This window comes from Eublepharis macularius, chromosome 2 (genome assembly GCF_028583425.1).
Source record: "Eublepharis macularius isolate TG4126 chromosome 2, MPM_Emac_v1.0, whole genome shotgun sequence".
Lineage (NCBI taxonomy): Eukaryota > Metazoa > Chordata > Lepidosauria > Squamata > Eublepharidae > Eublepharis > Eublepharis macularius.
Window position 1 is genome coordinate 30,381,792 of NC_072791.1, and position 144,179 is coordinate 30,525,970.

General features: G+C 45.1%; 4 protein-coding genes across 9 annotated transcripts in view; all 4 read left to right on the forward strand.

Moving 5' to 3' along the window:
* Positions 1-1,011: 1,011 nt before the first annotated feature.
* LOC129324129 (alpha-1-antiproteinase-like) lies at positions 1,012-29,167 on the forward strand. 3 transcript variants are annotated; one of them, XM_054971144.1, is made up of 5 exons: positions 1,012-1,133; positions 1,960-2,651; positions 5,243-5,513; positions 8,968-9,115; positions 28,723-29,167. In XM_054971144.1, the coding sequence occupies exons 1-5, from the start codon at positions 1,117-1,119 to the stop codon at positions 28,732-28,734; spliced, it is 1,140 nt and encodes a 379-aa protein (XP_054827119.1). In that variant the 5' UTR covers positions 1,012-1,116; the 3' UTR covers positions 28,735-29,167. The 3 variants fall into 3 exon arrangements, with proteins under 3 accessions (XP_054827119.1, XP_054827117.1, XP_054827118.1); XM_054971142.1 differs by lacking the exon at positions 28,723-29,167 and adding an exon at positions 22,613-23,754; XM_054971143.1 differs by lacking the exon at positions 28,723-29,167 and adding an exon at positions 9,805-9,951.
* A 14,537-nt stretch (positions 29,168-43,704) lies between these two features.
* On the forward strand, positions 43,705-64,032 carry LOC129323985 (alpha-1-antitrypsin-like). Of its 2 annotated transcripts, none has more exons than XM_054970879.1 (5): positions 43,705-43,825; positions 44,625-45,315; positions 46,431-46,701; positions 49,215-49,362; positions 62,895-64,032. In XM_054970879.1, the coding sequence occupies exons 2-5, from the start codon at positions 44,643-44,645 to the stop codon at positions 63,099-63,101; spliced, it is 1,299 nt and encodes a 432-aa protein (XP_054826854.1). In that variant the 5' UTR covers positions 43,705-43,825; positions 44,625-44,642; the 3' UTR covers positions 63,102-64,032. The 2 variants fall into 2 exon arrangements, with proteins under 2 accessions (XP_054826854.1, XP_054826855.1); XM_054970880.1 differs by lacking the exon at positions 62,895-64,032 and adding an exon at positions 50,052-50,198.
* A 37,754-nt stretch (positions 64,033-101,786) lies between these two features.
* Positions 101,787-119,965, forward strand: LOC129324659 (serpin A3-3-like). Of its 3 annotated transcripts, none has more exons than XM_054972013.1 (5): positions 101,787-101,889; positions 102,690-103,380; positions 104,497-104,767; positions 107,279-107,426; positions 118,818-119,965. In XM_054972013.1, exons 2-5 carry the CDS (start codon positions 102,708-102,710, stop codon positions 119,022-119,024), a joined length of 1,299 nt encoding a protein of 432 aa, XP_054827988.1. In that variant the 5' UTR covers positions 101,787-101,889; positions 102,690-102,707; the 3' UTR covers positions 119,025-119,965. The 3 variants fall into 3 exon arrangements, with proteins under 3 accessions (XP_054827988.1, XP_054827990.1, XP_054827989.1); XM_054972015.1 differs by having other exon boundaries at positions 114,447-118,908; XM_054972014.1 differs by lacking the exon at positions 118,818-119,965 and adding an exon at positions 108,116-108,796.
* Positions 119,764-144,179, forward strand: part of LOC129325025 (thyroxine-binding globulin-like) — a 25,581-nt gene continuing 1,165 nt past the window's right edge. The window contains exons 1-3 of the mRNA XM_054972521.1: positions 119,764-119,790; positions 135,660-136,329; positions 142,282-142,556. Of these exons, the coding sequence (XP_054828496.1) occupies positions 119,764-119,790; positions 135,660-136,329; positions 142,282-142,556 (972 nt within the window). The remainder of the gene's footprint in view (positions 119,791-135,659; positions 136,330-142,281; positions 142,557-144,179) is intronic.

Sequence of the window (144,179 nt, forward strand, 5' to 3'; positions counted from 1 at the left end):
TGGAAGGACTTTGAGGAAGGGTATCGGGAGTGGGTGGAGTCTGTCCATGTAAAAGCCCCTAGGCTCCTTAAGCAGTTCCATCAAACATACCCTAACAACCCGGGGGGAGAGAGATCTTAAGGGTGGCAGAATGTCAGAGCCTGTTTAACCTGGGTAACGCCATGTTTAACTCTGTGGTGTTTAGTCTTTCTTTTCCTCCAGGCCCCAACACCTGCATGGAGCCGAGTCCATGGGAAAGGAAACTCTCTTATCTGTCTGCTCGGCCTTGGCCAGCTCAACATGCCTCTGAGAAGCTTTGCTGTGCGAATTCGGGGGGGAGGCTGGGCTTAGGAGTGTGAAATGTAACAACTTTCTCTTCATGAGTCATTCTTGTCAATACTTTGGTTGGCCAGGATCTCTATCCTGGAATATGTATACTTGGAGATGAATACTGTCTTTCACAATAAACCTTTTGAAATAAAAAAGACCTTGTCTTCTTGCAGAGGGGAGTGAAACAGACTATCAACTCTGGAGTAGCATAGTCTGACACCGACCTCCACCCCTGCAGCCCCATCTCAGGTTACCGCCAGTTGCAGCCACTTTGTCCTTGTGCCTCAGTCTCTTTCCTTCTTCCCATCCCTACCTCTCTCTCTCCACATCTACCACTCTGCTCTCCAATGCCCACCCTGCCCTGGGCTGCATGTCCTCCTTTTGAACCCCTGCCTTGATGCCTCCACCCCACCAGTCCAGTGGGGCGTCCCGCGCCAGTAAGTCACAGATAGATACATGAAAATCTAATATAGAAATCTTTTTTGACATGGTATACGTGGTTTTGTTTCTATCATGGACAACATTTCAGTTCAGAGTACAGAGACTTCATCTTGTCGGGAACTCTGAACAAAGACACATGTCTCACCCATGCGAAGAAAGTCCAGTAATATTTATCTTGGCAGCTTAAACCAAAGCCAAAAAGTGCAAAGCACAGCTCCATATCCATTGCATCATATTTTGCTCTCCTCCCTTCCCCAGATAATCTGTATTTGCTCTGCTTAGTGGTTTATTAATCCTGGATATTATACATGCCTGGTTTATAAACAACAAAACAAGGACCCATCCACTTTGGTTGAAAGCCACTAGATGCTTCTGGGGATTTTGTGAGTATGAAATGCATTTTTCTCTACCGTTGTTCTGACACTCTGCAGTTTGTTCAGTGTTTCCCTGTAATGTAGTGGCTTAGGACTAAATCAAACTAAATTTTATGTTTGGGTTAAGTTGGGTATATCAGTCTGGTTGGAGCTGCTGTTTTATTCCGTATAGTGGAAAATCTAAGAAACAGAATCTGAGAGAGCATGTTTGCATGGGGATTCATCCTCCTCCCAGTTTAGCACCAAACTGGAGGCTTCGATGTTTCTCCGAAGATGGAGGTAGGCAGCACAAGAAGTCCTGATACCAACACTGAACCATAAGTCATGTGGACAGGGCAGATGTTGTGTTTCTCTTCTGCTGTGTGAAAAGAAAAATGAGGACTAGTTCCACTCACCAGAAGTAGAGCCATTGAACTTCAGCAGAAGTCAGTGGCATAACTATCTCCATTGATTCTAATGGCAGCGTGAGGCAGTCTCACTTGGAAAGATTTTCTGCTTCTGCATGGAAGCATTTGAGGAGGGAAGCATGGAAGCATTTGAGGAGGGACCACTATGGCTGCCTAGGTATGGAATACCTTCATAGCATGGAAGACAATTTAAGAATGACTATTCTTTTTTAAAAACAAGAAAACGAATGTGAATCAACTTAATAAAAAGGTACAAATGTTGCAACTAAAAGAATCACAAAACTCAGATATTATATTTATCTAATTTCAATATTTTTCAGATCCTGATAAACAGTTTTGGAAACACTTTAATGTAAATTCTCAGTGCAGTAGATAATTTTCCAAACTTATTTCTAACCATATTTCCTGTGTCCCCCCCCCCCCCTTAGAATGATTACCAAATCCCAAATGAAGGCCATGCTCTATCTTTTCTTGTTACTGTTCGGTCTGCTGTTCCGCTGTTATCACCTCTCGGAACCTGATGATGTCCATGGTAATGATCGAAATACAAATTCCACTAACCAACAGCAACATTCCACTTTGGAACGAGAATGTAACACTGAAGTCAGTGCTCTGCACAAGATAGTCCCTTATAATGCTGACTTTGCATTCCGATTGTACAAACAAATGTCTTCTGATTCAGATGACAAAAATATTTTCTTCTCTCCTGTGAGCATCTCCACAGCCTTTGCCATGCTGGCCCTCGGAGCTAAGTCTCAAACCCAGACTCAGATTTACAATGCCCTTGCTTTCAACCTGTCAGAGATTGAAGAAAATGAGATACATAAAGGGTTTTGCCAACTTATCCACAAGCTTAACCTTCCAAGAGAGGAAATACTTACAAAAATTGGGAATGCTTTGTTCTTAGATGAGTCATTGAAAGTTCTCCCTACATTTCTGGAAGACGTCAAAACCTTGTATCAGGCTGAAACCTTTTCTACGAATTTCTTGAAACCTATAGAAGCAAAACAGCAGGTCAATGATTACTTAAAGAACAGAACTTATGGAGAAATGATCAACAAACCCCGTGACTTCAGTATACACACGGTCATGGTCCTCGTGAATTATGTCTTCTTCAAAGGTAAGTTGGAGAGTTAGATTTTTTAAAAAAAATAGAAGGCAGGGCATGTTGTTTTAGGTTAGGTTATTCTGTAGTCTGTAGAAGAATAAAATTAGTAGCTGTCTGTCAGACTATGGAATCCCAGTTATCTCGAGTGCGTCTCCCACCCCTTCTGCAAGAAGCACAGGGTCTATGGTTGTTGGGGGTTTTCTGGGCTGTATTGCCGTGGTCTTGGCATTGTAGTTCCTGACGTTTCGCCAGCAGCTGTGGCTGGCATCTTCAGAGGTGTAGCACCAAAAGACAGAGATCTCTCAGTGTCACAGTGTGGAAAAGATGTAGGTCATTTGTATCTACTCAGGAGGGGTGGGGTTGAGCTGAGTCATTCTGTAAGAGTTTCCCAGGGTGTGGAATGCTAATGGCGGGAGGCTTCACTGTATCCTGAGGAGGTTCTTTTGCATATGGATTGGTGCTTGATGTGCTAATCTTCTCTGCAGGGCTATTGTCAGGTGTGGAGTGTTTTGTTGGCCTGGTGTTTTTCAGAACTGGAGCCCATGCTCTGTTCATTCTTAAGGTTTCTTCTTTCCTGTTGAAGTTTTGCTTATGCTTGTGAATTTCAATGGCTTCCCTGTGCAGTCTGACAAAGTAGTTGGAAGTGTTGTCCAGTATTTTGGTGTCCTTAAGAATGAACAGAGCATGGGCTCCAGTTCTGAAAAACACCAGGCCAACAAAACACTCCACACCCGACAATAGCCCTGCAGAGAAGATTAGCACATCAAGCACCAATCCATATGCAAAAGAACCTCCTCAGGATACAGTGAAGCCTCCCGCCATTAGCATTCCACACCCTGGGAAACTCTTACAGAATGACTCAGCTCAACCCCACCCCTCCTGAGTAGATACAAATGACCTACATCTTTTCCACACTGTGACACTGAGAGATCTCTGTCTTTTGGTGCTACACCTCTGAAGATGCCAGCCACAGCTGCTGGCGAAACGTCAGGAACTACAATGCCAAGACCACGGCAATACAGCCCGGAAAACCCCCAACAACCATCGTTCTCCGGCCGTGAAAGCCTTCGACAATAGCACAGGGTCTCTTGGTTCACAAGGTTTATTGAAAGATTATGCTTAGGATACAGGTGTCTATAATCCAAGGGCTGGAGAGACCCCTGGCTGAACGAAAGCTTTGTTGAGAATGGCATGTAAAATGAAAGTTACAATATTTCAAACACCCGTTCCCAGCCTCCCCCCATGTCCTGTCTGCAAAGGCCTGAAAAGACAAGGACATCAAGGTCGTTGGCTGGGCTGGATAGAAAAGCCTCTTTGCTCCCATGAGTATGAACGGCCTGGACAACATCTGGGCCTAGAGGGAGGAAAACTGGAAAACTACTGATTATAACAAAAGTTAACATGGCGTTACTCTGGCTAGAGAACTGACATCCTGACACTGTCTCTAAATTTCATCTTCATTCACAGCTTCTCTTCATGGGCTCTCCAAGTTGGAGAGTTAGATTTTTTTTAAAAAAAATGGAAGGCAGGGCAAGTTGTTTAGTTAACTAAAAAGAAGCCACTGTAGCAATGAAGGGGAGGGGAATTTCTGGTCTGAAATAAGTATGCTTAAGGTTAGGTTATTCTGTAGTCCGTAGAAGAATGAAACTAGTAGCTGTCTCTAAATTTCATCTCCATTCACAGCTTCTCTTCATGGGCTCTCTTGAATTGTGATTTTATCAACCCCCAAAGCAGAAAGGCTCCATGATTGTATTCTCTTCCAGTCCTCTTGTTCTAAACACTTGGCCGCAATAAAGACCAGCTCTTTTCTTGTGGCACAAGCTCCCTCTCTTAAGTTCTCACTTACTCTCACATTTTTCACCCGGAACGCCATATTACTGGCCCTTTTCTGTCCAAATTTTGCCATTTACAGCTCCTGACCACACCTCCTCTATCTTTTATAACCCTTCATAGCATTCTCTGTAGAGTGATCCTAGAGACTGGGAAAGTCCTAGAATGTGCCTGGCACTATAATATCACTTCCACCTGCTCAAGTGGAAGTGATATCATGAATGATGTTCATGTTGCTCCCCCTCCCCAGGCTCCACCCCTGAAATGCTTCAAAGAGATTGTGAGTGGGATGCTGGCAACCTTATGGGGAACTGAATCCAAATGATGAAGCTCCAGAACAGAGGATCCACCTATACCCATAAACCAGGATCAGAGTCAATTTGTGTCTGGGATTGTGAGTAGGACCTGCCAAGTGAGACAGCTTAGGTTGAATGTAGTTTGTAGGATACATTTTAACAGCTGGCCATGTGTTTACAGAGAAGGCTGCACAATATCCCATGGAGCACATGCCTCCAGATTCTCCAGCTGGTCTTTGAAGCATACATTGACGATGGTACTAATGGTGGTAGTGGTGAGGATAACAATAATTCTTGTAGCTGGGAAGTTGGGAAACTCTGTTCAATGCACAGGCCACCTCTTGATACCCATCTCATTTCCATTTGCAATGGACTGAACTGAGGATTTCTTTACATTTACTCACATGATTATGCATGTAGCTACTGTACAGAATTTGTGTTTTGTTGAATGGTATTGCCTCTTATTTTTCTCTTAAGATTTCTGGAGAGTACAGTTTCATCCTATATTAACCACTGAAAAACCTTTTATTGCCTATGGAAACACAACCATTAAAAAAAACTTTATGTGCCAACGCACCAGGATAAAATTTCTGCACGATGAAGATCTTTCTTGCTCGGTAGTGGAAATACCCTTTTCAAGAAATGCTGTAGCATGGTTCATCCTGCCAGACGAAGGGAAACTAAAAGATGTAGAAAGGTCTTTGGTAAAAGAAGACATCAATAAATGGAGAGCTTCTTTTCAGTACAGGTAAGCAATATCTCTTGAGTTACTTTCCAACTCTCTCCTGGTACAATTCAGGATTTTTAATTGGATGATGGGATCTGGTTTAAATCAGTAATTCATACTAATTACACTTTAAAAGCTATTGTTTGGATTGTATTTTTATCTCAGTTGCTATTTAGATTAATAAGAAATAGATTCCACTGGGTTTTGTATCATCTTCATACATACCCTACATAGTGAGTGTATGGAATTCTCTGAAATGTCTTCTAAATATTAATCAAATGTTCTTTTAATATTTCATTTCAATATTGCATGTATACTACAGTGGATATTTAAATGCTTTCAATATGGATAAAGTTCAAAACATAAATTGGCCAACAATGCAGTCTGAAACAGGAAGGACTGAAACCCTTCCAACACGACAAGCTGCCAGGCAGTCCAAAAGAATACCATGTTAATGGTACCGAAAGCAAATGAAAAGTACAGGAGAACCAACAGAGGTTCACGCCCTTTTCAATGGCCCAGTATAGATCATTCAGCAAAGTGACAAAGGGATTTTCTGCCAGACAAGCATAATAATTTTCTTTTTTTTCCATTTCATTATATTTTATTAATTTTTCAAAAAAGTTAAAAAAGACGGGAAGGGTAAAGATAGGGGATTGGGTAGAAAGAGAAATTAAAAAAGAGGGAAAAAACCAAATTCTACTATATAGTCCGCTCTCAACAGTACTCTACATATTATTTAGTACTCCACATCAGTAAACTGTGATAATTGAAACAGATTACATTACAGCCTTTATATCCTTAACACACTCAAGTCTTTATGCTTACTTTTAATCCAATTGTAAAATAAAGTCCAAGGCCTGGCAAAGTCTTCTTCTGTTTGTCCTTTCAATATTGAGGTCAGTTTGTCCATTTCCGTGCACTCCATTATCTTCGCTACTAGTTCTTCTTGCATAGGTATAACTTGACATTTCCAATAATATGCTAGTAAAATTCTGGCTGCCGTTACTGCATGTATTATAAAGTGTTTATGCTCCTTACTTAATTCATCTGGAATACAGTTCAGCAAAAACTCCGATTTAAAAGGTATTGACACCTGTAAAATTGCTTGCAGTAGTGTATGTACCATCATCCAAAATTTATGTATGTCCTTACATGTCCACCACATGTGGTAACATGTGCCTGTCTGTTTCTCACATTTCCAGCAACTATTTGACATATTTTTATACATTTTAGCCAATTTATTCGGTGTTAAATACCATCTATAATTTTCTTTGAACATAATTGACTTAGTCATTTTAATATTCACTTTCCACAATTTACTCCATTGTATTACATCCATGTTATATCCTAAATTTTGTGCCCATTTAATCATACATTCTTTTGTTCGTTCCTTTTTCATTTTCATTTTCATTAAAAATACATACGTTTTTAAAATCAGCTTTTCATCAGAGATACATAATAATTTTTCAAAATTAGTTTGTTCTAAATAGAAACCACTTGCTTTTTATCTTTAAGATACCTAGATTCAATTTGGGCTCTTGACCACCAATCTAAATTGATGCCTTGTCTCAACAATTCCTCCTTTGTTTTTAGAGCTCCATTATCATCTAAAAGGTCTTTATATCTAAGAAGTCTATCAGCTGAAAATAAGTTCGGCTGTGAAAAGGCTTCAAGAGGCGAGAACTGTTGTGGTGTTTTAGAGTATATTGAAGAAGCAATTCTTTCCCACACTGTTATGAGAGACTTTCTTATCATTTGATTTTTTAAATATTTATGTCCAGTTACTTTTCCATACTATATAAAGGCATGCCAGCCTAACTTCATGCCCTTCAAGAACCAAAAGTGCTATCTATAGATATGCAATGGTATAAAATATATTACTATGGCCCATTCTTAGAATGTAGTATATAGCTATTAATATAGGGGGCATATTATATTGTAGGTTATTGGATACTATTGATAGATAGTACTAAAAGATATGGAATGTTAGATAATGGTATTTATCATTAGATAGGTATTATTATTTTATATAGAGTTTAATTTGGTTAAGATTTTATCTAAGAGGTAATAAAGGGAATGGAAAACTGTCGGAAGTCAATGGAAAAGGGGGGAAAGGGTGGGGGTATTATAATATGGATGGAAAGTTAACTGTGTATGTTTTTTATATTTGTATAATGACCCATCCAATAAAAACAATTTTTTTTTAAAAAAAGAACCAAAAGTCTTTGATTTTCCAATAACATCCAAACAGCATACTTTATAATATATTTTCCAAACCCACCATTTTCCTTCAGGTCTTGTAGTGCCTTCAACTTAATTCTTGGCTTTTCCCCTTGCCAAATAAATTTTGAAACGACTTTGTTTAATTCTTCAAAGAAGGTTTTATTGATACAGATAGGAATAGTCTGATATAAGAAACCGGGGCTTCCAACGACCACTGGTTCGTTGGCCATGGACCCTCATGAACTGCTGGATTGCGATCAGATGATCATGCAGTTCGTGAGTTTTTTGCATTTGTAATGTGGTTTATGCCCATGTCTATTCTGTGCACATTCTCAGATAGCACTGACGGAAAGATATCCATAGAAATCTGAACAACAGAGAACATTTAAGACCTGTTTTGTTAAAGTGGAGTTCAGGTAAGACTGGGGATGTGAACAGCTCTGTCTAAGCAAATTGGTCACAGCATACTTCTCAGACATCCAAGATTTGCTCCTGGAAGCCTAGCTATAGTAAACCTCTTACAACTTGGAATAACATTATTGGACAATACTTCGGGAATGGTGAACTGATAAGTCATTTTCACCACCATCATCACGACAGAACAGACCTAAAGCAGAACTTTCACTACTGTGTGGTCAGATTCTACTGGAAGTTTTTGGGCCACTGTCAGTCCAGCTGTCATCCCAGCTTCTCCATAACCCCTAGTTCTTCAGGAAACCAAAGGCCTTTATGTGCATGAACATGCAGAAGGCAGGATGCTCAAAGTGTTTTCCACAGTGGGAAGACCTTGTGCCATTTCCCTGTTGCTACTCTGGCTACTAATATAGTGCAATGGCAACAGGGCTTCCACACAGCAATTTTCCCCCCAATTTTTTTAAAGATTAAATAGCATTATATTGCTGTACTGTTATATCAGTATATCTATCAGTTTTTCTAAATCACCAGCCTCAGTTTTTTTAAGTAAGTCTCCACAGCCTTTCCTCCTACAGAGATGCCTTTTTCCTTATGCCTTTGCAATGAAATGGTCTAGAGCCTTTTTTTTAAAAATGAAAGCTGAGAATTCAGGCAACTTGATAGTGGTATTAAAGTTTATCAATATAATGCTATCCATTTGTAAATTTTAAAAAATAAAGAATTTGTATGTACTTGATACACTATAATTTAGTTTAGAATTTGTATGTTGTTGAAATAAAATTGTCATTTCATGTTCATTTTGTTTATTTCTTTGTTTTGTACTTTTTGTTAACAGAGAAATAGAAGTATGGATTCCAAAATTTTCCCTTTCTGCATCCTACGACTTCAAAAGCTCCTTGCAGAGACTAGGCATGGCAGATGTCTTTAATCATCGCGCTGATCTATCCGGGATTACAGGAAAACGTAATCTGAGGGTTTCTCAGGTAAGTATGTGGGTAGGATTGGTGCTAGATTCAGAATAACAATTACATTTCATCCAGCACCTTTTAAACATTTCCTGAGGTACTGGCATTTGATGACGCGATCTAGTCTTGGTGCAGCATAAACTGAAAGCCTTGACTGGAACTGTCTGATTAAACACAGATTGATAAGGAGATGGGATGTAAGTGTGATACTTAGTTTCAAGTTAAAATGTTCAGTTCTGTCCGCATAGTTTAACCTACTCCACAGCATTGTTGTGAGGGTAAAATAGACCCTGTCCTGAATACTTCTAGGACGGATGGGAGAAATATCTACTAAATAAATAAATGCTCTCTTCCTGGGTATATATATTCAGAGCTAAAGAAGTTCATGCTAATGATTGGACAGTGCAAAAAACTACCCCAACATTTGGCTTATTTAATGCTAGTATTAAAGCATATATATAGATGTCAATTTCAGTCATTCTCATTGCTTTCAATGAGAACACATTTCTTGGTAACATTCCCCCCCGTCCCACCGGTATGAAGCTGTCAGAGACTGTATCCCTCACCAAGAGATCCTTCCTCAAAAATTTCAGGCAGATCAGGAAAAGTTATTCATCTCCAGGGATTCAAAACATCTCACCTGCACAATCGACTCAGGAAGGCAGCAAGGCCTTCTTGTGTTACTGAACTTTTTCTTCCTTTCATAGGATTCCTCAGCAAAAAATGAGGGTCTTCCCACCCACCCCCAAACATGGAACTATTATAAGAGCAAGATGCTGTCCTCTCCCATCCTCTCCCTCATTGAGGAATGTGGATTATAAATAATACAAATAAAGAATGCACAAATTGCATTATTCTGCCGGCGTTTTTCTGCCAGCCCAGCAGACTGCCTGTTCTGGAGCCTGGCTGAGAGCGAATACTGTTCAAAGGCTGGAGTGCAGTTGGGTAAGGTGTGGAGGAGGAGGTTTGGATTCCCTTACCCAGGTTTCTGGTTTTCTTTGAAAAATAAACCACCCAACTGACCATAGACCTTCCCAAATAAGCCACCCAACTGACCACAGACCTTCCCATAGTTGCACTGATTTTAAATATAAACATGACACTTCAGAGATCTCAGATTCGGAATTAATAGTTCTCTCCAGGCCCTGATGTTTAGTTATCACTCATTTCTCTAACTTTTCCTAAGTATGTGTGTGTGTTTGTCTTTTAAATGATGGAGGAAGCCTTATGATTCTACATCTATCCTTCCTTCTAGCTTGCCCGCTGGATGGCTGCCTATTGCTAGAAGTCAAAGCTAGGCCTCCTCCTGCCCTTGCAGTGCTATGTGCTTTAGTGTGTGGGATAAGACGAATGGTGAGGCAGAAATGTTTTAATAAATAAATAAAATGCTGCGGGCATTTGGGCCAGCTGCAGAGAGATGAGAAAACCATGCTCTGTGAGCAGAAGTCCTTGTGCCCACAGAAATGCTAGTCTGCATTCAAGCCTGTATCCTGTGTAGCGGTGGGCAACGCCCCCCCCCCCCCCGCAAATATCCAGGAAATCTGTATATGGGTTTCAGGGATCCCCAAAACATCCAAGATTCCTCAAATCCAGGAAAGATTCCCTGATCCAGTTAAGACAGATCAGAGAATCCCAGATATATTCAGCCATTATGGGCAAATCTCTCCTTATAGGCAAAACTCTTTCTGAATAAGAATACATGAAATCTCCAATTTACAGAGCTTGGATGTAAGTCAAGTGTTTAATAACAACAACAACATTCTATTTATATACCACCCTTCAGGACAACTTAATGCCCAATCAGAGCAGTTTACAAAGTATGTTGTTATCCCCACAACAATAATCACCCTGTGAGGTGCGTGGGGCTGAGAGAGCTCCAGAGAGCTGTGACTAGCACAATGTCACCCAGCTGGCTTCAAGTGAAAGAGTAGGGAATCAAACCCAGCTCTCCAGAGTGCTGCGCTCTTAACCACTACACCAAACTGGCATTTCCCCATAGAGATACATGCAATAGATTGTGGATAGGTTCCCAGGCTGGCTCAAAGAAGCCTGTTTAACCCAGAATGTAGCTGAAATACTAAAGGCCAGGCTGAAAGGAGAAGGAAGCAAAGAGGAGGATAGGGTAGGAAGGGAGAGGAACAGGTCAACATTGTCTACTTAAACTCAGACTGGCAGCGGCTCTCTAAGGTCTCAGGCAGAGGTCATTCACTTGACTTATGACCAGATCCTTAACTGGAGATGCTGGGGATTGAACCCGGGACTTCTGCTTGCAAAGCATGTGCACTACCACAGAGCCACAGCCCCTCCCTCTTAGGCTGAGGGTGTGGGACTGACCAAAGGTCACCCAGCCAGCTTCCATGACAGAGTGAGAATTCAAACCTGGATTTTCCCCATCTTAGTCTGGCATTCTAACTACTACATAACACTGGCTCTATGTAAATAAGTGCAAGAGACCCAAATTCTTATATCACAAAGGCATTGAGGGAGGTCTAAAAATTGTCTGCAACTGCCAAGGAAAGAGATCTTTGAGTCATACTGGGAAACTTGGATTAGATCTCCAAAGAAAAAAGGTGAAAGAAATGTTAGGAGATATTAGTAAAGAGATTGTAAACAAAAGAGAATAATGCCATTACAGAAAGTGAAGCAGTGACCTGGATAGCCCAGAGAAGCCTGATCTTGTCATATCTCGGAAGCTAAGCAGTGTCTTCCTTAACAACAACAACAACTGTCAGACTATGGAATCTCAGTTATCTTGAGTGCATTTCCCACCCCTTCTGCAAAAAGCACAGGGTCTCTTGGTTCAAAAGGTTTATTGAAAGACTATGCTCAGGATACAGGTGTCCATAATACAAGGGCTGGAGAGGCCCCTGGCTGAACGAAAGCTTTGTTGAGAATGGCATGTAAAACGAAAGTGGTAACACATCCAACACCCATTCCCAGCCTCCCCCTTTAGTCCTGTCTGTGAAGGCCTGAGAAGACGAGGACATCAAGGTCGTTGGCTGGACTGGATAGATAAGACTCTTCGCTCCCATGAGTATGAACGGCCTTGACAACATCTGGGCCTAGAGGGAGGAAAACTGGAAAACTACTGATTATAACAAAAGTTAACATGGCGTTACTCGGGCTAGAGAACTGACATCCTGACATTCTGCCCCCCTTAAGACATCCCTTCACCTTGCAGGTCCCACTTTCTCAGGGTATTTCTTGTGAAACTTAGCAATCAATTTTGGGGTGTTTACATTGGAGGCTTCCACCCACTCTCTGAACCCCTCCTGAAAGTCTTTCCACCTGACCAGGTAAAAGATCTTGTTGCACCTCCGTTTAGAGTCCAAAATCTCTTCTATTTCATAGTGTACTTGGCCATCTATGAGGGTAGGGTGAGGTACCGCCTTCTCAGGATGCCATTCTTCTGGGGGGGGGCTGTCTTGAGGAGACGGAAATGAAAGGTGGAGTGGACCTGCCGAAGATTTTTTGGCAACTCTAATTCCACAGTCATATCACTGATTACTCTTTTTACTGGGAAGGGTCCCAGATACTTCAGCCCTAACTTTTTACTGTGTTGTTCTGTTTTGAAGTTCTTGGTGGAAACATACACTTTGTCTCCGGGGTGTAATTTTCATTGCTCCACATGATGGTGATCTGCACATTTTTTGTAGTCCACTTTGGCTTTGTGTAAAGTTTTTTGGATTACAGTCCATTGCTCAGCGAGAGAGGTCCACCATTCCCCCAGATCTCTGGATTTTTGGAATTCTGGGCTAGTTTCAAAGGGAAAGGCTAAACCCCCAAAGCCATGCACAATTTTGAAGGGAGACTCTCCTGTCGAGCTGTGAATCGCGCTGTTATAAGCGTATTCAGCAAAATGGAGAAAATGGGTCCAATTGTCCTGTTGGAAATTAATATAACATCTGAGAAATTGCTCTAATATCTGATTAGTTCTTTCCGTTTGTCCGTCGCTCTCGGGATGATGAGCGGAGCTTATTCCCTGTTCAATTCCTGCTACTTGTAGAAGCTCCCGCCAGAAGTTGGCAACGAATTGTACTTCTCGGTCTGATATTACCTTGTAAGGAAAAGAATGCAGTCTTACAATGTGCTTCATAAATATACTGGTGAGTTTCTTTGCAGTAGGCACTGTTGCGCAGGGGATGAAATGGGCTTGTTTGGAGAACAGGTCTACTACCACTAGTATACACGTGCAACCTTTAGAGGGAGGCAGATCCATGATGAAGTCCATCGAGATGACTTCCCATGGCCAGGAGGGGGTTTCCAGTGGCTGCAGTAGTCCCGGGGGTTTCCCCCTTCTTGGTTTTGCCATTATGCAGGTGGGGCAAGAAGCTACATATTGGGAGACATCTTTTCTTATACTGGGCCACCAAAATTGCCTTTGTACTAAATGTAGGGTCTTTAAATACCCGAAATGGCCGGCAGTCTTGGCATCATGGCATTGTTGTAGCGCTACTTTTCTCAGGCTGGCCGGGATGTAGAGTTTGTCACCTTTAAACCATTCCCCGGCTGCCGTTTGTGTAAGTTTTTCTGTGGGCACTTCCTCCACCTCCTTTTCCACCTCACTTTTCACTTTCCCTCTCCACCCCTCGAGATTTTCCTGCTTTTCCATTTGCTGTTTGGTTGCCTGGCTGTGAGTAGTTACTACCCCTCCTAATTGGCTGGGAGAAAAGACAGTGTCAATAGTCTCCTCCCTTCTGCTATGGTGTTGAGGCATGCGCAAAAGAGCGTCTGCAAGGAAGTTAGATTTACCAGGCAAGAAATTCAAGGTGAAATCAAATTTTGAAAAGAATTCAGCCCAATGAAGCTGTTTCACGTTAAGACGCCGGGGGGTGCAAAGCACTTCTAGGTTCTTATGATCCATCCACACCTGGAAGGGGTGACGAGCTCCCTCTAACCAATGGCGCCAGGTAGTGAGAGCTACTTTAACCGCAAACGCTTTTTTTCCCCACACGCTTCAATTCCTCTCCGCCTCCGTGAATTTCCTGGACAAATAGGCACACGGGCATATTTTGTTGTCTTCCCCCTTTTGCAAAAGGACCCCCCCCCCAATGGCTGAATCACTGGCATCTACTTGCACTATGAAGGTGCAGCTCTCATTGGGGTGTTGCAAAACTGGTTCTGAAGTACATTGGGATTTCAGTTTTTCAAACGCTAGTTGGCAATCTGGTCCCCAATTCAATCTTGCCATTGGTTTGGTGGCTTGGTCTCCCTTCCCTTTTGTTTTTAGCAGGTTCGTTAAAGGGAGAGTGATTTGGGCAAACCCTTCTATGAACGGTCTGTAGAAATTAGCAAAGCCCAAGAAGGATTGTAATTGCTTCCGAGTTGAGGGCGCTTGCCATTCCTGTACTGCTTTGACTTCAGCAGGATCCATTCTTAGCCCCTGCCCAGAGATACGATAACCTAAGTAATCCAATTCTTCCTTATGGAATTCACATTTGGACAATTTGATTGGCAGTTTATGGTGCATGAGGGCTGCTAGCACTTTTCAAACCAATTTTACATGAGATTTTTTATCTTCTGAATAAATCAAAATGTCATCAAGATAAACAACTACCCCTTTATAGAGAAATTCGTGCAAAACCTCATTGATGACCGTCATGTAAACCAAAGGTGCGCCTTTCAAGCCGAAAGGCATTACAAGGTATTCATATTGGCCTAAGGGGGTGTTGAACGCGGTTTTCCATTCATCCCCTTCCCTTATTCTTACATGAAAGTATGCATCTTTGAGATCTAATTTCGAAAAGATCTTACCCTGCGCCACCACACTGAGGAGGTCTTGAATCAACTGGATGGGGTAGGTGTTGGACATGGAAATAGCATTAATACCCCAGAAGTTTGTTCAGAGTCTGAGTCCCCCATCCTTTTTCTTTACAAATAACACTGGGGCGGCATGCTGAGAGCTGGCGGGGCGAATGAAGCCTCTTTCCAAATTTTTATCTATGAACTTCCTGAGCTCCTGTCGTTCTGCTGGGCTCATAGAATATAATTTCCCCTTTGGGAGTTTTTCACCTGGGATTAGTTCAATGCCACAGTCAGTGTTGCGGTGGGGAGGTAACTCATCCACCTCCTCCTCACTAAATGCCTGGGCCATATCTTGGTACTCCGGTGGAATTACATTTAATTCTTCTGTAGTGAGAAGGGCAACTTCCAGGTTAGCTGGGGCTCCCTCGCCCCATTGTTGGCAGTATTCCCGGTCAAATATTATCATTCCATCTGCCCAGTTAATATAGGGATTGTGATCCCAAAGCTATCTACTGCCCAATATAAGCTGGTATTTGGCCACCTGGCTGACAACATAGGGGCGGCTTTCCCAGTGGTTGCTCATGCCGGTAGGCACTAATTCTGTTTTGAGTATAGCTGGGTTCATGTTGGAGCCGTCCATTTGCTCGAATATTGTAGGAGGCTCCAGGGTGTGGGTTTCCAACCCTAATCCATTCACTAATGCCGGAGCGATAATATCCCATGAGCACCCAGAGTCTATTAGAGCTTGCACCCGCAAATGAGTCCCCTTTTTCGGATTGACTAAATTAACGGGGATGAATAATATGGCCCCTCTTTCTCTCACCTCTTTCGGGGTGGACTCCTCTTTGATCTGCCACGGGGGCCTCCTCGTTTCCCGGCTGCATGATGGAGGCTTCGGTTTCTTGGATCTGGACCTCATATCCTGCTAGTATCTCCTCGACCTCTAATCCAGTTTCAGGACGCCCTCTCTTGGCTTGCCCTTACCCCTTCCAGCCCGGGGAGCTGGAATTGGCCTGGCCGCTGGAACCGGGGGGTTCTGCGCTCGCAGAAGGCATTGTGAGGCAAAATATCCTCCACTACCACATTGCAAACACAGTCTTTGTCTCCACTGTGTCTCCCTTGCCCCTCTCATTGCAGCTGCGCCCCGGCCTCTTCCTTGGGGTTGGGGAGGACGGCAAGAACTTGTGGCCTGTTGTTGCTCAACTAAGCGGACTACCTGAGTGCGGTTTTCCACTTCGCACGCCAATTGAATCCAACCTAGGAGCGTTGGGGGATCATCTTGCATCAGCGCCCAATCTAAAAGTCTGGGGTTCATTCCATTATGGAACAGTTCAATTTTGACTCCCTCCTCATACTGCGGGCACTTAGCGGCTAGTTGTCGAAATTTGGCTGCATACTCTCACACTGATTGCGTCCCTTGCCGGATGGTTCGGAGTTCGGTACGGGCCTGCTCGCTTTCCAGCGGGTCTTCATACTGGGCTCTCAACGCCGCAATGAAGGCTTGGAAATTTCTCAGTTCCGGGGCCCCCATATCATAGAGAGTTACATACCACTTCCAGGCGGGCCGGAAAATGAATTACTCAGCTTTCCTCCGTAGGGAACAGGTGTCCCCACTGATTGAAGAACTGCAAGGCCTGCACGACAAAAAATCCCAACTTACACGGCTCCCCGTCGAACGTAGCTTCCAGCTTTATTCATCCCAGGGATAGTTCCGTCTTCATCGTTGCTAACGCTTCGGGGGGCTGGGCCGGTTGTCATGGTAGTATCTGTGGCACCGGGACCCACACCCGTGGTGGAGCAGGCAGGTACAGTTGGGCGGGCACTTCCGCTCTCTGTGCAGGTCTTTGCGGCACTCCCTGGGGCCCAGGTTGTGGTTGAGGCTGGGGCAGAGGTTGAGGTCTGAGCGGGGACTGAGGCCAAGGACCCGGCCACCCTTGGAAGGCTGGGATCAGCTGCCCCAATCCTCCTTGTGGGAACTGGTGCCTAGGTGGCTGCCGGCGAAACACAGGGAACTGAGGGGCTGGTTGCACTGGAGCAGCCGGCGCAGCAGGGGCAGGTCCTGCTGATGCAGCTGGTGCTATGGCTCCCGCTGGGACTATTGGCATGCCAGGCGCTGCAACTACCAGGCCTACAGGCAGAACCACGGGGCCTGCCGGTCTGGTGGGAATTGCTGGCCCGGGACCTCCAGGTGCTACAGGAGCAGTAAGGCTAGGAGGAGGTGGCAGCAGAATGGGCGCCCTCGGGGCAGGCAGCGGGACGGGTGCTGGTGGGACCGGCAGGGCGAGGAGTGGGCGGGGGGGCGCTGGTGCCTGTCCTACAGGCTGCATCGCTGCCCCGATGGTTGCCGGACTGGCCGCATTGACAGGGCCTTGAGGGCCCATCATCCCGGTGGCATCTGCCTGTGCAGCGCTCGCATCTCCCGTGGGCCCTTGGACCATCAGCCCCATGAGATAGGTGGCTTGTGCCAGGTCTTCATGCATTGCTTCCATCTGTGCCTCCAGTGCCTGGTAGCGGGCTTCCTCCTGCCCTCTCGGTTCTTCTTCGACATCCCATCCTGTTTGCTGGAGCAAACTTTTCTCCCAAACTCGTTGTCTATATTTGGCCTGCTCCACCTCTTCTTGCAGCCCCATTGTAGCAAAAGTCCCAGAAGCAGCGGGCGGGCCACACACCTCTGAAGCACTGGCGACCCAACCCTTGACGAATCCTGTCACCGTGAGCATCTCATATTGCAGCACTTGGGCCTGATCTTGGAGGGCACTCCACTGCTCCTCACCCAAGTCACTGTCCCAGGTTCCCATTGAACCTACATTGGTATAGTCCCAGCTCATTAGCTCTGTCCGGAGAGCAGTCCAATCCTGGAAACTACCCCCCTCTCCAGGAGGGGAACACTCCACCAAACAACCCACAGCCTCATCCCAGCGATACTGGGGAAGGGTGCTGATTCTTGCAGCTCCCATGGAGAAAGTGGAAGTGGATGCCTGTCCAGTTTCCCAAACCGGACCTTCGGTTGTCCCCAGATTTTCCGACACTGGGGCTAAATTTGAGTCAATCATGGAGCAGGAAAACATGGTTCCGCGACGTCTTTCCCTGCTGTCCCGGGGTCATGGACCCCACTGCCCAGGCATCGGCACAGATGTCAAAGAGGTGAAGCCTCGTCCTGCGCTGACTCTAGGCCGTGCCCCTTCCCAACTCGCTCTCGCCTGTGCGGTCCCACCGTCAGGCAGCGTTGGGGCCCCGCACCCTCCGTTCCAGGATCAGACGGGTCTGTCGGAGTAAATCCGTTATCCATCCTCCCTAGGTGAGGGGTCGGGGAAGTAGTAGTGGGATTCTCAACAAAATGTCAGACTATGGAATCCCAGTTATCTTGAGTGCGTCTCCCACCCCTTCTGCAAGAAGCACAGGGTCTCTTGGTTCAAAAGGTTTATTGAAAGACTATGCTCAGGATACAGGTGTCCATAATCCAAGGGCTGGAGAGGCCCCTGGCTGAATGAAAGCTTTGTTGAGAATGGCATGTAAAATGAAAGTGGTAACACATCAAACACCCATTCCCAGCTTCCCCCCTTAGTCCTGTCTGCGAAGGCCTGAGAAGACGAGGACATCAAGGTCGTTGGCTGGACTGGATAGATAAGAGTCTTTGCTCCCATGAGTATGAGCGGCCTGGACAACATCTGGGCCTAGAGGGAGGAAAACTGGAAAGCTACTGATTATAACAAAAGTTATAATCAGTAGCTTTCCAGACAACAACACTCTATTTATATACTGCCCTTCAGGGCAACTTAACACCCACTCAGAGCGGTTTACAAAGTATGTTATTATTATCACCCCAAAAAACACCCTGTGAGGTGGGTGGGGCTGAGAGAGCTCCTAGAAGCTGTGACTGATCCAAGGTCACCCAGCTGGCTTCAAGTGGAGGAGTGGGGAATCAATCCCGGATCTCCAGATTAGAGTACCGGCACTCTTAACCATTACACCAAACTGGCAAAGTCATTATATTGTCGAAGGCTTTCATGACCGGAGAACAATGGTAGTAGCGGATTTTCCTGGCTGTATAGCTGTGATCTTGGCATTGTAGTTCCTGACGTTTCGCCAGCAGCTGTGGCTGGCATCTTCAGAGGTGTAGCACCTCTGGCTATACAGCCCGGAAAATCCACTACAACCATGGCACAGTCATTAATCATTAGATCGGAGACCTCTAGAGAAGATCATGGTTGCAAAGGCAGGCGATGGCAAACCGCCTCTGTTACTCTCTTGCCTTGAAAACTTTACTAGGGATTGCCATAAGTCAGCTAGGACTTGATGACACTCTCCACCACCACATATAGTGAAAGATGGGGAGAGTTATGGCTGCCCCTTCAAGTGAAGATGGTGGGGGGACAGAAATCATGCATGAACATGATCATCTACAGGACCGTCTCTCCCTATATGTTCCCTGGAGAACACTCCAATCAGGGGACAAACAGCTGTTGGTGGTCCCTGGCCCCAAGGAGACCCACCTAGCCTCAACTAGATCCAGGGCCTTTTTGGTCTTGGCTCCCACCTGGTGGAATGCTCTGTCTGCTGAAATCAGGGCCCGGAAGGACCTACTATCTTTTTGCCGGGCCTTCAAGACAGAGTTGTTCTGCCAGGCATATGGCTGAGGCTGGGCCTCCGCCAGCCTGTATAAATCTTAACCCTTCCTGTGAAGACTGTCCACCATCCAGTTTTAAATGTGTTGTTTTTAATGTACATGAATTTTTTAATTGTGTTTTTAATATGTTGTTATCTGCCCTGAGCCCTCTCGCGGGGAGGGCGGAATAGAAATGTGAAATAAATAAAGTAAATAAATTAAAATAATTATTTGGGTGGAACATCTTCACTGTGAGGACAAGCTTCAAAACTTCTGTTCAGGGAGGGGGGCTAAGATGTGACATGATAGCATCTAATAAAATCATAGAAAGGGTGAGTAGAGAATTTTTTTAAAAAAAACCTCTAAAGTCAGTGGCAAAGTTCATTGGTGAGGTGTGCTTTGGTTTTGTCCGGGATAATATTCCTGATGGCTTGCAGTTCATCTGCATGTGGGATATTGGTGTACAGAGCCTCAACATCCATGGTTGCTAGGATGGTGTCATCTGGTAGGTTGTCAATGGACTGTATTTTCCTGAGAAAGTCAGTGGTGTCCCGTAAATAGCTGGGTGTGCTGGTGGCATAGGGCCTGAGGATAGAGTCCGTATATCCTGAGGCTCCTACTGTGACAGTGCCAATTCCTGAAACAATGGGGCATCCTGGGTTATCTGGTTTGTGGATTTGGGGTAATAGGTAGAATGTTCCTGGTCGTGGTTCATGGGGTGTGTCCATATAGATACATTCTTATATGTCCATGGGGAGTGTCTTTAATATTTTATTGAGTTCTCTTTTATATTGCTCCATAGAGTCAGAAGGTAGTGTTTTATAGAATGTTGTGTTGGAGAGTTGTATGTAGTTATGTTTGTCCATGATGACGACTGTGCCACCTTTGTCAGCTTCCTTGATTACGATGCCAGAATTATTTTGGAGGCTGTTTATGGCATCTCTTTCTGCACAACTGAGATTCTGGTGTTGTTTATCAATTATCTCAGCCTGGGTACGTTGACGGAAGCATTCAATGTAAAAGTCCAATGAGGAGTTGCGGCCCTCAGGGGGTGTCCATGTGGAATTCTTGTTTCTGGAACTTTGCAACGATGATTGTGCATTGCTTGGTTGGGAGGGTGATTGCTGCTGTGATGGTGTCTGTTCAGTGCTTTGTTCAGCATTTTGTTCAACCGAGTGGTTGAAGAATTCCTTTAGTCTTAGGCACCTAAAATAGGCCTCCAGGTCTCCACAGAGTTGTATGGTTTGTGTGGGTCTGGCTGGGCAAAAGATAGTCCACGTGAGAGGACAGATTCCTCTGCTTGGCTCAATTTGTGGCTGAAGAGGTTGATAATGTTGCTAGGTGGAAGTGGTCTTGTTCCCTGTTATATGCAGGAGCAGCGGTTTTTTTCTGGGAAAAAAGGTGGTGGAACTCTCAAGAGGGAAATGAGGAAGAAACACACAGGATTCTTTGAAATAATATTATTTTCAAGCACTATTGCCGAGTATTTTCAAGAGGTTCCGGAACCCCCTTCCACCTCATTCCCTCTGAAAATAAGCCCTCTGCAGGAGTTTTGAGAGTTTCTTCTTTTTCTTCTTCTGTAATTCAATATGTAGTGTGCAATAGATGGTTTCTCTGGTTTGGGTAAAAATCTGCCAGCTCCTGGTTTGTGTAGAGGGACTGTTTTTTATGGAAGAGTCCAGTTTGGAGATCTCTTGCTTGATCCTTTGTTGTTTGCTGTACAACAGTCCAATGAAGTGATTTAAGAGCTTCCTGGATAAGGTGTTGCATAGTTTCTCACTTTAGTCTGTATAGTAGATAGATTTAAGTGGGTTCTTCACGCACAGTCCCTTGGGTAGAATGTCCAGGTTTTTTGCATTTAGAAAGGAAGATGATGTATTGTCGAAGGCTTTCACGGCCGGAGAATGATGGTTGTTGTGGGTTTTCCGGGCTGTATTGCCGTGGTCTTGGCATTGTAGTTCCTGACTTTCGCCAGCAGCTGTGGCTGGCATCTTCAGAGGTGTAGCACCAAAAGACAGAGATCTCTCAGTGTCACAATGTGGAAAAGATGTTGGCAGGTCATTTATATCTACTCAGGAGGGGTGGGGTTGAGCTGAGTCATCCTGTAAGAGTTTCCCAGGGTGTGGAATGCTAATGGTGGGAGGCTTCACTGTATCCTGAGGAGGTTCCTTTGCATATGGATTGGTGCTTGATGTGCTAATCTTCTCTGCAGGGCTATTGTCGGGTGTAGAGTGTTTTGTTAGCCTGGTGTTTTTCAGAACTGGAAACCATGCTCTGTTCATTCTTAAGATTTCTTCTTTCCTGTTGAAGTTTTGCTGATGCTTGTGAATTTCAATGGCTTCCCTGTGCAGTCTGACAAAGTAGTTGGAAGTGTTGTCCAGTATTTTGGTGTCCTAGAATAAGATACTGTGCCCTGTTTGAGTTAGGCTATGTTCAGCCACTGCTGATTTTTTCAGGTTGTCCAAGTCTGCAGTGTCTTTCATGTTCTTTTATTCTTGTCTGGATGCTACGCTTTGTGGTCCCGATGTAAACTTGTCCACAGCTACAGGGTATACGGTATACTCCTGCAGAGGTGAGGGGGTCTCTACTGTCTTTTGCTGATCGTAGCATCTGCTGTAGCATCTGTTGTACAAACAGATGATGTCTGTTTGTATCTGTGCCAGTTTCTTCATAAGGTTGATGGATTTCCTCTCCATATGGCTGAAATCCATCATTGACGGATCCATCATTGCATAGAAAACACCTTTTCTCTCTAGAGGAAAAACGAACCTGTTCCGCAATCATCAGTTTCCAGCTTCACTACATCTAACCATTCTGAGTTCACAGCCTTCCCCAGATAGAAGAGCACCTGATCTGCAATACCTTACTATAACAGACCAGAGAGAACTCTTGGGAGATATTTTTGCTTTTTTTTTTTTGTTCTTCTAACTAAAACCCCAGTAATACCATCCACATTGCAAATCAAATTGAATGACGTTTACCCAGCGCTAGACTTTTCCCTGGAAAACATTGGTAGCTCCGGTGCTATCACTGCTGTGAGACCTAATGTGTCATTTACTGTCAGTTGCCAGAATCCTGACTATTTTATATTTCATCAGAAAATGTACAGATAGACTCATCGCTAGTGTACACACTCGATATAAATGTATGTGCTTTCTCTACAGATTATTCATGAAGCTGTGCTAGTTGTTCATGAGGATGACACTATGATGGGTCATGGTTCCCCTGGAGACCCGTTGTTTCGTTCTCTCCCTCCCCTTCCACCACCTCATTGCATCATCTTCAGCAGACCCTTTCTGATGTTTATCATTGATATGTCAACAGGAACAATTTTCTTAATGGCAAAAATTGTGAACCCAACCCATGAATAAGAATAAGTTAAAGAATGTTTAGGCTCCATTTTATGAAATCTTGTTCTGAGCATACATTCAAAGCTAATGAGCACATGTAAACAAGTAGAAAGCCTTGCTCCAAGTGTCAAAATTCTTTCCCTGAGATATCTTGCAGGTCACATCATTCTCTAGTAGTATGAGACAGGTCACTGAGCAAAGTATAAATATTTTTTCTATTTTGTTTATTCTAATTAAATAAGATTTCAACCTTGAATGAATCCCTCCTTTCCAAGGAATAGATCAGATACATGGGTCCAGCTTCTCAAATGTTTGTATAATTCATTTGTCACTCAAGCTTGTCAGATGTCATGTTCTCTGGGGCTGATTCCGCACATGTTGGATAATGCACTTTCAATGTACTTTAGCTATCGTTTCGAAGTGGATTTTTTGTTTCACACTCGAAAAATTCAGTTCCAAATGATGTCTAAAGAGGATTGGAAGTGCAGTATCCAATGTGTGCGGAATCAGCCTGGGAAAATGCATCATTCTGCATCATTCTGACAAGGTGTAGGCATCATTTGTACAGGGTTTCATCCTAACTTCTGATCTTGTATTCGGTAAACAAATAGCAATTATTCTGTAAACAATCAGGAGTGACGGGTATATAAAGCCCTCCAATGCTACTGGCCTTTACAAATGTCTCCCCAAAATGGAGAGTGGGTCATGGGATTATTAAATAAATAATAAAAACATTTTTTCTTCTATAATCACCATGTTTGGTGTCTTGAAATATATGTGGGTAAGTGGAAGTAGGGGATTTATCAATTGGCAAAAATTCCCCTATCGCATCACCAGTCAGAGGATGGCATTTACAGCCATTAAGGGCTATTGAAAAACTGATGATGATATTTGCATACTCTTGTATGGGCATCAATGGAACCCAAGTGTTTGTGTAATAAAATTATTTTAAAGCATTGTCGTCTTGGAGGCTGATTTCCTGAGTATCATGTTAAACATGCCACATGTTTCTGTCCATAGCAGGAGTTGATTGACTCATTGGCAAAATCTCAAAAAGTTTTACAAATCCTAGTTTCTAAGAAATGAAAGCCTCATGGGCACAGGAAACAGTAGCTCGGTTCCAGTTTCCAATAGTGGGGAGGCGAGCGCAGCGGAGCCAGAAATTTTCTCCCAGCCAAAACCGTAGATTAATCCTGTCCTATTTCCTGTGCTCCACTGAATCTCACACCCCGAAAGGGAAATACCAGTGGAAAACCCCACCTTCCAGCTCACAAAAGAAAGCTCCCCTTCTCCCTATTTAGGTCACTTCGAGTCAAATGAAATGCAACCTGTGCACTTAAAATCCTCAAAATGAACCAAATGTACCAGATTGCAAGCTTTCACCCAACCTTTACAAGATAAATACTGCCTAAGAATGTTTCCAGACCTCAATGAGGCCAATCAGCTTTCAATCATTAAAAAAGCCAAATCGTTCGCAGTACCTGTCTAATTAGCAATTAGCACTTCACATACAGCCAATTCTCCAAACAATATTCCCTTCCCTACGAAAGGAGCCCTCAAGTGTCCTCACTGGGGGGGGGGGCGGTTCTTCCAACTCTATGAGTCTGTGAGTCTATGACTCTGGTTTCCCAGGAAAAGTAGTAAAATCTCAGACTAAAAACTGGCTATTGCCCGGCAACCTACAAGACTTCAGAAGTCTTCAAATACTGTGCCTACCACTTTCCCAAGGGAGCCCCCTTTTCGCAAAAAAAAAGTTAATTTCAAGCCACAGTTCAAAACCTCCGCGCTTCCTCCAGGCTGCGCATTGCCCTTCCCTCCCCTAGTTTTAATACAATTGATATCTGGAGAGAGAAAAGGTGATTTAACCCTTCGGTTCCCTTATTCCAAATCACAAGGCAAGTCTCCCATCTCTTGAAGACAGAAGTACAAAAACACCCTCTGTTACTCCTCAGACCTGGTCTCTCCCTCCAGACCGTTGCTTATTTCCACACCTACACCAATAGGAGCAAATGGGAAGGATGGGTGTGTGTGTAAAACACAAAGGAAAATTTCTTCACACGCACAATCAGTGCAGGCTGAGGGGGAAAACGGCCTACGTCGTATGTGTGACTTCCCCTTCCCTTTTCTGCACAATCGCACAAAAGCAAAAAAAAAATTATTTTAACAAACACACACCAGATAAAGACAACTCCAACAATAAAAAGGAAAGGAAAGACACCTGTGGAAACAGAGTTGACATTTATCCAAACGTTAGGCAGCGCTGATTTATTCTGGCTGGCCCGCCTGACTTGGGCAGCAGGTGAGTCCTTTTGCCACTGTGAGACTCACTTCTGCGACCACAATGACGGAGATTCCACCCTTGGTCACAGTCAGCAAGATCTCCAGAAGCCTGGCGCTCTCGAGCTGCCCAGCACGCGTCACAGCTTTCTGGAATATGCTTCCCTTTACACACAGGTATATCTGCTCGTTACACATTCAAAATAGACAGAATAGACTGACAGACATACAGAGTTACGACAAAACACAAGCACCGTTTTCCATGCAAAAGAAAGAAGAACGCACGCACACGGAGTCAGCCGCGTTCACACAACACCACACATCACCACACTGCTGAATCCTTCAGGCAGTTGGTGTGTTGAAGTTCAATATCCTTTTACACCAGTGAGGCGCTCCCTCTTCCTCGCTCCTGTAAAGTCAAGCCTACGTTTCAGGCTCCTCCCCATACAGAAGTGGCGGCTCTTTCCCCGTGGTTTACACAAACATTTCCCCAGCTAACTTGCTCTCGCGAGCCTACTTGCCTCCGCCTAGTCGGAAGCACAGTTAAACTTTCGACCCGTTCCCGTGAGTCTCTCTTCCTTGCAGTCTCTGAGCACTGCAACCACCCCTCCAGCTTCCTCTTCCCAGCCACCAATTGCGCTCCTATGGAGCTACTCGCAAGCTACCTCCACGCAGCTGAGCCCTGCTCAGCTCAGTCCAGCTACCCTGAGCACCTGGCCATGCTCTCCTTGGCAATACTCGCCCACTAGACGCACCCCCTCATTTGCGCCACTTCTCCACACACACACACACTTCTAGGCTTTACAGTGTTCTTCCTTTAACCATTTATGTGGGATCCCACCTCCCTCTCCTCGCATCAAATAATGCCAAAGCCCACCTATTGGGACTTCCCAAGGGCTTATATATTGCTGCCCGAGGAGGGGGCGCTTTTTACCTTAGTTCTTATGCGCGCTCACACTTTTCTCCTTTGCTTCCTTTCCCGAGGACCCCGGCGGGTTCGTGCTGTGTTTCCCTCGTTCTTCTCCTCAAGATGCCGTCCCTCTGCCAGGCCAAACTTCTGCCAGTTTTAGCCAAAATATGGGCTATGTGCACATTCCTGGGAGCTGTTGACGTCCTCGCGAGGGACAGGTCTCTGGAGTAGAGAGGGGAGCAGCTAATGGACGAGCCCCCAAAACTGTTATGTGCAAAAGTTTGCGCCTCTGTGGTTTGTTCTCCCTTTTCTGACCAACCACAATAAAAAAAATTAAAATAAAGATCCTGGAGTCCTCTTTTGGAATTGAAGCAAAACAGATGGTTTAATTAATTAAGCTGGTGGATAAGCCTTTTTCTTACACAAAAGTAGACGGTCTCCTTGTGTGCAAAAGCTCATCAAAATTACAATAGAAGCACAGAGCAATTAATACTTTCAGATAATCATAACAATATTACAATATTTTAATATTTGTTATCTTATTGGCTCATAAGGTATCTAGGGTCAGTTCTGATTTGAAGATGCAATTCTGGGTTGGCCCCTCTACTTGGGGGAATTTCAAATCTTGCAACCCCCTTAACTTGTCCTCAATTTGGAAGGACACCTGCTAACCTCTCACCTACTTTCTTCTGGGCATAATACTTTCAATGGCTCCAATGAGTCTCAATCTGGCAGCCTTGGTACCCTCTGATAACTGAAGTCTGTGGGTACGAAAGGATGTTTTTCCCATCTGTGCCCTTTCCCCCAGTTTCTTCTCAGCCTTAAGGAAATAAGGCCACAGGTGGCCAAAACCAGCTTGCTGCATCAAATCAGTTTTCTACAAAAGGCTCTCTGGCACTGATTCCTATTGGAATCTTATAGAATAATATAACATATGCGTAATATTTTATAAGTGCAGCTCTACAAACAGTATATTATTAGTCCTCAGTTCTTGCAGAGTTTCAGCATACTTCTCTTGATCTTCTTGTTTCAATATTCTTGTGTCATACTCTTACAGGTTGCATTACAAATACTACATTGGCTCCTGAGCGTAGAAAAAAGTGCAAGGCATATAAGTGATATATAAAAGTAGTATATAAAATCCCTTTCTCCAAACCTATATCCATCAGTATGATCTTCTATAGATTAGAAGAACCATCTACTATCACTAGATACAATGTGTTGAGGTCCAGGTGTAGAGAGTGTCTAAGAACAACAGGAATGTCTAATTTCACAAAAGTTGGAGATATAGGGATGGGTGTATTGGTTGATGGTCAAAAGATATTCATATGTATGAGAAACTTGAAGTCACAAACTTTCCATAGACTTTGTTAAGATAAAATGTAGCAAGAATGGAAGGAGAGATCCTGTAATGGCGTTGCTTGTGTAACAAAGTAACAAATCTAAAATGTTATTTCATAGAATCATAAGGTTGGAATGGACCTACAGGGTCATCTAGTCCAACCTGCTGCACAATGCAGATTTTGCGTTGTACCTCTTGTCAGTCTAGAATGTAGCGGCACTCATACTTACCAGAACGTCATGTGCTGTGCCAGCTGCACTGGCTCCCAGTGGAGTTCTGGATCTGGTTCAAGGTGTTAACCTTGGTGCTTAAAGCCCTTCACAGACTGGGTCCTGCATACCTGCGGGACCACCTCTTCCATTATGTCCCCTGCAAGGCGTTGCACTCTGCAGAAAAGCAATTCCTGGTGGTCCCCGGCCCAAAGGACATCTGTCTGACCTCAACCAGGGCCAGGGCTTTTTCTGCCCTGGCCCTGGTCTGGTGGAATGCTCTCCCACTGGACATACAGGCCTGTGAGACCTGTTACAGCTCCGCAGGGCCTGTAAAAACGAGATGTTCCACCGGGCCTTTGGCTGAGTGCCAGCAGGTGTCCTCCTTCTTGCATCTAAGACTGCCACTTTTTCCGGGGCTGCCCTCCGCCATCTGCTATGACCTCATAAAAACTCCCAAATATTTATTTAAATAGCCTGTGCCTGGACTATTTTAATGACTTTTAAAAGATTATTATTGATTTTATGGTTTTATGATTGATTCACTGTGTTTTATGAATGTTGTTAGCCACCCGGAGCCCATTTGTGGGGAAGGTGGGGTATAAATCAAATAAATAAATAAATAAATAATTGTTATATGGTTATGCACAAACTCCAGGGTGTGGGGCTAAGTTACCCTTACTTCACTTCTCACATTCCAGTACTTTTCCATCTCCTGCCTAGCCAGGCAGCTTGTCTGTGTTTTAAACACATGAGCAGAGGGGCTTATGATATTGCCATATTCATAAGCCTTAATATTGTGAGGGCAATTATGACCACTTACACCACTTCGAAGCCTCAGATCAGTTTCAGGCTTTCAAAAAAAAAAAGCGTGACGTGAATTGTGAAGAAAGGGAATGATGCCAAAAAAATTATGCCCAAATATTGGCTGGGTCCCCAGGTATGTTTGGGATAGTTCCTTTAATTGCCTATTAAAATGCCAAAGTGAAACTATAACCAAAAAGACCAAGAAAGACTGTAAACAATTCTTGCGTGAAGAATCTTCCCGGTAGTATTTGTTCTGTTACGTTCTTTTATCTTTCCCCAAAATTAAACATAATACTTTTAAGGTCAGAGTTCCAGTTACTTTTAGAAGCCCAAAGTCTATACGCAGAGAAGTACAGCTTTTACAATCTCCTTCTTCCAGACAGCAACATAAAGCACAGCTTGTAGCTTCCCTCTTGGAATCTTATGGGAGTTCTTAGAAGAGAAGAGAAGAGAAGAGAAGAGAAGAGAAGAGAAGAGAAGAGAAGAGAAGAGAAGAGAAGAGAAGAGAAGAGAAGAGAAGAGAAGAGAAGAGGTCCTAGCACAGCCAAAAGGATATCTATTAGTATATATATATATAAATGACCACGACATACTTATCTGGCTTTCGCCGCCTCAGTTCTGCTTCTGCTGATGCTTTTGCATCCTCGGAACACCGGGGAGTTTTTCAGCTCTCTAATTAAAAAGAGCCAAATAAATTTCCAGATCTATCCAGCATCGCACACTGGGGTATCTCCTAATGATAAGGAGACAGGCTCAGGTTGTATTTCCTGTTGGAATAAATCACTGTAGCTTAATTTGAATAGAAAGAGTGAAGAGTACTTGCAGAGGGAAAGGGGGCTTGATACTTTGTATAGTGTCAGGTTTTTTTATCTGTTGCTATTGAACTGTCCCTTCCCTGCTGTGAATGATGTAAATAAATAAATAAATGACGTAAATAAATAAATAAAATGAACATTTCTTTTGTGTCAGTAAAAAAAGGTCCGTTACTGTAACGGTCTCTCTCTTATGTACAAGTCATGAGGTTTTCTCTCATAGTTTGCTGTTTGCTTTACTGTATATAATTATTAAATGAAGTTCAATAATATCTGAACAAACAAGTCTGCACAATGGAATATCCTGCACCTAGTGAGTGAAGAGATATTACCCTATAATAAGGATTGACTGGGATATTTATATATATATATATCTCCCTCACATTTCCCAATCCTGCCTGGCTATAAAGTCCAGAAAACAGAATCAGCAGGAGAGAGCACAGTGATGACTCTTTCAATCAGCCGCCATGTTGAATCCTCTCCTGTTTATTCCTTCTCTCGATTTCCTGCCATTTAATCCATGGTGAGGCAGGGCTTCTGTTTGCAGAAACCATTTTCATTTTTCTTCAGCAGACTTTGTTCCTTGAAGTGCTTAATAATTCTTTCTTTAATAGTAGGTTCTACAAGTTTACTGGAACATATGTTAGCCTAACTGCCCTGTAGTTTCACAGAATCACAGAGTTGGAAGGGGCCATACAGACCTTCTATTCAATCCCCTGCCCAATGCAGGATGAGCCTAAAGCATCCCTGTCAAATATTTATCCAGTCTCTTCTTGAAAACTGCCAGTGAAGGGGAGCTCCCTAGGCAGCTGATTCCACCTTTGAACTACTCTGACTGTGAAATAGTTTTTCCTAATATCCAGCTGGTACCTTTCTGCATGTAATTTAAACCCGTTGCTTCGAGTCCTATCCTCTGCTGCCAACTGGAACACCTCCTTGCCCTCCTCCAAATGACAGCCTTTCAAATATTTAAAGAAAGCAATCATATCCCCCCTCAATCTCCTCTTCTCTAAACTAAACATTCCCAAGGCCCTCAGCCTTTCCTCGTAGGGCTAAGTCTCCAGACCTCTGATCATCCTCGTCGCTCTCTTCTGCACCCTCTCCATTTTGTACACATCCTTTTTGAAGTGAGGCCTCCAGAACTGCACCCAGTACTCCAGGTTTGGCCTGACCAAGGCAGTATACAGAGGGACTATGACCTCTTGCGATTTTGATGCAATGGCCCTTTAGATACAACCCAAGACTGAGTTTGCCTTTTTGCCACCACATCATACTGACTGCTCATATTTAGTTTACAGTCCACTCTTACCCCAAGATCTCTTTCACTACTGGGGGATATACTACTGCCCAGAAGTGTATCCCCCATCTTGTATTTGTGCTTCACGTTTTTGTGGCCCAGATGTAATACTATGCACTTATCTATGTTGAATGGCATCCTGTTCACAACCACCCACTTCTCCAGAGTATTCCGGTCTTGTTGAATTTTAACTCTATCTTCTTGAGTGTTTGCCACTTCTCCCAATTTGGTATCATCAGCAAATTTAATGAGTAGCCCGTTTACCCCTTCATCCAGATCATTGATAAAAATATTGAAAAGTACCGGGCCCAAAACTGGCACCCCACTGGACACCTCCCTCCAATCTGATGAAATGCTGTTGACCACCATTCTTTGGGTGTGGTCCTCTAACCAGTTCCCTATCCACCAAACTGTCCTATATTCCAGTCCACAGTCTTCCAGTTTACCCATTAGAATGTCATGGGGAGCCTTATTAAAAACTTTATTGAAATCCAGGTAAATCACATCCACAGAGTTCCCACAATCCAGTAAGCTCTTTGGAGCACTTTGTAAAAACTGGAGTTACATTTGTTATTTTCCCGTTGTCCACTACAAAGACAAATTTTAATAATTTTTTTACACAAAAACAGGGCTATCACATCAGTATCCGCCCCCCTCCAAGAATATTCCCTAAATGACTTTTACACTTGTTTCAGGCTTGTTTATCTGCTGTTCACTGTTCCTCTCAGCAGAGACTTGGGTGTCTTTTTTGTCTTTTCCTTCTTCCTAAATATGTGGTCATATACATCAGACTGAGAACATGTTGATGTCAACTATCACTTTGTCTATACTTAACATAAAAGTAATATATGTTGGGAAGGAAAAAATGGGGTATCCAGTGATATTGCACCTTTCTTTGCTTATTTAGACTGTTTAAATGCGGCTGCTTTCCAAGTCCATCTGCATTCTCTTTTTTAAATAGAAACCAAACCCCAAACTGATGTGTGTCTACACAGAGTACAGGTTGGTTCTGTGGAGAATTCATAAAAGAAATAACATGTAACATTACCATAAGCAAATTGGTCACAGCTAGAGATGGGCACGAACAGAAAAAATCCCGAACATGATGTTCGTTGTTCATTGCCATCCATGAACAGGGACTCATGAACAACCACGAACATGGCCCTGTTCACAAACATGTTCATGGTTGGCTGTTCGTGGGGGCCAGCAGGCTCTCCTCCAGCCATCATCCAAGTGGAGATCCCTACTGCACCAGGCCCAGAAACCTGACCTGAGCAGGCAGCAGGAAAGGTACCAATAATAAATAATAGCTTGGCCCCAGAGCCTGGCAGCAGCCCTGGAACTTAAAGGGGTAGATCCCTATCCCACTACAGACAAAGAAAATTCAAGCTCCAGTGCACTCTCTCTATCAAAATGCTAACAGCAACTCTCTCCCTCTCCACTGTCTGCAAACTAAGCCAGAGCTGGGAGCCCCCCTCCCCCCTGGTCTTTGCTCCCTTGCAACAAATTTGGAGCTCCACTCTTGAAAGGAAGACCTGTCTATCAAGCTAAATTAGGCTTAGATTGGGGTTTCCAGGGCAACAGCAGGAGTTCAGACAGAGTTCAGACCAGAGCTTTTTTTCAGCGGGAACGCGGTGGAACGGAGTTCCGAAACCTCTTGAAAATGGTCACATGGCTGGTGGCCCCTGAGCAGCGTGGAGGGCAATCTAAACTCCCCTCTGTCTGGAGATCAGGGGGCGGGGCCACCAGCCATGTGACCATTTTCTCTGAGGGCAACCCACTGAGTTCCACCACCTCTTTCCCCAGAAAAAAAGCCCTGGTTCAGACAATCCCTACCTAAGTTGCCAAGGGAATTGATTGCAGGTGCCAGACTGTCTGGCTTCATGAACAGCAACAAACAGCAATGAATGAGGCTTGCAATGACCACCTGTTCATTTAGAATGGGGCCTCACAAACAGCTTGTTTGTGAACAGCAGATTGGGCTGTTCGTGGCTTTTTTTTGTTCATATTGCTGTTCGTGCCCATCTCCAGTCACAGCATACTTCTCAGACATCCAAGATTTGCTCCTGGGGTTGTTTATTTAATCATTTAAGTTGTAAGAGGTATTAGACCTCTTTCAGCTTGGAAACACATTACTGTCCAATACTTCAGGAATGGTGGAATTATAAGTTATTTTCATACCATCATCACCACAGAGTAAACCTAAAGTAGAGCTCTCACTACTGTATGCTCAGATTCTACTGGAAGTTTTGGCCACTGTCACTCCAGCTGTCATCCCAGCTTCTTCATAACCCCCAGGTCTTCAGGAAACCAAAGGCCTTTATGCACATGAGCATGCAGACGGGAGAGTGTTCAAGGTGCCTTCCACAGTGGCACAGGCTTGTACCATTTCCCTGTTGCTGCTCTGGCTACTAATATAGTGCAATGGCAACAGGGCTTCCACACAGCAAGTTTCCCCCAAGGTTTTTTTTTTAAAAAAAATACTATGACACAGCATCGTATTGGTGTACATCCTATTTTTGCTTGGTGGTTTTGATCCAGTTATTGCAGTCCCATTAGTGAAATTTATTTTGGGTCTGTTTGCATATAACAGACAAAAGGAGGAGCTAAAGAATGATTAAATAAATATAGAAAATAAATATATAGAAAATAAAGTATTCAATTGGGGGGGAGAATTCTGCTTTTCAGTTCAGTGTGGTTAGCTCAGTGTGTGGTTAGCTCTCAGCTTATAGGCAGTTTTTCTAAATCACCAGCCTCAGGGTTTTTTAAGGTAAGTCTCTAACCCTTTTCCTTGTGCAGATATGCCTTTTTCCTTATGTTGTTGCAATGAAATGAGTAACAGCCTTTTTTAAAACTGAAAGCTGAAAATTCAGGTAACCTACTACATGTAATAGTATTAAAGTTTAGCAACGTATTTATTTATGCTATCCATTTATTTATTCATTTATTTATTTATGTCATTTATAGTCCACCTTTCTCACTGAGACTCAAGTCGGATTACATAGTATGAGATTAGTAAAATCAGTATCAAGTAATAATATTATTATTATAATAACATTTGATTTATATACCACCCTTCAGGATGACTTAACACCCACTCAGAGCAGTTTACAAAGTATGCCATTATTATCCCCACAACAAAACACCCTGTGAGGTGGGTGGGACTGAGAGAGCTCCAGAGAGCTGTGACTAGCCCAAAGTCACCCAGCTGGCTTCAAGTGGAGGAGTGGGGAATCAAACCCAGCTCTCCAGATTAGAGTCCCACGCTCTTAACCACTACACCAAACTGGCTCGTTTCAATATAGTATCAATTTCCATAAACAATGCCATAGGGTAAATAGATACAAGTTTAAAAGACATAGTATTAGCAAGAATCCAATAAAGAGCAGAAAAAATATTGAAGTGGAACATAATCAATTCTAGGACTAACGTTAGACAACACAGAGCACAGGTGGTACATAGGAGTACATATTTAAAGCAACAGATAATATGTAAGGCAATATAGTGATGAAGTCTATGGTCCCTAACTCATTTGTGAAGCATCTGAGACCCCATCCCTACAATACAATCCTCCCATTTGAGTAAAAAGCCTTCTTTGAATATTTCGGTTTTGCATCATTTACAAAAAGCCAGTAGAGTGTGGGCACTTCTGACTTCTTCAGGCATGTCATTCCAAAGGATAGGGGCCACCACAGAGAAAGCCTGTGTATGGGCTGCTGCTGACTTCACCCATACGCAGCCTGGCACCTGCAGGAGATCCTGCTCAGATGAGCAAAGCTGCCGTGGAGGAACATAGGGAGGGAGGCAGTCCCGTATGTGTGCTGGACGAAAGCCGAGAAGAACTTTGTATGTAATAACTAATACCTTAAACTTGAAATGCTATCCATTTGCCAATTTAAAAAAGAAAGATCTTGTATGTACTTGAGATACTATAATTCAGTTTAGAATTTGTATGTTGTCTAAATAAAATTGTCATTTCATGGTTATTTCTTTGTTTTGTACATTTTTTAAACAGAGAAATAGAATTATGGATTCCAAAATTTTCCCTTTCTGCATCCTATGATGTCAAAACCTTCTTGCAGAGACTAGGCATGGCAGATGTCTTTAATCATCGCGCTGATCTATCTGGGATTACAGGGAAACACAAGCTGAGGGTTTCTCAGGTAAGTAAGTGGGTGAGGTTTGTACTAGACTCTGAATAACAATGACATTTCATCCAGTGCCTCTTAAACATTTCATGAGTTACTGGCATTTGATGAAGTGATCTAGTCTTAGTGCAATTTAACCTGTAAGCCTTGACTGGAATCAATGGATTAAACATGGATTGATCAGGAGGTGGGATCTAAATATCTTACTTTGTTTCAATTTAAAATGTTTAATCCTGTCCTTCTCATTGTTCAGGGCATGGAGCTCACTAGGTGACCATCATCCAAGTCATACTCTCAGCCTAGCCTACTCCACAGCATTATTGTGAGGATAAAATAAACCCTGTCTTTCTGCTCCTCATTATGTGCCCTGATCTCTCTTTTAGGTTCTGTAAGATTCTGCAATGATCATAAAGTGAAAATATGATTCCTATCATGGCCCCTCTTAAAGGACTTCTTTGAAGTCATCTTCTAACTGTTGAGCATGGGCAGGGAGGGCCCAGCTTCCCACACTCTGCCAGACACCCTATCAGGGGCTCAGTCGCAGGAAGGAGGTGGAGGGGCATAGCTGCTTGGCTGGGCAGCTTACTGGGCCTCACGGCCATTCAGCACATGGTGCGTCTGTGAGACGGTTTTCCTCCCTTACTGTGTACAAACTTGGCTGGGATTTCTGGTCAGAACTTGGCAGTTTGGGGCACTGGGCCAGATCCACTGCAGTGAGTTTGCACAAGTTTGGCAGCTAACCCCCCTTTTGGGGTCTCCTTAAGGGACCCAGAGGATGTGCCCAGCTTGGGGGCCATTCGCAGGTTTCACCCTGGGTGGTAGAGACTTGGGATCCACCAGGGCCATGTCCTGTGCAAGATGCCACACCTCTTGCCATCTCATATTTGGTGCCCAGCAGGTGGGTCCTTGATGCCATGGATCCATGCTCTATGTGGCACCACTGCTACAATGGCTGTAATCAATAAAGTTATGGCCAATTTTCTCCCAAAAGTGATTGTGTATGTGTCTTATTTGCCCATAGCACCAGCCTCATGCATAGCCAATACAGCTGCAAAAGGAGACACAGGCATCTTTCCAAGGTACTCTACTCATCCAGACAAGCTTCTTTAAGCTTCTATTATATACTGGGTGTTTTGCACCAAAATGACCATAGCTTGCATTTGCTCAAGTGCAACAGTTACCTCTTAAAGGAACACCCTTCTTTAATAGAGAACAATGGAGGACTCAAGCAGCAAGGACAACATTGTATACCAACACAAGGAGACTTGGAGGAATTGTCGAAGGCTTTCACAGCCGGAGAACGATGGTTGTTGTGGGTTTTCCAGGCTGTATTGCCATGGTCTTGGCATTGTAGTTCCTGACGTTTCGCCAGCAGCTGTGGCCGGCATCTTCAGAGGTGTAGCACCAAAAGACAGAGATCTCTCAGTGTCACAGTGTGGAAAAGATGTTGGCAGGTCATTTATATCTACTCAGGAGGGGTGGGGTTGAGCTGAGTATCCTGTAAGAGTTTCCCAGGGTGTGGAATGCTAATGGCGGGAGGCTTCACTGTATCCTGAGGAGGTTCTTTTGCATATGGATTGGTGCTTGATGTGCTAATCTTCTCTGCAGGGCTATTGTCGGGTGTAGAGTGTTTTGTTAGCCTGGTGTTTTTCAGAACTGGAAACCATGCTCTGTTCATTCTTAAGGTTTCTTCTTTCCTGTTGAAGTTTTGCTGATGCTTGTGAATTTCAATGGCTTCCCTGTGCAGTCTGACAAAGTAGTTGGAAGTGTTGTCCAGTATTTTGGTGTCCTGGAATAAGATACTGTGCCCTGTTTGAGTTAGGCTATGTTCAGCCACTGCTGATTTTTTCAGGTTGTCCAAGTCTGCAGTGTCTTTCATGTTCTTTTATTCTTGTCTGGATGCTACGCTTTGTGGTCCCGATGTAAACTTGTCCACAGCTGCAGGGTATACGGTATACTCCTGCAGAGGTGAGGGGGTCTCTGCTGTCTTTTGCTGATCGTAGCATCTGTTGTATTTTTCGGGTGGGTCTGAATACTTCTTGAAGGTTATGCTTTTCCATAAGCTTTCCCATCTGATCAGTAATTCCTTTGATATATGGCAAAAACACTTTTCCTGTAGGAGACTGTTTTTCCTTGGTTGTTTGATTCATCCTGGGTTTGATTGCTCTTCGGATTTCATTTCTGGAGTAGCCATCTGAAGATGCCAGCCACAGCTGCTGGCGAAACGTCAGGAACTACAATGCCAAGACCACGGCAATACAGCCCGGAAAACCCACAACAACCATCGTTCTCCGGCCGTGAAAGCCTTCGACAATACATCAGTCTTCAAAAGCCTCACAGCTTATTACCGAATTTACATTTTTATTTGTCCCATGTGTGAGGGATGTTAAAGACCAAATCACTCTGGAAAGTTGTGCTGAGCAAGAACTAGCAGACTCAATGCAGGCTGCATAGTAATCTCTCTTTGCAGCTTTCACTGCCATCTCATAGGCCTTCATAAATGTCCTATAAGTTGTTCTTGTCACTTCGCCACAGAGTTCTAGCCATCTCAGGTCCCATTTCATCTGTCACAGCTCCTCAGTATACCAAGGAGCTACTCTAGTTTGGGGGCAGAGAGGGCGATGGGGAGCGATCTCGTCGATAGCTTCAGAGCGACAGGCATTCCTATAAAACCTATAAAACGAGGGCCTTCCTCAATGGTCAGTAATAAGCAAGCAAACCCACACACCCAGAAATCATTATGTAAAAAATGTTTCTTTTTTATATATATATATAAATTTTTTATTTTTCAAACTACAAAACACTACACAGCACTACACAAGACTATCACAAGGAAAGGGGAAAGGGAAGGGACAAAGGGGGATGGAAAAAGAAGAGGGGGAGGGATGACCTACAAACACTAAACACTACACTTCAATGTTTTCCCTTCATACTGTCATAATACAAAAATAGCTCCATAGGATAATGATGGAGTGGTTAATCATACAGAGAATAGGCATTTCAAATTCTGATTAAACTTTCCTCCCCCTTCTAGGTCCCGGACGCAATTCTCTCTGTGCAACCGCTGTTGCGGTGCTCTCCTCCTCCCCCCCCCCTCCGGCTTCTCCTTTTCTTCGTTCTCGGTGCAGCAGAATTCCGGGTTTTTCTCCTCAAAATCCTTTAGTTGATCTTCTGATAATATCTTATAGGCCTGATCTTTATATCTAAACCATATTCCTTCCGGGAATAACCATTTATACTTTATTCCATGGTCCCTCAGAAGAGCTGCAAACTTTTTATACTTAAAACGCCTTTTCCGGACTAGAAATGGAACGTCCTTCAAAATCTTGACTTTCAAACCCATAAAGTCCAAATCCGCATTGTATGAGTTATATAGGATGGTGTCCCGAATCTTTTTAAATGAAAAGTCAATAATGATCTCACGAGGCAACTGTCGCTTTGTTGCATATTTTGAAGAAGCCCGACGGACCTCCCAAATGGCGCTTTTAACCTCTTCTTTAGTCGTCCTCGCGGGTATCGCCAATAGTTCCGAGACCACCTCCCACAGCTCCTCATTTTCCTCCTCTTTCATGTTTTGGAGACGCAAAATTGTCTGCGTTCGTTCCATCTGTAGCCCGATCAGCTGGTTCTCAACCAACTTCAGCTCCTTTTTTGTAGCCTTCACAAGTGACGCACTTTCCAGAGCAGACTTCTCTGCCCCCCCCCGCTACTTCCTTAATGGTTTTCACTTCGCTTTCAATTAAGCCCACCCTTTGATCAGTTTCGTTCAGCTTGTCAACAAAGGGTTTTATGGCTTCCACCACCGCCCTGCGCACCAACTCTTCGAGCGACTCTCCCTTCAAGGTAGCCGAGATTGACTTACCGAGAGCGGGACTTTGCTTCTTTGCTGCCATTTGGGGGGGGGAGCCAACAAAATTCTGGAACTCACCGAAGGGGAAGAACGAGTCTTCTTCAGATCAACCTCTCCTTCATGAACGCTTGTAGAACAGAAGGGATTCGCTTGTTTACGGGCTTCCGCCTGTTTCTTTTATTTGCCGTTTCTCGTTGCCCGGCGGCACTTGAGGCGCCGCGCACGTCTGCCGGCCTCCATAGGGACAAACGGGTAATTCCCCCCCCGCATTGATTTCGGGGAGTTCTTCCCGCAGCGTCCCGGACCCTGGCTCCCTCCCTGGGAGTCCTGGGGGCTAATCCTTGCGGATCAGCCGCCCGGTCAGGGTGCCCTGTCGTTTCCTCCCGGACCAGCCGAGAGGAGCGTCCGGCATGGCTGAGAAAACGAAACCAAATCCATGTAAAAAATGTTTCTGATGTTCTTATTTGAAAATGCAAAGGGAGAAAGAAGGAAGAATTTTTTAAAAAAAGTTATAATGATGGCAACAACTACACTGTAAAAAAAAAACCTGAAAAAAAAACCAGAACCAATTTTACCTTTTATAATGTGTGGTATGATACAGATTATTGCAGCAGGCCATGGATAACTTCACGTGGGGACTACACTCACACAGAGCTCTTCACTTGGTGCTATAATCTATAGAACAAAAATTACAGATGAGCTTAATATTGCATAATGAAACCTTTAAACTCACACTGTGTTTTTCAGATTGTATGACTGACCATTGAGGAAGGCCCTGGGGCCGGAATGCGTATGGTCTGGTTTAGTGTTGGTCATTTGACAGTATCATCAACTCTATTTGGAGAACGTTATGCCTATTTTAAGCATATCTATGCAGCCTGCAATTCAGGCCCTATGTTTTTGAGTACTGCATACACTGTATAATAAACACTCATTTTGAATATATTTTACAGGTTTTTAACTTGACCATTGTAGCATCTACTATTTTTAAAAAATACATCAGAGGTGTAGGGAAGGACTAGCCACTGACGGGATCTAGGGCAAGGAAAATGTATGGGAACCTGTCATATGAAAGCCCTATTGCCGCAGTGCTATATTGGCGATTTCAGCAGTCATCACCCAGATCCATCATTGCTTAGAAAAACTAATCTGTTTCCCAATCATCAGTTTCTAGCTTCACTACATCGAACCATTCTGAGTTCACAGCCTTCTCCAGATAAAAGAGCACTAAATCTGCAATACCTTACTATAACAAACCAGAGAGAACTCTTCATTCAAACTGAATTAAGTTTACCCAATACTAAATATTTCCATGGAAAACACTGGTAGTTCCTCCACTATCACTGCTGTAAGACCAAATGGGTCATTTACTGACAGTTTCCAGAATCTTGATATTTTGCATTTCATCAGAAAATGTACAGGCAGGCTCATCTCTAGTGTACACATCCAATAAAAATGTATGTGCTTTCTCTACAGGCTCTTCATGAAGCGGTGCTAGTTATTCATGAGGACAGCACTATAGTGGGTCAACGTGGTGAATCTGGAATCCGGTCATTTCCCCCTCCCCCTCCCCCTCCTTGCATCAAATTCAACAGACCCTTCCTGATATTCATCATTGATATGTCAACAGCAACCATTTTCTTAATGGGGAAAATTGTGAGCCCAACCAACTAATATTACATCACCAATCAGAGGATGGCATTTACAGCCATTAAGGGCAAATGAAAAATGGATTTTGATCTTTGCTTTACTTTTTTACGTGCATCAACTGAACCCAGGTGTTTGCATAATAAATTTATTTTAAAGCATTGTAATCTTGGAGACTGTTGTGTATTGGCCCTAGCTTCAATAAAAGTTAGGCTCCTCTGGCTTCGATTCTCATTGGTTGTTACAGTTGGCAGCAGCCAATTGCTCCTCTCTTAATAAAGACCAATCACTGTCATGTAAATATGTTATATTGTATATAGTTTATGCAAATGATGGTATTCTAGGGTGCATGTTCCTATTGGTTGATGGTTAATACAGGGGCGGGGTTTATGTGCTTTCGTTGAACTGGAGTTGTCTGTCTGTTCTGGCTTGTAATAAAGCATGTTGGGTTGAGCTGAAATCACTCTGGGTTGAAATCATTATGAGCACCAAGATCAATATTTAATATGCCAAATGTTTCTTCTTCAACTCCATATTAGATCCTTGCTAATGCTATGTCTTTGTAAACTTGCATTTATTTACCCTGTGACATTGTTTATGGAAATGTCCTTGACGCTGTATGGAAATGTCCTTGCTACTAATTGAACTAATCTCACACTATATAATCTGCCTTGAGTCTCAGTGAGAAAGGCAGACTATAAATGACATAAATAAATAATGTTTCTGCTCATGGCAGGAGTAGACTGACTCATTGGCAACAATTAGAAAATTTTAAAACCTTAGTTTCTAAGAAATGAAAGCCCGATGGGCAGAGGAAGTAGTAGATCATCTCCAACCCTCAATGACTTCTATGACGTTCTCTGGCATAAAGGATTTATCAGGATTCAACAGGGAGAGTCCCAGAAGAGGGTCAAAGAAGATTAACTAAAATTTCCCAGAAAGAATGACAATTTTGGCAGGTTGACATTTCCAAAAGGAGAGTATCATTACTCATATCTGCATAAATGCCAAACAATTTGACCAGAAAGCTCCACCATCTTCTCTACACACTCTTTGCAGATATGAATAGTGAAGGGTGTGGTCATTGATTTCTCAATTGGAAGAGAGAAGAAAATTCCCTGTTCTCAAAGGATAAGCCTCTTACTCAATACTAGAATTATGCCCATCTCATTTTGCTCATCAACCCCATATCCAACCGTGCTCACAATATCGCATGCATCACATGACTGCTTTGCAAGTGTGAAACCCCTGCAAACATGGGAAGCGAAACAGGTACTGAAAACGCTTTAAATACCCAGTGTGAAATATGCCCAGAACAACCTTGGAGAGGGGCATGAAGCAAAGGAGCAAGACATTTGTATATCTTATGTAGATTAGAAGAACCATCTAATATCAATAGATACAATGAATTGAAGCCTAGGTGTAGAAAGTTGCTAAGAACAACAGGAATGTCTAATTTTACAGAAGCTGAGATACAGGGAAGGGTGTATTGGTTGATGGCCAAAAGATATTCATATGTGTGAGAAACTTGTAGTTACTCATTTTCCATAGATTTTGTTAAGATACAATGTAGCAAGAATAAACTAATACACACACACACACTTTAAGAAGATGTTTCAAAAGGAGATAGCCTTTTCTGGTGTTTGAAGTTATAACATAATCAGTTAGCCAAGAATTATTTATTTATTATTTCATTGGATTTCTATTCTGCCCTCCATGCAAGCGGGCTCAGGGCGGATTCCATCATTTAAAACACAATGCAGCAATAAATATACAAAGTAGCCATAAAAACAATATAAAAACATTTGCCATCAGGCAAAGTATGCAGCTGCTGTGGTTAAGTAGTTTGGCTGCAAAACAGCACTCTACTGGATTGAATCCCACTATTGCCATGAGCTCAGGAGGTGGCCTTGGGTAAGCCATTCCTCTCAGCCCCAGCTCCCCAGCTATATAGTGGGGATAATAACAACACCAACTTGTTCATTGCTCTAGGTAAGGCACTAATCTGCTAGAAGAGCAGTATATAAGCACAGTTATTATTGCACCACAGTGCAATAACTCTAGTATATACCTGAAACCAATTCATGTTAGCTGTTGCTGCCTAGGTGGCAAACAATTGTCAATACACATCTATTTGACCAACTCTTTAAAGTATAGACATTTTTTTAATGCTTAACAGGCTTACTTGAGCCATTAACTGCACAACCCTAAGCCCTGAGTCAGTGGCCCCGCCTGTGCGGCAACATAAAAGTGGTGCTGCTTCACCACTCCCTATGAACGTTTGCAGGAGAGCCATGCCAGCAAAAGAGCTCAACAAGGTGAGGTGCAGCTGCCGCCAAGAGCACCTGCCCACCATTCCCCTGACAACCCCGCCCACATCAGCCAATGGCCGCACTGCTCCCCTAACAGGCGGGCAAGGGGTACGGCCAATGGGGAGCCCACATACCCCAGCCATCCAACAACCTCCCCTGTCAGGGAGCAGGCATCCCTGCAAGTGAGGGGGGAAGAGGTAACACTGAAGGTGCAGATTGAACACCCACCCTCTCACCCATCCACCCCCCATTTCCGATGAGGGCCAGGCCAGTGGCACCTACAAATCCCCCCATCACCGCCACCATGGGAAACAGATTCCCCTTCCCTGAAAAGTGGGACCAGAAAGGCAGCAGGACCCAGCAAGGGTTGCACTCGCAGCCTGCAGCACTTGGGATCAGCCTCCAGGTTCTAGAGAGGCAGATGGGGGGGGGGGCAGGTTCTTAAATGAGTGACAGGAACACCCACTGGAATCCACGCAAGAGGCCAGAAGGCCCATTGGAGGTGATGGGTGTGAAAAGCGTGCACAGACTTGCAGAGGTGCCGTTTGAACACATCACTACATCACAATTATGTGAGAACATGGATTGGACCTCGACAACCATGCCCTGGTCCTGGGGTGACACCCCCCCGCAGAGGGGACTGACAGCCTACGGGAACAGGGAAACTACTCCGGAGGCCATCATCCACCCCCTTCCCCACATCAAATTTCCTAAGTCACTCAGATAATTTTGGTGGGGTGGTTTGGTTTGGCCTGCCTGGCTGAGCTCAACCCCAAGCAACGATACCCACACTTTGCTGACTCATCATGACCCGACCTCCACCCCTGCGGCCCCATCTCAGGTTACCGCCAGTTGCAGCCACTTTGTCCTTGTGCCTCAGTCTCTTTCCTTCTTCCCATCCCTACCTCTCTCTCTCCACATCTACCACTCTGCTCTCCAATGCTCACCCTGCCCTGGGCTGCACGTCCTCCTTTTGAACCCCTGCCTTGATGCCTCCACCCCACCATTCCAGTGGGGCGTCCCTTGCCAGTAAGTCACAGATAGATACATGAAAATCTAATATAGAAATCTTTTTTGACATGGTATACGTGGTTTTGTTTCTATCATGGACAACATTTCAGTTCAGAGTACAGAGACTTCATCTTGTCAGGAACTCTGAACAAAGACACATGTCTCACCCATGCGAAGAAAGTCCAGTAATATTTATCTTGGCAGCTTAAACCAAAGCCAAAAAGTGCAAAGCACAGCTCCAAATCCATTGCATCATATTTTGCTCTCCTCCCTTCCCCAGATAATCTGTATTTGCTCTGCTTAGTGGTTTATTAATCCTGGATATTATACATGCCTGGTTTATAAACAACAAAACAAGGACCCATCCACTTTGGTTGAAAGCCACTAGATGCTTCTGGGGATTTTGTGAGTATGAAATGCATTTTTCTCTACCGTTGTTCTGACACTCTGCAGTTTGTTCAGTGTTTCCCTGTAATGTAGTGGCTTAGGACTAAATCAAACTAAATTTTATGTTTGGGTTAAGTTGGGTATATCAGTCTGGTTGGAGCTGCTGTTTTATTCTGTACAGTGGAAAATCTAAGAAACAGAATCTGAGAGAGCATGTTTGCATGGGGATTCATCCTCCTCCCAGTTTAGCACCAAACTGGAGGCTTCGATGTTTCTCAGAAGATGGAGGTAGGCAGCACAAGAAGTCCTGATACCAACACTGAACCATAAGTCATGTGGACAGGGCAGAAGTTGTGTTTCTCTTCTGCTGTGTGAAAAGAAAAATGAGGACTAGTTCCACTCACCAGAAGTAGAGCCATTGAACTTCAGCAGAAGTCAGTGGCATAACTATCTCCATTGATTCTAATGGCAGCGTGAGGCAGTCTCACTTGGAAAGATTTTCTGTTAGCATGGAAGCATTTGAGGAGGGACCACTATGGCTGCCTAGGTATGGAATACCTTCATAGCATGGAAGACCATTTAAGAATGACTATTCTTTTTTAAATACAAGAAAACGAATGTGAATCGACTGAATAAAAAGGTACAAATGTTGCAACTAAAAGAATCACAAAACTCAGATATTATATTTATCTAATTTCAATATTTTTCAGATCCTGATAAACAGTTTTGGAAACACTTTAATGTAAATTCTCAGTGCAGTAGATAATTTTCCAAACTTATTTCTAACCATATTTCCTGTGTCCCCCCCCCCCCTTAGAATGATTACAAATCCCAAATGAAGGCCATGCTCTATCTTTTCTTGTTACTGTTCGGTCTGCTGTTCCGCTGTTATCACCTCTCGGAACCTGATGATGTCCATGGTAATGATCGAAATACAAATTCCACTAACCAACAGCAACATTCCACTTTGGAACAAGAATGTAACACTGAAGTCAGTGCTCTGCACAAGATAGTCCCTTATAATGCTGACTTTGCGTTCCGATTGTACAAACAAATGTCTTCTGATTCAGATGACAAAAATATTTTCTTCTCTCCTGTGAGCATCTCCACAGCCTTTGCCATGCTGGCCCTCGGAGCTAAGTCTCAAACCCAAACTCAGATTTACAATGCCCTTGCTTTCAACCTGTCAGAGATTGAAGAAAATGAGATACATAAAGGGTTTTGCCAACTTATCCACAAGCTTAACCTTCCAAGAGAGGAAATACTTACAAAAATTGGGAATGCTTTGTTCTTAGATGAGTCATTGAAAGTTCTCCCTACATTTCTGGAAGACGTCAAAACCTTGTATCAGGCTGAAACCTTTTCTACGAATTTCTTGAAACCTATAGAAGCAAAACAGCAGGTCAATGATTACTTAAAGAACAGAACTTATGGAGAAATGATCAACAAAGCCCGTGACTTCAGTATACACACGGTCATGGTCCTCGTGAATTATGTCTTCTTCAAAGGTAAGTTGGAGAGTTAGATTTTTTAAAAAAACAGAAGGCAGGGCAAGTTGTTTAGTTAGCTAAAAAGAAGCAACTGTAGCAATGAAGGGGAGGGGAATTTCTGGTCTGAAATAAGTATGCTTAAGGTTAGGTTATTCTGTAGTCCGTAGAAGAATGAAACTAGTAGCTGTCTCTAAATTTCATCTCCATTCACAGCTTCTCTTCATGGGCTCTCTTGAATTGTGATTTTATCAACCCCCAAAGCAGAAAGGCTCCATGATTGTATTCTCTTCCAGTCCTCTTGTTCTAAACACTTGGCCGCAATAAAGACCAGCTCTTTTCTTGTGGCACAAGCTCCCTCTCTTAAGTTCTCACTTACTCTCACATTTTTCACCCGGAACGCCATATTACTGGCCCTTTTCTGTCCAGATTTTGCCACTTACAGCTCCTGACCACACCTCCTCTATCTTTTATAACCCTTCATAGCATTCTCTGTAGAGTGATCCTAGAGACTGGGAAAGTCCTAGAATGTGCCTGGCACTATAATATCACTTCCACCTGCTCAAGTGGAAGTGATATCATGAATGATGTTCATGTTGCTCCCCCTCCCCAGGCTCCACCCCTGAAATGCTTCAAAGAGATTGTGAGTGGGATGCTGGCAACCTTATGGGGAACTGAATCCAAATGATGAAGCTCCAGAATAGAGGATCCACCTATACCCATAAACCAGGATCAGAGTCAATTTGTGTCTGGGATTGTGAGTAGGACCTGCCAAGTGAGACAGCTGAGGTTGAATGTAGTTTGTAGGATACATTTTAACAGCTGGCCATGTGTTTACAGAGAAGGCTGCACAATATCCCATGGAGCACATGCCTCCAGATTCTCCAGCTGGTCTTTGAAGCATATATTGACGATGGTACTAACGGTGGTAGTGGTGAGGATAACAATAATTCTTGTAGCTGGGAAGTTAGGAAACTCTGTTCAATGCACAGGCCGTCTCTTGATACCCATCTCATTTCCATTTGCAATGGACTGAACTGAGGATTTCTTTACATTTACTCACATGGTTATGCATGTAGCTACTGTACAGAACTTGTGTTTTGTTGAATGGTGTTGCCTCTTATTTTTCTCTTAAGATTTCTGGAGAGAAAAGTTTCATCCTCTATTAACCACTGAAAAACATTTTATTGCCTATGGAAACACAACCATTAAAAAAAACTTTATGTGCCAACGCACCTGGATAAAATTTCTGCACGATGAAGATCTTTCTTGCTCGATAGTGGAAATACCTTATTCAAGAAATGCTGTAGCATGGTTCATCCTGCCAGACGAAGGGAAACTAAAAGATGTAGAAAGGTCTTTGGTAAAAGAAGACATCAATAAATGGAGAGCTTCTTTTCAGTACAGGTAAGCAATATCTCTTGAGTTACTTTCCAACGCTCTCCTGGTACAATTCAGGATTTTTAATTGGTTGATGGGATCTGGTTTAAATCAGTAATTCATACTAATTACACTTTAAAAGCTATTGTTTGGATTGTATTTTTATCTCAGTTGCTATTTAGATTAATAAGAAATAGATTCCACTGGGTTTTGTATCATCTTCATACATACCCTACATAGTGAGTGTATGGAATTCTCTGAAATGTCTTCTAAATATTAATCAAATGTTCTTTTAATACTTCATTTCAATATTGCATGTAGACTACAGTGGATATTTAATGGCTTGCAATATTTTATCTTTTTTTTTTTGATACTACACTAATTGTTCACTGTTGGTTAGTATGCAACAGTTAATTAATGGTGAATGGAATTTACAGGGGACATTTAATAGTAATTAGAACTGGATTTAGTATTTCATACTGACGTCCATTTAGAGAGTACAGCTAGTGAAAATCCTCCAATTTTCATCCAGAAGTACCTGGAGTTAAGAAGCAAATACCTTTACCAAGATCTTACTTAGAAATGACAGATAGAACACAGGCTTATAATTATTTCTGATATATCCAATGTAGACTTCTTCAAGTGGCTGTATTATTACTAGAGATGGGCACGAGCTGCATTTCGAACTTCAAAAACCCACGAAATTGGCGATTGTGCGATCTCGATCCCGCGGTTCGTGATTGTCCACAGCCAACGAACCAGCATTTGAGAGAGGCCTGGTTCGGTGCATTCGGCCACGGTTCAGGAAGCCAGACAGTCAGGCGCCAGCAATCAATTCCCCTGGCAATGGAGCCGGGGGAATGCCTGAACTCTATCTGCGCTCCTTCAGTCGCCCTGGAAACCAGAATGGAAGCCCAGCTTACCTTGATCGGCAGGTCTTCCTTCCAACCACGGAGCTGCAAAGCGGTTACAAGTTGGGAGAAGACACCCAGGGGCAGGAGGAGGAAGGGGGTGTTCTGTAGCCATGGGCACTCCAATTGCATCCCTGCAAACCCTGATAGGCAGCTCTGATGGCCAAACACAGACCTCCTGCATTGCTCAATGGGACCTATGCTTATAAATAGCCATGGGCTCCCAGGCTGGGTTTCACTTTCAGCATGCAGTGGAGTAGGACAGAGCTCTTGCTTGCCACTTACTAGCTTTTGGGGAGAAAGACTGAGAGTATAATTGAGCTTGGATTTTTGTGGGAGTTTCCTGGGGGCCTTGGATTGGAGAGGGTATAACTCCAAGATCCCTTTTGCAATCTTTTCCAAACTTGGGTGATAGCTGTAGGAGAGCCTGCAAAAGACTCCCTGGGAATATGGGCTCTCTCAGTGTCATGGGGGCTGTTCCGCATACCACAAACTGCGAACCTGTTCGGCAACGGAAAATGTTCATTGCGGTTCGCGACCTCGGGATTGTCGTCAGCACCAAACCATGAACCGCTGGTTTGTTAAATTTTTTTGGTTTGTGTCCATGTCTAATCAGAACCTCCTTTAATAGCAGAGATACCTAGCTGATTTTATTAACCAGGGGAAGCCAGGGCTTCAGTAAACATATGCAGAATCTCTCCAAGTATTCTGTCCACATTCTCAGATAGCACTGACAGAAAGATATCCATAGAAATCTGAACAACAGAGAACATTCAAGACTTGTTTTGTTAAAGTGGAGTTCAGGTAAGACTGAGAATGTGAACAGCTCTGTCTAAGCAAATTGGTCACAGCATACTTCTCAGACATCCAAGATTTGCTCCTGGAAGCCTAGCTATAGTAAACCTCTTACAACTTGGAATAACATTATTGGACAATACTTCAGGAATGGTGAACTGATAAGTCATTTTCACCACCATCATCACGACAGAACAGACCTAAAGCAGAACTTTCACTACTGTGTGGTCAGATTCTACTGGAAGTTTTGGGGCCACTGTCAGTCCAGGTGTCATCCCAGCTTCTCCATAACCCCTAGTTCTTCAGGAAACCAAAGGCCTTTATGTGCATGAACATGCAGAAGGCAAGATGCTCAAGGTGTTTTCCACAGTGGGAAGACCTTGTTCCATTTTCCTGTTGCTACTCTGGCTACTAATATAGTGCAATGGCAACAGGGCTTCGACGCAGCAATTTTCCCCCCAATTTTTTTTAAAGATTAAATAGCATTATATTGATGTACTGTTATATCAGTATAAGTATCAGTTTTTCTAAATCACCAGCCTCAGTTTTTTTAAGTAAGTCTCCACAGCCTTTCCTCCTACAGAGATGCCTTTTACCTTATGCCTTTGCAATGAAATGGTCTAGAGCCTTTTTTTTTTAAATGAAAGCTGAGAATTCAGGCAACTTGATAGTGGTTTTAAAGTTTATCAATATAATGTTATCCATTTGCAAATTTTAAAAAAGAAAGAATTTGAATGTACTTGATACACTATCATTCAGTTTAGAATTTGTATGTTGTCTAAATAAAATTGTCATTTCATGTTTATTTCTTTGTTTTGTACTTTTTGTTAACAGAAAAACAGATGTATGGATTCCAAAATTTTCCCTTTCTGCATCCTACGACTTCAAAAGCTCCTTGCAGAGACTAGGCATGGCAGATGTCTTTAATCATCGCGCTGATCTATCCGGGATTACAGAAAAACGTAATCTGAGGGTTTCTCAGGTAAGTATGTGGGTAGGATTGGTGCTAGATTCAGAATAACAATTACATTTCATCCAGCACCTTTTAAACATTTCCTGAGGTACTGGCATTTGATGACGCGATCTAGTCTTGGTGCAGCATAAACTGAAAGCCTTGACTGGAACTGTCTGATTAAACACAGATTGATAAGGAGATGGGATGTAAGTGTGATACTTAGTTTCAAGTTAAAATGTTCAGTTCTGTCCGCATAGTTTAACCTACTCCACAGCATTGTTGTGAGGGTAAAATAGACCCTGTCCTGAATACTTCTAGGACGGATGGGAGAAATATCTACTAAATAAATAAATGCTCTCTTCCTGGGTATATATATTCAGAGCTAAAGAAGTTCATGCTAATGATTGGACAGTGCAAAAAACTACCCCAACATTTGGCTTATTTAATGCTAGTATTAAAGCATATATATAGATGTCAATTTCAGTCATTCTCATTGCTTTCAATGAGAACACATTTCTTGGTAACATTCCCCCCTGTCCCGCTGGTATGAAGCTGTCAGAGACTGTATCCCTCACCAAGAGATCCTTCCTCAAAAATTTCAGGCAGATCAGGAAAAGTTATTCATCTCCAGGGATTCAAAACATCTCACCTGCACAATGGACACAGGAAGGCAGCAAGGCCTTCTTGTGTTACTGAACTTTTTCTTCCTTTCATAGGATTCCTCAGCAAAAAGTGAGGGTCTTCCCACCCACCCCCAAACATGGAACTATTATAAGAGCAAGATGCTGTCCTCTCCCATCCTCTCCCTCATTGAGGAATGTGGATTATAAATAATACAAATAAAGAATGCACAAATTGCATTATTCTGCCGGCGTTTTTCTGCCACCCCAGCAGACTGCCTGTTCTGGAGCCTGGCTGAGAGCGAATACTGTTCAAAGACTGGAGTGCAGTTGGGTAAGGTGTGGAGGAGGAGGTTTGGATTCCCTTACCCATGTTTCTGGTTTTCTTTGAAAAATAAACCACCCAACTGACCATAGACCTTCCCAAATAAACCACCCAACTGACCATAGACCTTCCCAAAGTTGCACTGGTTTTAAATATAAACATGACACTTCAGAGATCTCAGATTCGGAATTAATAGTTCTCTCCAGGGCCTGATGTTTAGTTATCACTCATTTCTCTAACTTTTCCTAAGTATGTGTGTGTGTTTGTCTTTTAAATGATGGAGGAAGCCTTATGATTCTACATCTATCCTTTCTTCTAGCTTGCCCGCTGGATGGCTGCCTATTGCTAGAAGTCAAAGCTAGGCCTCCTCCTGCCCTTGCAGTGCTATGTGCTTTAGTGTGTGGGTTAAGACGAATGGTGAGGCAGAAATGTTTTAATAAATAAATAAAATGCTGCGGGCATTTGGGCCAGCTGCAGAGAGATGAGAAAATCATGCTCTGTGAGCAGAAGTCCTTGTGCCCACAGAAATGCTAGTCTGCATTCAAGCCTGTATCCTGTGTAGCGGTGGGCAACGCCCCCCCCCCCCGCAAATATCCAGGAAATCTGTATATGGGTTTCAGGGATCCCCAAAGCGTCCAAGATTCCTCAAATCCAGGAAAGATTCCCTGATCCAGTTAAGACAGATCAGAGAATCCCAGAAATATTCAGCCATTATGGGCAAAACTCTCCTTATAGGCAAAACTCTTTCTGAATAAGAATACATGAAATCTCCAATTTACAGAGCTTGGATGTAAGTCAGGTGTTTAATAACAACAACAACATTCTATTTATATACCACCCTTCAGGACAACTTAATGCCCAATCAGAGCAGTTTACAAAGTATGTTGTTATCCCCACAACAATAATCACCCTGTGAGTTGTGTGGGGCTGAGAGAGCTTCAGAGAGCTGTGACTAGCACAATGTCACCCAGCTGGCTTCAAGTGAAAGAGTAGGGAATCAAACCCAGCTCTCCAGAGTGCCGCGCTCTTAACTACTACACCAAACTGGCATTTCCCCATAGAGATACATGCAATAGATTGTGGATAGGTTCCCAGGCTGGCTCAAAGAAGCCTGTTTAACCCAGAATTTAGCTGAAATATTAAAGGCCAGGCTGAAAGGAGAAGGAAGCAAAGAGGAGGATAGGGTAGGAAAGGAGAGGAACAGGTCAACATTGTCTACTTAAACTCAGACTGGCAGCGGCTCTCTAAGGTCTCAGGCAGAGGTCATTCACTTGACTTATGACCAGATCCTTAACTGGAGATGCTGGGGATTGAACCCGGGACTTCTGCTTGCAAAACATGTGCACTACCACAGAGCCACAGCCCCTCCCTCTTAGGCTGAGGGTGTGGGACTGACCAAAGGTCACCCAGCCAGCTTCCATGACAGAGTGAGAATTCAAACCTGGATTTTCCCCATCTTAGTCTGGCATTCTAACCACTACATAACACTGGCTCTATGTAAATAAGTGCAAGAGACCCAAATTCTTATATCACAAAGGCATTGAGGGAGGTCTAAAAATTGTCTGCAACTGCCAAGGAAAGAGATCTTTGAGTCATACTGGGAAACTTAGATTAGATCTCCAAAGTAAAAAGGTGAAAGAAATGTGAGGAGATATTAGTAAAGAGATTGTAAACAAAAGAGAATAATGCCATTACAGAAAGTGAAGCACTGACCTGGATAGCCCAGAGAAGCCTGATCTTGTCATATCTCGGAAGCTAAGCAGTGTCTTCCTTAACAACAACAACAACTGTCAGACTATGGAATCCCAGTTATCTTGAGTGCATCTCCCACCCCTTCTGCAAAAAGCACAGGGTCTCTTGGTTCAAAAGGTTTATTGAAAGACTATGCTCAGGATACAGGTGTCCATAATCCAAGGGCTGGAGAGGCCCCTGGCTGAACGAAAGCTTTGTTGAGAATGGCATGTAAAACGAAAGTGGTAACACATCAAACACCCATTCCCAGCCTCCCCCTTTAGTCCTGTCTGTGAAGGCCTGAGAAGACGAGGACATCAAGGTCATTGGCTGGACTGGATAGATAAGACTCTTCACTCCCATGAGTATGAACGGCCTTGACAACATCTGGGCCTAGAGGGAGGAAAACTGGAAAACTACTGATTATAACAAAAGTTAACATGGCGTTACTCGGGCTAGAGAACTGACATCCTGACATTCTGCCCCCCTTAAGACATCCCTTCACCTTGCAGGTCCCACTTTCTCAGGGTATTTCTTGTGAAACTTAGCAATCAATTTTGGGGCGTTTACATTGGAGGCTTCCACCCACTCTCTGAACCCCTCCTCAAAGTCTTTCCACCTGACCAGGTAAAAGATCTTGTTGCACCTCCGTTTAGAGTCCAAAATCTCTTCTATTTCATAGTGTACTTGGCCATCTATGAGGGTAGGGTGAGGTACCGCCTTCTCAGGATGCCATTCTTCTGGGGGGGGGGCTCTCTTGAGGAGACGGAAATGAAAGGTAGAGTGGACCTGCCGAAGATTTTTTGGCAACTCTAATTCCACAGTCATATCACTGATTACTGTTTTTACTGGGAAGGGTCCCAGATACTTCAGCCCTAACTTTTTACTGTGTTGTTCTGTTTTGAAGTTCTTGGTGGAAACATACACTTTGTCTCCGGGGTGTAATTTCCATTGCCCCACATGATGGCGATCTGCATATTTTTTGTAGTCCACTTTGGCTTTGTGTAAAGTTTTTTGGATTACAGTCCATTGCTCAGCGAGAGAGGTCCACCATTCCCCCAGATCTCCGGATTTTTGGGATTCTGGGCTAGTTTCAAAGGGAAAGGCTAAACCCCCAAAGCCATGCACAATTTTGAAGGGAGACTCTCCTGTCGAGCTGTGAATCACGTTGTTATAAGCGTATTCAGCAAAATGGAGAAAATGGGTCCAATTGTCCTGTTGGAAATTAATATAACATCTGAGAAATTGCTCTAATATCTGATTAGTTCTTTCCGTTTGTCCGTCGCTCTTGGGATGATGAGCGGAGCTTATTCCCTGTTCAATTCCTGCTACTTGTAGAAGCTCCCGCTAGAAGTTGGCAACGAATTGTACTTCTCGGTCTGATATTACCTTGTAAGGAAAAGAATGCAGTCTTACAATGTGCTTCATAAATAAACTGGTGAGTTTCTTTGCAGTAGGCACTGTTGCGCAGGGGATGAAATGGGCTTGTTTGGAGAACAGGTCTACTACCACTAGTATACACGTGCAACCTTTAGAGGGAGGCAGATCCGTGATGAAGTCCATCGAGATGACTTCCCATGGCCAAGAGGGGGTTTCCAGTGGCTGCAGTAGTCCCGGGGGTTTCCCCCTTCTTGGTTTTGCCATTATGCAGGTGGGGCAAGAAGCTACATATTGGGAGACATCTTTTCTTATACTGGGCCACCAAAATTGCCTTTGTACTAAATGTAGGGTCTTTAAATACCCGAAATGGCCAGCGGTCTTGGCATCATGGCATTGTTGTAGCGCTACTCTTCTCAGGTTGGTCGGGATGTAGAGTTTGTCACCTTTAAACCATTCCCCGGCTGCCATTTGTGTAAGTTTTTCTGTGGGCACTTCCTCCACCTCCTTTTCCACCTCACTTTTCACTTTCCCTCTCCACCACTCGAGATTTTCCTGCTTTTCCATTTGCTGTTTGGTTGCCTGGCTGTGAGTAGTTACTACCCCTCCTAATTGGCTGGGAGAAAAGACAGTGTCAATAGGCTCCTCCCTCCTGCTATGGTGTTGAGGCATGCACAAAAGAGCATCCGCAAGGAAGTTAGATTTACCAGGCAAGAAATTCAAGGTGAAATCAAATTTTGAAAAGAATTCAGCCCAATGAAGCTGTTTCACGTTAAGATGCCGGGGGGTGCGAAGCACTTCTAGGTTCTTATGATCCATCCACACCTGGAAGGGGTGACGAGCTCCCTCTAACCAATGGCGCCAGGTAGTGAGAGCTACTTTAACCTCAAACGCTTTTCCCCCCCACACGCTCCAATTCCTCTCCGCCTCCGTGAATTTCCTGGACAAATAGGCACAAGGGCATATTTTGTTGTCTTCCCCCTTTTGCAAAAGGACCCCCCCCAATGGCTGAATCACTGGCATCTACTTGCACTATGAAGGTGCGGTTCTCATTGGGGTGTTGCAAAACTGGTTCTGAAGTACATTGGGATTTCAGTTTTTCAAACGCTAGTTGGCAATCTGGTCCCCAATTCAATTTTGCCATTGGTTTGGTGGCTTGGTCTCCCTTCCCTTTTGTTTTTAGCAGGTTCGTTAAAGGGAGAGTGATTTGGGCAAACCCTTCTATGAACGGTCTGTAGAAATTAGCAAAGCCCAAGAAGGATTGCAATTGCTTCCGAGTTGAGGGCGCTTGCCATTCCTGTACTGCTTTGACTTCAGCAGGATCCATTCTTAGCCCCTGCCCGGAGATACGATAACCTAAGTAATCCAATTCTTCCTTATGGAATTCACATTTGGACAATTTGAATGGCAGTTTATGGCGCATGAGGGCTGTTAGCACTTTTCGAACCAATTTTACATGAGATTTTTAATCTTCTGAATAAATCAAAACGTCATCAAGATAAACAACTACCCCTTTATAGAGAAATTCGTGCAAAACCTCATTGATGACCATCATGTAAACCAAAGGTGCACCTTTCCAGCCAAAAGGCATTACAAGGTATTCATATTGGCCTAAGGGGATGTTGAACGCGGTTTTCCATTCATCCCCTTCCCTTATTCTTACATGAAAGTATGCATCTTTGAGATCTAATTTCAAAAAGATCATACCCTGCGCCACCACACTGAGGAGGTCTTGAATCAACTGGATAGGGTAGGTGTTGGACATGGAAATAGCATTAATACCCCAGAAGTTTGTTCAGAGTCTGAGTCCCCCATCCTTTTTCTTTACAAATAACACTGGGGCGGCATGCTGAGAGCTGGTGGGGCGAATGAAGCCTCTTTCCAAATTTTTATCTATGAACTTCCTGAGCTCCTGTCGTTCTGCTGGGCTCATAGAATATAATTTCCCCTTTGGGAGTTTTTCACCTGGGATTAGTTCAATGCCACAGTCAGTGTTGCGGTGGGGAGGTAACTCATCCACCTCCTCCTCACTAAATGCCTGGGCCATATCTTGGTACTCCGGTGGAATTACATTTAATTCTTCTGTAGTAAGAAGGGCAACTTCCAGGTTAGCTGGGGCTCCCTCGCCCCATTGTTGGCAGTATTCCCGGTCAAATATTATCATTCCATCTGCCCAGTTAATATAGGGATTGTGATCCCAAAGCCATCTACTGCCCAATATAAGCTGGTATTTGGCCACCTGGCTGACAACATAGGGGTGGCTTTCCCAGTGGTTGCTCATGCCGGTAGGCACTAATTCTGTTTTGAGTATAGCTGGGTTCATGTTGGAGCCGTCCATTTGCTCGAATATTGTAGGAGGTTCCAGGGTGTGGGTTTCCAACCCTAATCCATTCACTAATGCCGGAGCGATAATATCCCATGAGCACCCAGAGTCTATTAGAGCTTGCACCCGCAAATGAGTCCCCTTTTGGGGATTGACTAAATTAACGGGGATGAATAATATGGCCCCTCTTTCTCTCACCTCTTTCGGGGTGGACTCCTCTTTGATCTGCCATGGGGGCCTCCTCACGACAGATCCTTCTCGTTTCCCGGCTGCATGATGGAGGCTTCGGTTTCTTGGATCTGGACCTCATATCCTGCTAGTATCTCCTCAGCCTCTAATCCAATTTCAGGACGCCCTCTCTTGGCTTGCCCTTACCCCTTCCAGCCTGGGGAGCTGGAATTGGCCTGGCCGCTGGAACAGGGGGGTTCTGCGCTCGCAGAGGGCATTGTGAGGCGAAATATCCTCCACTACCACATTGCAAACACAGTCCTTGTCTCCACCGTGTCTCCCTTGCCCCTCTCATCGCGGTTGCGCCCCGGCCTCTTCCTTGGGGTTAGGGAGGACGGCAAGAACTTGTGGCTTGTTGTTGCTCAACTAAGCGGACTACCTGAGTGCGGTTTTCCACTTCGCATGCCAGTTGAATCCAACCTAGGAGCGTTGGGGGATCATCTTGCATCAGCGCCCAATCTAAAAGTCTGGGGTTCATTCCATTACGGAACAGTTCAATTTTGACTCCCTCCTCGTACTGCGGGCACTTAGCGGCTAGTTGTCGAAATTTGGCTGCATACTCTCACACTGATTGCGTCCCTTGCCGGATGGTTCGGAGTTCGGTACGGGCCTGCTCGCTTTCCAGTGGGTCTTCATACTGGGCTCTCAACGCTGCAATGAAGGCTTAGAAATTTCTCAGTTCCGGGGCCCCCATATCATAGAGAGTTACATACCACTTCCAGGCAGGCCGGAAAATGAATTACTCAGCTTTCCTCCGTAGGGAACAGGTGTCCCCACTGATTGAAGAACTGCAAGGCCTGCACGACAAAAAATCCCAACTTACACTGCTCCCCGTCGAACGTAGCTTCCAGCTTTATTCATCCCAGGGATAGTTCCGTCTTCATCGTTGCTAACGCTTCGGGGGGCTGGGCCGGTTGTCATGGTAGTATCTGTGGCACCGGGACCCACACCCGTGGTGGAGCAGGCAGGTACAGTTGGGCGGGCACTTCCGCTCTCTGTGCAGGTCTTTGCGGCACTCCCTGGGGCCCAGGTTGTGGTTGAGGCTGGGGCGGAGGTTGAGGTCTGAGCGGGGACTGAGGCCGAGGACCTGGCCACCCTTGGAAGGCTGGGATCAGCTGCCCCAATCCTCCATGTGGGAACTGGTGCCTAGGTGGCTGCCGGCGAAACACAGGGAACTGAGGGGCTGGTTGCACTGGAGCAGCCAGCGCAGCGGGGGCAGGTTCTGTTGATGCACCTGGTGCTATGGCTCCCGCTGGGACTATTGGCACGCCAGGCGCTGGAACTACCAGGCCTACAGGCAGAACCACGGGGCCTGCTGGTCCGGTGGGAATTGCTGGCACGGGACCTCCAGGTGCTACAGGAGCAGTAAGGCTAGGAGGAGGTGGCAGCGGAATGGGCGCCCTCGGGGCAGGCAGCGGGACGGGTGCCGGCGGGGCCGGCAGGGCGAGGAGTGGGGGGGCGCTGGTGCCTGTCCTACAGGCTGCATCGCTGCCCCGATGGTTGCCGGACCGGCCGCATTGGCAGGGTCTTGAGGGCCCGTCGTCCCGGTGGCATCTGCCTGTGCAGCGCTCGCATCTCCCGTGGGCCCTTGGACCATAAGCCCCATGAGATAGGTAGCCTACGCCAGGTCTTCATGCATCGCTTCCATCTGTGCCTCCAGTGCCTGGTAGCGGGCTTCCTCCTGCCCTCTCAGTTCTTCTTCGACATCCCATCCAGTTTGCTGGAGCAAACTTTTCTCCCAGACTCATTGTCTATATTTGGCCTGCTCCACCTCCTCTTCTTGCAGCCCCATTGTAGCAAAAGTCCCAGAAGCAGCGGGTGGGCCAGGCACCTCTGAAGCACTGGCGACCCAACCCTTGACGAATCCTGTCACCGTGAGCATCTCATATTGCAGCACTTGGGCCTGATCTTGGAGGGCACTCCACTGCTCCTCACCCAAGTCACTGTCCCAGGTTCCCATTGAACCTACATCGGTATAGTCCCAGCTCATTAGCTCTGTCCGGAGAGCAGTCCAATCCTGGAAACTACCCCCCTCTCCAGGAGGGGAACACTCCACCAAACAACCCACAGCCTCATCCCAGCGATACTGGGGAAGGGTGCTGATTCTTGCAGCTCCCATGGAGAAAGTGGAAGTGGATGCCTGTCCAGTTTCCCAAACCGGACCTTCGGTTGTCCCCAGATTTTCCGACACTGGGGCTAAATTTGAGTCAATCATGGAGCAGGAAAACATGGTTCCACGACGTCTTTCCCTGCTGTCCAGGGGTCATGGACCCCACTGCCCAGGTATCGGCACAGATGTCAAAGGGGTGAAGCCTCGTCCTGCGCTGACTCTGGGCCCTGCCCCTTCCCAACTCGCTCTCGCCTGCGTGGTCCCACCGCCAGGCAGCATTGGGGCCCCGCACCCTCCGTTCCAGGAACAGACGGGTCTGTCGGAGTAAATCCGTTATCCATCCTCCCTAGGTGAGGGGTCGGGGAAGTAGTAGTGGGATTCTCAACAAAATGTCAGACTATGGAATCCCAGTTATCTTGAGTGCATCTCCCACCCCTTCTGCAAAAAGCACAGGGTCTCTTGGTTCAAAAGGTTTATTGAAAGACTATGCTCAGGATACAGGAGTTCATAATCTAAGGGCTGGAGAGGCCCCTGGCTGAATGAAAGCGTTGTTGAGAATGGCATGTAAAATGAAAGTGGTAACATATCAAACACCCATTCCCAGCTTCCCCCCTTAGTCCTGTCTGCGAAGGCCTGAGAAGACGAGGACATCAAGGTCATTGGCTGGACTGGATAGATAAGAGTCTTTGCTCCCATGAGTATGAGCGGCCTGGACAACATCTGGGCCTAGAGGGAGGAAAACTGGAAAGCTACTGATTATAACAAAAGTTATAATCAGTAGCTTTCCAGACAACAACACTCTATTTATATACTGCCCTTCAGGGCAACTTAACACCCACTCAGAGCGGTTTACAAAGTATGTTATTATTATCCCCACAACAAACACCCTGTGAGGTGGGTGGGGCTGAGAGAGCTCCTAGAAGCTGTGACTGATCCAAGGTCACCCAGCTGGCTTCAAGTGGAGGAGTGGGGAATCAATCCCGGATCTCCAGATTAGAGTACTGGCACTCTTAACCATTACACCAAACTGGCAAAGTCATTATATTGTCGAAGGCTTTCATGACCGGAGAACAATGGTAGTAGTGGATTTTCCTGGCTGTATAGCTGTGATCTTGGCATTGTAGTTCCTGACGTTTCACCAGCAGCTGTCGCTGACATCTTCAGAGGTGTAGCACCTCTGGTTATACAGCCCGGAAAATCCACTACAACCATGGCACAGTCATTAATCATTAGATCGGAGACCTCTAGAGAAGATCATGGTTGCAAAGGCAGGCAATGGCAAACCGCCTCTGTTACTCTCTTGCCTTGAAAACTTTACTAGGGATTGCCATAAGTCAGCTAGGACTTGATGACACTCTCCACCACCACATATAGTGAAAGATGGGGAGAGTTATGGCTGCCCCTTCAAGTGAAGATGGTGGGGGGACAGAAATCATGCATGAACATGATCATCTACAGGACCGTCTCTCCCTATATGTTCCCTGGAGGACACTCCAATTAGGGAACAAACAGCTGTTGGTGGTCCCTGGCCCCAAGGAGACACACCTAGCCTTGACTAGAGCCAAAGCCTTTTTGGTCTTGGCTCCCACCTGGTGGAATGCTCTGTCTGCTGAAATCAGGGCCCGGAAGGACCTACGATCTTTTTGTCGGGCCGTCAAGACAGAGTTGTTCTGCCAGGCATATGGCTGAGGCTGGGCCTCCGCCAGCCTGGGAAAAAAAAGGTGTATAAATCTTTACCCTTGCTGTGAACGCTGTCCACCATCCAGTTTTAAATGTGTTGTTTTTAATGTACATGAATTTTTTAATTGTGTTTTTAATATGTTGTTATCCACCCTGAGCCCTCTCGCGGGGAGGGTGGAATAGAAATGTGAAATAAATAAAGTAAATAAATTAAAATAATTATTTGGGTGGAACATCTTCACTGTGAGGATAAGCTTCAAAACTTCTGTTCAGGGAGCGGGGCTAAGATGTGACATGATAGCATCTAATAAAATCATAGAAAGGGTGAGTAGAGAAATTTTTTTTTAAAAAAACCTCTAAAGTCAGTGGCAAAGTTCAGTGGTGAGGTGTGCTGTGGTTTTGTCCGGGATAATATTCCTGATGGCTTGCAGTCCATCTGCATGTGGGATATTGGTGTACAGAGCCTCAACATCCATGGTTGCTAGGATGGTGTCATCTGGTATGTTGTCAATGGACTGTATTTTCCTGAGAAAGTCAGTGGTGTCCCGTAAATAGCTGGGTGTGCTGGTGGCATAGGGCCTGAGGATAGAGTCCGTATATCCTGAGGCTCCTACTGTGACAGTGCCAATTCCTGAAACAATGGGGCATCCTGGGTTACCTGGTTTGTGGATTTGGGGTAATAGGTAGAATGTTCCTGGTCGTGGTTCATGGGGTGTGTCCATATAGATACATTCTTATATGTCCATGGGGAGTGTCTTTAATATTTTATTGAGTTCTCTTTTGTATTGCTCCATAGATTCAGAAGGTAGTGTTTTATAGAATGTTGTGTTGGAGAGTTGTATGTAGTTATGTTTGTCCATGATGACGACTGTGCCACCTTTGTCAGCTTCCTTGATTACGATGCCAGAATTATTTTGGAGGCTGTTTATGGCATCTCTTTCTACACAGCTGAGATTCTGGTGTTGTTTATCAATTATCTCAGCCTGGGTACGTTGACGGAAGCATTCAATGTAAAAGTCCAATGAGGAGTTGCGGCCCTCAGGGGGTGTCCATGTGGAATTCTTGTTTCTGGAACTTTGCAACGATGATTGTGCATTGCTTGGTTGGGAGGGTGATTGCTGCTGTGATGGTGTCTGTTCAGTGCTTTGTTCAGCATTATGTTCAACCGAGTGGTTGAAGAATTCCTTTAGTCTTAGGCACCTAAAATAGGCCTCCAGGTCTCCACAGAGTTGTATGGTTTGTGTGGGTCTGGCTGGGCAAAAGATAGTCCACGTGAGAGGACAGATTCCTCTGCTTGGCTCAATTTGTGGCTGAAGAGGTTGATAATGTTGCTAGGTGGAAGTGGTCTTGTTCCCTGTTATATGCAGGAGCAGCGGTTTTTTTTCTGGGAAAAAAGGTGGCAGAACTCTCAAGAGGGAAATGAGGAAGAAACACACAGGATTCTTTGAAATAATATTATTTTCAAGCACTATTGCTGAGTATTTTCAAGAGGTTCCGGAACTCCCTTCCACCTCATTCCCCCTGAAAATAAGCCCTGTGCAGGAGTTTTGAGAGTTTCTTCTTTTTCTTCTTCTGTAATTCAATATGTAGTGTGCAATAGATGGTTTCTCTGGTTTGGGTAAAAATCTGCCAGCTCCTGGTTTGTGTAGAGGGACTGTTTTTTATGGAAGAGTCCAGTTCGGAGATCTCTTGCTTGATCCTTTGTTGTTTGCTGTACAACAGTCCAATGAAGTGATTTAAGAGCTTCCTGGATAAGGTGTTGCATAGTTTCTCACTTTAGTCTGTGTAGTAGATAGATTTAAGTGGGTTCTTCACACACAGTCCATTGGGTAGAATGTCCAGGTTTTTTGCATTTAGAAAGGAAGATGATGTCTATGTATTGTCGAAGGCTTTCACGGCCGGAGAACGATGGTTGTTGTGGGTTTTCCGGGCTGTATTGCCGTGGTCTTGGCATTGTAGTTCCTGACGTTTCGCCAGCAGCTGTGGCTGGCATCTTCAGAGGTGTAGCACCAAAAGACAGAGATCTCTCAGTGTCACAATGTGGAAAAGATGTTGGCAGGTCATTTATATCTACTCAGGAGGGGTGGGGTTGAGCTGAGTCATCCTGTAAGAGTTTCCCAGGGTGTGGAATGCTAATGGCGGGAGGCTTCACTGTATCCTGAGGAGGTTCTTTTGCATATGGATTGGTGCTTGATGTGCTAATCTTCTCTGCAGGGCTATTGTCGGGTGTAGAGTGTTTTGTTAGCCGGGTGTTTTTCAGAACTGGAAACCATGCTCTGTTCATTCTTAAGGTTTCTTCTTTCCTGTTGAAGTTTTGCTGATGCTTGTGAATTTCAATGGCTTCCCTGTGCAGTCTGACAAAGTAGTTGGAAGTGTTGTCCAGTATTTTGGTGTCCTAGAATAAGATACTGTGCCCTGTTTGAGTTAGGCTATGTTCAGCCACTGCTTATTTTTCAGGTTGTCCAAGTCTGCAGTGTCTTTCATGTTCTTTTATTCTTGTATGGATGCTATGCTTTGTGGTCCCGATGTACACTTGTCTACAGCTGCAGGGTATACGGTATACTCCTGCAGAGGTGAGGGGGTCTCTACTGTCTTTTGCTGATCGTAGCATCTGCTGTAGCATCTGTTGTGCCAACAGATGATGTCTGTTTGTATCTGTGCCAGTTTCTTCATAAGGTTGATGGATTTCCTCTCCATTTGGCTGAAATCCATCATTGACGGATCCATCATTGCATAGAAAACACCTTTTCTCTCTAGAGGAAAAACGAACCTGTTCCCCAATCATCAGTTTCCAGCTTCACTACATCTAACCATTCTGAGTTCACAGCTTTCCCCAGATAGAAGAGCACCTGATCTGCAATACCTTACTATAACAGACCAGAGAGAACTCTTGGGAGATATTTTTGCTTTTTTTTTTTTGTTCTTCTAACTAAAACCCCAGTAATACCATCCACATTGCAAATCAAATTGAATGATGTTTGCCCAGCACTAGACTTTTCCCTGGAAAACATTGGTAGCTCCGGTGCTATCACTGCTGCGAGAACTAATGTGTCATTTACTGTCAGTTGCCAGAATCCTGACTATTTTATATTTCATCAGAAAATGTACAGATAGACTCATCGCTAGTGTACACACTCGATATAAATGTATGTGCTTTCTCTACAGATTATTCATGAAGCTGTGCTAGTTGTTCATGAGGATGACACTATGATGGGTCAAGGTTCCCCTGGAGACCTGTTGTTTCGTTCCCTCCCTCCCCTTCCACCACCTCATTGCATCATCTTCAGCAGACCCTTTCTGATGTTTATCATTGATATGTCAACAGGAACAATTTTCTTAATGGCAAAAATTGTGAACCCAACCCATATATAAGAATAAGTTAAAGAATTTTTAGGCTCCATTTTATGAAATCTTGTTCTGAGCATACATTCAAAGCTAATGAGCACATGTAAACAAGTAGAAAGCCTTGCTCCAAGTGTCAAAATTCTTTCCCTGAGATATCTTGCAGGTCACATCATTCTCTAGTAGTATGAGACAGGTCACTGAGCAAAGTATAAATATTTTTTCTATTTTGTTTATTCTAATTAAATTTCAACCTTGAATGAATCCCTCCTTTCTAAGGAATAGATCAGATACATGGGTCCAGCTTCTCAAATGTTTGTATAATTCATTTGTCACTCAAGCTTGTCAGATGTCATGTTCTCTGGGGCTGATTCCGCACACGTTGGATAATGCACTTTCAATGCACTTTAGCTATCGCTTCGAAGTGGATTTTTTGTTTCACACTCGAAAAATTCAGTTCCAAATGATGTCTAAAGAGGATTGGAAGTGCATTATCCAACGTGTGCGGAATCAGCCTGGGAAAATGCATCATTCTGCATCATTCTGACAAGGTGTAGGCATCATTTGTACAGGGTTTCATCCTAACTTCTGATCTTGTATTCGGTAAACAAATAGCAATTATTCTGTAAACAACCAGGACTGAAGGGTCTATAAAGCCCTCCAATGCTATTGGTCTTTACAAATGTCTCCCCAAAATGGAGAGTGTGTCATAGGATTATTAAATAAATAATAAAACCATTTTTTCTTCTGTAATCACCATGTCTGGTGTCTTGAAATATATGTGGGTAAGTGGAAGTAGGGGATTTATCAATTGGCAAAAATTCCGCTATCGCATCACCAGTCAGAGGATGGCATTTACAGCCATTAAGGGCTATTGAAAAACTGATGATGATATTTGCATACTCTTGTATGGGCATCAATGGAACCCAAGTGTTTGTGTAATAAAATTATTTTAAAGCATTGTCGTCTTGGAGGCTGATTTCCTGAGTATCATGTTAAATATGCCACACGTTTCTGTCCATAGCAGGAGTTGATTGACTCATTGGCAAAATCTCAAAAAGTTTTACAATCCTAGTTTCTAAGAAATGAAAGCCTCATGGGCACAGGAAACAGTCGCTCGGTTCCAGGTTCCAGTAGTGGGGAGGCGAGCGCAGCGGAGTCAGAAATTTTCTCCCAGCCAAAACCGTAGATTAATCCTGTCCTATTTCCTGTGCTCCGCTGAATCTCACACCCCGAAAGGGAAATACCAGCAGAAAACCCCACCTTCCAGCTCACAAAAGAAAGCTCCCCTTCTCCCAATTTAGGTCACTTCGAGTCAAATGAAATGCAACCTGTGCACTTAAAATCCTCAAAATGAACCAAATGTACCAGATTGCAAGCTTTCACCCAACCTTTACAAGATAAATACTGCCTAAGAATGTTTCCAGACCTCAATGAGGCCAATCAGCTTTCAATCATTAAAAAAACCAAATCGTTCGCAGTACCTGTCTAATTAGCAATTAGCACTTCACATACAGCCAATTCTCCAAACAATATTCCTTTCCCTACGAAAGGAGCCCTCAAGTGTCCTCACTGGGGGGGGGGGGGTGGTTCTTCCAACTCTATGAGTCTGTGAGTCTATGACTCTGGTTTCCCAGGAAAAGTAGTAAAATCTCAGACTAAAAACCGGCTATTGCCCGGCGACCTACAAGACTTCAGAAGTCTTCAAATACTGTGCCTACCACTTTCCCAAGGGAGCCCCCTTTTCGCAAAAAAAAAGTTAATTTCAAGCCACAGTTCAAAACCTCCGCGCTTCCTCCAGGCTGCGCATTGCCCTTCCCTCCCCTAGTTTTAATACAATTGATATCTGGAGAGAGAAAAGGTGATTTAACCCTTCGGTTCCCTTATTCCAAATCACAAGGCAAGTCTCCCATCTCTTGAAGACAGAAGTACAAAAACACCCTCTGTTACTCTTCAGACCCAGTCTCTCCCTCCAGACGGTTGCTTATTTCCACACCTACACCAATAGGAGCAAAGCTGGGAGGGATGAGTGTGTGTGTAAAACACAAAGGAAAATTTCTTCACCACGCGCACAATCAGTGCAGGCTGAGGGGAAAAACAGCCTACGTCGTATGCGTGACTTCCCCTTCCCTTTTCTGCACACTCGCACAAAAGCAAAAAAAAATTATTTTAACAAACACACACCAGATAAAGACAACTCCAACCATAAAAAGGAAAGGAAAGACACCTGTGGAAACAGAGCTGACATTTATCCAAATGTTAGGCAGCGCTGATTTATTCTGGCTGGCCCGCCTGACTTGGGCAGCAGGTGAGTCCTTTTGCCACTGTGAGACTCACTTCTGCGACCACAATGACGGAGATTCCACCCTTGGTCACAGTCAGCAAGATCTCCAGAAGCCTGGCGCTCTCAAGCTGCCCAGCACGCATCACAGCTTTCTGGAATATGCTTCCCTTTACACACAGGTATATCTGCTCGTTACACATTCAAAATAGACAGAATAGACTGACAGACATACAGAGTTACGACAAAACACAAGCACCGTTTTCCATGCAAAAGAAAGAAGAATGCACGCACACGGAGTCAGCCGCGTTCACACAACACCACACATCACCACACTGCTGAATCCTTCAGGCAGTTGGTGTGCTGAAGTTCAATATCCTTTTACACCAGTGAGGCGCTCCCTCTTCCTCGCTCCTGTAAAGTCAAGCCTATGTTTCAGGCTCCTCCCCATACAGAAGTGGCAGCTCTTTCCCCGTGGTTTACACAAACATTTCCCCGGCTAACTTGCTCTCGTGAGCCTACTTGCCTCCGCCTAGTCGGAAGCACAGTTGAACTTTCGACCCGTTCCCATGAGTCTCTCTTCCTTGCAGTCTCTGAGCGCTGCAACCACCCCTCCAGCTTCCTCTTCCCAGCCACCAATTGCGCTCCTATGGAGCTACTCGCAAGCTACCTCCACGCAGCTGAGCCCTGCTCAGCTCAGTCCACCTACCCTGAGCACCTGGCCATGCTCTCCTCGGCAATACTCGCCCACTAGACGCACCCCCTCATTTGCGCCACTTCTCCACACACACACACTCCTAGGCTTTACAGTGTTCTTCCTTTAACCATTTATGTGGGATCCCACCTCCCTCTCCTCGCATCAAATAATGCCTCAGCCCACCTATTGGGACTTCCCAAGGGCTTATATATTGCTGCCCGAGGAGGAGGCGCTTTTTACCTTAGTTCTTATGCGCGCTCACACTTTTCTCCTTTGCTTCCTTTCCCGAGGACCCCGGCGGGTTCGTGCTGTGTTTCCCTCATTCTTCTCCTCAAGATGCCATCCCTCTGCCAGGCCAAACTTCTGCCAGTTTTAGCCAAAATATGGGCTATGTGCACATTCCTGGGAGCTGTTGACGTCCTCGCGAGGGACAGGTCTCTGGAGTAGAGAGGGGAGCAGCTAATGGACGAGCCCCCCAAACTGTTATGTGCAAAAGTTTGTGCCTCTGTGGTTTGTTCTCCCTTTTCTGACCAACCACAATAAAAAAAATTAAAATAAAGATCCGGGAGTCCTCTTTTGGAATTGAAGCAAAACAGATGGTTTAATTAATTAAGCTGGTGGATAAGCCTTTTTCTTACACAAAAGCAGACGGTCTCCTTGTGTGCAAAAGCTCATCAAAATTACAATAGAAGCACAGAGCAATTAATACTTTCAGATAATCATAACAATATTACAATATTTTAATATTTGTTATCTTATTGGCTCGTAAGGTATCAAGGGTCAGTTCTGATTTGAAGATGCAATTCTGGGTTGGCCCCTCTACTTGGGGGAATTCCAAATCTTGCAACCCCCTTATCTTGTCCTCAATTTGGAAGGACACCTGCTAACCTCTCACCTACTTTCTTCTGGGCATAATACTTTCAATGGCTCCAATGAGTCTCAATCTGGCAGCCTTGGTACCCTCTGATAACTGAAGTCTGTAGGTACGAAAGGATGTTTTTCCCATCTGTGCCCTTTCCCCCAGTTTCTTCTCAGCCTTAAGGAAATAAGGCCACAGGTGGCCAAAACCAGCTTGCTGCATCAAATCAGTTTTCTACAAAAGGCTCTCTGGCACTGATTCCTATTGGAATCTTATAGAATAATATAACATATGCGTAATATTTTATAAGTGCAGCTCTACAAACAGTATATTATTAGTCCTCAGTTCTTGCAGAGTTTCAGCATACTTCTCTTGATCTTCTTGTTTCAATATTCTTGTGTCATACTCTTACAGGTTGCATTACAAATACTACATTGGCTCCTGAGCGTAGAAAAAAGTGCAAGGCATATAAGTGATATATAAAAGTAGTATATAAAATCCCTTTCTTCAAATCTATATCCATCAGTATGATCTTCTATAGATTAGAAGAACCATCTACTATAACTAGATACAATGTGTTGAGGTCCAGGTGTAGAGAGTGTCTAAGAACAACAGGAATGTCTAATTTCACAAAAGTTGGAAATATAGGGATGGGTGTATTGGTTGATGGTCAAAAGATATTCATATGTATGAGAAACTTGAAGTCACAAACTTTCCATAGACTTTGTTAAGATAAAATGTAGCAAGAATGAAAGGAGAGATCCTGTAATGGCGTTGCTTGTGTAACAAAGTAACAAATCTAAAATGTTATTTCATAGAATCATAAGGTTGGAATGGACCTACAGGGTCATCTAGTCCAACCTGCTGCACAATGCAGATTTTGCGTTGTACCTCTTGTCAGTCTAGAATGTAGCGGCACTCATACTTAACAGAACGTCAATCCGAGCGCACATTCATCATGTGCTGTGCCAGCTGCACTGGCTCCCAGTGGAGTTCTGGATCTGGTTCAAGGTGTTAACCTTGGTGCTTAAAGCCCTTCACAGACTGGGTCCTGCATAGCTGTGGGACCACCTCTTCCATTATGTCCCCTGCAAGGCATTGCACTCTGCAGAAAAGCAATTCCTGGTGGTCCCCGGCCCGAAGGACATCCGTCTGACCTCAACCAGGGCCAGGGCAGAAAAAGCCCTGGCCCTGGTCTGGTGGAATGCTCTCCCACTGGAGATACAGGCCTGTGAGACCTGTTACAGTTCCGCAGGGCCTGTAAAAACGAGATGTTCCACAGGGCCTTTGGCTGAGTGCCAGCAGGTGTCCTCCTTCTTGCATCTAAGACTGCCACTTTTTCCGGGTCTGCCCTCGGCCATCTGCTATGACCTTATAAAAACTCCCAAATATTTATTTAAATAGCCTGTGCCTGGACTATTTTAATGACTTTTTAAAGATTATTATTGATTTTATGGTTTTATGATTGATTCACTGTGTTTTATGAATGTTGTTAGCCACCCGGAGCCCATTTGTGGGGAAGGTGGGGTATAAATCAAATAAATAAATAAATAAATAAATAATTGTTCTATGGTTATGCACAAACTCCAGGGTGTGGGGGTAAGTTACCCTTACTTCACTTCTCACATTCCAGTACTTTTCCATCTCCTGCCTAGCCAGGCAGCTCGTCTGTGTTTTAAACACATGAGCAGAGGGGCTTATGATATTGCCATATTCATAAGCCTTAAAATTGTGAGGGCAATTATGACCACTTACACCACTTTGAAGCCTCGGATCAGTTTCAGGCTTTCAGATCTTCACAATTCACGTCACGCTTTTTTTTTTAAACTTTGAACATGCGTAGTAATGTTGCAATGTAGGAACCCATCCCTCCCCCTGTATATGCTGATTGGGCTGTCCCCTGCCTACTGGAGAGGCAATTGGTGGTGGAGTTCTGGGGAAAAACATATACTCATGCTTCTTCCACTTTATTTATTTTTTTAAAGCGAAGCTAGGAAAGGGTTAAAATGCTGCTGCTTCATCACCCCCCCCCAGCTTCCCTGCTGTTTTCTTTTGCAAATGGCTGTAAAATCAGCCATTTAACCCTTTCCTGGCTTTTAAAGCCAACAGGGAATAAGCAATAATGTTTCAACACAGCAACATTACAAATCATTCCTGGCTTTAAAAGAGAGAGAGAGAGAGCACATACCCTAGAGGAAGGAAGGGGAAAGCAGCCATTTATTCCTTTCCTGGCTTTTAAAACCAGCAGGGAATAACCAACAAGGTTAGGAATTGTTCCTGGCTTTAGAAAAAAAATAAAAGAGAGCTTGCATACCCGGAAGGAAGGAAGCCAACAGGAGAAGCAGCCTTGTGACCCTTACCTCACTTTACAGAGGGAAATGGTGGAAAAGCAGTTCAGAGAGCTGAGGAGGGTGGGAGCGGTTAATTCTGCACAGACCAATCAGCTCCTGGGGAAAAGGAGAGGGGGAAGAAGAGAAACCGAATGAGAGTATAGAGTTCACACTGACATTAATTGCACAAGCCACAACTCGGCAGAGGCTTCAAAATAACATTGTGGTATTTCCGCAGGCGGAAAAATCGGGGATGCTGTGGACAAACATCAGTATTGCATCTCAAGACTACCTTGCAAGTGAGAAACTCCTGCAAACATGGGAAGCAGAACAGATACTGAAACACTTTAGAGTCCAAGTGTGAAAAGTGTCTTAGAAAGTGATGTAGAAGCTGTACTCAAAGCAATTAGGAGAGACAAGGCATTTGAGTAGATGGAAGACCATCTACTGATAATGACAAAATTGAAATGGTTCAACATTTTCAATCCTTTGGCTCAATCATCAACCAAAAGGGAGATGGCAACCAAGAAGTTCCCTGACCACACTTACTCAATCCCTGTCTGTTAAATATGCCTTGACATTTTAAATGTGGGTGGAAGGGCTGCTCATTAAATTTGCTGATGATACCAAATAGGGAGGGGTAGCAAACACCCAAGAAGATAGAATTAAAATTCAACAAGACCTAAATACTCTGGAGAAGTGGGCAGCTGTGAACAAAGACAAGTGCACAGTATTACATCTGGGCCACAAAAATGAGAAGCACAAATACTGGATGGGGGATACACTTCTGGGCAGTAGTATATGTGAAAGGGATCTTGGGGTAAGAGTGGACTGTAAACTGAATATGAGCAGTCAGTGTGATGCGGTGGCAAAAAAGGCTAATTCAATCCTGGGTTCTATCAAAGGGGCCATAGCTTCGAAAACGCAGGAGGTCATAGCCCCTCTCTATACTGCCTTGGTCAGGCCACACCTGGAGTATTGTGTGCAGTTCTGGAGGCCTCACTTCAAAAAGGATGTGGACAAAATCGAGAGGGTGCAGAGGAGAGCGACGAGAATTATCAGGGGTCTGGAGACTGAGCCCTATGAGGAAAGGCTGAGGACCTTGGGAATGTTTAGTTTGGAGAAGAGGAGGTTGAGGGGGGACATGATTGCTCTCTTTAAATATTTTAAAGGCTGTCATTTGGAGGAGGGCAAAGAGCTGTTCCAGTTGGCAGCAGAGGGTAGGACGCGAAGCAATGGGCTAAAACTACATGCACAAAGGTACCGGCTGGATATTAGGAAAAACTTTTTCACAGTCAGAGTAGTTCAAAAGTGGAATCAGCTGCCTAGGGAGGTGGTGAGCTACCCTTCGCTGGCAGTTTTCAAGAAGAGGCTGGATGAATACTTGTCAGAGATGCTTTAGGCTGATCCTGCAATGGGCAGGGGGTTGGACTAGATGGTCTGTATGGCCCCTTCCAACTCTATGATTCTATGATTCTATGATTATTTTGAATATGATGAGGGGATCTGGTTTAAATCCATACTACATCAATACTAATTCATATCAATTATACTTGAAAAGGTGTTGTACTAACTCCCAAAATGCACACTCTAAATCCAAATCATCCAAAATTTCTCTGATTTCGTGAAACTCCAGATTATTGCTTATGAATTCTATTTCTCTTATTGATGGGCTTGCTTGTAGTACTTGTAGGGATTCAATTTTTCCTTGTGTCTATCTGAATTTTTTCTGCTATATCTTACTTTTTTGAATGTCTTGAACATCTTGATTATTTTCTTGAGTTTTCAAATCTATTTCTTGTAATCCAGACAGTGATTCAGTTTTTAGCTTCTGAAAATCTTCCCTTATTCCAGTGAAAAATCCTTGAGTAGTCTGATCCATTTGCTGCAATTGGGTTAATGATGCCTTGTTTTCCACCACTACTTCTTGAGTCTCATTATCAGTTTGCTGCTTCTGGGTGTTTTTGTATTCTTGCTTTAATTCTGTAAACAAGATTTTCATTTGACTTGAAAGAGAAGGGATTATTGTTTGAGATATATCTGTGACATCTTCTGAATTTAGTTCAGCTTTAGCCTTTTTCATAGATGCAGCCTTTTTCTTCAATTTGACTGATCTCCTTCTTCATTTAAATACCCCAAAGGGCCTATCCTTAGAATAGATTAGTAAGATAAGGGGGGGAAAGAAAGTCAGTTCATTCTTCAAATCAGTTGGTGGTGATTATGTGGCTGTAATTCCTTCTTCAAACCGAGAATATATGAAAAAAGAAGATGATAAAAAGCAAAACTATCAGGGCACAAAATTAAAGGAACAGAGAGGAAAAGAATGATGCCAAAAAAATTATGCTCAAATATTGGCTGGGTCCCCAGGTATGTTTGGGATAGTTCCTTTAATTGCCTATTAAAATGCCAAAGAGAAACTATAACCAAAAAGACCAAGAAAGACTGTAAACAATTCTTGCGTGAAGAATCTTCCCGGTAGTATTTGTTCTGTTAGGTTCTTTTATCTTTCCCCAAAATTAAACATAATACTTTTAAGGTCAGAGTTCCAGTTACTTTTAGAAGCCCAAAGTCTATATGCAGAGAAGTACAGTTTTTACAATCCCCTTCTTCCAGACAGCAACATAAAGCACAGCTTGTAGCTTCCCTCTTGGAATCTTATGGGAGTTCTTAAGAGAAGAGAAGAGAAGAGAAGAGAAGAGAAGAGAAGAGAAGAGAAGAGAAGAGAAGAGAAGAGAAGAGAAGAGAAGAGAAGAGAAGAGAAGAGAAGAGAAGAGAAGAGAAGAGAAGAGAAGAGAAGAGAAGAGAAGAGAAGAGAAGAGGTCCTAGAACAGCCAAAAGGATATCTATTAGCATATATATATATAAATGACCACGACATACTTATCTGGCTTTCGCCGCCTCAGTTCTGCTTCTGCTGATGCTTTTGCATCCTCAGAACACCGGGGAGTTTTTCAGCTCTCTAATTAAAAAGAGCCAAATAAATTTCCAGATCTATCCAGCATCGCACACTGGGGTATCTCCTAATGATAAGGAGACAGGCTCAGGTTGTATTTCCTGTTGGAATAAATCACTGTAGCTTAATTTGAATAGAAAGAGTGAAGAGTACTTGCAGAGGGAAAGGGGGCTTGATACTTTGTATAGTGTCAGTTTTTTTTATCTGTTGCTATTGAACTGTCCCTTCCCTGCTGTGAATGATGTAAATAAATAAATAAATGACGTAAATAAATAAATAAAATGAACATTTCTTTTGTGTCAGTAAAAAAAGGTCTGTTACTGTAACGGTCTCTCTCTTATGTACAAGTCATGAAGTTTTCTCTCATAGTTTGCTGTTTGCTTTACTGTATATAATTATTAAATGAAGTTCAGTAATATCTGAACAAACAAGTCTGCACAATGGAATATCCTGCACCTAGTGAGTGAAGAGATATTACCCTATAATAAGGATTGACTGGGATATTTATATATATCTCCCTCACATTTCCCAATCCTGCCTGGCTATGAAGTCCAGAAAACAGAATCAGCAGGAGAGAGCACAGTGATGACTCTTTCAATCAGCTGCCATGTTGAATCCTCTCCTGTTTATTCCTTCTCTCGATTTCCTGCCATTTAATCCATGGTGAGGCAGGGCTTCTGTTTGCAGAAACTGTTGCCAAGTAGGCCCCCTCCCCTGCTTTGAAGCCTGCTATGAACTGTGCTAAAGTTTCCTGCGTTACTGTTTCACTGCTGCACCAAAGATTGCTTTGCACGTGTGTGTTCTGGTACACGTGTCAGTTTCCTGCCTGCGTGTCAATTACCCTGCTGCTGTAATAGACTGTGTAGTTTACTGACTCCATGTTTGGATAACTGCACAAAGGACTCTCTTTCTGGGCAGCCCTGCCCTGACCTGTATCTGGACTTCCCAGTGTGCTTTGGACTGTGTTACAAGTGTGCCCCGTGCCTGCATTGCCATCTGCCATGGACCGTGCCTGTTCCCTGCTTTGGACTGTGTTTTAAAGTGTCATTCCCCCTGCCTCCATGGAAGCCTGCCTCATATGGGCCCAAGCCGCTGCTAGCAGCCGGGCGCCCGCCGGGGAAACCTCCAGCGAGCCTGGCTAGGCGCTCCCTGGTCAGTTCCCGTCTGGAGCCTCCCGCGAGCCGGTCGCCGAGCTTGCCCTCGCTACCGGGCAGCCTGCTATCCAGCCCCAGCTATGCCCAGCCGGCATCCATGTTCTCAGGCAGCCAGAAGACCCTGGGAAGAAGACTGCTTTGAGAAGCCATTTCGGCGAAGCGGGCACACCACGTCCGCAGCGAGAGCCCCTCGCCCCGCTCTGCATATCTTAGGAGCTGCCCCGGAGAAGGAACTAAGTGCCGACCATCCCAAGCACTTAGAGAATGCATCTCAGAGAAACCTCCGCATTCCAAAGCTGATGACATCAGGACAAGCCCTGTCCGCTGGAACATCCTTTCAGCCCACTTGGATTTCCCCCTCCCTCTTTTGTCCCCTCTTCCTGAGGTGTCACTTATCACAATCTGATTACCAAAGTGGCCCATCCAAGCCATTCAGTAGCCCATTAGACCCTTTGTTTTAATCTGTGAGAACCACCAAGTACAGCACCAGCCCCAGGGTACGTTTTGGGGTATTTAAGCTGGTCTCTCAGACCACTCGGTGCTTAGGCCATTCCTATCCAGACTTCCTTGCTGTCCGTCTGTGGTCCCAGTGCTGGCATTGGGCCACCCTCGCTGCTGTGTCTCTGCTTCGCTCCAGGATAAGTGAGTATTCCCCCTATCATCGTTGGGAACCAGCTAATGCGAACGTCTCTGTATTTCATACCCTGTATTTCTTAGACCTTGTATGTTCTTTGTATGATTGTGCAAGCTAGGCTTACGCTACACTCAATACACGTGTTTGGACCTTACTCCTTGTCTGCCTCTTTTTCACTAGAGTGTCTGGGATCGGGACCTCCGTAAACATAGGTTATGATCCTCGCTTAATATTAATAGTTACAGACTGCTACAGCTAATTCCCCATTATAATAAAGAGCAGTTCTGGTAACAGTTTACTGGTGGAGAATGCGGGCATAACCCGGTTCGTGTGAATACACGTGAGTCGACACGCGTGTTTTCAGCGAACTGACTTAGAGGAAAATTTTCCAGACCTCAGTGTAAAGAGCGCAATTTAGCTCAGGGAATTAAAAGTGTGAGTGTGTGTGGCTCTAGCGAGCATTTCTATCTTGTGGGTTGGCTTTTCCCCCATTTCCTCCTTCAGCCAGCTTTGGACTATTTGCCTTTTGTGGTGCACCACGAGGCCCTCCAGCCGTTATAACCGGTGTACTGTGGGTGAGGACCTCTGAACTGGTGAAGTTCCCGGCCACTTTCCGGGCCGCCTAAACGCGTCTATGTGGGTGGGATCCCAGAAGTAGGCTCTATAGATATATATCCTGAAGCAGCACATATAAAATTCTCTTCTGCCCTCCCCCGTCTCTCCTAAGTCCGTCCAAACCCCGTTCCTGCCAGCACTTAGGCTTCAATCCCCGCTCCGGAGGAAACGTGAAGGGATCGATAGTCCGTTCGGTTGTTCAGTCAGTTTAGCTTTGGGAATCTAAAGCCAGGTTCCTGAAGCCCCGCGGCAGCCTGCCGCACCGTGCTTAAGAGTTTTAAGTTAGACTCTTGGGCGCCTTTCCGCTTGCGAGTTTTAAGTCAGACTCGTGGGCGCACCTCGCTTGGGAGTCAGTGGGACTCTTGGGCACACTTTTGCTTGGGAGTTGTTAGAACTCTTGAGCGCACCTCGCTTGGGAGTACAGTAAGCTTTACTCCTGGGCACTTTCGCTTGGGGACTTGCAGAGGCAGTCCTTGAGCACATTTAGTCTTTTGGTCTTGGTTTGGAGACAGTTTAACCGTTTGTCTCTGAGCGCGAGGCCTGGGGACTTTTTGGAGTTTAGTTCTTGGGCAGAGAGCTTGAGAGCATTTTGGCTTCGGAGCAGAGGCTTGGAAGCACTTCAGTTCCTGAGTAGAGGCTTGGGAGCATTTCTGGTTGCCTGAGCAGAGGCTTGGGAGACCCCCTTAATCGCAGTTTCTGAGCAGAGGCTTGGGAACACTTTCTGGTTTTCTGAGCGCATAGGCTTGGGAGACCCCTGAGCTTTGGTTTTCCGAGTAGAGGCTTGGGAGACCCCTGAGCTTTGGCTTCTAAGCAGAGGCTTGGAAGCACTGAGAATTTTGGTTCTTGGGCTGAGAGAGCTTGAGAGCACCCTCTGAGCCAGTAAACTTTTCCTGGTCCCGTGGCTTGTAGGCAAGCTTGAAACGGGAATAGGAATTTTCCTTCTCCCCCGGTGGAGAAGAACTGAGTGTAGGACCCTTAAAATACCCTTTGAACCTAAAAGTAGAACCTTAAACCCCCTGGTAAAAACCCTTGAGGACCTGAGGGAAGGATAAACCTCCCAAAAGGAACATAGAGAGGAAGAAGTTGTTAAGACCCTTGAGCAGCTTTAATCACCCCACCCCTGGTGTCGCTGATCTACTCTTTAACCTCCCCGAGATCAGCCTTAAACTAAAAAGAAAAATGTACCGGGCAAACCCCACCGTGCCCCGCCTGGAGAAGTGGCTAGTGAAGAAGGGAGATTGCCCTTGGGAAGCCGGTTCCTTCAAGGGACCTGACCCGCTCCAGATAGTCAGAAGTGCCTTCCAAGATTTTTGTGAGAAAGAGAAACCCAAGTCGAGCAAGAAGGACAGATACGGAGCTTGGGCACTTTTTACTGCCTTACAGGACAGCGTGTCCCTGATAAATAAATTACATATAACGCAGGAAGATAGTGAGCAGGAGATAGAGAGGCTCAGATTAGCCCAAGACAAAGAAAGGAAGGAGCTAGAGGAAAAAGCAAAGCGAGAACAGGACGCCCTGCACCTAGAAATCCAGAATCTCAGGGCCAAACTAGTCGAACAGGAAAGAGACCATGAGGAAAAGGCAGTTGAGTGGCGCGCCGAACGCGTCAATTTCATATTAGAGAAGCAAGGACTAACTACCGCCCTCCAGGACGCTCAGCACAAGGCTGAAGCGGCCACCGCTCGTGCCGATATGGCTGAGCACGCATTAACGGAGGGACAAGAAGAGATTACTAAGCTCACCCATGCCGCCCGGTTCATGGCGGACCACAACCAGTCTAAAACCGCAGCCGCGGACCATTCAGCTTGTAAGAGGGAGCTAGAGGCCCTAAAGCGACACTTGGGGATGCAACAGGCCGTAATTTCCGCCGTGCACCCCTCAGCCCTCTTGGCCCTCCCAGAAGATAGTAAGGATAGCTGGGCATCTCAATCGCCCCAACCCGAGGAAGCCCCACAGCCCCTCCATCCCATAGCTACTAAGGAAATAGTATCCATGGACGAGGATGGCAGGAAGACAGACCGGGTCGTTAAGGAAACCCGCAATTGGAGGCCTGATGAGCTCCAAGCCATAGCAGACCGCATGGGACCCCTAAACCGAGACACAGCCATCCAGTGGTTCACCCATGTGACCACCTCTCAGCCTTCCGCTAGTGGTTCCGATGTGGCCCAACTGGCCCGCCAATGCGCTGCCCCTGAAATAGTCTCGGCCCTGAATGCCTATATCTCTAACCGAAGGCTAGCCACGCACAGCCAGTATGGAGCAATTAAGGAAATTTGTGCATTCCTGTGGCCCACCAAGAGCTTGAAAGCCCTGTATATTACGGAGTCCCAGAAACCCGGGGAGGACCCAGAGGCATATTTAGCTAGGAAACAGCTTCTTGCAGAGCTAGCAGACGAAGTGGACCTGGATGCCAGCGATGTACCCGACTTTGACGAGTTAGAATTCAGGAGAGCAGTCTTAGATGGACTCAATAGTACCACCCGTCTAGCACTAGCAGGAGTAGAGCCCGGGAGCATCTCATGGGGAGACCTGGAAGCTCGCATCAGAAGCATTGCTGGCCTGTTGCGAGAAACCGGCGCCATCCGCCATGTGAAGCCCCCGGCCTCTCGTAGGAAGGAGAGCGAGCCGATAAGTGCAGTCACCTATGCCAATCATGGCCCCCACTCTCAGTACCGACCACAGGGACGCAGCCCGTACTCCGAGGCAAGGGGAGGAATCCTGAGGGGAAGGAGCGGCAGCTTTAACCGGGGAAGAGGACCAAGGGACTACCGCCCGGGAGTCTCCTTTGCGCCCGCCCCGAGTTACAGTTCCTCCTCCCAGCAAGGACCCCACGAGCCCCGACTACAGGATGCACCCATAGCCCCTTCTCACTCGCGAGCATCGCACCCGTACCACCATCAGGTCTACCCGCCTCCAGATCAGTCTAACGCTTGGGGAGCATCGCAGGGCGACCACGAGGGCTACCGGGACCGTGGCAGCACGCCCCAGTCCAGGGACTCCCTCCGTTGGGAACTTTGGATGCGCCTCAAAAACATTGGAGCGAACATGGAGCTCTTTGACGGAAAGCCCACGTCCGTTCTAATGAAGGCGATCATGGAGTGGGAAGACCAGCAGCAGCCCCCAGTACCTCCGTCAGCGCCCCCGTTACCGCCAGACCCTCCCTTCTCGAGTCCCCCGATAGCTGCGGTCCGGGAACGCCCGAGCCCCAACAACCCCTTTAGAGGAAGCGCCGCTTCCACCGATCAGGGTGCAGGATCAGAATAGGGTTGCCCCGAGTCCCAGTCTCCCTCCGTGGGCATAGTTGCCAAACTAAAGCTGGACACATGGGGGAGACCGACAGTAAAGGCAGGGATCGGGACTCCCGGGGAAAAGAAGAAGCCTGCCACTCTCCTTATAGACACCGGAGCTTCTCTTAATATACTCCGGCCCACCTTAGTCACAAAGGGCACCCAGACCCCCACTACCATGCAGCTCGCCGGTTTTGGAGGCGGCATGCAGGAATCCCCGGTCTGGCAGGATATCCCCCTCTCCGTTGGGAACCTGGCCACCCGGATTTCGGCATGCGCAAACCGGGGAGAAGATGATGGACTTTTGGGTATGCCGTTCTTCCGAGCCGAGGGACTGACCATTGACTTAGCGAACGGGCTCCTGTGGCGCATCCCGGGAGGCCCAGACTTCGTCAATGCAGTCCATCGATGCACAGCCCTTAAGGCCCCCCTTCCTCTCGCCCCCATCACAGGAGACCCCTGGGCTCAGGACTTTCCCGAAGTATGGGTGACAGACAAGGCCGAGTGTGGGATAGTGAAGGGCGCCTGCGTCCTGATTGAAGGAAAGGATCCCCCTCCCCAAAGACAGTACAAGTACCCAGCAGAAGCTGAGGCAGGGATAGCCAAGACTATAGAAGGACTCCTTGAGTGGGACGTCATACTCCCGATGCAGTCCATCTGCAACGCCCCATTGTGGCCAGTTCTGAAAGCAGATGGAGTGACTTGGAGGATGACGGTCGACTTCCGTGCCCTGAATGCCACCACCCCTCCAGTTGCCCCGGTTGTGGCCAAGTACAATGAGATCCTGACGGCCATTGCCGCTGGGTCCCGGTTCTACTCGGTCATAGACCTGGCCAACGCTTTCCACTCCATCCGGTTGCATGAGTCTTGCTGGTACAAGTTCGCGTTCACTTTCCGCGGCCAGCAATACGCATTCAAACGGACACCCCAGGGATTCCACTCCAGCCCCAGTATTTGTCATGCCCATGTAGTTCAGATGTGGGAACGCCTCCAACCCTCCTCGAGGCCCCACGTACTGAGCTACGTGGATGACATTTTAGTCCACGCCCCCACGGAAGAATTAGCCCGCCAAATCACCAGGGAAGTCCTGGAACTCCTCCGCGAGACTGGGTTCAAGGCTAGCAGGGAAAAGGCCCAATTGGTTCAGACCCGAGGGTCGCACCCCGGACGCCCAGCGAATGGAGGTCATTTCCAAGCTGCCTGCACCCACCGATGTCCCCTCCCTCAGAGCCCTTCTAGGAACTTTTAACTTTTCCCGAGACTTCATCGAGTCCTTCGCAGATAAAGCTCGCCCCCTTTATGCTCTCCTCAAGAAGAACACTCCCTGGGAGTGGGGACCGGAGCAACAGACAGCCTTAGCCGAGCTGAAGCGCAGCCTGGCCGCAGCCCCGGCCCTAGCCCATCCAGATGTCACCCAGCCATTCTTTATCCAGTTAGCAGTATCAGACAAGAGCATAGGAGCCACGCTCACCCAGCAGCAAGCGGGAACCGCTAGAGTAGTAGCCTATGCCTCTCGCAACCTAACCGCAGTAGAGACCAAGTTTAGCCCATGCGAGAAGACGTGCCTTGCTCTAGTTTGGAGTCTGACCCATTGGGAATTTATCATAGGAGGTTCACGTACAATAGTTCAAACCACTCACACGCCCCTCAAATATATTCTGTCTGGCAAGATACAAGACGGACAAGTCTCAAACGCCCGCATAGCACAGTGGACCCTGGCCCTGGTCAACCGCGGAGTAGAATTTAAAAAGGAGACCACTGAGCCACCAGCCCCCTATGGCCTATTAGTGACCGGGACCGAGCATGAGTGCCCCCTGGACCCGCCACCGCAGGTTGTCTGGCCAGTCACTTGGGGAGTCCCGCTAGAGGAAGCCCGACAGAACGGCTTCACATGCTGGTTCTGTGACGGCTCCTCCTTTCACGTTGGAGGCTCCCCTCGGACAGGCTACGGCGCCGTGCGAGTGAGCGACGCCCATACTCTCAAAGGTCCAGCCCGCCCCCATTCCAGCCAAGCGGCTGAGGTGCAAGCGCTTCTGGCAGTGCTCGAGTTTGAGCCCCCAGAAAGCCCACTTGCCATTTACACAGACTCGGATTGGACGGCCAAAGCCGCCACGGTCTGGCTCCCGGTATGGCAGAATCAGGGGTGGAAAGCTAGCGATGGGAAACCCGTAGCCCACCTACAGCTATGGCAGCAAGTAGCAGCACTCCTTCAGTCCCGCTCAGGCCCAACGCAGGTGACCCATGTCAAGGGACACCAGAAGACCAACTCAGAGACCGCTTATTGGAATGACCAGGCAGACCTTGCAGCCAAGGCAGCCGCCACTGAAAATGCTCCCCTACCGGAATCAGCCACCGATTGTCCCCTCCGCCCTGTCACCACCCGGGCACAAGCCCGCAGCCAAGCTCAGGGAACCGCAGGAACACTAGACCTAGCACAACTGCAGCTATCTGACCCAGAAATAACCGACCTCCTAGCCGCAGGAAGAGATCAGACAGGGAGACTCATGATCAGAGAAGAGGAAGGCATAGTTTGGGCAGTAGATGCAGCCGGCGAACGCCACTGGGTAGTGCCATTGGAAGTTAGGGCCGACCTAATTCAGTTCGTCCACGAGCAGGGACACCGAGGCAAGGACCTGACTCTGGAAAGGGTGAAAGAGGTTGGTTGGTGGCCTGGCATGCGCACCGAAGTAGCGCAATGGGTAGACAACTGTCTGTCCTGCGCTATGGTCAATGCAGACCCCACCGGACCTAGAGCTCCCCTCCAGCATCAGAGAATTGACGGACCATGGGCTCGCATACAGATTGACTTTATCGGCCCCCTTCCCCCCACTGCTCGCGGCAATCGCTACTGTCTCACTGTCATAGACCCCTTTAGCAAATGGGTCGAAGCGTTTCCGTGCAAGCGCAACAATGCAGCCACCACAGCCAAACTACTGTTCAACAATGTCTTTTCAAGATGGGGCATTGTGAAAGTCATGGACTCTGATTTAGGCTCACACTTTATCGGAGAAGTCACACAGGAGCTTTGTAAAGCACTGGGCATTCAGCAACGCTTCCACATAGCCGGCCACCCTCAAGCTTCAGGCGCCGTAGAAAGAACCAACCGGACCCTCAAGGAGGCTCTCCGCAAGATGGTTCGCTCCTCCGGGAGAGACTGGGATGAAAAACTCCCCATAATCCTAATGGCCATTAGAGGCACTACCGCAGTTCATGGGCTCACACCCCATATGGTGATGACAGGGCGAAGAATGCAGCTCCCGGAAGCCTTCTGGCTAGATACGCAGCTCCCTTCCGATATGCAGCCTGTAGTGATTAATGACGCTTGGGTCCAGGACCTGCTCTCATCCATACACGCCGTCCACATGCAAGTGGCCCAGAAGTTGGGCACAGCTCAAAAAGATATGGACCGCAAATTAGGATGGGTCAGGAACCCCAGGCAGTGGGAGGGAGGACAGCTCGTTCTGTACAGGAAGTTTTCGCAAAAGGCGCACTCACTAGCAGCCAAATGGCAAGGCCCAGTCCCCATCACAAAAAGAGTCTCCCCAGCTGTCTATCAGGTAGCCATCCAGAGAAAGACAGGAGGCACTTGGCTAAAATACTTTCACGCCTCTCAATTAAAAGAATGGAAAGGGAAGCCGCTCCAGTCCACCCCTCCTGTGTACGACCCTGGGGGAACCGCCACCAGCCCAGCCCCCCTCTGCCCAGTGATTCGCCAGATATCCCTTCACCCTGGGCCAGAGATACCCTGTGTCCCCTTAGACCAGACCTTTGTAGCTTTAGTATAAAAGAAACAGTAGAATATGTAGATGTAAGTGTGAGTGTCAAGAGTTTTTCAATTCTATTCTTTAACTTCATTAGGCGGGCCCCACAGTTGGGACCCTTAGGGAAAGACACGGCAATCAAAGCCAAATAGGATCACCACCGAAAGTGATTCTTGATTGGATTGTAAGCCGCATGTTCGGGAAAAAATTGCACAGGCAAAAGAGATTTGCTGTGTGAAAGTGTTTGGAGAGGCTTTAGCCCAAAAGTGAATGCGTTTCCAATATTGGAGACACACCAATAAAGGTGATCTCTGTATTTGAAAACATTTCACCCGCCGTGCTGGTGAAGATCCCGCATCTACGTAGATTCGGGGTCTCACCTGCCAGACCCACGCTTTCGCATGATGGTCGGCTTTGGCTTTGAGGGCCGTGCCTCCCCTGGAAAAGGACCCCCAGATAGCCCAACATCCCTCTTTTACTAATGTTCATATTCGTCATGGTGAGTTGCTATACGGCGCCACCATCCAGTACGCTTTAGTGCAAAGGTAAAAGACCCGCCAGTATTTTGTAAATATGTTACCCCTGGAATGTGTTATTGGGGTGCGTTCGCTACGCACAAGGGGCAGCGTACCTCATTTACATAGCCAGAATCCCCCGCGCCAAGATGACCCCCGATTCACCCAGACCCAGTGGCGCCGGCAGATCTCGGCCGCCTCCGCCGCTTTTCGATAAACGCCGCCGAGCGCCTTCGGCTCCCTTTCGGCCCTTCCCGCCAGCAGCCGCCCGCCCCACGTAATCTTTTCCCTTGCCCGTACCGTACAAAGGAAAAGAAGGGGGGGAGACATGTTGAAGTTTTAATGAAGCCCTGCCAGGCCTTCCAAGTGAGGGCAACCCAAAAGTACCCCACACCCGTATGCCTCTTGCTCCGTGTATTTTTCTTTTGGCTCAGTGCATTTTTCTTTTGCTCAGTGTATTTTTCCTTTTTGCCCGGTGTATCGTTTTTCTCTTAACTAGAAGATGGGGCCTCCCGAGGGAGTCCCCCCCAAAAATTGGTTGTCCTGCAAACATATGACGAAGGCCTATTTTTGAAAAATTAAAACGAGGGCCCCCGTCTGCAGCAACCCTTATAGTTAATGTAAGCCGCTCTCTAGTTTTTTTTCGTTTTAAAACGGCAAGGCCAGGCCGAGCCGGACAGATAGCTCTCAGCCCGCAAAATAAAAATAACCCGCCACCGAGCAAGGGACACCTGTAGGCCACATAGTCCAGGCACCCAGGGACCCCTGGGGCGAGTTTGCATAATCCCGCCTAACGCACAGCCGACCCTTGCCCGACGCAAAGACGTTTCCCCTCTGAAATATACACGCCTTAGAAAGAAACCTTCGCACAGGAGTTCCCCAGAGCAACAAGCTGGAAGGCTCGCTTAGTGCTCCGGGACTTCTCGTTCGAGCCCCAATCAGTAAGAGTGCTGGCAGAAAAACACCCTTCTTTTTCCCTGCTTTACTTCATTCATTTTGCTGCAATGAACTCAGGGAGCCTGTACTTATACCCGCAGGTCTCCCCAGGATATTTTCACTACAGAAAGGAAAAGAAGGCCAGGAGATGAGGCACCTGGCTACTCTGTGTTTGCTCGTGCTGGCAGGCACCCTAACAGAGGGACGCCCGTCCAAATTAATGCCCTACCCCCACTGGAGATGTATCAATACCCTGGCAGGGAATGAAATGATGGTCTGCAAAGTTGTACAGCAGAGCAATATGACCACCCCCACGGATCGCACAAACTTCCGCAGTTGCGAAGAGCAGTGGATCCGACCCCCAGAGCTTGTCATTTTATGTGTGGGAGTAAAGACTCTGTCCCAAGAATTAGTATGTTACTCGCCTACTGACACAGTGTCACCACTTGCTCCGATTCCTTGTATGTTTCTCCCCCGCATCAGGCCAGCCCCCACCGCAGTCCCGGTGGTAGACAGATATACCACCCCTGCCAACTTCGAAACCTCGCCATTTGTCACTGAGGCTTTCGGACCATACTGTGAAGTTATCTTAGTGTCGGCCGCAGTATGGAAGGCAGGAGACCCCTTTAGAATGACCATCTTACTAGGCACTACTACCACTGAATCGGCATCAGTCACTATCACGCCCCCTTCAGGCGCAGTTCTCTCCTTTGCTATAGAACGCTGGGAGAACCTGACCTGGATTGTAAAAGAGGAAGACCTAGCCAAACATGGCCCACCCGATTGGATACTGGTTCAACAGACGCCCGAATGCCAAACCAAGCCCCTAGTAGAGAAATTTCACCGGCTTGGGCTGCTCTTTGTAAATTTGACTCACGAACCAGGCAATTATTCCCTGCTGATCCGGACCCAGGAGACCCACACCATCCAAATTGACCCTTTGATTGCTAGCAATGAACAATTGAGCCAAGGCGGCACGCATATAGTGGGCTCCCATGTTTTGAAGACTGACATTCGAGAGAGAGTTCTAGTCCGCCCGCAAATGTCTTTAAAAGAGATCCGCATAGACTTAGCTGAGCTAAATATAACCCAGAGGCTGCCGCAGTGCGCTCCCTATCTGGAGGCCGGTAGCAAGGGTTGGAATGCATGGCTACAACTGTGGATCGATCCCTCCCCCTCTCTCTCGCGTGCCAGACGAAGCATTGCCGACTGGACTGCTCCTGCAGCCGGAGGCTTAGCAATCATGGATTCGGTCAACATAGAGACTCTCGCTAATAAGTTTGCCCATGTCACGACTAGCATCTCTGACTTAGGTAAACCGGTGGTGCAGTCCCTAAATTCCATTTCGAATGGGCAACACGAGATCAGCTCCATTTTAGTTAACTGGGAGAGTCAAATTGAAAGAGATTTTTCTCTGCTGCTCAAAGGGACACAGTCTTTTGAACGCAACGTGTCAATAGCTATGGCATGTATGCAAGCCCAACAATTAAACCAGGCTGTGGCCATGGGGCTAATTCGGCAAGCCACGGATGGGCACTTGCCCCTGGAAATTAAAAGATTGATTATGCCCAAATTGTCACCCATTGAACTGGAGCTTGAATCCTGGTGGTCTCTCGTAAATTCCTCATTCTCACCGACCACCCAGGAACTTAAATTATTCTTATTAACGGCCAGTGCGCACGAGTCATTCCATGTGTATCCAGTCGTGCCTCTGGGACTCCAAGTCAGTGACACCGAAGTCCTCTACGCCCGCCACCCCGACCATTGGGCCCGCTTCACCCCGACCGGATGGCAGCTCGTCAGCCTCCAAGGGTGCCAGCATCGAGACCAGACCGGCTTCATTTGCCAGGACCAAGCCTTTGCACCTCATCACCCCTGTGTAGCCCCGCAAGTCGACGCCCTCAATGAGTGCTCTTTCGAGGTCGTCCAGGAGAACGGCTCCGCTGTGGTCTACATTGGGAAAGGATGTGCCTGCGTGCGAACGGCCTGTGATTTTGTGGTCCTGAACTCGTTCCAGCTGAAGCCCGTGATCCCGGGAGTCAATCGCTGCTTTTGCAACCTGTCTTCAGTGGCAGCCTGCGACTTCACCTACACGGTACCGGTCTGGACCCAAGAAGAGATCCTGGTGGCACCCTCCATCTATCGACAAGTGAAGCCCATCTCCCTTGGCATCGGTCTGGAGCTAATCCATGAGCTCCTGACCCACCCCCAGCTCCACCGCACCCTCCAGAGCATCCAGAGGGACGGGGACACTACTGCTTTGGTTGTGTCCCACAACGGAAAGGAGATTTTGGATCTTGTCCAGCGGATTAAGACCACCGGTGAGCATTCGTGGTGGGAGACCCTCTTCGGCTGGAGCCCCACTGCCACTGGAATTTACAATTTGGCTTTGCACCCGATCGTTGTCATTTTGGCCTTTCAAGTTTTGTTGTGTGCCTCACTACTTTATTTGGGCTGTTGGAGCCGCCGACAGCTCCAGCAACTCCAACTGTCCTACCGTCTGGACCATTACAATCCAGACCTCCTCTTGCCCTAATGGTTATTCTTGGCGCCCTCCTTTAACCCTTGTTTAGTTGCTTATGTTGGTATGAACTATGATTATGTTTATTACTATGTGTATGAATCCTGCACCGGCCCCATGGACGCTCTGCTGCCGGACGCCGCTCCGAGGCCCTCTTGTGGACTAGGGGGGGACATATTTCTCTGCCTCCCAGCCCACGGCCCTTCTCCAAACGACCGCCAGCAACGCCACCGCCATGAGGACTAGAACTGTGTGCCTGAAGCCCTTCTCGCCGCCTGCCGACCCTGCCCTGCGGATTGACGCAGACAGCAAGGGGGGGTGGAAGTGTGTTTTGGAACACATGGACTAAGCTTGCTTGTTCTTGTAAATATGCAACCCAGTCCAGCAGCTGTACTGCGGACTGAGCCGTCTGTGATCTTTGTTGCTCTATTGTTTTATGAATTTCTTTCCATTGCTTTTATGAATTTTAACTCCCATGAATTTAGCCCCGAACTAGTCCCTCTCTCTATCTATTGCAAGTGCGCCCATGAACTTTATCCCGATGAATTTGATTTTAACCTTTTGAATTGCCTTCTTAACCCAACTCCCTCCGCCAAGGCAGTTCTAGTCTATGAATTTGATTTTAATCCAGCCATATTGATTTGGTTTTTAATCGCAGAGTTTATTTTTCTGCCCCCGTGAGCCCTTCCGCCACCTACCCCTCATGAATTGTTTCCACGCACTTGCTTTTATTCTTGCTGCTTTTGACTTCATGAACTATCGCTTTTAATCACATATATGTATTTATGATTTTAACCATTTATGAATTAGCCCACCCTCAATGAATTATGCCATGCTTGCACATTTCACGTTACCCTGTATGAATTGCTTTTAATTGTCCCTGCTTTTAATCCTATGTATCTATTTATGATTTTAACTATCCATGAATTGATCCATGTATATTAATTGCTCCTGGTTTTTAGTGCTTTTAACCCATCATGAATTCCGTATGAATTACCTTCTATCATGAATTAATCAATGTACACAATTATGAATTATTGCTATTTATATGCATGAATTGATCATTGCTGCCTATTACTATGAATTACTACTGCTATGAATTATTACTATTTATTCTGACAATTGCACTTAGCACACCCCCTGGTGTGAACCCAGAGACCTGCAGCCCATTGGCTGATCTAAATTGCACTTATTCGGTTAGGTGGTTCTCCAAACTAAATTTTTGAGTGACGCCTCCTCCCCCTCCCCTTCCCACTCCTTCTTCGCTCGAAGCTCGACCACCGGACATTGCCGACCACCTCGCCTTTGAAGTCAAGTTCGGAGACCCGCGCGCCTGACGTCCCGGGGTCTCCGAGGGGGGGAATTGTTGCCAAGTAGGCCCCCTCCCCTGCTTTGAAGCCTGCTATGAACTGTGCTAAAGTTTCCTGCGTTACTGTTTCACTGCTGCACCAAAGATTGCTTTGCACGTGTGTGTTCTGGTACATGTGTCAGTTTCCTGCCTGCGTGTCAATTACCCTGCTGCTGTAATAGACTGTGTAGTTTACTGACTCCATGTTTGGATAACTGCACAAAGGACTCTCTTTCTGGGCAGCCCTGCCCTGACCTGTATCTGGACTTCCCAGTGTGCTTTGGACTGTGTTACAAGTGTGCCCCGTGCCTGCATTGCCATCTGCCACGGACCGTGCCTGTTCCCTGCTTTGGACTGTGTTTTAAAGTGTCATTCCCCCTGCCTCCATGGAAGCCTGCCTCATATGGGCCCAAGCCGCTGCTAGCAGCCGGGCGCCCGCCGGGGAAACCTCCAGCGAGCCTGGCTAGGCGCTCCCTGGTCAGTTCCCGTCTGGAGCCTCCCGCGAGCCGGTCGCCGAGCTTGCCCTCGCTACCGGGCAGCCTGCTATCCAGCCCCAGCTATGCCCAGCCGGCATCCATGTTCTCAGGCAGCCAGAAGACCCTGGGAAGAAGACTGCTTTGAGAAGCCATTTCGGCGAAGCGGGCACACCACGTCCGCAGCGAGAGCCCCTCGCCCCGCTCTGCATATCTTAGGAGCCGCCCCGGAGAAGGAACTAAGTGCCGACCATCCCAAGCACTTAGAGAATGCATCTCAAAGAAACCTCCGCATTCCAAAGCTGATGACATCAGGACAAGCCCTGTCCGCTGGAACATCCTTTCAGCCCACTTGGATTTCCCCCTCCCTCTTTTGTCCCCTCTTCCTGAGGTGTCACTTATCACAATCTGATTACCAAAGTGGCCCATCCAAGCCATTCAGTAGCCCATTAGACCCTTTGTTTTAATCTGTGAGAACCACCAAGTACAGCACCAGCCCCAGGGTACGTTTTGGGGTATTTAAGCTGGTCTCTCAGACCACTCGGTGCTTAGGCCATTCCTATCCAGACTTCCTTGCTGTCCGTCTGTGGTCCCAGTGCTGGCATTGGGCCACCCTCGCTGCTGTGTCTCTGCTTCGCTCCAGGATAAGTGAGTATTCCCCCTATCATCGTTGGGAACCAGCTAATGCGAACGTCTCTGTATTTCATACCCTGTATTTCTTAGACCTTGTATGTTCTTTGTATGATTGTGCAAGCTAGGCTTACGCTACACTCAATACACGTGTTTGGACCTTACTCCTTGTCTGCCTCTTTTTCACTAGAGTGTCTGGGATCGGGACCTCCGTAAACATAGGTTATGATCCTCGCTTAATATTAATAGTTACAGACTGCTACAGCTAATTCCCCATTATAATAAAGAGCAGTTCTGGTAACCATTTTGATTTTTCTTCAGCAGACTTTGTTCCTTGAAGTGCTTAATAATTCTTTCTTTAATAGTAGGTTCTACAAGTTTACTGGAACATATGTTAGCCTAACTGCCCTGTAGTTTCACAGAATCACAGAGTTGGAAGGGGCCATACAGACCTTCTATTCAATCCCCTGCCCAATGCAGGATGAGCCTAAAGCATCCCTGTCAAATATTTATCTTCTTGAAAACTGCCAGTGAAGGGGAGCGCCCTAGGCAGCTGATTCCACCTTTGAACTACTCTGATTGTGAAAAAGTTTTTCCTAATATCCAGCTGGTACCTTTCTGCATGTAATTTAAACCCGTTGCTTTGAGTCCTATCCTCTGCTGCCAACTGGAACACCTCCTTGTCCTCCTCCAAATGACAGCCTTTCAAATATTTAAAGAAAGCAATCATATCCCCCCTCAATCTCCTCTTCTCTAAACTAAACATTCCCAAGGCCCTCAGCCTTTCCTCGTAGGGCTAAGTCTCCAGACCTCTGATCATCCTCGTCGCTCTCTTCTGCACCCTCTCCATTTTGTACACATCCTTTTTGAAGTGAGGCCTCCGGAACCGCACCCAGTACTCCAGGTTTGGCCTGACCAAGGCAGTATACAGAGGGACTATGACCTCTTGCGATTTTGATGCAATGGCCCTTTAGATACAACCCAAGACTGAGTTTGCCTTTTTGCCACCACATCATACTGACTGCTCATATTTAGTTTACAGTCCACTCTTACCCCAAGAGCTCTTTCACTACTGGGGGATATACTACTGCCCAGAAGTGTATCCCCCATCTTGTATTTGTGCTTCACGTTTTTGTGGCCCAGATGTAATACTGTGCACTTATCTATGTTGAATGGCATCCTGTTCACAACCACCCACTTCTCCAGAGTATTCCGGTCTTGTTGAATTTTAACTCTATCTTCTTGAGTGTTTGCCACTTCTCCCAATTTGGTATCATCAGCAAATTTAATGAGTAGCCCGTTTACCCCTTCATCCAGATCATTGATAAAAATATTGAAAAGTACCGGGCCCAAAACTGGCACCCCACTGGACACCATCCTCCAATCTGATGAAATGCTGTTGACCACCATTCTTTGGGTGTGGTCCTCTAACCAGTTCCCTATCCACCAAACTGTCCTATATTCCAGTCCACAGTCTTCCAGTTTACCCATTAGAATGTTATGGGGAGCCTTATTAAAAGCTTTATTGAAATCCAGGTAAATCACATCCACAGAGTTCCCACAATCCAGTAAGCTCTTTGGAGCACTTTGTAAAAACTGGAGTTACATTTGTTATTTTCCCGTTGTCCACTACAAAGACAAATATTAATAATTTTTTTACACAAAAATAGGGCTATCACATCAGTATCCGCCCCCCTCCAAGCATATTCCCTAAATGACTTTTACACTTGTTTCAGGCTTGTTTATCTGCTGTTCACTGTTCCTTTCAGCAGAGACTTGGGTGTCTTCTTTGTCTTTTCCTTCTTCCTAAATATGTGGTCATATACATCAGACTGAGAACATGTTGATGTCAACTATCACTTTGTCTATACTTAACATAAAAGTAATATATGTTGGGAAGGAGAAAATGGGGTATCCAGTGATATTGCACCTTTCTTTGCTTATTTAGACTGTTTAAATGCGGCTGCTTTCCAAGTCCATCTGCATTCTCTTTTTTTAATAGAAACCAAACCCCAAACTGATGTGTGTCTACACAGAGTACAGGTTGGTTCTGTGGAGAATTCATAAAAGAAATAACATAAAAGAAATAACATTAAAAGCATTACCATAAGCAAATTGGTCACAGCTAGAGATGGGCACGAACAGAAAAAATCCCGAACATGATGTTCGTTGTTCATTGCCATCCATGAACAGGGACTCACAAACAACCACGAACATGGCCCTGTTCACAAACATGTTCATGGTTAGCTGTTCGTGGGGGCCAGCAGGCTCTCCTCCAGCCATCATCCAAGTGAAGATCCCTACTGCACCAGGCCCAGAAACCTGACCTGAGCAGGCAGCAGGAAAGGTACCAATAATAAATAATAGCTTGGCCCCAGGCCTGGCAGCACCCCTGGAACTTAAAGGGGTAGATCCCTATCCCACTACAGACAAAGAAAATTCATGCTCCAGTGCACTCTCTCTATCAAAATGCCAACAGCAACTCTCTCCCTCTCCACTGTCTGCAAACTAAGCCAGAGCTGGGAGCCCCCCTCCCCCCTGGTCTTTGCTCCCTTGCAACAAATTTGGAGCTCCACTCTTGAAAGGAAGACCTGCCTATCAAGCTAAATTAGGCTTAGATTGGGGTTTCCAGGGCAACAGCAGGAGTTCAGACAGAGTTCAGACCAGAGCTTTTTTTCAGTGGGAACGCGGTGGAAAGGAGTTCCGAAACCTCTTGAAAATGGTCACATGGCTGGTGGCCCCTGAGCAGCATGGAGGGCAATCTAAACTCCCCTCTGCCTGGAGATCAGGGGGAGGGGCCACCAGCCATGTGACCATTTTCTCTGAGGGCAACCCACTGAGTTCCACCACCTCTTTTCCCAGAAAAAAAGCCCTGGTTCAGACAATCCCTACCTAAGTTGCCAAGGGAATTGATTGCAGGTGCCAGACTGTCTGGCTTGATGAACAGCAACAAACAGCAATGAATGAGGCTTGCAATGACCACCTGTTCATTTAGAATGGGGCCTCACAAACAGCTTGTTTGCGAACAGCAGATTGGGCTGTTTGTGGCTTTTTTTTGTTCATATTGCTGTTCGTGCCCATCTCCAGTCACAGCATACTTCTCAGACATCCAAGATTTGCTCCTGGGGTTGTTTATTTAATCATTTAAGTTGTAGGAGGTATTAAACCTCTTTCAGCTTGGAAACACGTTACTGTCCAATACTTCAGGAATGGTGGAATTATAAGTTATTTTCATACCATCATCACCACAGAGTAAACCTAAAGTAGAGCTCTCACTACTGTATGCTCAGATTCTACTGGAAGTTTTGGCCACTGTCACTCCAGCTGTCATCCCAGCTTCTTCATAACCCCCAGGTCTTCAGGAAACCAAAGGCCTTTATGCACATGAGCATGCAGACGGGAGAGTGTTCAAGGTGCCTTCCACAGTGGCACAGCCTTGTACCATTTCCCTGTTGCTGCTCTGGCTCAATGGGACCTATGCTTATAAATAGCCATGGGCTCCCAGGCTGGGTTTCACTTTCAGCATGCAGTGGAGTAGGACAGAGCTCTTGCTTGCCACTTACTAGCTTTTGGGGAGAAAGACTGAGAGTATAATTGAGCTTGGATTTTTGTGGGAGTTTCCTGGGGGCCTTGGATTGGAGAGGGTATAACTCCAAGATCCCTTTTGCAATCTTTTCCAAACTTGGGTGATAGCTGTAGGAGAGCCTGCAAAAGACTCCCTGGGAATATGGGCTCTCTCAGTGTCATGGGGGCTGTTCCGCACACCACAAACTGCGAACCTGTTCGGCAACGGAAAATGTTCATTGCGGTTCGCGACCTCGGGATTGTCGTCAGCACCAAACCATGAACCGCTGGTTTGTTAAATTTTTTTGGTTTGTGTCCATGTCTAATCAGAACCTCCTTTAATAGCAGAGATACCTAGCTGATTTTATTAACCAGGGGAAGCCAGGGCTTCAGTAAACATATGCAGAATCTCTCCAAGTATTCTGTCCACATTCTCAGATAGCACTGACAGAAAGATATCCATAGAAATCTGAACAACAGAGAACATTCAAGACTTGTTTTGTTAAAGTGGAGTTCAGGTAAGACTGAGAATGTGAACAGCTCTGTCTAAGCAAATTGGTCACAGCATACTTCTCAGACATCCAAGATTTGCTCCTGGAAGCCTAGCTATAGTAAACCTCTTACAACTTGGAATAACATTATTGGACAATACTTCAGGAATGGTGAACTGATAAGTCATTTTCACCACCATCATCACGACAGAACAGACCTAAAACAGAACTTTCACTACTGTGTGGTCAGATTCTACTGGAAGTTTTGGGGCCACTGTCAGTCCAGGTGTCATCCCAGCTTCTCCATAACCCCTAGTTCTTCAGGAAACCAAAGGCCTTTATGTGCATGAACATGCAGAAGGCAGGATGCTCAAGGTGTTTTCCACAGTGGGAAGACCTTGTTCCATTTTCCTGTTGCTACTCTGGCTACTAATATAGTGCAATGGCAACAGGGCTTCCACACAGCAAGTTTCCCCCAAGGTTTTTTTTTTAAAAAAATACTATGACACAGCATCGTATTGGTGTACATCCTATTTTTGCTTGGTGGTTTTGATCCAGTTATTGCAGTCCCATTAGTGAAATTTATTTTGGGTCTGTTTGCATATAACAGACAAAAGGAGGAGCTAAAGAATGATTAAATAAATATAGAAAATAAATATATAGAAAATAAAGTATTCAATTGGGGGGGAGAATTCTGCTTTTCAGTTCAGTGTGGTTAGCTCAGTGTGTGGTTAGCTCTCAGCTTATAGGCAGTTTTTCTAAATCACCAGCCTCAGGGTTTTTTAAGGTAAGTCTCTAACCCTTTTCCTTGTGCAGATATGCCTTTTTCCTTATGTTGTTGCAATGAAATGAGTAACAGCCTTTTTTAAAACTGAAAGCTGAAAATTCAGGTAACCTACTACATGTAATAGTATTAAAGTTTAGCAACGTATTTATTTATGCTATCCATTTATTTATTCATTTATTTATTTATGTCATTTATAGTCCACCTTTCTCACTGAGACTCAAGTCAGATTACATAGTATGAGATTAGTACAATCAGTATCAAGTAATATTATTATTATAATAATAACATTTGATTTATATACCACCCTTCAGGATGACTTAACACCCACTCAGAGCAGTTTACAAAGTATGCCATTATTATCCCCACAACAAAAAACCCTGTGAGGTGGGTGGGACTGAGAGAGCTCCAGAGAGCTGTGACTAGCCCAAAGTCACCCAGCTGGCTTCAAGTGGAGGAGTGGGGAATCAAACCCAGCTCTCCAGATTAGAGTCCCACGCTCTTAACCACTACACCAAACTGGCTCGTTTCAATACAGTATCAATTTCGATAAACAATGCCATAGGGTAAATAGATACAAGTTTAAAAGACATAGTATTAGCAAGAATCCAATAAAGAGCAGAAAAAATATTGAAGTGGAACATAATCAATTCTAGGACTAACGTTAGACAACACGGAGCACAGGTGGTACATAGGAGTACATATTTAAAGCAACAGATAATATGTAAGGCAATATAGTGATGAAGTCTATGGTCCCTAACTCATTCACGAAGCATCTGAGACCCCATCCCTACAATACAATCCTCCCATTTGAGTAAAAAGCCTTCTTTGAATATTTTGGTTTTGCATCATTTACAAAAAGCCAGTAGAGTGTGGGCACTTCTGACTTCTTCAGGCATGTCATTCCAAAGGATAGGGGCCACCACAGAGAAAGCCCGTGTATGGGCTGCTGCTGACTTCACCCATACGCAGCCTGGCACCTGCAGGAGATCCTGCTCAGATGAGCAAAGCTGCCGTGAAGGAACATAGGGATGGAGGCAGTCCCATATGTTTGCTGGACGAAAGCCAAGAAGAACTTTGTATGTAATAACTAATACCTTATACTTGAAATGCTATTCATTTGCCAATTTAAAAAAGAAAGATCTTGTATGTACTTGAGACACTATAATTCAGTTTAGAATTTGTATGTTGTCTAAATAAAATTGTCATTTCATGGTTATTTCTTTGTTTTGTACATTTTTTAAACAGAGAAATAAAATTATGGATTCCAAAATTTTCCCTTTCTGCATCCTATAACGTCAAAACCTTCTTGCAGAGACTAGGCATGGCAGATGTCTTTAATCATCGCGCTGATCTATCTGGGATTACAGGAAAACACAAGCTGAGGGTTTCTCAGGTAAGTAAGTGGGTGACGTTTGTACTAGACTCTGAATAACAATGACATTTCATCCAGTGCCTCTTAAACATTTCATGAGTTACTGGCATTTGATGAAGTGATCTAGTCTTAGTGCAATTTAACCTGTAAGCTTTGACTGGAATCAATGGATTAAACATGGATTGATCAGGAGGTGGGATCTAAATATCTTACTTTGTTTCAATTTAAAATGTTTAATCCTGTCCTTCTCATTGTTCAGGGCATGAAGCTCACTAGGTGACCATCATCCAAGTCATACTCTCAGCCTAGCCTACTCCACAGCATTATTGTGAGGATAAAATAGACCCTGTCTTTCTGCTCCTCATTATGTGCCCTGATCTCTCTTTTAGGTTCTGTAAGATTCTGCAATGATCATAAAGTGAAAATATGATTCCTATCATGGTCCCTCTTAAAGGACTTCTTTGAAGTCATCTTCTAACTGTTGAGCATGGGCAGGGAGGGCCCAGCTTCCCACACTCTGCCAGACACCCTATCAGGGGCTCAGTCGCAGGAAGGAGGTGGAGGGGCATAGCTGCTTGGCTGGGCAGCTTACGGCCATTCAGCACATGGTGCGTCTGTGAGACGGTTTTCCTCCCTTACTGTGTACAAACTTGGCTGGGATTTCTGGTCAGAACTTGGCAGTTTGGGGCACTGGGCCAGATCCACTGCAGTGAGTTTGCACAAGTTTGGCAGCTAACCCCCCTTTTGGGGTCTCCTTAAGGGACCCAGAGGAGGTGCCCAGCTTGGGGGCCATTAGCAGGTTTCACCCTGGGTGGTAGAGACTTGGGATCCACCAGGGCCATGTCCTGTGCAAGATGCCACACCTCTTGCCATCTCATATTTGGTGCCCAGCAGGTGGGTCCTTGATGCCATGGATCCATGCTCTATGTGGCACCACTGCTACAATGGCTGTAATCAATAAAGTTATGGCCAATTTTCTCCCAAAAGTGATTGTGTATGTGTCTTATTTGCCCATAGCACCAGCCTCATGCATAGCCAATACAGCTGCAAAAGGAGACACAGGCATCTTTCCAAGGTACTCTACTCATCCAGACAAGCTTCTTTAAGCTTCTATTATATACTGGGTGTTTTGCACCAAAATGACCATAGCTTGCATTTGCTCAAGTGCAACAGTTACCTCTTAAAGGAACACCCTTCTTTAATAGAGAACAATGGAGGACTCAAGCAGCAAGGACAACATTGTATACCAACACAAGAAGACTTGGAGGAATTGTCGAAGGCTTTCACGGCCGGAGAACGATGGTTGTTGTGGGTTTTCCGGGCTGTATTGCCGTGGTCTTGGCATTGTAGTTCCTGACGTTTCGCCAGCAGCTGTGGCCAGCATCTTCAGAGGTGTAGCACCAAAAGACAGAGATCTCTCAGTGTCACAGTGTGGAAAAGATGTTGGCAGGTCATTTATATCTACTCAGGAGGGGTGGGGTTGAGCTGAGTCATCCTGTAAGAGTTTCCCAGGGTGTGGAATGCTAATGGCGGGAGGCTTCACTGTATCCTGAGGAGGTTCCTTTGCATATGGATTGGTGCTTGATGTGCTAATCTTCTCTGCAGGGCTATTGTCGAGTATAGAGTGTTTTGTTAGCCTGGTGTTTTTCAGAACTGGAAACCATGCTCTGTTCACTCTTAAGGTTTCTTCTTTCCTGTTGAAGTTTTGCTTATGCTTGTGAATTTCAATGGCTTCCCTGTGCAGTCTGACAAAGTAGTTGGAAGTGTTGTCCAGTATTTTGGTGTCCTAGAATAAGATACTGTGCCCTGTTTGAGTTAGGCTATGTTCAGCCACTGCTTATTTTTCAGGTTGTCCAAGTCTGCAGTGTCTTTCATGTTCTTTTATTCTTGTCTGGATGCTACGCTTTGTGGTCCCGATGTAAACTTGTCCACAGCTGCAGGGTATACGGTATACTCCTGCAGAGGTGAGGGGGTCTCTACTGTCTTTTGCTGATCGTAGCATCTGTTGTATTTTTCGGGTGGGTCTGAATACTGCTTGAAGGTTATGCTTTTCCATAAGCTTTCCCATCTGATCAGTAATTCCTTTGATATATGGCAAAAACACTTTTCCTGTAGGAGACTGTTTTTCCTTGGTTGTTTGATTCATCCTGGGTTTGATTGCTCTTCGGATTTCATTTCTGGAGTAGCCATCTGAAGATGCCAGCCACAGCTGCTGGCGAAACGTCAGGAACTACAATGCCAAGACCACGGCAATACAGCCTAGAAAACCCACAACAACCATCGTTCTCCGGCCGTGAAAGCCTTCGACAATACATCAGTCTTCAAAAGCCTCACAGCTTATTACCGAATTTACATTTTTATTTGTCCCATGTGTGAGGGATGTTAAAGACCAAATCACTCTGGAAAGTTGTGCTGAGCGAGAACTAGCAGACTCAATGCAGGCTGCATAGTAATCTCTCTTTGCAGCTTTCACTGCCATCTCATAGGCCTTCATAAATGTCCTATAAGATGTTCTTGTCACTTCATCACAGAGTTCTAGCCATCTCAGGTCCCATTTCATCTGTCACAGCTCCTCAGTATACCAAGGAGCTACTCTAGTTTGGGGGTGGAGAGGGCGATGGGGAGCGATCTCGTCGATAGCTTCCGAGCGACAGGCATTCCTATAAAACCTATAAAACTAGGGCCTTCCTCAATGGTCAGTAATAAGCAAGCAAACCCACACACCCAGAAATCATTATGTAAAAAATGTTTCCGATGTTCTTATCTGAAAATGCAAAGGGAGAAAGAAGGAAGAATTTTTTTTAAAGTTATAATGATGGCAACAACTACACTGTAAAAAAAAATTGAAAAAAAAACCAGAACCAATTTTACCTTTTATAATGTGTGGTATGATACAGATTATTGCAGCAGGCCATGGATAACTTCACGTGGGGACTACACTCACACAGAGCTCTTCACTTGGTGTTATAATCTATAGAACAAAAATTACAGATGAGCTTAATATTGCATAATGAAACCTTTAAACTCACACTGTGTTTTTCAGATTGTATGACTGACCATTGAGGAAGGCCCTGGGGCCGGAATGCGTATGGTCTGGTTTAGTGTTGGTCATTTGACAGTATCATCAACTCTATTTGGAGAACGTTATACCTATTTTAAGCATATCTATGCAGCCTGCAATTCAGGCCCTATGTTTTTGAGTACTGCATACACTGTATAATAAACACTCATTTTGAATATATTTTACAGGTTTTTAACTTGACCATTGTAGCATCTACTATTTTTAAAAAATACACCAGAGGTGTAGGGAAGGACTAGCCACTGACGGGATCTAGGGCAGGAAAATGTATGGGAACCTGTCATATGAAAGCCCTATTGCTGCAGTGCTATATTGGCGATTTCAGCAGTCATCACCCAGATCCATCACCCAGATCCACTCACTACATCTAACCATTCTGAGTTCACAGCCTTCTCCAGATAAAAGAGCACTAAATCTGCAATACCTTACTATAACAAACCAGAGAGAACTCTTCATTCAAACTGAATTAAGTTTACCCAATACTAAATATTTCCATGGAAAACACTGGTAGTTCCTCCACTATCACTGCTGTAAGACCAAATGGGTCATTTACTGACAGTTTCCAGAATCTTGATAGTTTGCATTTCATCAGAAAATGTACAGGCAGGCTCATCTCTAGTGTACACATCCAATAAAAATGTATGTGCTTTCTCTACAGGCTCTTCATGAAGCGGTGCTAGTTATTCATGAGGACAGCACTATAGTGGGTCAACGTGGTGAATCTGGAATCCGGTCATTTCCCCCTCCCCCTCCTTGCATCAAATTCAACAGACCCTTCCTGATATTCATCATTGATATGTCAACAGCAACCATTTTCTTAATGGGGAAAATTGTGAGCCCAACCAACTAATATTACATCACCAATCAGAGGATGGCATTTACAGCCATTAAGGGCAAATGAAAAATGGATTTTGATCTTTGCTTTACTTTTTTACGTACATCAACTGAACCCAGGTGTTTGCATAATAAATTTATTTTAAAGCATTGTAATCTTGGAGACTGTTGTGTATTGGCCCTAGCTTCAATAAAAGTTAGGCTCCTCTGGCTTCGATTCTCATTGGTTGTTACAGTTGGCAGCAGCCAATTGCTCCTCTCTTAATAAAGACCAATCACTGTCATGTAAATATGTTATATTGTATATAGTTTATGCAAATGATGGTATTCTAGGGTGCATGTTCCTATTGGTTGATGCTTAATACAGGGGCGGGGTTTATGTGCTTTCGTTGAACTGGAGTTGTCTGTCTGTTCTGGCTTGTAATAAAGCATGTTGGGTTGAGCTGAAATCATTATGAGCACCAAGATCAATATTTAATATGCCAAATGTTTCTTCTTCAACTCCATATTGGATCCTTGCTAATGCTATGTCTTTGTAAACTTGCATTTATTTACCCTGTGACATTGTTTATGGAAATGTCCTTGATGCTGTATGGAAATGTCCTTGCTACTGATTGAACTAATCTCACACTATATAATCTGCCTTGAGTCTCAGTGAGAAAGGCAGACTATAAATGACATAAATAAATAATGTTTCTGCTCATGGCAGGAGTAGACTGACTCATTGGCAACAATTAGAAAATTTTAAAACCTTAGTTTCTAAGAAATGAAAGCCCGATGGGCAGAGGAAGTAGTAGATCATCTCCAACCCTCAATGACTTCTATGACGTTCTCTGGCATAAAGGATTTATTAGGATTCAACAGGGAGAGTCCCAGAAGAGGGTCAAAGAAGATTAACTAAAATTTCCCCAGAAAGAATGACAATTTTGGCAGGTTGACATTTCCAAAAGGAGAGTATCATTACTCATATCTGCATAAATGCCAAACAATTTGACCAGAAACCTCCACCATCTTCTCTACACACTCTTCGCAGATATGAATAGTGAAGGGTGTGGTCATTGATTTCTCAATTGGAAGAGAGAAGAAAATTCCCTGTTCTCAAAGGATAAGCCTCTTACTCAATACTAGAATTATGCCCATCTCATTTTGCTCATCAACCCCATATCCAACCGTGCTCACAATATCGCATGCATCACATGACTGCTTTGCAAGTGTGAAACCCCTGCAAACATGGGAAGCGAAACAGGTACTGAAAACACTTTAAATACCCAGTGTGAAATATGCCCAGAACAACCTTGGAGAGGGGCATGAAGCAAAGGAGCAAGACATTTGTATATCTTATGTAGATTAGAAGAACCATCTAATATCAATAGATACAATGAATTGAAGCCTAGGTGTAGAAAGTTGCTAAGAACAACAGGAATGTCTAATTTTACAGAAGTTGAGATACAGGGAAGGGTGTATTGGTTGATGGCCAAAAGATATTCATATGTGTGAGAAACTTGTAGTTACTCATTTTCCATAGATTTTGTTAAGATACAATGTAGCAAGAATAAACTAATACACACACACACACACACTTTAAGAAGATGTTTCAAAAGGAGATAGCCTTTTCTGGTGTTTGAAGTTATAACATAATCAGTTAGCCAAGAATTATTTATTTATTATTTCATTGGATTTCTATTCTGCCCTCCCCGCAAGCGGGCTCAGGGTAGATTCCATCATTTAAAACACAATGCAGCAATAAATATACAAATTAGCCATAAAAACAATATAAAAACGTTTGCCATCAGGCAAAGTATGCAGCTGCTGTGGTTAAGTAGTTTGGCTGCAAAACAGCACTCTACTGGATTGAATCCCACTATTGCTATGAGCTCAGGAGGTGGCCTTGGGTAAGCCATTCCTCTCAGCCCCAGCTCCCCAGCTATATAGTGGGGATAATAACAACACGAACTTGTTCATTGCTCTAGGTAAGGCACTAATCTGTCTAGAAGAGCAGTATATAAGCACAGTTATTATTGCACCACAGTGCAATAATTCTAGTATATACCTGAAACCAATTCATGTTAGCTGTTGCTGCCTAGGTGGCAAACAATTGTCAATACACATCTACTTGACCAACTCTTTAGAGTATAGACATTTTTTTAAAAATGCTTAACAGGCTTACTTGAGCCATTAACTGCACAACCCTAAGCCCTGAGTCAGTGCCCCCGCCTGTGCGGCGACATAAAAGTGGTGCTGCTCCGCCACTCCCTATGAACGTTTGCAGGAGAGCCATGCCAGCACAAGAGCACCTGCCCACCATTCCCCTGACAACCCCTCCCACACCAGCCAATGGCCGCACTGCTCCTCTAACAGGCGGGCAAGGGGTGCGGCCAATGGGGGGCCCACATCCCCCGGCCATCCAACAACCTCCCCTGTCAGGGAGCAGGCATCCCTGCAAGTGAGGGGGGAAGAGGTAACACTGAAGGTGCAGATTGAACACTCACCCTCTCACCCATCCACCCCCCATTTCCGATGAGGGCCAGGCCAGTGGCACCTACAAATCCCCCCATCACCGCCACCATGGGAAACAGATTCCCCTTCCCTGAAAAGTGGGACCAGAAAGGCAGCAGGACCCGGCAAGGGTTGCACTCGCAGCCTGCAGCACTTGGGATCAGCCTCCAGGTTCTAGAGAGGCAGATGGGGGGGGCAGGTTCTTAAATGAGTGACAGGAACGCCCACTGAAATCCACGCAAGAGGCCAGAAGGCCCATTGGAGGTGATGGGTGTGAAAAGCATGCACAGACTTGCAGCGGTGCCGATTGAACACATCACTACATTTCAATGATGTGAGAACATGGGTTGGACCTCGACAACCATGCCCTGGTCCTGGGGTGACACACCGCCAGAGGGGACTGACAGCCTACGGGAACAGGGAAACTACTCGAGAGGCCATCGTCCACCCCCCTCCCCACATCAGATTTCCTGAGTCACCCAGATAACTTTGGTGGGGTGGTTTGGTTTGGCCTGCCTGGCTGAGCTCAACCCCAAGCAGCGATACCCACACTTTGCTGACTCACCATGACCCACACTTTGCTGACTCACCATGACCCGACCTCCACCCCTGCGGCCCCATCTCAGGTTACCGCCAGTTGCAGCCACTTTGTCCTTGTGCCTCAGTCTCTTTCCTTCTTCCCATCCCTACCTCTCACTCTCCACATCTACCACTCTGCTCTCCAATGCCCACCCTGCCCTGGGCTGCACGTCCTCCTTTTGAACCCCTGCCTTAATGCCTCCACCCCACCATTCCAGTGGGGCGTCCCTCGCCAGTAAGTCACAGATAGATACATGAAAATCTAATATAGAAATCTTTTTTGACATGGTATATATGGTTTTGTTTCTATCATGGACAACATTTCAGTTCAGAGTACAGAGACTTCATCTTGTCAGGAACTCTGAACAAAGACACATGCCTCACCCATGCAAAGAAAGTCCAGTAATATTTATCTTGGCAGCTTAAACCAAAGCCAAAAAGTGCAAAGCACAGCTCCATATCCATTGCATCATATTTTGCTCTCCTCCCTTCCCCAGATAATCTGTATTTGCTCTGCTTAGTGGTTTATTAATCCTGGATATTATACATGCCTGGCTTATAAACAACAAAACAAGGACCCATCCACTTTGGTTGAAAGCCACTAGATGCTTCTGGGGATTTTGTGAGTATGAAATGCATTTTTCTCTACCGTTGTTCTGACACTCTGCAGTTTGTTCAGTGTTTCCCTGTAATGTAGTGGCTTAGGACTAAATCAAACTAAATTTTATGTTTGGGTTAAGTTGGGTATATCAGTCTGGTTGGAGCTGCTGTTTTATTCTGTATAGTGGAAAATCTAAGAAACAGAATCTGAGAGAGCATGTTTGCATGGGGATTCATCCTCCTCCCAGTTTAGCACCATACTGGAGGCTTCGATGTTTCTCAGAAGATGGAGGTAGGCAGCACAAGAAGTCCTGATACCAACACTGAACCATAAGTCATCTGGACAGGGCAGATGTTGTGTTTCTCTTCTGCTGTGTGAAAAGAAAAATGAGGACTAGTTCCACTCACCAGAAGTAGAGCCATTGAACTTCAGCAGAAGTCAGTGGCATAACTATCTCCATTGATTCTAAAGGCAGCGCGAGGCAGTCTCACTTGGAAAGATTTTCTGTTAGCATGGAAGCATTCAAGAAGGGACCACTATGGCTGCCTAGGTATGGAATACCTTCATAGTTTGAAAGACAATTTAAGAATGACTATTCTTTTTTAAAAACAAGAAAACGAATGTGAATCGACTGAATAAAAAGGTACAAATGTTGCAACTTCAAGAATCACAAAACTCAGATATTATATTTATCTAATTTCAATATTTTTCAAATCCTGATAAACAGTTTTGGAAACACTTTAATGTAAATTCTCAGTGCAGTAGATAATTTTCCAAACTTATTGCTAACCATATTTCCTGTGTCCCCCCCCCCCCGGTAGAATGATTACAAATCCCAAATGAAGGCCATGCTCTATCTTTTCTTGTTACTGTTCGGTCTGCTGTTCCGCTGTTATCACCTCTCAGAACCTGATGATGTCCATGGTAATGATCGAAATACAAATTCCACTAACCAACAGCAACATTCCACTTTGGAACGAGAATGTAACACTGAAGTCAGTGCTCTGCACAAGATAGTCCCTTATAATGCTGACTTTGCATTCCGATTGTACAAACAAATGTCTTCTGATTCAGATGACAAAAATATTTTCTTCTCTCCTGTGAGCATCTCCACAGCCTTTGCCATGCTGGCCCTCGGAGCTAAGTCTCAAACCCAGACTCAGATTTACAATGCCCTTGCTTTCAACCTGTCAGAGATTGAAGAAAATGAGATACATAAAGGGTTTTGCCAACTTATCCACAAGCTTAACCTTCCAAGAGAGGAAATGCTTGCAAAAATTGGGAATGCTTTGTTCTTAGATGAGTCATTGAAAGTTCTCCCTACATTTCTGGAAGACGTCAAAACCTTGTATCAGGCTGAAACCTTTTCTACGAATTTCTTGAAACCTATAGAAGCAAAACAGCAGGTCAATGATTACTTAAAGAACAGAACTTATAGAGAAATGGTCAACAAAGCCCGTGACTTCAGTATACACATGGTCATGGTCCTCGTGAATTACGTCTTCTTCAAAGGTAAGTTGGAGAGTTAGATTTAAAAAAAAAATGGAAGGCAGGGCAAGTTGTTTAGTTAGCTTAAAAAGAAGCAACTGTAGCAATGAAGGGGAGGGGAATTTCTGGTCTGAAATAAGTATGCTTAAGGTTAGGTTATTCTGTAGTCCGTAGAAGAATGAAACTAGTAGCTGTCTCTAAATTTCATCTCCATTCACAGCTTCTCTTCATGGGCTCTCTTGAATTGTGATTTTATCAACCCCCAAAGCAGAAAGGCTCCATGATTGTATTCTCTTCCAGTCCTCTTGTTCTAAACACTTGGCCGCAATAAAGACCAGCTCTTTTCTTGTGGCACAAGCTCCCTCTCTTAAGTTCTCACTTACTCTCACATTTTTCACCCGGAACGCCATATTACTGGCCCTTTTCTGTCCAAATTTTGCCACTTACAGCTCCTGACCACACCTCCTCTATCTTTTATAACCCTTCATAGCATTCTCTGTAGAGTGATCCTAGAGACTGGGAAAGTCCTAGAATGTGCCTGGCACTATAATATCACTTCCACCTGCTCAAGTGGAAGTGATATCATGAATGATGTTCATGTTGCTCCCCCTCCCCAGGCTCCACCCCTGAAATGCTTCAAAGAGATTGTGAGTGGGATGCTGGCAACCTTATGGGGAACTGAATCCAAATGATGAAGCTCCAGAATAGAGGATCCACCTATACCCATAAACCAGGATCAGAGTCAATTTGTGTCTGGGATTGTGAGTAGGACCTGCCAAGTGAGACAGCTGAGGTTGAATGTAGTTTGTAGGATACATTTTAACAGCTGGCCATGTGTTTACAGAGAAGGCTGCACAATATCCCATGGAGCACATGCCTCCAGATTCTCCAGCTGGTCTTTGAAGCATATATTGACGATGGTACTAACGGTGGTAGTGGTGAGGATAACAATAATTCTTGTAGCTGGGAAGTTAGGAAACTCTGTTCAATGCACAGGCCGTCTCTTGATACCCATCTCATTTCCATTTGCAATGGACTGAACTGAGGATTTCTTTACATTTACTCACATGGTTATGCATGTAGCTACTGTACAGAATTTGTGTTTTGTTGAATGGTGTTGCCTCTTATTTTTCTCTTAAGATTTCTGGAGAGAAAAGTTTCATCCTCTATTAACCACTGAAAAACATTTTATTGCCTATGGAAACACAACCATTAAAAAAAACTTTATGTGCCAACGCACCTGGATAAAATTTCTGCACGATGAAGATCTTTCTTGCTCGGTAGTGGAAATACCTTATTCAAGAAATGCTGTAGCATGGTTCATCCTGCCAGACGAAGGGAAACTAAAAGATGTAGAAAGGTCTTTGGTAAAAGAAGACATCAATAAATGGAGAGCTTCTTTTCAGTACAGGTAAGCAATATCTCTTGAGTTACTTTCCAACGCTCTCCTGGTACAATTCAGGATTTTTAATTGGTTGATGGGATCTGGTTTAAATCAGTAATTCATACTAATTACACTTTAAAAGCTATTGTTTGGATTGTATTTTTATCTCAGTTGCTATTTAGATTAATAAGAAATAGATTCCACTGGGTTTTGTATCATCTTCATACATACCCTACATAGTGAGTGTATGGAATTCTCTGAAATGTCTTCTAAATATTAATCAAATGTTCTTTTAATACTTCATTTCAATATTGCATGTAGACTACAGTGGATATTTAATGGCTTGCAATATTTTATCATTTTTTTTGATACTACACTAATTGTTCACTGTTGGTTAGTATGCAACAGTTAATTAATGGTGAATGGAATTTACAGGGGACATTTAATAGTAATTAGAACTGGATTTAGTATTTCATACTGACGTCCATTTAGAGAGTACAGCTAGTGAAAATCCTCCAATTTTCATCCAGAAGTACCTGGAGTTAAGAAGCAAATACCTTTACCAAGATCTTACTTAGAAATGACAGATAGAACACAGGCTTATAATTATTTCTGATATATCCAATGTAGACTTCTTCAAGTGGCTGTATTATTACTAGAGATGGGCACGAGCTGCATTTCGAACTTCAAAAACCCACGAAATTGGCGATTGTGCGATCTCGATCCCGCGGTTCGTGATTGTCCACAGCCAATGAACCAGCATTTGAGAGAGGCCTGGTTCGGTGCATTCGGCCACGGTTCAGGAAGCCAGACAGTCAGGCGCCAGCAATCAATTCCCCTGGCAATGGAGCCGGGGGAATGCCTGAACTCTATCTGCGCTCCTTCAGTCGCCCTGGAAACCAGAATGGAAGCCCAGCTTACCTTGATCGGCAGGTCTTCCTTCCAACCACGGAGCTGCAAAGCGGTTACAAGTTGGGAGAAGACACCCAGGGGCAGGAGGAGGAAGGGGGTGTTCTGTAGCCATGGGCACTCCAATTGCATCCCTGCAAACCCTGATAGGCAGCTCTGATGGCCAAACACAGACCTCCTGCATTGCTCAATGGGACCTATGCTTATAAATAGCCATGGGCTCCCAGGCTGGGTTTCACTTTCAGCATGCAGTGGAGTAGGACAGAGCTCTTGCTTGCCACTTACTAGCTTTTGGGGAGAAAGACTGAGAGTATAATTGAGCTTGGATTTTTGTGGGAGTTTCCTGGGGGCCTTGGATTGGAGAGGGTATAACTCCAAGATCCCTTTTGCAATCTTTTCCAAACTTGGGTGATAGCTGTAGGAGAGCCTGCAAAAGACTCCCTGGGAATATGGGCTCTCTCAGTGTCATGGGGGCTGTTCCGCATACCACAAACTGCGAACCTGTTCGGCAACGGAAAATGTTCATTGCGGTTCGCGACCTCGGGATTGTCGTCAGCACCAAACCATGAACCGCTGGTTTGTTAAATTTTTTTGGTTTGTGTCCATGTCTAATCAGAACCTCCTTTAATAGCAGAGATACCTAGCTGATTTTATTAACCAGGGGAAGCCAGGGCTTCAGTAAACATATGCAGAATCTCTCCAAGTATTCTGTCCACATTCTCAGATAGCACTGACAGAAAGATATCCATAGAAATCTGAACAACAGAGAACATTCAAGACTTGTTTTGTTAAAGTGGAGTTCAGGTAAGACTGAGAATGTGAACAGCTCTGTCTAAGCAAATTGGTCACAGCATACTTCTCAGACATCCAAGATTTGCTCCTGGAAGCCTAGCTATAGTAAACCTCTTACAACTTGGAATAACATTATTGGACAATACTTCAGGAATGGTGAACTGATAAGTCATTTTCACCACCATCATCACGACAGAACAGACCTAAAACAGAACTTTCACTACTGTGTGGTCAGATTCTACTGGAAGTTTTGGGGCCACTGTCAGTCCAGGTGTCATCCCAGCTTCTCCATAACCCCTAGTTCTTCAGGAAACCAAAGGCCTTTATGTGCATGAACATGCAGAAGGCAGGATGCTCAAGGTGTTTTCCACAGTGGGAAGACCTTGTTCCATTTTCCTGTTGCTACTCTGGCTACTAATATAGTGCAATGGCAACAGGGCTTCGATGCAGCAATTTCCCCCCCAATTTTTTTTAAAGATTAAATAGCATTATATTGATGTACTGTTATATCAGTATAAGTATCAGTTTTTCTAAATCACCAGCCTCAGTTTTTTTAAGTAAGTCTCCACAGCCTTTCCTCCTACAGAGATGCCTTTTACCTTATGCCTTTGCAATGAAATGGTCTAGAGCCTTTTTTTTTTAAATGAAAGCTGAGAATTCAGGCAACTTGATAGTGGTTTTAAAGTTTATCAATATAATGTTATCCATTTGCAAATTTTAAAAAAGAAAGAATTTGAATGTACTTGATACACTATCATTCAGTTTAGAATTTGTATGTTGTCTAAATAAAATTGTCATTTCATGTTTATTTCTTTGTTTTGTACTTTTTGTTAACAGAAAAACAGATGTATGGATTCCAAAATTTTCCCTTTCTGCATCCTACGACTTCAAAGGCTCCTTGCAGAGACTAGGCATGGCAGATGTCTTTAATGATCACACTGATCTATCTGGGATTACAGGAAAACGTAATCTGAGGGTTTCTCAGGTAAGTATGTGGGTAGGATTGGTGCTAGATTCAGAATAACAATTACATTTCATCCAGCACCTTTTAAACATTTCCTGAGGTACTGGCATTTGATGACGCGATCTAGTCTTGGTGCAGCATAAACTGAAAGCCTTGACTGGAACTGTCTGATTAAACACAGATTGATAAGGAGATGGGATGTAAGTGTGATACTTAGTTTCAAGTTAAAATGTTCAGTTCTGTCCGCATAGTTTAACCTACTCCACAGCATTGTTGTGAGGGTAAAATAGACCCTGTCCTGAATACTTCTAGGACGGATGGGAGAAATATCTACTAAATAAATAAATGCTCTCTTCCTGGGTATATATATTCAGAGCTAAAGAAGTTCATGCTAATGATTGGACAGTGCAAAAAACTACCCCAACATTTGGCTTATTTAATGCTAGTATTAAAGCATATATATAGATGTCAATTTCAGTCATTCTCATTGCTTTCAATGAGAACACATTTCTTGGTGACATTCCCCCCTGTCCCGCTGGTATGAAGCTGTCAGAGACTGTATCCCTCACCAAGAGATCCTTCCTCAAAAATTTCAGGCAGATCAGGAAAAGTTATTCATCTCCAGGGATTCAAAACATCTCACCTGCACAATGGACACAGGAAGGCAGCAAGGCCTTCTTGTGTTACTGAACTTTTTCTTCCTTTCATAGGATTCCTCAGCAAAAAGTGAGGGTCTTCCCACCCACCCCCAAACATGGAACTATGATAAGACCAAGATGCTGTCCTCTCCCATCCTCTCCCTCATTGAGGAATGTGGATTATAAATAATACAAATAAAGAATGCACAAATTGCATTATTCTGCCGGCGTTTTTCTGCCAGCCCAGCAGACTGCCTGTTCTGGAGCCTGGCTGTGAGTGAATACTGTTCAAAGACTGGAGTGCAGTTGGGTAAGGTGTGGAGGAGGAGGTTTGGATTCCCTTACCCATGTTTTTGGTTTTCTTTAAAAAATAAACCACCCAACTGACCATAGACCTTCCCAAATAAACCACTCAACTGACCATAGACCTTCCCAAATAAACCACCCAACTGACCATAGACCTTCCCAAATAAACCACCCAACTGACCACAGACCTTCCCAAATAAACCACCCAACTGACCACAGACCTTGTCCGGGGTCTGGGTCCCAGCCCCCAGACTTGGTAGGAGGGAACAACAGGTCAGCCGGGCTGACGGGCAAACAGAGGGGGCAGCCAGCAGACAGCAGGGCAACTGGTCCGCCAGCTGATAGCAGGTCAACCGGTCTGACTGGCAGGCAGAGGGGGCAGCTGGGGGACAGCAGGTCAACCCCTCCCACAGGCAAATGGAGCCAGAACCTGCCAGTGCCAGGGGCAAGGGGCAAAAGCCCAGGGCCTCAGGAGGCAGGGGGAGACAGAGAGAGGCCAGCGAGTCCCACTCCCCTAGGGAGGGAAAGGGGGCTAGGCAAGGCGGAAGGGGGCAAGGGCAGAGGGATTGGGAGCCCAGCAGTCACCCACCCAAAGACCTTACCTGAGGAGGAGAAGCAGCAGCAGCCCCAACAAACCAAAGCCACACCCCAGCTAGAAAATAGTAGCCTGGCCCAGGAGTTGCCAAAAGCCAAGCCACTCCAGGTGGGGCTATTGGAGGCACTCTGCAGAAAGCCCTGGGCAACCAGCCAAGGAGCCGCAGCTGGACCCACCTTCAGCCATCAGCTCAGCCAGGGAGGCTGGGCTGCTAGCCAGGGGACTGCAGCTGGACATGCCTTCAGCAATCAGCCAAGGCAGGGAGGCTGGGCAGCCAGAGAACAAGGCACAGCTGGTGCTGGTCAGTGGGGCCAGATCAGCTACCCCAGCTGCAACTGCTTGGTGCAGCCCAAGGCCAGGCTGGAAGAGGGGTGGGGCAGTAGAAGGAAGCCCTATAAAAGCTGGCTGGGAAGAGCCCTGTGGTGGTGAGTGTGAGTGAGGAGTGATGATGTGGAGTGAGAGCAGTAAGATGCAAGGGTGGAGGCTTGGAGGAGAGTCCTGGAAGGAGGAGATGAAGGAGGACGCAGAGGGTAAGCAGGCCAGGTTGAGCAGGCCAGTGAGTGGACTGAGAGGGAGTATGGGTGAGGTATACCACCCCTCCTTCCACAGAGCAGGGTCCTGCAGAATCCCTGGCCCCCCTGTGACGTCAGGAGCAGACCGCCCAGTGCCACGCCCAGTGGCAGCGGCGGCAAGCCCTGACAAGTTGGTGGCCCGTATGGGGAGAGATGTTCTGACGCAGGCACCAGTCAAGGGGCGGCCTCCCAAGGCCGCCACCCCAGCGGAGCTCGGACCGTGGCTGGAGGAATGCCAGGATAGGATGTGGGGAAAGCTGGAGGCAGCCTACCCAGCTGCTCCAGTGGAACTAGCACAGACAGCGGAGCTGCAGATGCAAGCCGGCGTGCTCACTGAGGCCTTGCCAAGGGTTTGCGCCCTCGTTTGGGAAAATAACCCACCGCCTGGCAAGCAGGTGCAGAGTCTATGCGCCACCGTGAAGATAGGCCGGCTGATCCTACAAGCCCTGTTGGACTCTGGGAGTACAGTCTCAGCAATTCGGCCCCAGCTCCTCCCAGCTGCCACCCCAGTGTACCGCTGGATCCCGGTGACGGATGTGATGGGCCGCACCCAGCCGTACCCTACGGCCCTAATCATGATAGAGTACCTAGGGGTCCGCCACCAAATGGAAGTTGCCCAGTTAGCTCACCTACCCGTACCAATACTGCTGGGAAGAGATGCCCCGGGGTTCTTCAGGCTCCTCCAGCAGGCAGCGAAGAAATTGGGAAGAGACACCCCAGGGATTGCCGGGTCTCGGCTGAAGGCGGCAGGGGAATTGACAGACCCACAAGTTGCCACTGCTCTGCAAGTGGAGGAGGCCAACGACCCAGGAGAGGGTCCCTCCACCAGACCAGGGGCAGAACCACGGACTGGAGGCCCAGCTGGAACCCTGGCAGACCGCCCATTCCGTGATGCTCAAGGGGCAGATGAGTCCTTGCAGCGCTTGCGAGAGACAGCCGCTCGTGAGGAGGAGCAAGTGCGGGATGAACGGAGGTCCCAATGGCTCCCTCGCATTGAGAAGCAAGGAGGGGTTTGGGTTCGCATAGCTCATGCCCCAAATGGCCAGGGGGAGGTCCGCCAACTACTTGTGCCAGCAGCCTATCGGGCGGAAGTCCTCCACACGGCCCATGAGCACGCTTGGGCCGGGCACCTGGGGCACCACAAGACCCTGAGGAAGGTTCTTGAGCAGTTCTTCTGGCCCTCCGTGAATGCAGACGTGAAGGCCCACTGCCGCTCGTGTCCCACCTGCCAGCGGGTGGCAGCCCGCCACCCGCCAAAGGCCCCCTCTCCCCGCTGCCCGTCATGGAGACGCCCTTCCAACGCATCGCAATGGACTTCATCGGACCGCTGCCACGCACACCCCGGGGCCATCGCTTTGCCCTGGTGATTGTGGACTATGCCACGCGGTTCCCCGAGGTCATCCCACTGAAGACCATGCAGACCCCGGGGATGGTACGGGCCCTGTCCAAGTTTTTCGCGATGGTGGGGCTGCCAGATGAAATTTTGACGGATCGGGGGGCCCCGTTCCGTGCCACAGCCATGCGTCAGCTCTGCCGGAATTTGGGGATCCGGCAGGTGTTCACCTCGGCTTACCACCCTCAAACAGACGGGTTGGCAGAGCGGCTGAACCAGACTGTCAAGGAGGCCCTGAAGAAGATGACGCAGGACAAGCCTCACCAGTGGGACTTGTACATCGACCCGCTCATGTTCGCCCTCCGGGAGACCACGCAGGCCTCCACTGGCTTCAGCCCATTCGAGCTGCTATATGGGCGCAAGCCAAGGGGGATGCTCTCCCGGCTGACGGAATGCTGGGGGCCCCGGGCCAGCAGCCCTGTGCCCCCCATACAGGAGTACGTGAGCCGGCTCCGTGACCGGGTGCAACAGTCCCAAGCGGAGGCAAATCGCAGACTGACTCGCACCCAGTCAAAGCAAAAGGCTGCCTATGACCGGGGTGCGCGGATGAGGACTTTCCAGGCCGGAGAGAAGGTCCTCGTGCACCACTCGGTGTTCCCAAGAGAGGAAGGGGACCCATGGAGGGGTCCCTACCAGATTCGAAGGGTGCTGGGCCCCACCACCTACGAAGTCCAGTGTGGGGTCGGCCGGCATCGGCGGAAGACCCTGCATGTGAACCTCCTAAAGCAGTGGCACGAGCGCCCAAAAGAGGAGTGTGGCATGGCTGAGGACCCGCTAGAGCTCCCTGACAGTGTGCTGCCTTGGACCACTGATGCCCCGGAGTTCGAGGAGCCCAAGGTGGACCCTCAGCTCGACCCAGCTCAGAGGGCCCAGCTACAAGACCTCGGGGCTCGGATTCCCGGGGTCTTCTCCCGCAGGCCGGGCAGCACGAGCCTGATCCAACATGCCATTCCAACAGACCCGGCGCAGACAGCCCGGGCTACCTGGCGCCCCATCCCCAGGAAGCGGTGGGAGGCAGTGGAGAAGGAGACCGACGAGATGCTCAGGCTTGGGGTAATCGAGCCCTCGTGAAGCGCTTGGAGGAGCCCGATAGTCTTGGTGCCCAAGCCAGATGGGACCACCCGATTCTGCATCGACTATCGCGAACTGAATAAGGTGGCCCAGTTCGATGCATACCCCATGCCCTGAGCAGATATGTTGGTAGACCACCTAGGGTCCGCCCGCTACCTGTCGGCCCTAGACTTGACAAAGGGCTACTGGCAAGTGCCCGTGCGGCCAGCAGACCGGGAGAAGACAGCCTTTGCCACCCCACGAGGCCTCTTCCAGTTCAAGAAGATGCCGTTTGGTCTACACGGGGCAGCTGCCACGTTTCAGCGGCTGGTGGACCAAGTGCTGGGAGAGTGCTGGGCATATGCAATGGCGTACATAGATGACATCATCATCTTCAGCCCGGACTGGCCCACCCACCTCCAACACTTGGAAGCTGTCATGAGGGCCCTCCAGCGAGCCGGACTACGGGCTAACCCAAAGAAGAGCCACCTGGGGTTCCAGGAACTCCAGTACCTGGGCTTTGTGGTTGGGGGAGGCCGAGTTCGCCCACCACCAGACAAGGTGGCCTCAATAGCTGATGCCCCCCAGCCCCGGACCAAGAAGCAGGTCTGACGTTTCCTGGGACTACTGGGGTATTACGGGCGGTTCATCCCCCACTTTGCCTCCCGAGCCGCCCCCCTGACAGACTGCTTAAAGAAGGGGCTGCCCAACCAAGTCCGGTGGACCCCAGCACTAGAAGCAGCTTTCAAGGACCTGCGGTCAGCCCTCTCTAATACCACAGCCCTGTGGAACCCGGACTTTGACCGACCCTTTACGCTGGCCACAGACGCTTCTGACACCGGCCTTGGGGCAGTCCTGACTCAGGAACGTGACGGAACCGACGTCCCCATCCTCTTCCTGAGTCGGAAGCTGCAGCCCGCAGAGAGGCGCTATGCAACAGTGGAGCGGGAGGCCCTAGCGGTCAAGTGGGCAGTGGGGGCCCTGCAATACTACCTGGCCAATAATCCCTTTGTCCTACTAACGGACCATGCGCCCCTGCAGTGGCTCCACCGCATGAAGGCGCACAACCCCCGTGTGCTGCGGTGGTACCTCTTCCTCCTCCCCTTCCGGTTCACCATCATGTACCGCAAGGGGGCGCAGCATGTGGATGCGGACTTCATGTCCCGCATGTTTGAGTCTGACCCTGACCCCCACAACTCAAAGCTAAGTGGGGGGGGGGTGTCCGGGGTCTGGGTCCCAGCCCCCAGACTTGGTAGGAGGGAACAGCAGGTCAGCCGGGCTGACGGGCAAACAGAGGGGGCAGCCAGCAGACAGCAGGTCAACTGGTCAGCCAGCTGACAGCAGGTCAACCGGTCTGACTGGCAGGCAGAGGGGGCAGCTGGGGGACAGCAGGTCAACCCCTCCCACAGGCAAATGGAGCCAGAACCTGCCGGTGCCAGGGGCAAGGGGCAAAAGCCCACGGCCTCAGGAGGCAGGGGGAGACAGAGAGAGGCCAGCGAGTCCCACTCCCCTAGGGAGGGAAAGGGGGCTAGGCAAGGCAGAAGGGGGCAAGGGCAGAGGGATTGGGAGCCCAGCAGTCACCCACCCAAAGACCTTACCTGAGGAGGAGAAGCAGCAGCAGCCCCAACAACCCAAAGCCACGCCCCAGCTAGAAAATAGTAGCCTGGCCCAGGAGTTGCCAAAAGCCAAGCCACTCCAGGTGGGGCTATTGGAGGCACTCTGCAGGAAGCCCTGGGCAACCAGCCAAGGAGCCGCAGCTGGACCCACCTTCAGCCATCAGCTCAGCCAGGGAGGCTGGGCTGCTAGCCAGGGGACTGCAGCTGGACATGCCTTCAGCAATCAGCCAAGGCAGGGAGGCTGGGCAGCCAGAGAACAAGGCACAGCTGGTGCTGGTCAGTGGGGCCAGATCAGCTACCCCAGCTGCAACTGCTTGGTGCAGCCCAAGGCCAGGCTGGAAGAGGGGTGGGGCAGTAGAAGGAAGCCCTATAAAAGCTGGCTGGGAAGAGCCCTGTGGTGGTGGGTGTGAGTGAGGAGTGATGATGTGGAGTGAGAGCAGTAAGATGCAAGGGTGGAGGCTTGGAGGAGAGTCCTGGAAGGAGGAGATGAAGGAGGACGCAGAGGGTAAGCAGGCCAGGTTGAGCAGGCCAGCGAGTGGACTGAGAGGGAGTATGGGTGAGGTATACCACCCCTCCTTCCACAGAGCAGGGTCCTGCAGAATCCCTGGCCCCCCTGTGATGTCAGGAGCAGACCGCCCAGTGCCACGCCCAGCGGCAGCGGCGGCAAGCCCTGACAGACCTTCCCAAAGTTGCACTGATTTTAAATATAAACATGACACTTCAGAGATCTCAGATTTGGAATTAATAGTTCTCTCCAGGCCCTGATGTTTAGTTATCACTCATTTCTCTAACTTTTCCTAAGTATATGTGTGTGTTTGTCTTTTAAATGATGGAGGAAGCCTTACGATTCTACATCTATCCTTCCTTCTAGCTTGCCCGCTGGATGGCTGCCTATTGCCAGAAGTCAAAGCTAGGCCTCCTCCTGCCCTTGCAGTGCTACGTGCTTTAGTGTGTTGGTTAAGATGAATGGTGAGGCAGAAATGTTTTAATAAATAAATAAAATGCTGCGGGCATTTGGGCCAGCTGCAGAGAGATGAGAAAATCATGCTCTGTGAGCAGAAGTCCTTGTGCCCACAGAAATGCTAGTCTGCATTCAAGCCTGTATCCTGTGTAGCGGTGGGCACCGTCCCCCCCCCCAAATATCCAGGAAATCTGTATATGGGTTTCAGGGATCCCCAAAACATCCAAGATTCCTCAAATCCATGAAAGATTCCCTGATCCAGTTAATACAGATCAGAGAATCCCAGAAATATTCAGCCATTATGGGCAAAACTCTCCTTATAGGCAAAACTCTTTCTGAATAAGAATACATGAAATCTCCAATTTACAGAGCTTGGATGTAAGTCAGGTGTTTAATAACAACAACAACATTCTATTTATATACCACCCTTCAGGACAACTTAATGCCCAATCAGAGCAGTTTACAAAGTATGTTGTTATCCCCACAACAATAATCACCCTGTGAGGTGGGTGGGGCTGAGAGAGCTCCAGAGAGCTGTGACTAGCACAATGTCACCCAGCTGGCTTCAAGTGAAAGAGTAGGGAATCAAACCAAGCTCTCCAGAGTGCCGCGCTCTTAACCACTACTCCAAACTGGCATTTCCCCATAGAGATACATGCAATAGATTGTGGATAGGTTCCCAGGCTGGCTCTAAGGAGCCTGTTTAACCCAGAATGTAGCTGAAATACTAAAGGCCGGGCTGAAAGGAGAAGGAAGCAAAGAGGAGGATAGGGTAGGAAAGGAGAGGAACAGGTCAACATTGTCTACTTGAACTCAGACTGGCAGCGGCTCTCTAAGGTCTCTGGCAGAGGTCATTCACTTGACTTATGACCAGATCCTTAACTGGAGATGCTGGGGATTGAACCCGGGAATTCTGCTTGCAAAACATGTGCACTACCACAGAGCCACAGCCCCTCCCTCTTAGGCTGAGGGTGTGGGACTGACCAAAGGTCACCCAGCCAGCTTCCATGACAGAGTGAGAATTCAAACCTGGATTTTCCCCATCTTAGTCTGACATTCTAACCACTACATCACACTGGCTCTATGTAAATAAGTGCAAGAGACCCAAATTCTTATATCACATTGAGGGAGGTCTAAAAATTGTCTGGAACTGCCAAGGAAAGAGATCTTTGAGTCATACTGGGAAACTTGGATTAGATCTCCAAAGAAAAAAGGTGAAAGAAATGTTAGGTGATATTAGTAAAGAGATTGTAAGCAAAAGAGAATAATGCCATTACAGAAAGTGAAGCACTGACCTGGATAGCCCAGACAAGCCTGATCTTGTCATATCTCGGAAGCTAAGCAGTGTCTTCCTTAACAACAACAACACTCTATTTATATACTGCCCTTCAGGGCAACTTAACACCCACTCAGAGCGGTTTACAAAGTATGTTATTATTATCCCCACAACAAAACACCCTGTGAGGTGGGTGGGGCTGAGAGAGCTCCTAGAAGCTGTGACTTACCCAAGGTCACTCAGCTGGCTTCAAGCAGAGGAGTGGGGAATCAAACCCGGCTCTCCAGATTAGAGTACTGGCACTCTTAACCATTACACCAAACTGGCACAGTCATTAATCATTAGATCAGAGACCCCTAGAGAAGATCATGGTTGCAAAGGCAGGCAATGGCAAACCACCTCTGTTACTCTCTTGCCTTGAAAACTTTACTAGGGGTTGCCATAAGTCAGCTAGGACTTGATGACACTCTCTACCACCACATATAGTGAAAGATGGGGAGAGTTATGGCTGCCCCTTCAAGTGAAGATGGTGGGGGGACAGAAATCATGCATGAACATGATCATCTACGGGTCCGTCTCTCCCTATATGTTCCCTGGAGGACACTCCAATCAGGGAACAAACAGCTGTTAGTGATCCCTGGCCCCAAGGAGGCCCGCCTAGCCTCAACTAGATCCAGGGCCTTTTTGGTCTTGGCTCCCACCTGGTGAAATGTTCTGTCTGCTGAAATCAGGTCCCGGCAGGACCTACTATCTTTTCACCGGGCCTGGAAGACAGAGTTGTTCTGCCAGGCATATGGCTGGGGCTGGGCCTCCGCCAGCCTGGGAAAAAAAGGGTGTATAAATCTTAACCCTTCCTGAGAAGGCTGTCCACCATCCAGTTTTTAATGTACATGAATTTTTTAATTGTGTTTTTAATATGTTGTTATCCACCCTGAGCCCTCTCGTGGGGAGGGCGGAATAGAAATCTGAAATAAATAAAATAAATAAATAAAATAAATTAAAATAATTATTTGGGTGGAATATCTTCACTGTGAGGACAAACTTCAAAACTTCTGTTCAGGGAGGGGGAGCTAAGATATGACATAATCGCATCTAATAAAATTATAGAAAGGGTGAGTAAAGAAATTTCTTTTTTAAAAAACCTCTCAAGTCAGTGGCAAAGTTCAGTGGCGAGGTATGCTGTGGTTTTGTCTGGGATAGTATTCCTGATGGCTTGCAGTCCATCTGCATGTGGGATATTGGTGTACAGAGCCTCAACATCCATGGTTGCTAGGATGGTGTCATCTGGTATGTTGTCAATGGACTGTATTTTCCTTAGAAAGTCAGTGGTGTCCCGTAAATAGCTGGGTGTGCTGGTGTCATAGGGCCTGAGGATAGAGTCCGTATATCCTGAGGCTCCTACTGTGACAGTGCCAATTCCTGAAACAATGGGGCATCCTGGGTTACCTGGTTTGTGGATTTTGGGTAGTAGGTAGAATGTTCCTGGCTGTGGTTCCTGGGGTGTGTTTGTATGGATACGTTCTTGTATGTCCATGGGGAGTATCTTTAATATTTTATTGAGTTCCCTTTTGTATTGCTCCGTAGGGTCAGTGTTTTATAGAATGTTGTGTTGGAGAGTTGTCTCTCTGCTTCCTGTGTGTAGTTATGTTTGTCCAGGATGACAACTGTGCCGCCTTTGTCAGCTTCCTTGATTACGATGCCAGAATTATTTTGGAGGCTGTTTATGGCATCTCTTTCTGCACGACTGAGATTCTGGTGTTGTTTGTCAATTATCTCAGCCTGACAGAAGCATTCAATGTAAAAGTCCAATGAGGAGTTGCGGCCCTCAGTGGGTGTCCATGAGGAATTCTTGTTTCTGGAGCTTTGTAACGAAGATTGTGCATTGCTGGATTGGGAGGGTGATTGCTGCTGTGATGGTGTCTGTTCAGTGCTTTGTTCATCGTTTTGTTCAGCGGAGTGGTTGAAGAATTCCTTCAGTCTTAGGCATCTAAAATAGGCCTCCAGGTCTCCACAGAGTTGTATGGTTTGTGAGGGTCTGACTGGGCAAAAAGATAGTCCACGTGAGAGGACAGATTCCTCTGCTGGGTTCAGTTTGTGGCTGGAGAGATTGATAATGTTGCTCGGTGGATCTAAAGTGGTCTTCTCCCTGTTACATGCAGGAGTTTTGAATACTTCTTCTCCTTCTTGTTCTGTAATTCAGTAAGTAATGTGGAATAGATGGTTTCTCTGGTTTTGGTAAAAATCTGCCAGCTCCTGGTGTGTGTAAAGGGCTTGTTTTTTATGGAAGAATCTAGTTCAGAGATCTCTTGCTTGATCCTTTGTTGTTTGCTGTACAGCAGTCTGATGAGGTGATTTAAGATCTTCCTGGATAAGGTGTTGCATAATTTCTCACTGTAGTCTGTGCAGTAAGTGGATCTTAGTGGGTTCTTCACACACAGTCCCTTGGGTAGAATGTCCAGGTTTTTTGCATTTAGAAAGGAAGGTGATGTCTATTTGTATCTGTGCCAGTTTCTTCATGAAGTTGATGGATTTCCTCTCCATTTGGCTGAAATCCATCATTGACAGACCCATCATTGCATAGAAAACACCTTTTCTCTCTAGAGGAAAAACGAACCTGTTCCCCAATCATCAGTTTCCAGCTTCACTACATCTAACCATTCTGAGTTCACAGCCTTCCCCAGATAGAAGAGCACCTGATCTCCAACACCTTACTATAACAGACCAGAGAGAACTCTTGGGAGATATTTTTGCTTTTTTTTGTTCTTGTAACTGAAACCCCAGTAATACCATCCACATTGCAAATCAAATTGAATGACGTTTGCCCAGCGCTAGACTTTTCCCTGGAAAACATTGGTAGCTCCGGTGCTATCACTGCTGTGAGACCAAATGTGTCATTTACTGTCAGTTGCCAGAATCCTGACTATTTTATATTTCATCAGAAAATGTACAGATAGACTCATCTCTAGTGTACACACTCGATATAAATGTATGTGCTTTCTCTACAGATTCTTCATGAAGCTGTGCTAGTTGTTCATGAGCATGGCACTATGATGGGTCAAGCTATCCCTGGAGACCCGTTGTTTCGTTCTCTCCCTCCCCTTCCACCACCCCATTGCATCATCTTCAACAGACCCTTCCTGATGTTTATCATTGATAAGTCAACAGGAACAATTTTCTCAATGGCAAAAATTGTGAACCCAACCCATATATAAGAATAAGTTAAAGGAATTTTAGGCCCCATTTTATAAAATCTTGTTCAGAGCATACATTCAAAGCTAATGAGCACATGTAAACAAGTAGAAAGCCTTGCTCCAAGTGTCAAAATTCTTTCCCTGAGATATCTTGCAGGTCACATCATTCTCTAGTGGTATGAGACAGGTCACTGAGCAAAGTATAAATATTTTACTTGTTTTGTTTATTCTAATAAAATAAGTAAGATTTCAACCTTGAATGAATCCCTCCTTTCCAAGGAATAGATCAGATACATGGGTCCAGCTTCTCAAATGTTTGTATAATTCATTTGTCACTCAAGCTTGTCAGATGTCATGTTCTCTGCGAAAATGCATCATTCTGCATCAGTCTGACAAGGTGTACGCATCATTTGTACAGGGACCGTTTCCACACAACTCACCTTCATCCGGAACAGGGCGCAACATCACGAAAAAAAGGGGAAGATAGCGTCTTCTCAAGCGAGTTTTGCGTGACGTCGCATAAACCTCATGTAAGAAGCTTTTCGCGATGTTGCACCCCGTTCCGGATAAAGGTGAGTAGTGTGGAAACGGCCAGGGTTTCATCCTAACTTCTGATCTTTTATTCTGTAAACAACCAGGACTGAAGGGTCTATAAAGCCCTCCAATGCTACTGGTCTTTACAAATGTCTCCCCAAAATGGAGAGTGTGTCATGGGATTATTAAATAAATAATAAAACCATTTTTTTCTTCTGTAATCACCATGTCTGGTGTCTTGAAATATATGTGGGTAAGTGGAAGTAGGGGATTTATGAATTGGCAAAAATTCCCCTATCGCATCACCAGTCAGAGGATGGCATTTACAGCCATTAAGGGCTATTGAAAAACTGATGATGATATTTGCATACACTTGTATGGGCATCAATGGAACCCAAGTGTTTGTGTAATAAAATTATTTTAAAGCATTGTCGTCTTGGAGGCTGATTTCCTATCATGTTAAATATGCCACATGTTTCTGTCCATGGCAGGGGTTGATTGACTCATTGGCAAAATCCCCCCCAAAATTCCAATCCTGGTTTCTAAGAAATGAAAGCCTCATGGGCACAGGAAACAGTAGCTCAGATCCATTCCTTAATGACATCGATGACATTCTCTGGGATGAAGGATTCAACAGGAAGAGTCTCAGAAGAGGGTCAAACAAGGTTAACAAAAATAGCCTCAGAAAGAATAACAGTGTTGATAGAATGAAATTTCTGAAAGGAGAGTATCATTACTATCCTCAAAAGATAAGCCTCTTATGCATGACTAGAGGTCTGCTCCTCTCATCAACCCCATATCCTACTGTGCTTACAATATTATTTTACTTGGGGCCTGCCTTTGCTCTTTGCACTCGCCAATCCTGTTGTTCGCTCAATTCGTGATATTTAACAGTAGCTTTGCCACAGATATATCTGGAAATATAGGGAAGCTGTTCCTGGATTTGACCAAGAAAACCATAGAAGTTGTCTTCACACACAGAAACAAGACTAGCACAGCCCCAGAGTTAGTCAAGCCACAAAGGAAGTCTAGAGGCCTAGAACAGAACAACCTTGGAGAGAGGCATGAAGTAAAGGAGTAAGACAGTTGAATGATCTTCTATAGATTAGAAGAACCATCTACTATCAGTAGATACAATGTGTTGAGGTCCAGGTGTAGAGAGTGTCTAAGAACAACAGGAATATCTAATTTCACAAAAGTTGGAGATACAGGGATAGGTGTATTGGTTGATGGCCAAAAGATGTTCATATGTATGAGAAACTTGAAGTCACTAACTTTCCATAGACTTTGTTAAGATAAAATGAAGCAAGAATGGAAGGAGAGATCCTGTAATGGCATTGCTTGTGTAACAAAGTAACAAATCTAAAATGTTATTTCATAGAATCATAAGGTTGGAATGGACCTACAGGGTCATCTAGTCCAAACTGCTGCACAATGCAGATTTTGCGTTGTACCTCTTGTCAGGAGTTAAATGATTAGATATAGGAAAGCTAACTAGATGCTTAGGGCTTCTTAAGTGCTTGCCTATATCTGCATCAGGCCTGACCAGAATCATCCAGAACATCTGGAATACCAAATGAGCAGTTCTGCCTCCTGCAAAAAAAGTTGCAGCAATAGAACAACCATCCTTTTTTGGAGAACTTTAGACAACATTAGAGTCACAGACTCGGATAGGTCAGAGAAATGGTTAAATCACCTTTGGTCTGCAACAGAAGGCATCTTGTCCATCCTCCTTGTCTGGGCTTCCTATATTCTTGTGAATAAAACTTTACTTTCACTACAAATAGCAGAGGGATGTTACGGAGCTGATCTGGGTCAGGATGTTCCAGTTCCCTTCATTTTTGGCACTACAACTCCTACAATCATCCTGCATGTGATAGCCAACGTTGGAATTGTATTGTGATTTGGCTCAGCACTGGCTTTGGGACCCAGAGTTGAAACAAGCAAATATTTCTTTGGGAGGCAGTACTGAGTGGCAGTGGATACAATGAGTAATACTAAATAAGCAGAAATGGTATAAATACTAAAATGACAGCATTGACATTTTTGTTTAGGAGAATCCATCATCAACATAAAGGATTCTGGAAACTATCCACCTTTGTGATCTACATTCTCTTGTTCTACAGTTTCAGAGTTATCGATCCAGGATAGTGTTTCAGTCACATCATATACATCACATATCCATAGTATATCACCTAAAAGAAAGAAAAAAGTCGACCATCCAGGAACCACCATAGATAAGTCAGATAAAAACCAGCAGATTGAGGGGAAAGTCAATCACTGAAAAAATTGCCCAGTTTGTTCATGCACCTACATATTTTACATTGTCCAAGGCAGCTTCGATTTGGCATCTGGTGTTTCATTTTAGACCCACTGTTACCTGAATTGGTCTCCTTGCAATAAGAGAATTGTCATGGCAAGAGGAAGACATGCCATCTGAGGGCGTGTGGAAGGTCCAGAGCACACACACACACTGAGCACATGGCAGGACAGTCATATATACTGTGAAACATGCCCTGAGGCAGGCCTAAGTCTCTGCCCTAAAACAATGCCTTAATAGTTCTTCCCAGAGTAGGACAAAGGACTGGGAAACTGTCTCCAGGGTGGGACAATGAACTAGGAAGGTTTGATTAGGTCTTCCTGAGAGGAACTATAGGCATAAAATGATTATTTGATGACCCGTGATGGCTGGATGGATGAGGCTATAATAGGAAAGTGGGTAAAGGGTAGAATGGGCAGTGTTATGACCTGTACTTTCTTTGGGGTAGATGTTCTTTTAATCTTCCCTTTACACCCTCTGGGTAGTTTGCTGCCACCAGGAATATATTATTCCAAAATATTTTATTCAAATTTCCCCTTTGGTAACATGTTTAAGCGTCAGGCTCCTTCGTGGTTCTATGTGGCCCTGAGGATATGAATGGGATATAGCAATGACAGCTGCACTGGGATATAACAAAACAAAATAAATGTTTATTTTTCAAGAAGCGTATTGGTTTCATTAAAGTAGTTCTTAGTTCTTAAAGTCACTTCCTATAAACTCATTCGCACACGATCTCTTGTAAGGCTTCACACACAGTTAGCCTCCTTCTCTAGGCTCTATATTTCTCTCAAAGAAAACTCCTCAGGCAGCACACAGCTAGCCTCTCTTTCTCTTATTCACAGAAATATGAAACCTGCTCAGGCAGCACACAGCTGGCCTCTCTTTCCCTGACTGAGCGTCCTTTCACAAACATGCTCAGTTCAGGTTCCACACAGGTTATATTTCTCTCATAAAACACTTCGACATATTCAGGCAGCACACAGCTAGCCTGCTTTCTTCTGACTGAAAAACCTTTCTCCCTGCACTGTCAGTCTCAACTGCATTCACTCCGCCCACACTCTCAGTCATCAACCAATCACATCACTCACTCTTCCCTCTCTCACCTCCGCTCTTCACCTAGCTCAAACCAAACATTTAAAGACACATGCACACATTTACTTGGAATCATTACAGGCGGGGTGTGTGAATGGATTCAATCAAGTACTTCTGGAGACCTCCATTGTAACTGCCTTCCTGGGTAAGGTAATTGAGAGGGCGGTAGCGGAACAGCTGCAAGTACACCTGGATGATGCCTCTATCCTGCATCTATTCCAGTCCAGCTTCAGGCCTGGCCATGGTGCAGAGACAGCTCTGGTCACCCTCACAGACGACCTGCGGCAACACCTGGATTGGGGCGGGTTGGCACTGCCGAGACTTTTAGATCTTACAGCAGTGTCCAACACGGTTGATCATAATCTTCTGACCCACCGCCTTACCGATGTAGGGTTTTTTTGGGACAGCCCTGCAATGGCTGAACTACTTCCTTCACAATCGGGGACAGAGGGTGGCACATGAGGAACAGATTCTGCTCGCCATTCTTTGGTATGCGGCAACCCTCAGGGGGCGATTCTTTCCCTGATGCTATTTAACATCTATATGCACCCCCTCGCCCAGTTAGCTCGCAGATTTGGGCTGGGTTGTCACCAGTATGCGGATGATACCCAGCTCTATCTGCTGATGGACGGCCAGTCTGATCTCGCTTCGGATTCCTTGGCAAAGGTCTTGAGGCTGTGATGGTATGGTTACATCAGAGTCACCAGAAATTGAATCTCCTGAAGTCGTAGGTTCTGTGTCTGGGTCGTGGAGCGATCAAGTTGGGGACCTGGCTCTCAACCCTCGATGGGGCACAATTGAAACCTTCACCAACAGTGAGGAGCCTGGGTGTGATTTTGGGATGACACACTTTCAATGGAGGCCCAGGTCACGACCATTGTCAGGTCTGCCTTTTTCCGTCTTCGACAGGCCAGGCAACTGGCACTCTATCTTTTGCCCCAGGACCTGGCTATAGTAATCCATGCAATGGTCACCTCCAGACAAGACTACTGCCACTCACTGTACTCTGGGCTGCCCTTGGGCCTGACCCGGAAGTTACAGCTGGTCTAGAATGTAGCGGCACTCATACTTACCAGAATGCCAATCCAAGCGCACATTCATCATGTGCTGTGCCAGCTGCACTGGCTCCCAGTGGAATTCTGGATGCGGTTCAAGGTGTTAACCTTGGTGTTTAAAGCCCTTCACGGACTGAGTTCTGCATACCTGCGGGACTACCTCTTCCATTATGTCCCCTGCAAGGCGTTGCACTCTGCAGACAAGCAATTCCTGGTGGTCCCCGGCCCAAAGGACATCCGTCTGGCCTCAACCAGGGCCAGGGCTTTTTCTGCCCTGGCCCTGGTCTGGTGGAATGCTCTCCCACTGGAGATACAGGCCTGTGAGACCTGTTACAGTTCCGCAGGGCCTGTAAAAACGAGATGTTCCACCGGGCCTTTGGCTGAGTGCCAGCAGGTGTCCTCCTTCTTGCATCTAAGACTGCCACTTTTTCCGGGTCTGCCCTCGGCCATCTGCTATGACCTTATAAAAACTCCCAAATATTTATTTAAATAGCCTGTGCCTGGACTATTTTAATGACTTTTTAAAGATTATTATTGATTTTATGGTTTTATGATTGATTCACTGTGTTTTATGAATGTTGTTAGCCACCCGGAGCCCATTTGTGGGGAAGGTGGGGTATAAATCAAATAAATAAATAAATAAATAAATAAATGTTCTATGGTTATGCACAAACTCCAGGGTGTGAGGCTAAGTTAGCCTTACTTCACTTCTCACATTCCAGTACTTTTCCATCTCCTGCCTAGCCAGGCAGCTTGTCTGTGTTTTAAACACATGAGCAGAGGGGCTTATGATATTGCCATATTCATAAGCCTTAATATTGTGAGGGCAATTATGACCACTTACACCACTTTGAAGCCTCGGATCAGTTTCAGGCTTTCAGATCTTCACAATTCACGTCACACTTTTTTTTTTTTTAACTTTGAGCATGCGTAGTAATGTTGCAATGTTGGAACCCATCCATCCCCCTGTATTTGCTGATTGGGCTGCCCCCTGCCTACTGGAGAGGCAGTTGGTGGTGGAGTTCTGGGAGAAAACATATACTCATGCTTCTTCCACTTTTATTTATTTTTTTAAAGCCAAGCTAGGAAAGGGTTAAAATGCTGCTGCTTCATCTCCCCCCCCCGCTTCCCTGCTGTTTTCTTTTGCAAATGGCTGTAGAAAATACTTTTTTTTTGGCATTAGCAGAGGAGAGGGGAAAGCAGCCATTTAACCCTTTCCTGGCTTTTAAAGCCAACAGGGAATAAGCAATAATGTTTCAACACAGCAACATTACAAATCATTCCTGGCTTTAAAAGAGAGAGAGAGAGAGAGAGCACATACCCTAGAGGAAGGAAGGGTAAAGCAGCCATTTATTCCTTTCCTGGCTTTTAAAACTAGCAGGGAATAACCAACAAGGTTAGGAATTGTTCCTGGCTTTAGAAAAAAATAAAAGAGTGCGTGCATACCCGGAAGGAAGGAAGCCAACAGGAGAAGCAGCCTTATGACCCTTACCTCACTTTACAGAGGGAAATGGTGGAAAAGCAGTTCAGAGAGCTGAGGAGGGTGGGAGCGGTTAATTCTACACAGACCAATCAGCTCCTGGGGAAAAGGAGAGGGGGAAGAAGAGAAACCGAATGAGAGTATAGATTTCACACTGACATTAATTGCACAAGCCGCAACTCGGCAGAGGCTTCAAAATAACATTGTGGTATTTCCGCAGGCGGAAAAATCGGGGATGCTGTGGACAAACATCGGTATTGCATCTCAAGACTACCTTGCAAGTGAGAAACTCCTGCAAACATGGGAAGCAGAACAGATACTGAAACACTTTAGAGTCCAAGTGTGAAAAGTGTCTTAGAAAGTGATGTAGAAGCTGTACTCAAAGCAATTAGGAGAGAAAAGGCATTTGAGTAGATGGAAGACCATCTACTGATAATGACAAAATTGAAATGGTTCAACATTTTCTATCCTTTGGCTCAATCATCAACCAAAAGGGAGATGGCAGCCAAGAAGTTCCCTGACCACACTTACTCAATCCCTGTCTGTTAAATAAAATTGTTATTTCTTTTGAACATTATACAGTCTCTAGTGCCATTTCCAACAAAAAGAAGGGGGCTCCTGCTTTGCCCCATCAAGTTCCTAAACTGGGTTAAAAACCCATAATTATAACTGCCTGTCAGAGTGGGACAAATAGACTTTCAAACCTGAAATAATAACATGCTACTTGGGGCTGCTCAGGCAATGCAAGGGAAATGAATTTTGGTGAGAAAATCCGCCTCACTGTATGGGAATGAAGGGGAGTCTGTCACATTACCATTAATGGAACATTGACTTATCCATGGTGGTGCCAGGATAGGGTGGCCAACCTCTAGGTAGAAGCTAGGGATTTCCTGGAATTATAACAGATCTACGGGCCACAGAGACCAGTTCCTCTGAAGAAAATGACTGCTTTGGAGGGTGGACTGTATGAGGTCTCTCCCCTCCCCAACTCGCACCATCTCCAAACTCCACCTCCCAAATCTACATGGATTTCCCTACCTGGAGCTGGCAACCATATGCCAGACAGAGAGCTCTAGGGACCCTTGACATTTTAAATGTGGGTGATTCTCTTTGTTTATGCCAAGCAGTAAGATTTTTGCCACTGTTCAAGACACTACCCCCATTGGCTCTCCTTCCCACTGTACTATATGAATATGTGGAGAGTTTCTAAAAAAGCTGTGGTCATGTGTCAGGAAGCATGCCTGTCAGGGTCATAACCATCTCCAGGTCTTCTCACTACACACTCTCCCTCCTAGACCCTGAATGACCTGATTTCCTAGCTCCATCTCTTTCCTATGCCCAGAGATCAACCACATATTACAGCTAATAGCAAAAAAGGTACTGTGCACAGCAGCCAAGCAGTTCATAAGGTGTTTGTAGCATTTGCCATGCCAACAACCTAATTCCAGGATCAGCTCACCATAGCACCTCCCCATTGGATATGCTAAGTTTAACTAGGGAACTCATTTGTGGCATAGTTTGTGCCATCCCTACAACAGACCACAGTCCTAAACCTTATAGAAGTACTTGCTCAATTTGAAGCAATCAAGCCTCAATGCACTTGCTCAAAAGACAAGATTTATTTCTCTCTGAGGGCCAAGCTACACATGACAAATGACACTTGAACGGCAAGTGGATTGAGTGGAGGGCAAGTGAACAGGGAGAAATACACTTGCTGTTCAAGTGTCATTCGTCATGTGTAGCTTGGCCCTATGAGACCTCCTTGTCTGTAACATAGAGCTTTTTGCTCTGCACCTCTTTCTTTAGTTTAAGTAGTTTCTTTCATTCCCTATAAGGAGTCTGTCACCATTTAGTCTTTTTGCATATGTTTGCAGCCTGGTTCAGTATTCACATTCCAGGGATCATTTCCACCCAACCCCCCCAACTATGTATGCCCCTTAGCTGTCAATCAACCATTCCCATGCCAGTAACTAAGCAGTTTTGAAGATGGCAGGAACATCCAATCAGAAAGCTGATAAATACTAGAGGAAGTGCAGACAGTTTGGAGTTTTTAGGTCTGGCTTTTGGACAGCAGGCATGTTAGAACTACTGAGTGATAATTGTGAAGAGCAGATGGATGGGTGGAGCAGACAGTGTATATTAGTGGGTCTACTCTGGTTCAATTATATCCTTCAGAAAGAGGAAGACTAGCTATAAACAGTTTTGTCAAGAATACGGGAGACTGACAACAAGGGGGATTCCCATGTTTGCTGACTGAAAAGATATCATTTAATGGTGAAATGTCATTTAAGGTCTCTGTGAGCTCTTGGGTTATAGTGTAAATAAAGCTTTTTGACATTGTAATGTGAAGGGGAAAATATTTACCTCAGGCCAGGCTGCAAGGTTACTTTATTTTTGTGGTCTGTGGGTGAAGCTACAAGTGACGAATGACACTTGAACGGCAAGTGTATTTCTTCCTGTTCACTTGCCCTCCACTTAATCCACTTGCTGTTCAAGTGTCATTCGTCACTTGTAGCTTGGCCCTATGACTATTTAAGCCCTTCAACCATTCTGAGAAGAAAAATAAAACATTACTCTTGTTCTTTTTAATCCTGCCTCAGATCTCAGTGTCTTGAAAGAACAATAAAACTTAGGTCACAATAGGGAGCCTACTATTCTATAGCCATAGAAATAAAGCTTTAAATAAATTGCTATAAAATACCATACCAGGATGGGTGGGTATCACGTTTAAATTCCCCCCAAATTACTGGAGGCTGTCACACACATCATACATTATGTATGTTGTATAGTTGATAACACAGAAGGATGGATTGGTGGGGTTGTGGACTTGAGGATCCTGCCCCTCTCTTTGGCTAAAGAACAAGTGTCCAGACTTTGGAGGATCCCAGTGCAAATTTCATGCTGACGACAGCTGCGGCTAGTAAGGAACAGGGGGTGGGAAACAATCTCTGTCTACTAAACCCCTCTAAGACTGAGATACGGTTATAACAACAACAACAACAACATTTGCTTTATATATGGCCCTTCAGAATGACTTAACACCCACTGAAAGCGGTTTACAAAGTTTGTTATTATTATCCCCACAACAAAACACCCTGTGAGGTGGGTGGGGCTGAGAGAGCTAGAAGTGGCAATTGACCCAAGGTCAGCTGGCTTCAAGTGGAGGAGTGAGGAATCAAGATTAGAGTCCTGTACTCTTAACCACTACATCAAACTGGCTACATCAAACTGGTTGTGAAACAATCCTCTTATTTATTGAATAGCAATTGCAATGGCATTCTGAAGGCATGTCAGGCGAAGAAGGTTGCCATCAATCTCCAGACAGTCTGTCTGGAGCCAAAGGATAATTTCCTGGGAAGGGGGTCTCCTCTGCGCTCATAATAGGATTGTGGAGGCATTTTGGACAGCTACAGGTGGTGAGAGGTGGAAAAATTGGACTCCATGGGTGACATCCATGCACTTGCAGAACTGTTAGGTTGGATCCAGCCTCAAAGAGACAAACCACACAGGAGATAGATCTATGGAAATCTTTTTTGACATGGTATACCTGGGTTTGCTTCTACCTTGGACAAAATTTGAATTCAGAGTATAGAGACTTCATCTTGTCTAATCAAAGATACATGCCTCACCCATGAGAAGAAAGTCAAATAATATTTATCTTGGCAGATGAAACCAAAGCCGAAAAGTACAAAGCACAGCTCCAAATCCATTGCATCATGTTTTGTTCTACCCCTTCCCCAGATACCCCTTTCTCTGCTTATTGGTTAGTTAATACTGGATATTATACATGCCTAGTTTGTAAACAACAAAGCAAAGAGCAATGCCACTAGATACTTCTGTGGATTGTGTGAGTGTGAAATGCGTTTTTCTCTACCATTGTTCTGACACTGCAGTTTTTTCAGTGTTTCCCTCGACTGTAGTGGTTTAAGGTCAGAAGAATTAAATCAAACTAAATTTTATGTTTGGGTTATGTTGGGTATATCAGTCTGGTGGGAGTTGCAATTTTATTCTGTAGAGTGGAAAATTTAAGAAGCAGAATCTCAGAGAGCATGTTTGCATGGGAATTCATCCTACTCGACTTCCGGTTTGGGATTCATGGAGGTCTGAAGCAGCTCCATTCGCGGAGCTGACCGGACTGCCGTTTTAAGCGGCCGGCGGGGGAAATTTAGCCCGCGGCCAACTGCTCTCAGGCGGAGAGCAGGCAAAGAACGCTCAAGACCTCAGGGTGCGTTGATCTCGGGCAAGGGGGGGCTCTGCGCAACGGGCCCCCTCCCGACCCTTGAGGTCCCACCCTGTGACAGGTCGGCTAAGATCTCTGCGGCAGATTCGGGGCCAATGCGGTTGGCATAAGACCTACATACCCAAGCTTCAAAAGGGGAAAGAAGTGGAGAGGAGAAATTAAGATTGAAACAGAGATTACAACCCAAGGAAAGTGAATGAGAAGGTCACTATCACTATCTTCTGATACGGGACAGATTGTAAAAAGTAAAGAAGAATTAAAGTAGATTTTCAAACTGCAACAGGCTAGTAAAAAGGAGGGGAAGACTCGGCAAGAGTTGCATAAGAAAAGAGACTAAGTTTAAGGAGTTATTAAAGAAATTGGACTATTGTTTTGAATACTTGCGGTTACGGAGCTGTGAGAAAAATTTACCATCGCGAGAGCTACTGTGGGAAGTCGGGAAACAGGAAGTACGTAATAACAATAGAGTTGCTGGAGAGAAGCGGCCCTTGCCGAAGGGCAGGAAGAAGGGAATCGCCATCTTTGAAAGGGGAAGGGTCGCGGCTTCAGCGGAAGAGGAAGTAAGCCATTTTGGATTACAAAAATCATAGAAAAACCATAGAGAAAAGACGCCCGACATTTTGGACTTTTTAAAAGCCTTTTTTCTTGCAAGAAGACCGGGACATTTGAATTTAAAAAGACATTAAATTTTACGCCACGGAGTTAAGGAAGAGAGCGGACTCGTGGGAGCGAGCTAAAGCAAGCCCCACGATGTCGAAAAAAGAGTGGCAATCGGCAATAGAAAACTTGGATAAAAATTTTTTAGAAGTGATTAAAGAACTTAAGGACACGAAACTGGAGCTGATTAAAGAGGTTAAACAGACAGTGAAAACTGAGCTGTCAGAAGTGAAGAAAGGTATGGAAATAATACAAAACGAATTGCAAGGGACACAGCAGAGAGTCAAAGTAGTGGAAGGTGCGGTGGAGAACTTAGCTGACACGCAACAAACAGAGATGAGACTGATGAGGGGAAGAATGGCGGTTGCGGAAAGTAAACACATGGAGAAGCAGCTGAGATTTCGCGGCTTGCCGGAAGTGGAAGGAAAGACAGCGCAAGAACAGATGACTGAGGTGTTAGCTGAATACCTGGGAAAGGAGGAGGAGGAAGTTGTGGCTATCCTTGATGTGGTATATCGTGTAAATTCAAGAATCGCGACCCAGAGGAAATTACCAAGAGACGTGATTGTGCAGTTCACGACTCGAAATATGAAAGAGAAGATTGTGACTAAACAGTTTCAAGATCCATTGGAGATTGATGGCAAGACGATTATCATCATGAAGGAACTACCCAGATCGGTGTTACTAGATCGGAAAAAATATAAAGCACTAATTCAGATTCTGAAGGACATGAAAATCAGGTATAGATGGGAATTACCAGAAGGTGTGTCCTTTGAATTTGGAGGGGTCAAAAAGCGTATCAGATCCGAGCGAGAGATGGAGCGATTCTTAAGGGACAATGAAAAAGACTTACCAGCAACAAGACTATGAATATGGAATGTAAAGTTTTATCTTGGAATGTAAATGGACTAAATTCACCAAACAAGAGAAAAAGCATTTTCCACTGGCTATTAAAACAAAAATGTGATAGTGTATGTTTGCAAGAGACCCATATTAGAAAACAAGATGTAAAATATTTGAAACTGAAAAAATTGGGTAATGATTTTGCAGCACCCTCTAATAAGAAAAAAAGAGGAGTGGTGTTGTATATAAAAGAGGAGCTGCAGCCAAAATTTGTAATGAAAGATGTGGAAGCCAGATTTATAGCAGTGGAATGCATATGGAATCTAAAGAGAGTGCTGGTAGTCGGAGTTTATGCACCTAATGGAGCAAAAGAAAGCTTCTTTGAGGATTTGAGGAGGCAACTAGATGAACTTTCATATGACCAAATAATTCTTGCTGGAGACTTCAATGGAGTGACAAATTTGGAACTAGACAAAAAATCATCAACGGCACAAAAGAAAAGAGGACTGTTACCAAAGCTCTTTTTTGAATTGATACAACAGGAGACTTTAGAAGATGTATGGAGAAGACAAAACCCTAAAAGTAGACAATTTACGTTCTTTTCTGCAAGGCATTCTACACTATCGAGAATCGACATGATCTGGGCCTCAAAAGACTTAGCGTTATGGACTAAGGAGGTGGAAATAATGCCGATGGTAGGCTCAGATCATAATCCAATCATGTGGAAATTGGGGAGAAGGAGAAAAAGGAAAGGATGGAGAATAAATGAGGATTTGTTACAAGAGGGAGAGAACTTGGAAATGTTGAGAAGAGAGACAAAATTCTTCATACAATATAACATGAATAAAGAAGTACCAACCAACAAGGTTTGGGATACCTACAAGGCGGTAATTAGGGGCATACTAATGGACTTAAATGGTAGAGCCAGAAAAAAGAAAGAGAAGAGACAGGAGATTGTGGAAAAAATAAAAGTCAAAGAAACACAGTTAAAGAAGAGACCAGGGAAAAAGAAAATTTATCAGGACATTAAAATACTTCAAGAACAGCTGATAGCAATGAATAACAAAGAATTGGAGTGGAATCTTAAAAGACTGAATCAAAAAGCGTTTGAAGGTGCAAATAAACCTGGGAAATACCTGGCATGGCAACTGAAAAAAAGAAAGGAAAAGAAAACTATAAATAAAATATGTGAAGATAATAAAACATATTTGGAACAGACAGCCATTAGTAGAGCCTTCTACAAATTTTATGCTAAACTGTATAACAAGAAAGAGGTGAACAAAGAATTAATAGCGACATACTTGGATAAAATGAAACTCCCAGTAATTTTGGAAGCTTGGAGAGATAGATTGAATAATGAAGTAACGGATGAGGAAATAAGAAAGGCAATACAGTCAACAAATTTGGGAAAGGCGCCAGGGCCAGATGGACTTACAGCTAAATTCTATAAGGTAATGGCCAATGAACTGGCACCATTCCTAAAAGAGGTGATCAATGGAGTTTTAAAGGATCAACGGACTCCAGATACCTGGAACGAAGCTAACATATCATTGATCCCCAAAGAGGGTCAAGATCTGACTAATGTGAAAAACTACCGACCTATATCGTTACTTAATAATGACTATAAAATTTTTGCGAAGATACTGGCGGAGAGAGTGAAGGGATGGCTTTCGGAAGTTATTGAGGAGGAACAAGCAGGCTTTTTGCCAGACAGACAAATTAGAGACAATCTAAGGACAGTGATTAACGCTATTGAATACTACGACAAGCGTTGTGATAAAGAGGTTGGTTTCTTCTTTGTTGATGCTGAAAAAGCGTTTGACAATTTAAACTGGGACTTTATGTTTGCCACTATGGAAAAGCTACAAATGGGAGAAAGATTCATAAGAGCAATTAAGGAAATTTACAGAGACCAGAATGCAGCAATTGTAGTGAATGACGAGACGACTAAGAAACTGACTATAAGCAAAGGAACAAGACAAGGTTGCCCGCTGTCTCCGCTGTTATTCATTTTGGTATTGGAGATCCTGATGATACAAATACGACAAGACGAAGAAATTCGGGGAATAAAAATAAAAGACTTTTCTTACAAGGTCAGAGCATTTGCGGACGATATAATGTTAATTGTAGAGGACCCAATGGAGAATATGCCAAAAGTGATAGACAAGATCAAGGAGTTTGGAGATTTGGCAGGTTTTTATATTAACAAAAAGAAGTCAAAGATATTATGTAAAAACATGACTAAGCAAAAGCAACAATTGCTAATGGAAATAACAGATTGCGAAGTAACAAGTAAGGTGAAATATTTGGGAATTGAACTGACGGCTAAGAACATAGATCTATTTAAAAATAACTATGAGAAATTATGGACTCAGATAGAGCGAGATCTGATTAAATGGAATAGATTGAATTTGTCATGGTTGGGAAGGATTGCAGCAGTTAAGATGAATGTGTTACCAAGAGTAATGTTTTTGCTACAGACAATACCAATTATTCGGGACTCTAAGCAGTTTGAAAAATGGCAGAGGAAAATATCAGATTTTGTTTGGGCAGGCAAGAAGCCTCGAGTGAAAATGAAAGTTTTACAAGATGCAAAAGAAAGAGGCGGAATGCAACTGTCCAATCTAAGACTTTACTATGACGCAATCTGCCTAGTGTGGTTGAAAGATTGGATGACACTGAAGAATAAGAAATTATTGGCCCTAGAGGGATACAAAAAAATATTTGGATGGCATGCATATCTATGGTATGACAAAGTAAAAGCGAATTCGATGTTCTTACATCATTATATACTGCTACTGAACTTGGGAATGGAGGGCATTCCAGCTCAACACAGGACATTGTTATTTTACATGACAGCAGCAGCTAGACTTTTGTATGCGCAAAAATGGAAAGTACAAGAAGTGCCAACTATCGATGACTGGATTTACAAATTGCTGTATATGGCGGAAATGGACAAAATGACAAGAAAATTGAGAAACCTTGACCCAGGACAGTTCAACACAGACTGGGAGAAGCTGAAACAATATTTGGTGAAGAAATGGGAGGTGGGAGGAGAACTGTGGCAGTTTGAGAACTATTGAAATACAATAAAACACAGAGGGGGGTGACTTTACCGGGGGGGGGGCGAAGAGGTAAATGAAAATTTCTAAGCAGTTATGTCATTAGATTATATGTAGAATAATATATAGAATATTGATAGAAAATAATTAACCATGGGAATTAATCATAAGGACTGACTAATTAACATTATTTTTGGTAAAATTTGTATAATGTACCAAACTGAATAAGTTTATCTGAAGATATATATGAGTCAAATTGATTGATATCATATGATGATAGTTATATAGATTTATAATTGAAGGCGAAAAAAAACAGTAATGTAATTAAATATAACTAAAGCAGAAAGAAGAAGATATGCAGAATGAGTAATACATAGAGCATAAGTTAAATTGGTTGACTTATATGAATGTATGGTTTATGTGGTTTATGATCTATAGAAATGTTTGAAATTATGAAAAATGAGATAAATTGTTTATCCAATATGGAAAAAGGGACTCAAAGTTAGGGTACAGAGTATCAAAAATAGTTAAAGAATTATTGCTTAGAATAAAGGGAGAATATATATTTGTTAGATAGAGGAATATAAAAGGAGTAAGGGAAAAGGGACAAAGGGTTGGAAAACTGTTGGAAGTCAACAAAAAGGGGGGGAAAGGGAGGGGGTTAGAAATTGGGAAATGGGAGAACTGATTGTAATGTGAAAATAATTGATCCTAACCCAATAAAAAAAATTTCAAAAAAAAAAGGAATTCATCCTACTCCCAGTTCAGCACCAAACTGGAGGCTCAGAAGTTTCTCAGAAGTTGGTGGTATGCAGCATAAAAAGTTCTGATACCAACACTCCACCATAAGTCATGTGGATGGGGCAGATGTTCTTTCTCTTCTGCTGTGTGAATAAAATGAGGACTAGTTTCCACACACCAGAAGTTAGAGCAATTGAACTTCTACAGTAGTCAGTGGCGTAACTATCTCCTTTGATTCTAATGGCAGTGTGAGGCAGCCTCGCTTGGAAAGATTTTTTTTAAGCATAGAAGCTTTTGAGAAGAGAACACCATGGCTGCCTAAATCTCAATTAGCTTCATAGTCTGGAATACAATTTAAGAATAATGATTATTTTTTAAGAACAAGAAAACTTGGGCCATAAGCAGTGTGAATCAACTGATTTAAAAGGTACAAATATTGCAACTTCAAGAATTACAAAACTCAGATATAATATTTACCTAATTTCAATATTTTTCAAATATTGAAAACCAGTTTTGGAAACACTCTAATGGAAGTTCTCAATGTTGTAGATAATTTTTCGAATGTATATTCTAACCATATTTTCTGTGTCCTCCCCCCCCTCCTCTTAGAATGATTACAAATCCCATTGAAGGCAATGCTCTACATTTCCTTGTTACTGTTTGGTCTTCAGTTCCAGTGTTATCACCTGTCAGGTTTCCACGATGTCCAAGATAATCATCAAAATACAGATTCCACTGAAGAATGGCTATATCCCCCTTTCAAACGAGAATGTACAACTAACTTCAGTGCCCTGCTCAAGATAGCCCCTTATAATGCTAACTTTGCATTCCGATTGTACAAACAAATGTCTTCTGATTCAGATGACAAAAACATTTTCTTCTCTCCTGTGAGCATCTCCACAGCCTTTGCCATGCTGGCCCTCAGAGCTAAGTCTCAAACCCAGACTCAGATTTACAATGCCTTTGCTTTCAACCTGTCAGAGATTGAAGAAAATGAGATTCATAAAGGATTTTGCCAACTTATCTTCACGTTTAACTTTTTAAAACAGGAAACGTCTTTGAAAATAGGGAATGCTTTGTTCATAGATAAGTCATTGAAAGTTTTGCCTACATTTCTGAAAGATGCCAAAACCTTATATCAGGCTGAACGCTTTTCTACAAACTTCCTAAATTCTACAGAAGCGAAACAGCAGATATATAGTTATATGAAGAACAAAATTTATGGGGGACATCTCAGGAAAGTCAAGGACTTCAGTGCACACACAGTCATGGTTCTCGTGAATTACATGGCTTCAAAGATAAGTTAGAGAGATAGAAATTTTAAAAAATAATTGGAGGCAGTACAAATTATTTAGTCAGCTTAAAAGAGGCAACTTTAGCAACGAAGGGGAGAGGGACTTCTGATCTTAAATCTGTATCCTTAAGGTGGTTTATGGGGTAGTCTGTAGTAGAATGAAAAAACTAGCTGATCTGGATGACTCTGGTCAGGTCTGATTCAGATATAGGCATGCACTTAAGAAGCCCTGAGCATCTAGTTAGCTTTCCTATATCAAATTGTTTAACTCCTGGCAAGAGGTACACCCCAGATAATGTCTTAGATTCATTACTGGGTGTTGTACACAAGTAATGTCATTAAAGAATCTCTGCTTCTATTTTAAGCCTTCATCAGCTTAATCAGCAGAAAATCATACCATCCATTATAACTACATAGATAATTAAAGTGGTGCAATTACACGAGTCCAAAAAAAATCTTACTCAAAGATACAAAGATCACAAAGAACCCCTTCTAAGAAGAAGCTCTCTAGCTTGTCATCTTTATAGGGTTTTAGAGCCTTCTCTTAACAATAGCTGTCTTGCTTCAAAGACTCAAATTCTTAGCTAATTTATTATCTTATGACTCCATACTTCAAACAAGGTTATCCATATTTGAAGAATCTTCCTGAAATCTATAACAATAATTAGTTCATTCTTGCTTCTTCTTGTCTTATAAAGTCTATGTAGAATTAGTTATTGCAAGTTTCTCATATATCTGAATGTCTCATGGCCCTCCACCAATGCATCTATCCTTGAATAATGTTGCCAGCCCCTGTGAAATTAGACATTCCTGCCATTCTCAGATACTCTCTGCTCATGGGCCTTGGTACATTTTATATGCTGATATAAGTTGGATAGCTCTTCTAATCGAAACATGGCAATACAACTGTATACCCCTATTTTTTATGCCCCTCTCCAAGGTTGTTGGTTTCCAGGCCTCTAGACCCCCTTTGTGGTTTGTCTAGTTATGGGGCTGCAGTTATGGGGCCATGCTAGCCCTGTTTCTGTATGCAAAGCTATCTTGAATAACTTTCTTGGTCATATCCAGCAACTGTTTCCCTATAGTTCTAGCTACACTCATGGCATAGCTGTCTCTAAATCTTATCTCCATTCACTGCCTCCCTTCATAGAATCTCTCTTGAATTGCCATTCTATCACCCCCTCAAAGCAGTAAGTCTCCACGATTCTTTTCTCTCTCAGTCCTGTTTTTCTAAACACTTTTTCTAAAAAAAAACTGGCTCTCTTCTTCTGACACAAGCACTATTGTTGCCCTCTCTCCTCTCACACTCTTCACCCTGAAGGCCATATTGCTGGTGTTAGCCTTTTTCTGTCCAAATTTTGTCACTTCCAGACCCTATCCTCTGCCTTTAATAACCTTTCCTATGATTCATCTGTTATTTTTGGCAAGCAATTCTGGTTGTCTTTTGGATCCATATTTGCTGATCTGTCCTTACCTTGTCCTGGGAAAGTAGGCTTACCAGGTTGCCCATCAAGATTTTCCAGCTCCTGTTCTCATTGTATGGAGAAGTTCAAGGGAAAAATGAGTGCAGGGGTCATCAATGGGAAGCCATTATATCATTTCAGGTTGAGGGGGCAGAAGTGATGTCATAAAGCTCTATGCAGACCGGGACTGGCATATGTGCGGGGCTGCGTCTCCCCATATGAACCCCAGAGGACTCTTTGCTCTAGCAATAAACATCTACTAAAGATTCCTGGCCCTAGGGAGGCCTGCCTGGCATCGACCAGGGCCAGGGCTTTTTCAGTCCTGGCCCCAGCCTGGTGAACCGCTCTGTCCAATGAGACCAGGACCTGGAGAGACTTGTTAGCTTTTCGCTGGGCCTGTAAGACAGCTATTCCACCAGGCATTTGGTTGATATGAGGCAGTGCCCCCTAGCCGGGGGAGTACAACATATGCCCTCCCTACTAGTGATACCTCCATCTCTCATATTTCCCTGCCAAAATGTTTCGGAGATGGCTAAAAAGATGGTTTTCTAGATTATGTGCCTCTGTGTTATATATGCATGTGTGTGTGTTTTAATCTGTGTATTTAAGATGTTTTATAGTTTTTAATTGTATATACTATGAAATATGATTTAAAACTTGGTTGTAATCTGCCCTGAGCCTGCTGATGTGGGGAGGGCGGAATATAAATTGAATAAAATAAAATAAAATAATAAAATAAATAATGTCAGAGATGCTCTAGGAGGTTTTACCATAGAGACTGGGGGAAGTCCTAGAGTGTTCCTGAAACTGTGATTTCACTTCCACCTGCTCAACTGGAAATGCTGTCATCATGACATTCATGTTGTTCCCTGTCCCCAGGCTCCACCCATGAAATGCTCCAAGAGATTGTGACTGGAAAGCTGGCAACCTACGGGGAACTGAATCCAGACTGTGAAGCATCATTCACCTGGTTTTGAGGTGGTGCTAGGGAGGGGGAGATATAGTAGAGCGAGGAATGTTGCTCTTGAGAGATGTGGTAAATAGTTTTAAAGGATGATACAGTTAAGAAACAGTTAATGTTTGGATTAGAGGCCATTTGCCACAGTAGACAAGGGAAGAGAGGTGATTGTGCTCCTCCTTTGTACAATATCCATCTCATTTAGCAGGATGAAGGTGAAAGGGCTAGCCCCTACCCCGACTTTGATGATAATTAATGCTAGGTCTGTAGTCAATAAGAACTCTCTTGATCAGAGCTGAAGGTATTGACCTGTCATGGGCAACTGAAAAATACCCTCTACTGTCACTCTGCCTTAATTAGCACCAACAAGGAATTGAGCCCTTCATCAGCCCTTAACTGGGAGATGGGGATGGGGTATCTTTCTTCGTGAGTGTTCCTTCTTTTGCAAGTCCCCAAGAGCCAGTTATGATTGTACCTTGTGTTGGGTTCCAAGGACACATTAGGGCTACTGCTAGTGTATTGTCTGTCCACCTTGCCAGTTATAGCTCCCTGAGCTGGCAGAGTTTGTTTCAGTGGTGGTGTCGCACACCCCCGGTCTTATATTACTGGGGGACTTCAGCATCCGCACTGGGGCCTTCTTGACTGGTCCTGCTCAGGACTTCATAGCCACTACTGGATTGTCCTGAGTTGTGCTGGGCACAACACACGAGAAAGGTCATATGATGGATCTTCTTTTCTGTCTAAAGTGGTCTAGCCAGGGTTGGTACTACAGCCTGTGCCATGGTCAGATCATTACTGGCTAAAGGCAATTTGAGATGCCTACCTCCTTCCACAAGGGCAAGGAACCAACGAGGATGGTCCACCATAGAGACTGATGGATCCAGTTGGTTTCCAGTCCCCTTTGGGGAACTTTGAGAACCTGGACAGTTACTCTGCAGAGATTCTGGCATCAGCATGGGATGCTGGTCTGCATAGTGCTATCAACAGGGTTGATCCTTGGAGCCCTCTCTCCGCAAGTAGGACTGTGGCTTCTTGGTTTACCCAGGAAACTGAGGTCTATGAATCAGTTGGAGAAATGGCCATTGGCAGAAAACTCAAGATAATTCAGATGGAATGTGCTACGAAGGCTTATAAGGTAGTGATGATAGCAAAGAAGGCATACTTTTCCATTACCATTGCATTGGCAGAATCTTGACCAGTGAAATTATTTAGAGTGACTTGGGGTCTTTTGATCGGTTATTTCCAGTCTGGATATTAGTTCAGACCATTTTGCTCTGTCTCTATCTCCATCTCCGTCTCCGTCTCTGTGTTTGTCTCTGTCTCTGTTTCTGTCTCTCTCCTGGTCCAATTTAGATGCCAGTTTTAGGGTACCTGTTGTGCTGGAGAAATCAGTGCCAACCTCTTGCCAGAGTTTCATGGATAATTTCCCTGACTGTTGTCATGACAAAAGGTTGCCACCCTGTCAATTCATGCTGGAAGAAAGAGATACCTACTCTGAAGGGGATTGTTTTTGTGGTCCTCTTACAAGGGTTACAACTCTATGTGGTACTGCTTCTGAAGATATGTCAGAAGTTTCATTCACTGCAAAATACAACAGCAAGACTCCAGCCTTTTGGAACATATAACAGTACTATTGCAGCCCTTAGTAATTCTGGGGCCCTGGGCAAAAATTCAGGATGGGTCCCCAGAATCACTGAAACTCCTCTGCTGCCCCCCCTCCACCAAGGCCAAGCAAGGAGTGGCCCTCTCCCTGTGCAAGGTGGGCAGGGGCCACCACAAACCTGCTGTCCAAGCCCCAGATAAGCAGATCAGGAATTTGAGATCTCTCCTGCCTTGGATGGGGTTATACTTCACTTAAAAAGTCAGGCTCGCAGCTTGAGACTGCTGCTTGACTCAGTAGTCACCTTAGGAAACTAGGTGGCTGCAGTGGTTCAGAATGCTTTTGCCCAGCTTTGGCTTGTGCATCAGCTGCACCCATTCCTGGTGCAGTTTGTTCTAGACAGTGATCCATGCCTTAGTTACATCTAGACTGAACAATTGCAATGAACTTAGGGCTTTCCTTGAACAGTGTTTGAAAACTGCACCTACCGGAGAATGCTGTGGTCAGACTGTTGGTTGGGGCCAGGTATTGGGAGAACATGACCCTGATATCACAGCAATTACAATGACTACCAATCCACTACAAAGCACAGTTCAAGGTGTTGGTTTTGGCCTTTAAAGCCATACACGGCTTGGGAACAGGGTAAGGCAAGGCAAAGTAAGGTAAGGTAAGGTAAAGGTGCAAGCACCAAGTCATTACTGACCCATGGGGGGAAATTGCATCATGACGTTTTCTTGGCAGACTTGTTAAGGGGTGGTTTGCCATTGCCTTCCCCAGTCATCTACACTTTACCCCCAGGAAACTGGGTACTCATTTTACCAACCTCAGAAGAATGGAAGGCTGAGTCAACTTTGAACCAGCTACCTGAACCCAGCTTCCACCAGGATTGAACTCAGGTCATGAGCAGAGCTTGGGCTGCAGTACTGCAGCTTACCACTCTGTACCACGGGGCTCTTAGGGAACAGGGTATCCTGACAGGATCATCACCTAAAGAAGCTCACCTGATGGGAACATGACAAAAGGCCATTATGGAATGGTATCTCTGGAGAGTTGTCCGTGATCCCCTCACTACTGGTCTCCAGGAGGCAGCTGAAGATGTTTTTATTTAGGACTGCTTTTAATGAACTTTGGTTCTGTGTTTATTGGCAGTCTTTTTCAACTTTGTTTTATTCATTTTATGATTATTTTATTTATATTGTAAGCCACCTGGAGTTCCTGAAAGGTAGAAAGGCAGTTAATAAAAGTTTAATTAATAAACCCACATGGATCTGAATCCCAAATCAGTAATGTCCTACCCCAAACTCTGCAATCACAGTAAAAAATCCCATGACTTGAATCCCGGATCTGAAATTATAATGATTTTTTTCTTGGAGCACACCCCTATAGGCTGCCTTAATCAGCTGCTTAACATATGGTCATAAGAGGTTCCCTGCTGGATCACAGAAACCAGATTTGTACAGAGGCTGCCCAGTTGTCCCGGAAGGCAAGCAAACAATTCACAAAAGTCAAGGCCATCCCTAATGGTGCCTCCTAGTACTGGTCCTCCGAGGTTTATTGCCTCAGAACATAGAGGATCCTCATACTTTAACAGATCTACCCTCCATGAATCTGTCCAGCCCAGTTTTATTGTGGAACAAATGGCCATCAATATTTCCAGTATCAGTGAATCCCACTCATTGAGTAAAGAAGTACTTACTTTTTTCTGTCCTGACTGTATAGTGATAATGGTGATGGTGATAACAATAATTCTTGTAGCTCGGAAGTTGGGAAAGTGTTCAATGCAGCCTCTTGATATCCCTCTGATTTCCACTAGCCATTGACTGAAAGGAGAATTTCTTTATATTTACTTACATGGTTACCCATGTAGCTACTGTACAAAATTTGAGTTTTGCTGAATGGATATTTATACAGTTCTGTTGCCTCTTATTTTTCTCCTAAGGTAATTGGAGAGATGAGTTTCATTCTCGATTAACCACTGAAGGATCTTTTCTTGCCTATGGAAACACAACTGTTAAATTAAATTTTATGCGCAAACGCACTATGTTCAATCATGTGCGCGATGAAGAACTTTCTTGCTTGGTGGTGGAAGTACTGCATTCAAAAGATGCTGTAGCATGGTTCATCCTGCCAGATGAAGGGAAACTAAAACATGTAGAGAGTTCTTTGGTAAAAGAAGACATGAATAAATGGAGATCTTCTTTTCAGAAAGAGCAAGCAATATCTCTGGGTTCTTTCCTTTGATGCTCCTGTACAATTCATTATTTTTTTAAAAAAAGATGAAGGGATCTGGTTTAAGTCTATTAAAAATGACCTAGAACCTATTAAAAAACTATTTTTTAAAGAAATAAGAAGTAAGAGTTCATTGTTATAGGAACTCCATACGCCGATAGGAAAGAGGATAGATTCCTATCTACCTATCTAGTTTAAGGATGACCATGGATTGCAGGACAAGTCCTGCATCCATGATGCAAGATGGACAGAAGAGATAGTTGTGGGACAAAGAGAGGAAGAGAAAGATGTCACAAGGAGGAAGTCCTAAGATTAGCAAGCTATGCATCAAAGAATCATTCAAAGCAGTAAGGAGTAAACAGATGCCCTCCCCTCTCTAACTTTCTAACTTTCTGGTTTCCCCTCTAAAATCTGAGGAAAGATACAATGTTAAGTCCTCCTAACAAAATCCATACTATAACAATACTAATTCGTACTAATTACACTTTAAAAGGTATGCTATGAATTTTATCTTTTATCTCAGTCATTTTTATCTCAGTCACTTTGGGAGGTGGTGAGATCTCCTGTGGAGGTTTTTAAGCAGAGGCCATCTGACAGTAATGCTGATCTGTGAACCTGGGCAGATCATGAGAGGGAGGGCAGGAAGGGTTATATCAGGGCCAAGCTACACATGACGAATGACACTTGAACGGCAAGTGGATTGAGTGGAGGGCAAGTGAACAGGGAGAAATACACTTGCCATTCAAGTGTTATTCGTCATGTGTAGCTTGGCCCTCAGTGCTTAGTTCTTGTGGCCCCTTCTTATATGCCCTGGGTAATGCCAATCGCCACCCTGGGGTTAGGTAGCAATTTTCCTCAGGCCAGTTGGGCTAGGGATTCTGACAGTGTTTTGCCAGCTTCTGGGCATGGAGCAGAGGTCACTGGGTGTGTGGAGGGTGGGTGGGGAGGTAGTTGTGAATTCCCTGCATTGTGCAGGGGTTGGACTAGATGACCCTGGAGGTCCCTTCTAACCATATGATCCTATGATTCTGTATTGATAAGAAATGGATTCCACTTTTGTTATCATCTTCATACATACCCTACTTAGTGAGTGTATGGAATTCTCTGCTATGACTGCCAAATATTAATCAAATGTAGAAAAATCCTTGAATACATCTTCAAAATTCACCTTGGAGTAATTTGGTATAAATTGCAAATTTGGCTACTATACTGCTCAGCCCCAATTCCAAATAATTTATGAACAAATTATATAGCACAGGTCCCAATACCAATCCTTGTGATATTGCTCACTGCTTACCTTCATCCACTGCAAAACCTGACCATTTATTCCTACTCTGGGTTTCCTGCCGTTTAACCCACTTTTAAGCCATAAAGGACCAGTCCTCTTATTCTATTATTGCTAAGTTTATGCAGGAGTCCTTGGTGAGATAATTTGTCTAAATCTTTTTGACGTCCAAATGCATCATCCCTACCAGTTCTCCCTTGTTCCAGATGACCCAAAGGGACATCATTGTGCGGTCCTGGGAGTGTGCGCGCACTTTACGCACATGCATGTGGTACCAGGGGTACTACCTCCCACCAAGAGTTGCCCCCTGTGCTGGCAACCCA

Bases quoted from the DNA above. Each gene is read 5' to 3' on its own strand.
- LOC129324129 (XM_054971142.1), top strand. The intron at 5,514-8,967 runs GTAAGCAATATC...TTTTGTTAACAG, and splicing joins AGAGCTTCTTTTCAGTACAG to AGAAATAGAAGTATGGATTC. The intron at 9,116-22,612 runs GTAAGTATGTGG...CTTTCTCTACAG, and splicing joins GTAATCTGAGGGTTTCTCAG to ATTATTCATGAAGCTGTGCT.
- LOC129323985 (XM_054970879.1), top strand. From the start codon at position 44,643: ATGAAGGCCATGCTCTATCTTTTCTTGTTACTGTTCGGTCTGCTGTTC. The intron at 45,316-46,430 runs GTAAGTTGGAGA...TTTTCTCTTAAG, and splicing joins GAATTATGTCTTCTTCAAAG to ATTTCTGGAGAGAAAAGTTT. The intron at 46,702-49,214 runs GTAAGCAATATC...TTTTGTTAACAG, and splicing joins AGAGCTTCTTTTCAGTACAG to AAAAACAGATGTATGGATTC.
- LOC129324659 (XM_054972013.1), top strand. From the start codon at position 102,708: ATGAAGGCCATGCTCTATCTTTTCTTGTTACTGTTCGGTCTGCTGTTC. The intron at 103,381-104,496 runs GTAAGTTGGAGA...TTTTCTCTTAAG, and splicing joins GAATTACGTCTTCTTCAAAG to ATTTCTGGAGAGAAAAGTTT. The intron at 107,427-118,817 runs GTAAGTATGTGG...CTTTCTCTACAG, and splicing joins GTAATCTGAGGGTTTCTCAG to ATTCTTCATGAAGCTGTGCT.